General features: G+C 46.9%; 4 protein-coding genes, 2 long non-coding RNA genes and 1 pseudogene across 7 annotated transcripts in view; 5 read left to right on the plus strand and 2 right to left on the minus strand.

Moving 5' to 3' along the window:
• Window positions 1–5,105: 5,105 nt before the first annotated feature.
• LOC308590649 lies at window positions 5,106–7,559 on the minus strand. Its single transcript, XR_014009839.1, has 2 exons — window positions 6,436–7,559; window positions 5,106–5,596 (listed from the first exon to the last, which is right to left on the minus strand). It is a non-coding gene; the product is annotated as an uncharacterized lncRNA (long non-coding RNA).
• A 9,119-nt stretch (window positions 7,560–16,678) lies between these two features.
• LOC308590425 (cytochrome P450 2G1-like) lies at window positions 16,679–28,764 on the plus strand. The gene is made up of 9 exons (XM_081200466.1): window positions 16,679–17,723; window positions 18,795–18,957; window positions 19,732–19,881; window positions 19,985–20,145; window positions 21,138–21,314; window positions 22,919–23,060; window positions 26,738–26,925; window positions 27,503–27,644; window positions 28,556–28,764. Exons 1-9 carry the CDS (start codon window positions 17,544–17,546, stop codon window positions 28,735–28,737), a joined length of 1,485 nt encoding a protein of 494 aa, XP_081056592.1. The 5' UTR covers window positions 16,679–17,543; the 3' UTR covers window positions 28,738–28,764.
• Window positions 28,765–34,112: 5,348 nt separating this feature from the next.
• LOC308590657 lies at window positions 34,113–36,267 on the plus strand. The gene is made up of 2 exons (XR_014009846.1): window positions 34,113–35,190; window positions 35,574–36,267. It is a non-coding gene; the product is annotated as an uncharacterized lncRNA (long non-coding RNA).
• Window positions 36,268–42,022: 5,755 nt separating this feature from the next.
• On the plus strand, window positions 42,023–59,661 carry LOC308590424 (cytochrome P450 2A13-like). Its single transcript, XM_081200465.1, has 9 exons — window positions 42,023–42,827; window positions 44,603–44,765; window positions 52,118–52,267; window positions 53,982–54,142; window positions 56,505–56,681; window positions 57,429–57,570; window positions 57,732–57,919; window positions 58,992–59,133; window positions 59,468–59,661. The coding sequence occupies exons 1-9, from the start codon at window positions 42,648–42,650 to the stop codon at window positions 59,647–59,649; spliced, it is 1,485 nt and encodes a 494-aa protein (XP_081056591.1). The 5' UTR covers window positions 42,023–42,647; the 3' UTR covers window positions 59,650–59,661.
• Window positions 59,662–66,359: 6,698 nt separating this feature from the next.
• LOC308591516 (uncharacterized protein) lies at window positions 66,360–99,640 on the plus strand. The gene is made up of 19 exons (XM_081202284.1): window positions 66,360–66,653; window positions 72,418–72,580; window positions 73,695–73,844; window positions 74,611–74,771; window positions 75,705–75,881; window positions 77,596–77,737; window positions 79,283–79,470; window positions 83,173–83,314; window positions 84,666–84,839; window positions 90,288–90,500; window positions 90,706–90,938; window positions 92,903–93,065; window positions 93,785–93,934; window positions 94,989–95,149; window positions 96,459–96,635; window positions 98,215–98,356; window positions 98,492–98,679; window positions 99,178–99,319; window positions 99,411–99,640. Exons 1-19 carry the CDS (start codon window positions 66,474–66,476, stop codon window positions 99,590–99,592), a joined length of 3,228 nt encoding a protein of 1,075 aa, XP_081058410.1. The 5' UTR covers window positions 66,360–66,473; the 3' UTR covers window positions 99,593–99,640.
• Window positions 99,641–104,525: 4,885 nt separating this feature from the next.
• LOC308590426 (cytochrome P450 2A13-like) lies at window positions 104,526–116,417 on the plus strand (annotated as a pseudogene). Its single transcript, XR_014013542.1, has 10 exons — window positions 104,526–104,595; window positions 104,827–105,059; window positions 106,796–106,958; window positions 107,652–107,801; window positions 110,344–110,504; window positions 113,431–113,607; window positions 114,458–114,599; window positions 114,760–114,947; window positions 116,001–116,142; window positions 116,233–116,417. The product of XR_014013542.1 is annotated as a cytochrome P450 2A13-like (transcript).
• Window positions 116,418–129,295: 12,878 nt separating this feature from the next.
• Window positions 129,296–142,078, minus strand: part of LOC308590427 (cytochrome P450 2A13-like) — a 16,756-nt gene continuing 3,973 nt past the window's right edge. Inside the window, exons 2-10 of the mRNA XM_081200467.1 lie at window positions 141,744–141,934; window positions 137,520–137,682; window positions 136,107–136,256; window positions 134,845–135,005; window positions 133,516–133,692; window positions 133,121–133,262; window positions 132,771–132,958; window positions 130,065–130,206; window positions 129,296–129,974 (exon numbers count right to left, since the gene is read on the minus strand). Of these exons, the coding sequence (XP_081056593.1) occupies window positions 129,793–129,974; window positions 130,065–130,206; window positions 132,771–132,958; window positions 133,121–133,262; window positions 133,516–133,692; window positions 134,845–135,005; window positions 136,107–136,256; window positions 137,520–137,682; window positions 141,744–141,914 (1,476 nt within the window). The 5' untranslated portion in view covers window positions 141,915–141,934 and the 3' untranslated portion in view covers window positions 129,296–129,792. The remainder of the gene's footprint in view (window positions 129,975–130,064; window positions 130,207–132,770; window positions 132,959–133,120; window positions 133,263–133,515; window positions 133,693–134,844; window positions 135,006–136,106; window positions 136,257–137,519; window positions 137,683–141,743; window positions 141,935–142,078) is intronic.

Here is a 142,078-nt window from a genome sequence, read left to right on the forward strand (position 1 = left end):
AGCAGCATGCCCGCCCTGCAGCCGGGGGCAGAGCCAGTCACCCGTGGGGGGGGGGAGCAAGCCACTGATGGCGGACATTTAGCGAGCCACCCACCCATGACTCCCAAGCCTTTCCCAGGTGTCAAAACGAAGGGGGAAGGGGAGAATGCCGCCAGCAAATTAGCACAGCTCCCTCCCTTCCCGTGACGGCTCGGGGTAGGCTTGGGAGTCACGGGCAGGCGGCGTGCCAAATGTCACCCCCTCAGTGAAAACACCCAGGGCGGACCACCCCCACCGCACCCCCCTCCTCTGCCCCTGTGGATGACCTACCTGCTGGCTGTGGGACTGATGCCAGGAGACTGGGTAACAATACTGACTTAACTGCTCCTGGCAACCCTGAAATCGGTGGCCGAGAAAATATTTCTAATTGTTTTTAGTAAAGGGACCCCTGACCGTTAGGTCCAGTCGCGGACGACTCTGGGGCTGCGGCGTTCATCTCGCTTTGTTGGCCGAGGGAGCCGGCGTACAGCTTCCGGGTCATGTGGCCAGCAGGACTAAACCGCTTCTGGCGAACCAGAGCAGCGCACGGAAACGCCGTTTACCTTCCCGCCGGAGCGGTACCTATTTATCTACTTGCACTTTGACGTGCTTTCGAACTGCTAGGTTGGCAGGAGCAGGGACTGAGCGACGGGAGCTCACCCCGTCGCGGGGATTCGAACCGCCGAACTTCTGATCGGCAAGTCCTAGGCTCTGTGGTTTAACCCACAGCACCACCCGCGTCCCAGGGCAAGTACCAGCCCTTAAAAAAACAAACACTGAAATTATTATGAAATAAGATAAATCTCTGAGCTTTTGCTGGACACTATCCATGCATGGATTATTATTATTTTTGCAAGAACATTGAGGTGTCCAGAAATGTTTTCCTCAGCAAATGTCAACCTGCTCAAGATGCCAGGTCCTGAGCTGAGATACCAGACTCCAGAAGCACTCGGTGAATCCCTGGAGAAACGTGTAGCCTTGTGGGAAAACTGCAAGACTGCAAACTCTTGATTCCCCTCCCTCTCCATGGGTCCCTTCCTCAGCTTTTTCCCTACCTGCAGCTGTATCATTTTCTCCAGCGACGCCCCTCCGGAAAAGTGCTCCACGTCCGTGAGTCGGAGGTCCAGCTCCTCCAGCCACACCCGGATGGTCTCTTTCTCCAGCTCAAACTTTTCCCACTGGTTCACAAAATGCTGGCAGGGGGAAGGAAGGGGAAGAGCCTATCAAACGCTGCCCTTTATTCACAGAGCTAAGAGATACCTGGACAATATTGTAGGAGGAACATCTGCCCTGAAGCAGCTATTAAAAAATGGCCTAGGTTATCCCTGTGGAATCGTATGATGCATGATCCACAGCACTGGGTCATAATAATAATAATAATAATAATAATAATAATGAATTTTATTTATACCCCGCCCTCCCCAGCCAGAGCTGGGTTCAGGGCGGCTAATACCAGTAAAATTACAATATAAACATAATGGGGGGGCACGCAATTTAAAATACAGGTTTAAATGCCACTTAAATTGCAGCCTAATTTGAATAGTAGCCCATAGATCAAAACCATAAGGGGAGGGAAACATAAGGGTCAGACTGAGTCCAAACCAAAGGCCAGGTGGAACAGCTCTGTCTTGCAGGCCCTGCGGAAAGATGTCAAGTCCCGCTGGTCTCTTGTGACAGAGCGTTCCACCAGATCGGGGCCACGTCCGAAAAGGCCCTGGCTCTGGTTGAGGCCAGCCTAACCTCCCTGTGGCCTGGGATCTCCAAGATGTTTTTATCTGAAGACCGTAAGGTCATCCGTGGGACATAGCAGGAGAGGCGGTCCCGTAGGTACGGGGGTCCTAGGCCGCATCCGTAGCTGCCTTTGCAGAGCCACAGTCCCAGGGTTTGAATGTGGCCCTCGAGACCTCTCTATGTGGCCCACAGGACCCTTCCCAAGACACACCCCTCATTGGTCCCAATTTCCTTGGGTGGAATAATATATCCTTGAGCTCTGGCAATGGAGGGAGGAGAGAGACAGGTGTTTGTGAATGTGCATAGGAGAGCCAAAACTCAGCACAGGGTGTCTGCCTTGTAAGCGGAAGGTTAAGTCCGTGGCGTCTCCAGACAGGGCTGCCTAAAATCCTGCAGAGTCGCTGCCAGTCAGTGTACACAGTACTGAGTTAGATGGAGCAAAGATCTGACAGCTTCCTGTCTTCCTGAACCAGCCCAGTGTATAAAGTTAAAATTCAGGTTCGCTGCTCCACAGACCACTGGCATGCGGCCCTCGAAAGCTTATTGATGTGTACTAAGTTGAATAGGATCCAAAATGCAGCAGTCTGATTGGTCCAAGAACAATAGGATCCAGAATGCAGCAGTCTGATTGGTCCGCAGGAGGACAGGAAGACTGGAGTGCCTGGAACAGGTGAGGCTGCAGGTCCCTTATTTTGGCTGATGGTCCCTTATTTTCAAATCTGTAAGTTGACAGCTATGCTGCTTGAACTGGCCTTTGACCCGCCCTCGGCCAGGGAGGGCAATGGACGGCCGGCCGGGGGTGGGCCTAAGGCCACAAGAAAAGAGGCTGACTCCTGGGCTCAAGCCTCTTTTGCCTTTTTCCTTCCAAGATCAGGATCAGGATCGTGTCCAGGCGGCCGGACTGAGGTAAGTAACCAGCCTTCTTGACTTTTGCCTGGGGGGGGATTTGCCCCTCCGCCAGGCTAGGCAGCATTTTAGCCTGCTCGGTTAGGCACGTTGCGTACCTTTTGGGAGCTTTTCCCTGGCAGCAGTGGGGGGGGGGGGAGCCGACTCCTCCACCGGCAGCAGCTTGCCCAGGGTGCTGCCAGCCCGAGTGGGCAGCCTGGCCCCTGAGTAGGCCGCTAGGTCAGCCTACCAGCTTTTGTGATGTCCAGCGGTGGTGTGGGCCCCAGCTAGGCCACAGCCGCGGGCTGCTTGTGTTGTAAACAAAAATTGCCCTTTTCCCTTATGGGGTATCCAAGAGCCCATATAGAGTCCTTACATAGGTTCCCTATTGGTAGGAGAGAATAACAGAGGCCAACCAGAGAATACTGAGAAGCAAAGCAGCTAGTAAGCCTGATCTTTATTGATCTGTTGCAACTGGGTGCTCCCCTCATCCGCAGGAGAGAGCAGGGACCCAGAAAAATGGTGTGCAAGGCCTTATAAAGACTTTTGAAATTGCCACCCTGTAGATCAAGACCACCCCCAGAAACATCACACATACATCACCGAAGGGGTGTAACCTAAGACCACCCGTCAGATACATCATACCTACATCACAGAAAAGGCGGTCTTAAAACAGAAATTTGAATGTTGTTTTTCTTCTGTCTGGCAAGTTACTTGATTGGATTTCCTGGGTAGCCTGGCCAGACTTTTGTAATGATAAATACTTAGTTCCTGGGCTCACACCCTATTCAAACACAGACAGGATTTGTGAGGAAAGAGACAATGGGGAGGCTTTTCCATTTTGACCTTGCAGAGAAAAGATTTGCTCAGTTTAGGAGTCAAAATGGTTCCAGGTTGGCCTTCCTGCGCTGATCTATGTAAGTGCTTGGTTGGTACACTTATGAACATTACCATATATCTAAGACCATAAAATTCCTATTACAAGCTTGCATTGGGGGGGGGGGCATCGCTCCCCACCGCCGCCTGCCCAGTGCTCCTTCCGACCCAGGCGGGTGGCGCGGGGCTCCAGCAAAGCCGCGGCCTGCTTGCTTTTATGGTGGGGGGACGGGCACCGGGAGGGCGGCACGGGCCTGAAAAGACGCAAAACGCAAAACAAATGTATCTGTGTACTGGCTCACTAGGGAAACTTCAGAAATTCCTGAGTGGTAATTCCTGGCATCCTGATACCTGAGTGCCAGACAGGCAGCCATTCCAGAAATAGCAAACCCAGATGAAGACCAAAGGGTGTGATTAACTTGGCTGGGAAACAGGGAAATGTAAATATCTCTTTTGTTACACTTGATGGGTGTTTGGTGGAGGGCAAGGGGAACCATAGGGCAGGGTCCAGGATGCTCAGATTACGGCCACCAGACCTCCCCTTTCATGATGTAACCGTGATGTATGGGGGGGGTGTAACATGGGGATTAGCAGCTAATAAAATTTGGGGGCTCTTTTGTTTGGGGCTTCCATCTTGTTCCACCTTGTGGCAGGTGGGAGTCCTGTCGGGCCAGTCTTCAATCAAGACCAAGCCTACTGGCTGCTGTTTTGCTCTGGTCTTCCTGGCTGGGGTCTTTGTTTTTTGTCCTAGGGAGCCCTCATATTTCTCTGTTAACAGGGAGCATTGAGACTAGAGCGGGCAAAATTATTTGCCCCCACCTCCCTACAAAGTGGTCCAAGGCTTCTTGCAAACAAATAAATGGGTGATAAAATGTTATTAATGTAAGGTTACCAGGTGTCCCTGTTTCCTGAGGACAGTCCCCGGATTTACAAATCAGTCCCCTGACAAAATCCATTGAAGTTGAAAAGTGTCCCCAGATTCATTGAAAAAAATCTGGTAACCTTATATTAATGGTTCATGATGTTTTTGTGTGGATTCACCCAGAAGTCGGTTCTGCCTCCTTTCTGTGTGATGCCATGATCTTTTTAAAAAAACAGCCTTTTAATAATATTTTAAAGTGCCTTTTCCTCTCAAAATCATTTCCTTCAAAATACCCATTTCTAAATGTGCTCTTGTTCATGTTCAAGCAGAGTCTGTGGCAGCAAAATGTTCTGCAGAAAAGGCCACCCGGAATTCCAGATGTTGCCGCAGCAACCAAAGAGCAGAGGTTGTCAGAGTTAACAACTAAGGTCCTGCGTTTCAAAAGGCAGCCGCCTGCGATCTACGGAACTCCTAGCCTCAGGGTGATGTACGCTGACACACTGAACTTAATGGGGATGGCTAACCTAGGTTCCTTGATTTCTGTGACACTGTGCTGAGTGGAAGAAAGGCGGTGTGCACATCATACATTTAAACACAGGAATCCTGGGTATAGCCGTTTGTCAAGGGTGCTGGGAACTGTAGTTCTTAGGAGGATTCTTAGGAGGAAGGGAATGTGCCGCAAATGTATGGGGCATGCGTAGTTGAATACAAATTCCATCTTTTTTAAGAACAGTTAAATGAATGGAGGAGGATAGGCCTAACAGTGAATATTTGTGTTAACAACTAATAATTGAACACTTGGGGGGGGGGGTATTCTCTCTCCTTTCCTCAGGTGCTACAGCCCATCTCTGAACAGATGCAGCCAGGCACTGCACTGCAGGAACAGATTCTGGAACCCGCTGGAGGAAGAGCCTGTGGAACTCCCAGAGACAACTTTCTTCTCTCCATGCATTATGAAGAGTCCACGCCGCACCAGCACTCCCTGCCTTCTAAGTGGGTGGTGGCCCACTGTACGTGAGCATGAGGTGGAAGGATCTGGCGTAGCGGTTTTGCTGGAGGCAGGAGAGCTCCGACGGGTACAGAGGAAAGGGGCTGGCCAGGAGCAGCAGCAGCAGCAGCAGGATGGCGCTGAGGATCATCACCGTCCTGTTCCATATGGCGGGGAGTCTGGGGGGCTTCTGGGTTCAGAGGCAGGAGATGAGCGAAGGCTCTTGTAGGCTGGATCTGGAAGGAGAAGAAAATGGTTCAGATTCGTAAATCTGGTTGTTGCAACACTTCTTTGAATAATAATAATAATAATAATAATAATAATAATAATAATAATAATAATTTATTTATATTCCGCCCTCCCAGCCAAAGCCAGGCTCAGAGTGGCTAACAACAGTAAAATAATACAGCATTCTTTATGGACTTAGATAAAGGGACCAGGGCACCACTGTATTGCCGTACGTTCCAACGGAGGACCTTAAGGTCCACAAATGGCAACATTTTGGAGGTCCCAGGTCGCAAGGTGGTTGGACTGGTCTCAACTAGGGCCAGGGCCTTTTCAGTACTGGCCCCAACTTGGTGGAACGCTCTGTCACAAGAGACCAGGGCCCTGCGGGACTTGACATCTTTCCGCAGGGCCTGCAAGACAGAGCTGCATTTTAACCTGTATTTTAAATTGTTTTTTTTCCTATTATGTTTTTACTGTAATTTTACTGATGTTAGCCTCCCTGAGCCTGGCTCTGGCTGGGGAGGGCGGGGTATAAATAAAAATATTATTTATTATTATTATTATTATTATTATTATTATTATTATTATTATTATTGCAAGGAGATGCCACCAGGGCTAAAGTCTGGTAGGAAGCACAAGCTCAATGGGCCTCCTAAATCCAGAGGGGTGGAAGTGGCTGGCGGTTGTCCAGTGTTACCCAAAGAAAGCACTCTGCACATGCTCAGAAGTGCATTCCTTACAGCTTCAGGGTCTCCAACCATTCCTTTCTCGGTTGCAGCCCAAGGCAGCGAAGCCACAAAGATCCAGGGATCCGTTTCCCAGTGTTCCCAACCTATCAACTGCTTACCTGCCCAGCGTTGCTGGCTGGGGTTGGCCGAGTTGTCCTTTTTGCCCATTGCCGTGACTTCTGCCTCTTTGGTCGTTTCCCGCTTGCCTGGGATTGCACTGGGAATTGCAGATTGAGGACACTTAGGGAGACAGGCCCACAAGTCCCAGTGACCTGCAGAGCGGACAGAAAGATTATGAGGTGCTGCCCTCTAGGGAGCCAGATCATTGGTCCATCTAGTTCAGTGTTGGCTACACTGGCTGGCAGCAGCAGCTCTCCAGGGTTTCATGCAGAGGATTTATTGCCCAGGACTGAACCTGGGACCTTCTCCATGCGAAGGAGCGGTGGGCTCTTCCCCTGTTATGTGGAGCACCTGCTTGGCATGTAGAAGGCCTTGGGTTCCATCCCTGGCATCTCCAGGTAGGGCCAAGATGGAAAAGGCTAAAACCCTGGACAGCCACTGACCATCAGAGTACACCAATATTTCTCAAACCTGAGTCCCCGGTTGTTGTTGGACTACAACTCCCATCATCCCTAGCTAGTGGGGTGAGTGGTCAGGGATGATGGGAGTGTCGACATGCAGAGGGGCTGGGAAGCCAGCTGGCAAGCCCAGCTCGCCCTCTTTGGCCTCTCAGGGTTGGAGCCGTCAGAATCATAGCAGATTTGGCTCCAAAGACGAACAGCTGCCCAGCCCTAGCACGAAGCACAACACAGAGAGATGTCTTTGTCAAATTGGAAGGAAGCTCGCTTTATCGGTCAAGGGAGCCAGCGTACAGCTTCCGGGTCATGTGGCCAGCATGACTAAGCCGCTTCTGGCAAACCAGAGCAGCGCACGGAAACGGCGTTTACCTTCCCGCCGGAGTGGTACCTATTTATCTACTTGCACTTTGACTTGCTTTCGAACTGCTAGGTTGGCAGGAGCTGGGACCGAGCAACGGGAGCTCACCCCGTCACAGGGATTGTTTTTAGAATGCTTAAAAGAAAATATTGATGTGCTTGCTGCCCTGGGCGAGAAATAAATTGAAATAACAACTACGATGTAATCATCTTTCTTCCACCCCCACCTGCCACAATATGGGCTTATAGCAACACTGGGTTACTTTATAAGTCAGATCTCTAAGAAACGCACACACACATACACACACACACACGGCACCTGCACGTGTTATGGTGTTTCCTGCTTGGCAGGGGGTTGGACTCGATGGCCCTTGTGGTCTCTTCCAACTCTATGATTCTATGATTCTATGCACGTTGGGTAATGCCAAATATCCAGATGGCAATAATAATAATAATAAATTTTATTTATATCCCGCCCTCCCCAGCCGAAGCCGGGCTCAGGGCTGCTAACAACAATCAAATAATCAGTCAAATAATCACACAATCTAAAAATATTTCATTATAAAAATTAATTAAATCAAATTGATGGCAACCAATTAAGCAAAATTCTGAGCAGGTTGCCAGAGGAGGGAGTCAGGCTGCGACCTGACCAAAAGCCTGGCGGAACAACTCTGTCTTGCAGGCCCTGCGGAAAGATGTCAGGTCCCGCAGGGCCCTAGTCTCTTGTGACAGAGCATTCCACCAGTTTGGAGCCGCAGCCGAGAAGGCCCTGGCTCTAGTTGAGGCCAGCCTAACCTCTCTGAGGCCTGGGACCTTGAGGATGTTATTATTTGCAGACCGTAGGTTTCTCTTTGGGGCATACCAGGAGAGGCGGTCCCGTAGGTACGAGGGTCCTAGGCTGTATAGGGCTTTAAAGGTTAAAACCAGCACCTTAAACCTGATCCTGTACTCCACCGGGAGCCAGTGCAGCTGGTATAATACCGGATGAATGTGTTCTCGCAGCGAAGACCCCATAAGGAGTCTCGCCGCGGCATTCTGCACCCGCTGGAGTTTCTGGGTCAGTCTCAAGGGCAGCCCCACGTAGAGCGAGTTACAATAATCCAGTCTGGAGGTGACCGTTGCATGGATCACAGTGGCTAGGTCAGGACGAGAGAGATAAGGGGCCAACTGCTTAGCTTGGCGGAGATGAAAAAATGCCGCCTTTGTTGTAGCTGCAATCTGCGCCTCCATAGAGAGGGAGGTATCGAAGATTACACCCAAACTCTTAACGGCCGGTGCTGGCACTAATTGCACCCCCGCAAGAGATGGGAGTTGCCCCCTCGATCCCATATCGTCCCGCCCCAGCCAGAGGACCTCTGTCTTCGAAGGATTTAACTTCAACCGGCTCCCACGTAACCATCCAGCCACAGCTTCCAGACATCTGGTCAGTGTGTCTGGGGCCGAGTCAGGATGGCCATCCATCAACAGATAGAGTTGGGTGTCATCAGCATACTGATGGCAACCCAGCCCAAAACTCCGGACAAGCTGGGCGAGGGGGCGCATAAAGATGTTAAAAAGCATCGGGGAGAGAATTGCACCCTGAGGCACTCCACACACCAAGGAGTGGCGTGATGACAATTCCCCCCCAAGCGCCACCCTCTGTCCCCGACCAGAGAGAAACAAGCGCAGCCATTGAAGGACTGTGCCCTGGATCCCCACGTCGGCAAGGCGGTGGTCCAGGAGTTCGTGATCGACCATGTCAAAGGCTGCTGACAGATCTAGAAGAATCAGCAGCCCCGACCCGCCTCGATCCAGCTGCCTGCGGAGATCATCTGTTAGGGCGACCAGAGCCGTCTCGGTCCCATGACCAGCGCGGAAGCCGGACTGGAATGGATCCAGAGCAGATGTTTCATCCAGAAACCTACCAAACTGTTCAGCAACCGCTCTCTCAATCACCTTACCCAGGAATGGAAGATTCGAGACCGGGCGGTAATTGGATAGATCTGAGGGATCTAATGATGTTTTCTTTAAGAGCAGACGCACCACCGCCTCCTTCAGTTCCCCTGGGAATATCCCGGTGCCAAGCGACAAATTGATGATATCCCCCAAGGGGCCCCGCACCTCGTCTGGACACGCTCTAATCAGCCATGACGGGCACGGGTCAAGAGGACAGGTGGTGGGCTTTCCAGCTTGGAGGAATCTGTCCACATCGGCTGGAGATATCCGGTCAAAGTGGTCCAATACTGGACCCGAGGACAGTCGAGGGGCCTCCAGTTCCTTTATTGTATCCAAATTGGCAGGGAGGTCATGGCGGAGCAACAGGACCTTCTCCGCAAAAAAGCTCGCAAATGCCTCACAGCTGTGTGTCAGATTGTTATTTAAATTTGGCTGTCCTTCAAGGGACGTTAAAGACCGAATTATACTAAATAATTGCGCCGGGCGAGAGCTAGCGGATGCAATGGAGGCCGAGAAGTAAGACTTCTTAGCGGCCTTCACTGCCATCTCATAGGTTTTCATAAAAACCCTATAAGATGTTCTTGAGGCTCCGTCATGGGCACCCCGCCATACTCGCTCTAGCCGTCTGAGGCCCCGTTTCATTTTCCGGAGCTCCTCGGTAAACCAGGGAGCCCGGTTTCTGCGGGGTCGCAGAGGGCGCTTAGGTGCGATCTCATCGATGGCTGCCAGGAGCTGGGTATTCCAGCCCTCAACAAGCTCAGTCAATGAGTCGCCAGGGGGAGTAAGGTCCCGCAAGGCTTGACGGAATTTATCCGGGTCCATCAGCCTCTGCGGGCGAGCCCAAATCGGCTCGCCACCTAAGCAGGGTGGGGGTGGAAAGTCAATCCTGGCTTTCAGAGCGTAGTGATCAGACCATGGCACCTTCATCGAAGGAGACATGATCACATCTATACCGGCACCAAAGATCAGATCCAGCGTGTGGCCTGCTTGATGTGTGGGGCCCGAAACAAACTGGGAGAGCCCTAGTGTCGCCATGGAAGACACCAGGTCCAGAGCCTGTGAGGAGGGAGTGGCATCAGCATGGATGTTGAAGTCCCCCAGTACCAATAGGTTAGGGAACTCCAAGGCCCAGCCGGCCACCGCCTCCAACAGCCCTGACAGGGTGGCTGCTGGTGCGCTAGGTGGCCGGTACACCAGCCAGACAGCCAAGCTCTCCTCGGAGCCCCACACTAGGCCAACACATTCAATGCCGGGGATCGATGGCGATGGTAGAGCCCTGAAAGAACAATTTTCCCGGATTAATACTGCCACCCCTCCCCCCCGGCCCACAGTCATTTTCCCGGATTAATACTGCCACCCCTCCCCCCCGGCCCACAGTCATTTAAAAAATGTCTGCAAACCAAAAATAAGCAAATCAGCATCCCAATCCCATGTAATAAGACCTGGGAAAGATTGTGAACTTGTTGCTACCTTTTGTTTCAGGGCTGATTCTAAACTCTTCTGTCGCTGCTACCCCAAAATCCTGAGTTTCTCTGTTATTTCCTGAGGTCAGCTAACACTTCTGCCTGTAGGAAGATGGAAAACTGGCTTCAAAGTAAACTTATGCTCAGGGCTATTCTTTATCGCCTGCCTTACACTTCTAAGGGCTCATCCAAACTTCCCCTTGCTGCATCCTGGGCATAAAAATGTGCTTGGACATTGACTGGGAAAGCACGGACCTGTGTGGAGAAAGCACTGGGCAACAGGTTAAGTGTGGATGAGTCCAAGGTTTATCAAAATGAGGCTTATGTGAACCATTGACAAGATCCTCTGCTATATCTGTAGAACTGACCACTCCCCAATAGCCAAAGAACTCCACTTCAATTGAGGTTCAGAAAGGAACCGGCTCACTTTGGACCAGATAGCCTCATCACCAAATTTCACAGTCTCTGCCTTTTCTGGTTTCACCCTTTTCAAATCTCCTGCTCAGGCCTAACCTAAATTAATTTCTTATTGGCAAAAGCCAGCAGTATCGAATGAGGATACTGACAGGATTTGCTAGTAAAGATTGGACTATTTTATGACTTTTGGAACAGCTGTCACTTTCCCCACCCAGAGCCAGGGTTTGGTATTGGAATGTGCTCTCTATTGGTCCCAGCCACAGATATTTTTGAGACAGCCCCTTCTTCCCTTTTTGGAAGAGCTGTGGCTCAGGGATAGTGCAAAAGGTCCCACGTTCTATACTTGGCATCACCTCCAGATAGGGCTGTTAATTTCCCCTTCCTGAAATCCTGGGAGAACCGCTGCCAATTCGTGTCAAGAGAATACTGAGCCAGTCTGGCTCAGAATAAGGCCTCCTGTGTTCCTTTCCCCAGTTTCGATGTTACTGAACCAAATCTAAGCGGCTTCTGTCCTCACATCCCACCCTCAGCCTCCTGGCAAGTTGTGCACAACAGTTCCCTGGTCCTTGCCAGATACCTTCAGCCTTTGCACACATGGATTTTGTTGCTCTCACATGGCTGAAGCCCATGACAATTTGGGCAGCACGTATTGTCCAAGCCGCAGAATGTTTTTCTTACGCAACATGCTTAAGCGGCTCCTTTTTCAAGGACATAATGAAGAACTGGTTTGGACCAACCCTTTGAGAGGTTTAGCATTACCCGTTGTGCTCAGGGTGGATTCCCCAAAGGCTAATCCTGCCTTTTCACAGCCTTTTGTCCTTTATAGATTCTCTCTCTTTCTTTCCTTTGCTTGCTCCTTCTGGCTTCTCAGGGAACTGTCACGGTACGATTAGGCACAATGAGTTTGGCAAACACTGGGAGCCTGATTGTGTAACTCGCACTGGGCTGCCACCATTACTCTGCAGCTGAAAATAGAAAGCATAAACAATGGTTAGAACCAAAGGCCTAGACCATCAACAGTACAATTGGGTGTTTTTTTATATTAAAAAACACATGGATATTATGTTTAAAGGTAAAGGGACCCCTGACCATTAGGTCCTGTCATGGATGACTCTGGGGTTGCGGCGCTCATCTCGCTTTATTGGCCAAGGAAGCTGGCATACAGCTTCCGGGTCATGTGGCCAGCATGACTAAGCCGCTTCTGGCGAACCAGAGCAGCGCACAGAAACGCCGTTTACCTTCCTGCTGGAGCGGTACCTATTTATCTACTTGCACTTTGACATGCTTTCAAACTGCTAGGTTGGCAGGAGCAGGGACCGAGCAACGGGAGCTCACTCTGTCATGGGGATTCGAACCACCGACCTTCTGACTGGCAAGTCCTAGGCTCTGTGGTTTAACCCACAGTGCCACCCACGTCCCTTTTATGTTTGGGGGGGGCACACCTTTGGGTCTTTCTGGCAGGTCATAATTATTAAGGAACTTGCACACTGGACAGAGAGCTATGATGTGGGGCACTTACATCGTTCAGATATGCTGAGCCAAAATGGGTGGGGGTGGGGGATTTGCTGCAGTGGTAGGAGAGGGAGTGAAGTACCAAGACAGATACAGAATACCTCTGTTAAGGGGGGGGGAATTCCGGGGTGAGAGAGCCTACTCAACAGCCTAGCTCGTCGGGGTGCAAGTCCCCCGCGGGTCCATGCGGTCAGTAAAAGAAGGAAGTTCCAGCCAAGTAATTTGGAGCAAAACAGCAGTCAGTAGACCACGATCTTTATCGTTGCGCGACAGATCCCCACAGGAGTAAGAACCCCGAGCTTGGGGTGACACCCTCTTTCGAAACTTCCCTCTTTCCCCCAGAATACGCTTCAAGCAGCTGCATTGATACATCATCACTACATCACTAGCATGTCACAAATGGGGAGGGTTATACAAGGGTTACACAATTTCAACATTAGGTCACTAGATCAGACAACACCATCACCGAAAGAACAATAAAGCTCTTGACATCTCCTTGCCCTCAGACCTGGTCTGGAGATGGGCTTTCAGAACACCTGCCTTGCTCAACTGCCTCTGCGGATGTCCAGTGTTGCCCCCTTGGTCATTCCCTGGGTGGGGGGCCGTGTATGTGGTCTCACGCTTGGGGAATTATGGCAGGATGCCCCATGTAACTTCCTGCTTTTTGGTCCGTGGAGGGATGTGGAGCCCAAATTCACCTTTCTTTAAGGGTTAAAATGGCGCTGGAATGAGGAGAGTCGGTTAAAGTATGGATTTTCTATGAATTCATAAAGCTAGGTACAGTGGTACCTCGGGTTACATATGCTCCAGGTTACATACGCTTCAGGTTACAGACTCCACTAACCCAGAAATAGTACCTGGGGTTAAGAACTTTGCGTCAGGATGAGAATAGAAATCGTGCTCCGGTGGCGCGGCAGCAGCGGGAGGCCCCATTAGCTAAAGTGGTGCTTCAGGTTAAAAACAGTTTCAGGTTAAGAACAGACCTCCGGAACGAATTAAGTACCTAACCCAAGGTACCACTGTATCTTCCCTGAACTGTCAAGTCAAAAGGATACATTCAGGCATAATATTTGTAACACTGTAACAACTTTAAAGATGTGCCCCCCCCCCCGTCATTTCCGTAACACTCACTAAAGCCTGTCAAAAGTGTGTTGTGTTGGGGGGAATGACCGCAGGTTGTCTACATTGCGCCGCCTCTCAGAGTCATCTCAGGTCTTCTCGTGCCTTGATAAATATTAGTCAGCTGGGGCCATACATGCTTGAGGTATGGAGGATCAGTTCTCGCTGCCTCGCCTCTGTTCACAAGGGTTTGAGTGATTGGTGGGTAAACAAAGGCACTCAAAGTGCAAAGTCAGGCTCCCAAAGGGAGAGTTATTTCTTTGCAGGGGATTGCATAATGCCAGCTGCAACCCAATCTCTCTTTACATAACTGCTGATGCAAAGCTCAGCCCCCACCTCCTCGCCTGCTTCTGTTGATCCATTTGCTCGCAGAGTACTTCCCAATCTCTCATTGATTTCAGTGTTTGTAAAATGCTTTTCTGTTTGCTAAGGTTTTAAATGAAGCAATCGTCCTGCATTCTTGACCCAGGACAGTTGGCTGAAAGGCCAGGGCCATTGAGTTGAGAATTGACAACACCCATGATCAATTCTGAGGTAGCCATGAGAACCTTTTCCCAGCTGATACTAAAGCATGGAAGTGCCTCGTCGTTCCTTTTTTTAAATGATTTTTATTAAAGATTTCAATTTTACATCTGGAAATAAACATTTTACAAACTTTAAGATATCCACTGACTTCCCTTCTTCTCCTTCCGTGGTTCGTTTTGCATATCTTCTGTTCCTGCACATTTTAACTTAACCATTCAGATCATTTCCACTTTTACAACAATCAATTATTATTTATGCTGTTGAATTTATCTTAACGCTGCCAGTGTTTTCAGCTGCATATAGTTGTTCCCCACATATTCAATGAATATTTCCCACTCTTCTTTAAATATACGTTCTTCTTGCTCTCTTATTCTATATGTTAAACCTGCGAGTTCTGCAAATTCTAACATCTTAAGTTGCCAATCTTGTTTACGAGGGACCTCGCTCACTTTCCATTTTGGGGCTAACAAAACATGGGCCGCTGTTGCTGCCTACATAAACAGGCTTTTCTGACACCTAGGGATTTCTGTCTAGATTATTCCCAATAGAAAGGACCTTGATCTTTTCGGGAAAGCAATTTTAAACATTTCCCCCCAACTCATTACAAATCACTTCCCAAGGAAGTGCCTTGTCGTTCTTTGGGCAGCTGAAGCCCTCGCATCACATGAATTTTTGAATGGGTCTCATTTTCCAAGTGGTGCCTTGTTGAAATTGTCCTGGATGAGACAAGACTCCCAAGCAAAGTCAGACCACCCAGCCCAAAACAGTTTACTCCACCCAGAGTTTGTTTCTGCACCCTATGGGATGAGGTGGAGAATCTTCAGGCAGGGCCTTCGCAGTGGCCTCTAAAGCATGCAGAGGTGGGAAGGATAGATGATGATGATGATGATGATGATGATGATGATGATTTATACCCCGCCCTCCCCAGCCAAGGCCGGGCTCAGAGCGGCTTACAAGCAATAATAAAAACAAGTTGAATGATTACAACTTAAAAACAAAATTAAAATACAACATTAAAATATTGAAACATTAAAATGCAGCCCCATCACAGGAGGAGAAAGGAAAAAGGAAAAAGAAAGAGAGGGAGGGAATCAAATTGGCTCCAAGCCAAAGGCCAGGCGGAACAACTCTGTCTTACACGTAGAAAGAAATCAGATCCTGCAGGGCCCTGGTCTCATGAGACAGAGCGTTCCACCAGGCCGGGGCCAGTGTTGAAAAGGCCCTGGCTCTGGTTGAAGCCAATCTAACTTCCTTAGGGCCCGGGACCACTAGGGTGTTGCTATTTATGGACCTTGAGGCTCTCTGTGGGGCATACCGGGAGAGGCGGTCCCGTAGGTACGAGGGTCCTAAGCCGTGAAGGGCTTTAAAGGTCAAAACCAGCACCTTAAATCTGACCCTGTACTCCACCGGGAGCCAGTGCAGCTGGAAAAGCACAGGGTGAATATGCTCCCATGGCAGAGACCCCGTGAGGAGCCTCCCTGCAGCATTCTGCATCGATAGAGAATAAACCCCTGTTGTGTCTATGATGTTTCTGGTTTTTCTGTGCACAAGGGGAAAGGCAGCGCTGTCAGTCACCGCTGGTGGCTTTGGCAAATGCTCAACTTGTCACCCTCTGGAGCCGGCCCCAGTTTACCAGCTGGAACATAGCAAACTGTCTTCCACTGAGTCAGAACACTGGTCCACCCAGTTTGTCATAGTCTGCACTGACTGGCAATGGCTCTCCAGAGTTTGAGACAGAGAGTCTCTTACAGCTCCATCTGGATATGCCAGGGATTGGACCTGGTCCTGAGACCTTCTGCATGCAAGGCAGCTCACAGAAGGGACCCCAAGGGTCATCTAGCCAAACCCTACGCAATGCAGGAATCACAGCTGAAACCTTCTTTCCCAGCCTGGTATGAGATGCTGTCAGAGATTGAACCCAGCAGCTTCTGCATGTGGGGCAGGTGACCTGCCACTGAGCTATGGCCCTGCCTGGGCAGGCAATAGTTCTCCCCATGATCTCAAACATCTTTCAGAATAGAACGTTTAACTGGAGGCTGCTTCTGGGACCTAGCAATGGGCCCCCTAACCCAGTATATAAGCAGAGGCTGTAGATCATAGGAGTTAACTCCTAGGAGCCCAGGTCCCTTTGGCCCCCAATAAAATGTTTGAGCCCTCCCCCAAAAAAACGTTGATGGGCATTTCCATTCAAATGGGGTGAATGGATCTGTGATCAATTATGTGGGGCGGGACTTACCTCGGCCCCCCAATATTTTATTCAAGTTGGCAGTCCTGCTGTAGATAATAATAATAATAATAATAATAATAATAATAATAATAATAATAATTAATAAGCATATACAGATCTCCTGGTGACAGCAGTCACAAAATTAAAAGACACCTGCTTCTTGGGAGAAAAGCAATGAGAAACCTAGACAGCATCTTTAAAAGCAGAGACATCACCTTGCCAGCAAAGGTCCATATAGTTAAAGCTATGGTTTTCCCAGTAGTGATGTATGGAAGTGAGAGCTGGACCATAAAGAAGGCTGATCACCAAAGAATTTATGCTTTTGAATTCTGGTGCTGGAGGAGACTCTTGAGAGTCCCATGGACTGCAAGAAGATCAAACCTCTCCATTCTGAAGGAAATCAGCCCTGAGTGCTCACTGGAAGGACAGATCCTGAAGCTGAGGCTCTAAGACTTTGGCCACCTCATGAGAAGAGAAGACTCCCTGGAAAAGACCCTGATGTTGGGAAAGATGGAGGGCACAAGGAGAAGGGGATGACAGAGGACGAGATGGTTGGACAGTGTTCTTGAAGTTACCAGCATGAGGTTGACCAAACTGCGGGAGGCAGTGGAAGACAGGAGTGCCTGCCGTGCTCTAGTCCAGAGGATCACGAAGAGTCGGACGCGACTAAACGACTAAACAACAACAACAACAACAGATCTCCTGGATGCTCAAAGGAACTTTCCTGATAAATATTGACAGCAAGGCTGTGTCATTGATTTCTGCAGACTTTGAACTGTGATCCTAAATCTGCCTGCTTCTGTAAGATACAGTAGAAAGGTGGGAAGCTATGCAGTGTTTTTTTTAAAAAAAATGCCTTCTTCGGTTTAGCCAAGAAATCTTCCACGTGCCCCAAATGCTCACTTTGAACTCAGAGAGGAATCCGTCCATCCTCTACCTTCCCCACACAATGAATGCTATATTGAAACCCAATCTTGTTTTCCTGCTCTGCAAGGAAGTCCAGGGGGCCAGGCTAGCTGGTTTCACTTACAGGGCACGGGCATATAATGGGTGTGCAGAGCTTGGCCTTCAGCTGAATTCTCAGCCACTTGGCCATGGAGCTTGGAGGGGCACTGAGCATCTTCCTGGCCATCTGTGTCTCCTGCTTGCTCCTCATCTCAGCATGGAAGAGGATGCACAAGGAAGGCAAGTTGCCCCCTGGGCCAACGCCTTTGCCTTTCATCGGCAACTTGCTGCAAATCAAAACCAGCGAGCCCTTTAAGTCCTTTTTGGCGGTGAGTTGTGCTCTCTTTGCCACCAGAAGCTTGGGAGGAAATGAGGGGAGAATGTATGGCTGGGCTGGGGCTGTATGCTTAGTTTTCAAGAATTCTCGTGTTTCGAACTGCCGAAGTGGAGTCAGGGAACAGTTATGAGTGCATGTTCCACCTTCCGCAAGGTAGCTCTTATGACTCCAGCCAGGTGAGACCAGTGGTCTGCTCACCACTGCATCTGTGACCAGTGGCGTAGCGTGGGTTGTCAGCACCCGGGGCAAGGCAAGTAATTTGCGCCCCCTAACCTGTGGATTTGCGCCCCCTAACCCGTGGATTTGCGCCCCCTAACCCCCAGATGTTGCGCCCGGTGCGGCCGGCCCCCCCTGCACCCCCCACGCTACGCCACTGTCTGTGACTGAGCACAACTCTCTGGAAAGACCCCAGAGGGGCCTGTAGGCAACATCACCCCCACCTTTGGCTCCACAAAGGCTACTCAGAGATATGTTGCCTTTGAAAATGAAAACTCTATATCACCTTTTATGAGCAAATACCCACTGACCAAATACCATAGCTGTCAACTTTTCCCTTTTCTTGCGAGGAATCCTATTCGGAATAAGGGAATTTTCCTTAAAGAAGGGGAAACGTTGAAAGCTATGCCAAATACGCACCCTGCATGAATTTATTTTATTTCTACTTACAGCCACCCAAGTGTCTACCACCATAAGGGTCTACCACCATCACCACTTAACTCTATGTTGTGTGAAGTAGGACTTTTTCTGTGTTCTGAATCTCTTACTAATGAATCTCTTTGAATGACAGCATGTTATAGAATTAATTGCAAGGTGTGTGTATGTCTATCCACTTTTCCCATGCAATATATATGCGAACCTGATGCGCTCCAGATGTTTCGGACTACAACTCCCATCAGCCCCAACCAGCATGGTTATGGTTGCTAGGGCTGATGGGAATTGTAGTCCAAAACACGTGGAGGGCAGCAGTTTGGCCCAGACGGATTGAAGGCTTCTACAACCTTCTTTCATGCCTCCTGCTTTGCCTGTTTCCCCATTGTCTTCTTAACTATGGTTTCTTCCGCAGCTGCAGCAAAAATATGGTCCCGTGTTCACGGTGTACCTTGGGCCGCGGAGAGTTGTGGTCCTGTGTGGACATGAGGCAGTGAAGGAAGCTCTGGTGGACCAAGCTGAGGAGTTCAGTGGCCGAGGGGAGCTGGCTTCTATTGACCGGAACTTCAATGGCTTTGGTGAGTCGAGTAGATCTGGTGGGTTCTGCCAAAACAGCATGGAGAAACTCTTATGATTGGTAAAGGAGAGTCTGTTTTGCAGGTAGGAACAGAGCAGAAATTCATATTTAAAGGTGAACTGGTTGAATCTGACCTTTTTGAAACAATACAGAAACCAAAACACGGCCATCCTTCAGAATTTGCAGCTCTCCCAATTTTGTAGGGCAATTCTCCAAACAAGTAACGCGTACCAAAATGTGTCCGCTAGGGTAGTGTCCATAAAAATGCATATGTAAGATTCAAAGATCCTTTATATTAGGGGGAATTGGTTGCAAAAAAAAATGTATATACTAGGCGAATATCACACTTTCAGGTTGATTAATATTCATGAAGGCTTTAAAAAGAAGAATTTCAAACTGGCATGGGAATGTGGAGGACCAAACTTCAGTTTGCGAAAATATGAAAGTGGAAGAAACTGAGATCTACAGATTTTCCCATCTCTAGTTGGGGATAGCCTTTCTCAACTAGAGAAAGCTGTTTTGAACTACAGTCAGTGAGGTCTGCTGTAAGGTGAGGGAGCTTATTGGAGGCAGGCACAGATGGGTTATCGCCGATGTAAATTACCACCAGAATTTCTTAAATTTCCTGCCAGACAGAACTTCTCCTGGGCTTGTGAGTGGAGCAGCTGAGTTGTAATATGTGCCTGCCCTGTTCAGGCCTAAATGTGGAGGGCAGGAGATAAGATTTTGTATCAACCACGGCTGCCCTAATGAAAGTCACTGCCTTCATTTTCAGGAGTTGCTTTGGCCAATGGGGAACGGTGGAGGCAGCTGCGTCGCTTTTCCCTCACCACCCTGAGGAATTTTGGGATGGGGAAGAGGTCCATCGAGGAGCGGATCCAGGAGGAGGCCCAGTACTTGCTGGAGGAGTTTAGGAAAACTAAAGGTTAGTGTTGGCCTCGCCCAACTCCTTCCACAGTGGAGGCTTGTGGAGAGGGAAATGGGGAAAGGGTGCCATCACCAATGACCCTTGGTTTTTTGCTTTTCAGGACTGCCCTTTGATCCCACCTTCTTCCTAAGCCGCACAGTCTCCAATGTCATCAGCTCCGTTGTCTTTGGCAGTCGCTTTGAATATGACGACAAGGTTTTTCTCTCCTTGTTGCGCATGATCAACGAGAGCTTCATTGAGATGAGCACTCCTTGGGCACAGGTAATGGAAAGATCTGGAAGGGAGTCCATCTGCCCTTTTTCTGCAAGGGGAAAGCATTCCAAAAATGGAACCTCAGCTTTTCAAGATGACAATGGGAAGAGGCAACAGACCCCTTCTCTGGGAGTCTCTGATCTGTATTTATTTTTTTAATTTGATTTTACAACTCCATTCCCAGTCATGAACACATAAGGTAAAAATAGCACAAGATTCTTCTGAAACTCAGAACTTCCCTTCTTCCTTCCGTGGGTTCTTCAAGTAAATTTCCCCCCTCCTGCATATAATAAGTCCATTATATGGACGTGGGTGGCGCTGTGGGTTAAATCACAGAGCCTAGGACTTGCCGATTGGAAGGTCGGTGGTTCGAATTCCCGCGACGGGGTGAGCTCCCGTTGCTTGGTCCCTGCTCCTGCCCACCTAGCAGTTCGAAAGCACGTCAAAGTGCAAGTAGATAAATAGGTACCGCTCTGGCGGGAAGGTAAATGGTGTTTCCGTGTGCTGCTCTGGTTCGCCAGAAGCGGCTTAGTCATGCTGGCCACATGAGCCGGAAGCTGTACGCCGGCTCCCTCGGCCAATAAAGCGAGATGAGCGCCACAACCCCAGAGTCGGCCACGACTGGAACTAATGGTCAGGGGTCCCTTTACCTTTACCTAATAAGTCCATTTAGTTGGCTATCCTCCATTGTATCCAAAGTCATTGCAAGTTATTTAAAACCTGCCTGAGAGTTCAAGCATCTCCAGTGGTCTTTCAAATATAATGCAGATTTGTCCCATTCTTTACTGAAGCTTTGATCCTCCTGATTTCTGATCTTCCTAGTTAATCTTGCCATCTGTGCATAATCCAGTAGTTTCTGCCAGTCCTCCTCAGTGGGAATCTTACCGTCTTTCCATCTCTGGGCAAGAGTCTCTGCTCTTTATTCCTCTCAATTTTTCAAACTCTGTTCTTTGGGTGCATGATCTCAGAATACAGCAACAACAGCTGCTTTCCCCTTCCAGCTCTATGACATGTATTCCTGCGTCATGCAATACTTGCCCGGGAGACACAACCGCATCTACTACCTAATCGAGGAGCTCAAGGATTTCATTGCAGACAGAATCAAAAAGAACCAAGCGACACTTGACTCCAACAACCCACGGGATTTCATTGACTGCTTCCTTATCCAGATGGAGAAGGTACCAGAATGGATCCCCTCTTCAGCGGCAGCCGTGGGAGAAGGGAAGAGAACCAAACTGGACCGTATTATCTGAAATTGGGAGGGAAGCCCCCACCCCTTGCCAGCATAGGGGCAGCAATACTTGGAATCCTGGTTTCGTGTGCAGCTCTCCTCACTCAGAAACATGCGCTGAAAGGCAACCAAAGTGCTTGGGGGTGGCTTGGTGCATTTTTCCCTGTGAGGAAAGGCTACAACATCAGGTTTTCCGGTTGGGGGGAAAAGACAGCTCAGAGGAGACATAGCAGAAATTTGTCCAATTATGCATGGTGTATGCCAAGGGTCACGGGTGGCGCTGTGGGTTAAACCACAGAGTCTAGGACTTGCCGATCAGAAGGTCGGCGGTTCGAATCCCCATGATGGGATGAGCTCCCGTTGCTCGGTCCCTGCTCCTGCCAACCTAGCAGTTCGAAAGCACATCAAAGTGCAAGTAGATAAATAGGTACCGCTCCGGTGGGAAGGTAAACGGCGGTTCCGTGCGCTGCTTTGGTTCACCAGAAGCGGCTTAGTCATGCTGGCCACATGACCCGGAAGCTGTACTCCGGCTCCCTTGGCCAGTAAAGCGAGATGAGCGCCACAACCCCAGAGTCGGTCACGACTGAACCAAATGGTCAGGGGTCCCTTTACCCTTTACCTTTATGCCAAGGGTGGGAGAACCTTTTTCTGCCCTAGGGCCATTTTCCCACGGCAGGAGTGCATGGAGCCAGAGGAAAAAGTGGGCTGAGCAATGAATTTGAATGTGACCTTTGCATGACGGTATCTGTAACACCCACACCCCTCCCTATCTGTCCAGACAATCAAGAGGCGTTAGCAGAGTCAGTGCCGGATTTACACATAAGCTAAACAAGCTATAGCTTAGCGCCCCACTCTCTTGGTGGCCCCAAAAAATTAAAAGAAAAAAACTGGATGTACATTTCCAAAATATAAGATAAAAAATTAAACCCACATACGGTTAGAGCTTAATAATTATTTCACCATTAATATACTTCTTAATTGTATTTCACTATTAATATAATTAATTGTATTTCACTATTAATATACTTCTTAATTGTATTTCAGTTCAACAATGACTTTGATAAAATACATACAGTGGTACCTCGGGTTACAGACGCTTCAGGTGACATATGCTTCAGGTTACAGACTCCGCTAACCCAGAAATAGTACCTCGGGTAAAGAACTTTGCTTCAGGATGAGATCAGAAATAGCTAAAGTGGTGCTTCAGGTTAAGAACAGTTTCAGGTTAAGAACGGACCTCCAGAACGAATTAAGTACGTAACCCGAGGTACCACTGTATTTTGTATTGTGCAAATGGCTTTAGAGACCTATTAGGTCCATAAATTACCATATAGTGTATATTCAACACAAAAAACAAAACGGCAACAATTTGTTGTTGACAAGCTGGATATATAAAGGGCCCCATTACCTTCATCAAACCTCAATCCATCCCTGAGCAGAGTCAAAGCACCTTTGAACCATAAAACCATTCTTCCCACCAGTGGCCATGCTTGCGTGCACGGTGCACATTCACACACACACACATACGCTAATTTCTTTGTTCCTTCAAAGGAAAAAGGGAACCCTTCCAGTGAATTCAACCTGAAGAATTTGGTCCTCACCACACTCAACCTGTTCTTTGCTGGGACAGAGACGGTCAGCTCCACCCTGAGATACGGATTCCTCTTCTTGATGAAACACCCGGAAGTGGAAGGTATGGAGGGTGACATCTGGGACTGGCAGATGTCAAGCAAGTGCTGATGTAGTGGTGTGGTGTAGTGGTTAAGAGCGGTAGTCTCGTAATCTGGTGAACTGGGTTCGATTCCCTGCTCCTCCACATGCAGCTGCTGGGTGACCTTGGGCCAGTCACACTTCTGTGAAGTCTCTCAGCCCCACTCACCTCACAGAGTGTTTGTTGTAGGGGAGGAAGGGAAAGGAGCATGTTAGCCGCTTAGAGACTCCTTTGGGTAGTGATAAAGCGGGATATCAAATCCAAACTCTTCTTCTTCTTCCTTCATCTGCCTGGGGCTCTTCAGGTATTTTGGGCTACCAACGCCCATCAGACACGGGTGGCGCTGTGGGTTAAACCACAGAGCCTAGGACTTGCCAATCAGAAGGTCAGAGGTTTGAATCCTCGCGATGGGATGAGCTCCTGTTGCTCGGTCCCAGCTCCTGCCAACCTAGCAGTTTTAAAGCACGTCAAAGTGCAAATAGATAAATAGGTACCGCTGTGGCAGGAAGGTAAATGGCATTTCCGTGCGCAGCTCTGGTTTCAGTGTTCCATTGCACCAGAAGCGGCTTAGTCCTGCTGTTCACGTGACCTGGAAAAACTGTCTGCAGACAAAGGCCAGCTCCCTCGGCCAGTAAAGCGAGATGAGCGCTGCAACCCCAGAGTCGTCTGTGACTGGACTGAACTGTCAGGGGTCCTTTACCTTTACCTTTTTTCATCTGCCTGGGGCTCTTCAGGTATTTTGGGCTACAACGCCCATCAGACCCAGTCGGCACAGCAATTGTAGTCTGAAATATATAGAGGCACCAAGTTGGTAAAGGCTGGTTTAGGGTTAAATCGTTACCTGAAAGTATAGCAATCCAGGTCTGACCCATTAAGCTTAGATAGCAGTTTGTAGCCATTGTCATTTACCATTGATAAGACGATTAATTATGGCACCTAACATACATCAGCAGCTGTATCAAAATCAGAACCACCAGGAGACTAGAGGCACCCAACTAGTAAAAGGTAAAGGTAAAGGGACCCCTGACCATTAGGTCCAGTCGTGGCCGACTGGGGTTGCGGCGCTCATCTCGCTTTATTAGCCAAGGGAGTCTGCGTACAGCTTCTGGGTCATGTGGCCAGCGTGACTAAGCCGCTTCTGGCCAACCAGAGCAGTGCACGGAAACGGCGTTTATCTTCCCGCCAGAGCGGTACCTATTTATCTACTTGCACTTTGATGTGCTTTTGAACTGCTAGGTTGGCAGGAGCAGGGACCAAGCAACGGGAGCTCACTCCGTCGCGGGGATTCGAACTGCCGAATCCTAGGCTCCTAAGTCCTAGGCTCTGTGGTTTAACCCACAGCGCCACCTGCGTCAGTGCTAAAAGCATCATGAGGATGGCTGACAGGTGTGTGTGTGTGTGTGTGTGAGAGAGAGAGAGAGAGAGAGAGAGAGAGAGAGAGAGAGAGAGAGAGAGAGAGACTGCAGCACATGGGAAGGAAAGATTTAAGTCTTCCTTCAGTTCCTATGTGTTATATACTGAGTTGAATAGGATCCAAATTGCAGCAGTCTGATTGGTCCTAGAACAATAGGATTCAGAATGCAGCAGTCTGATTGGTCCAAGAACAATGCAGCAGTATGATTGGTTGGCAGGAACCACCCAATCATGCTCCAGATATAAGTGAATCCACAACCTAATTGGCTTACAGTAGAATTCCAGAATTAACCAATCATGTGCAGCCCATTGTGTAAATAATGTATATAAAGCAGATACTTTGAGGGGACTTTCATTCATTCCTCCTCACCACTATGAGCTGAATAAAGAGCATGAAATCACTTTGCGACTCTGAGTATATTTCACTATGAAAAGTGCTGCCTCACTCTGCTTTTCATTCTGGAAGGCAAGCTTCAGCTGCTGTCAATGGGGACTTTCCCCCAGAGTTTAATAGCAAGGGGGCGGCTTTCATCTGGATCACAGTGAAGTAGGGAACAGCTAATCCCGTGGCCCCTTGGGCAGCCCCCACCTGCCTGCCTTCTCCCACACGTCCAGTCCAAGGGGTAGAATCTACCTGCCAGCTTTCTCTTCCTCCCCAGCCTCAATTTTCTTCATTGCAGAGCTCAGCAGGGAGGATGAAAAATGGGGGCAAGGCTGGGTTAGTTGGCTCTGCCTGTCATTGACTCTGGCACCACCTGCTGTTGGGCTGTCTGTCTTCCACTGGCCAAACCTGCTCTCTCTCTCTCTCTCTCTCTCTGTTGTGGTCCCAATGAAAGCTGGCCTACTCTGAAAAAATAAAAGAAAAGAAAAAGCAAGATGGGCTTCCCAATTATGTGTTTAACATTAGGTCTAAGTAAGCCCTAAGAAAGAGAAGAGGAGAAGAATTGGAGGGCAAAACAAAAATACCTCAGTGTGAGATGGAGAAGAGGCCAGGTGCATATTGTAGTGAAAGAGCTCCCCTTCTATCCTTACAGACCTTCAGGGTGGAAGTGCTCACATTCCTTCCTTTCCCTACAGAGATTTATTGATCCCCACATTAAAGTTCAACTGGAGACAACTTCATTCCTGCCCCCTTCACATGGTTAGTTGAGGAGTGATTCAGTTACGGCTGCTCACCTCAGTTTTGACCCATAATGAGGAGAAGAGAAAACGTTATTGTCGTTTAGTCGTGTCCGACTCTTCGTGACCCCCTGGACCAGAGCATGCCAGGCACTCCTGTCTTCCACTGCCTCCCGCAGTTTGGTCAAACTCATGCTGGTAGCTTTGAGAACACTGTCCCACCATTTCGTCCTCTGCCATCCCCTTCTCCTTGTGCCCTCCATCTTTCCCAACATCTGGGTCTTCTCCAGGGAGTCTTCTCTTCTCATGAGGTGGCCAAAGTCTTGGAGCCTCAGCTTCAGGATCTGTCCTTCCAGGGAGCACTCAGGGCTGATTTCCTTCAGAATGGATAGGTTTGGTCTTCTTGCAGTCCATGGGACTCTCAAGAGTCTCCTCCAGCACCAGAATTCAAAAGCATCCATTCTTTGGCGATCAGCCTTCTTTGTGGTACAGCTCTCACTTCCATACATCACTACTGGGAAAATCATAGCTTTAACTATACGGACCTTTGTCAGCAAGGTGATGTCTCTGCTTTTTAAGATGCTGTCTAGATTTGTCATTGCTTTTCTCCCAAGAAGCAGGCGTCTTTTAATTTCGTGACTTCTGTGGACAAAGAGAAAAAGTAGCCACTGCATATGAGTGAGGGGATATGGAAGTGGCCATCTCTGAAAGGCTTCCCTCTAGCTAACTCTTCTGCTCAGGAGGACTGAAGCAATTACTCCCTACTTCGGAGCCATCTGTACTCTCTGCCGCAATGTCCCAGGGAGACAGCAGTAAGTTACGACTGCTGGATTTTCCAGGCATCGTTTTATACCAGCTTCTTCCAGGCCCATAGGGACTGAACAATGATGAGGAACTGTCAGGCATTAAACAAGGTTGAATGCACCAAGTCCACTTGTTTCCAGTTTAAGGTTTGATGGCTCTACATGATAGACAGCTTCCAATTCTAAGCTCCGGAAGGCACCTAATCCCAGGGCTGTTCCACTCGCATCCATAATGCATTTCTTTCTCTCACTTATGTTCTCAGAAGGCCATGTTTTCACTTCCCCGGTTGCTCTCCTAGAAGGTGTTTCTTGATGTCTCCACAGAGAAGGTCCACCAGGAAATTGACCACATCATTGGCCTCAACCGCATCCCTGCCAGCGAGGACAGGATGAACATGCCCTACACAGACGCCGTCATCCATGAGATCCAGAGACTGACGGACATTGTCCCCATGGGAGTTCCACACACTGTGATGCGAGACACTCAGTTCCGGGGGTACCACCTCCCCAAGGTGAGACAAGAGTTAAGTTAAAAAGGAACAAGCCTATGGGAAAAGGGGGGTATAATGTGTATGGGTTGATCGTGCGTAAGTTGCCGCCTCTCCAGGCCTTGTTGCCTTGCTAAACCTTTCAGTCTGGGCAGCCCTTCACTTCGTGGCTGCCTCAGTCACTAGCAGAATCCGTCAGTGGGCGTTTCTTAAATCTTTTCCAACATAAAAGTTGTTTGACACCCAGTCTCCTCCTACTCTCTCTGCGCGGAAGTCTTCTGCGCAGGGTGGGCGTGGGTAGCGGAGGACCCGTGCTCTCCCCGCTGGTGTCTGGTGAAGAGTCCTGGAGCCCTCTCGCCGATTCCCCCATCAGCCCCTCTATATCCCTGGTGTTGCGCTGATTTGCTTCCCCATCTGCGGAGCTGCCTCTCTCCCTGCTGGGCCCTTCTCCAGCATCATTTGAGAGCCTTCCCTCCGCCTCTAGCTCCAATGTCAGTTCCCTGACAGGGGGGGTGGAAGGGTGAGCCATATCTGTTTATGAGGCCCTCGCTGTCCCTGTCAGTTCCATTTCAATATGGACCTCTGTCTCATGTCTTTCCAGGGCACCGATGTCTTCCCCTTATTAGGCTCGGTCTTACGTGATCCCAAATATTTCAGCAACCCCCAGAAGTTCAACCCTGGGCACTTCCTGGATGAGAAAGGGCGCTTTAAGAAGAACGATGCTTTTGTGCCATTTTCTTCGGGTAGGTCTTTGTCCCTGTTTGCTTTTTACTGCTTACTGAAAGTGGCCTTTGGCTACTCAGCTCCCTTGTAGCTTAACCGAGCCTGCAGCTCTGTTGTGAAGATACAATGGGGTGATTCCTGTGTGTGCCACCCTGAAAACCTTGGAAGAAACGTGGGAAAGAAACGATGATGATGATTAAGAATAATAGCAGTGGTAGTGATAGCAATGGAGCTCATAGTACTGACACTGTACTATACACTCAGGTCCAGCTCCGAGGACCTTCTGGCCGTTCCCTCCCTGCGAGAAGCCAAGTTACAGGGAACCAGGCAGAGGGCCTTCTCGGTGGTGGCGCCCGCCCTGTGGAACGCCCTCCCACCAGATGTCAAAGAGAACAACAACTACCAGACTTTTAGAAGACATCTGAAGGCAGCCCTGTTTAGGGAAGCTTTTAATGTTTAACAGACTACTATATTTTAATATTTTGTTGGAAGCCTCCCAGAGTGGCTGGGGAAACCCAGCAAGTTGGGCGGGGTATGTACAAACAAACAAACAAACAAATAATAATTTTTTATATAATAGTACTGGCAGAGAATAATGTGTGAGAGAAATATAAAGGGAAGGTGGCTTTCCAAGACCTCTGTAGCATCTGCAGCCAGAGTGGAGCCCCTCTTGCCCAAGCAAATTTTTTTTATATATACATATTTATTAAAGTTTTCACAATATTACATAATGAAAAATAAAAAATAAAATAAAAAACAATTAAAAATAATTCCATCTTTTCGTCACCTATCTTTCATTTACTTGTTTCCCGGACCTCCTCATACCTCCATTTTTTGTATTCCAGTTCAATTTATTAGTTCAGCAATTCCTTTCCTTGCCCAAGCAAATTATAACTTGTTCGGGTTCCTTTCTCTCTCTCTCTCCCCACAGGGAAGCGCGTCTGCCTGGGGGAAGCCATGGCCCGCATGGAGCTCTTCCTCTATTTCACCACCATCTTGCAAAGCTTCTCTCTGAAATCCCTTGTGCCTGCAAAGGACATTGACCTCTCCCCCAAACTGAGTGGCTTTGGGAACATCCCTCCAACATATGAGCTGTGTCTGGTGCCTCGCTGATCCCAGATTTGGCAAGCCATTGCCTGGGGTGGGTGGGGAGGGAGGGAGGGAGGGAGGGGAGAAGGTGCATATTGGGTTCACCTGTTCATCATGGGTCTTGTACGTTTTCATTTCGCCCTAAGCTGCTCTAGAACTATGCAGAAACACACCCCATTATTTAGTCATATTTTAAGCCCGTGAACTGTCTGGGCTATGTGACATTCCTGTCTCCTGCCCTGCTCTGTTGTGAGCTTCTGGGAACAGAAGATTGGGATAGATGGATTTGCTTAGTTTGACCCAGTGGGGCAATTCTGACAAAAAATCAGGTACAGTGGTACTTCGGGTTAAGTACTTAATTCGTTCCGGAGGTCCATTCTTAACCAGAAACTGTTCTTAACCTGAAGCACCACTTTAGCTAATGGGGCTTCCCGCTGCTGCCGCCCCGCTGGAGCACGATTTCTGTTCTGATCCTGAAGCGAAGTTCTTAACCTGAGGTACTATTTCTGGGTTAGCGGAGTCTGTAAACTGAAGCATATGTAACCTGAGGCACCACTGTATCAGAGTTTTTAGGGAGCTAACCAGGTTGGGATAGCTGGGATAGCAGGCTTGTTGTGTTTTGAATGTAGATTTTTCAGTTTCGTTGTTCTGTATGGGACAATCACAATAAAGATTATTGAATCGAATCGAAAACATAAGAACACAAATCAGGAGCTGCTGGAACAGGTCACTGGTCTATCTAGCCTAGCATTCTGTTCTAACAGTGCCCAGCCGGATGGCTGTGGGAAGCCTGCAAGTTTGAGATGAAGGCAACAGCACTTTCCTCTCCTGAGATTTCCAGCAACTCATCTTTAGAAGCATTAGTGCCTCTGACGATGGAGATACAGCATAGACATCATGGCTAGTAGTCACTGATAGCCCTCTCCTCTTCCATTAATGTGTCCAATCCTCTTTTAAAGCCGTGTAAATTGGTGGACACCACTTCCTCCAGTGGGAGAGAGTTCCGTAGTTTAACTCTGAAATGCATGAGGAAGGACTGACTTTTCTCTGTCCTGAATCTTCCAACATTCAGCTTCAATGGATGTCCATGTCATGTATAATTTTAGAAACTTCTATCATGATGCCTCTTACTTGTCTCTTCTCTAAACTACAAAGTCCCAAGCACTGCAGCCTTTCTTCATAGGGAAGTTGCTCCTTGATTGTTTTGGTTGTACTTTTCTAAACTTTTTTTCCGATTCTGCAATATCGTTTTTGAGGTGAAGCAGCCAGAACTACACAGTGACATTCTCCAAAGTTATGCTAATATTGTCCCAATGCTGTTTCTGCCCAAATCTCCTAGACTCTGTGCCTTTAACGGCCACCTTGTGGCCAGAGTCAGCCTATGGAACATCTCCAGATGGTACTCAGTGGAGGGAGGTGGACAGGTCTTGGATCACAAAGAGTCACAAGCAATCAAAGAGCTACCTGGCACCCCAACATGGCAGCCATCTGCAACCTGGTGCCCTCCAGCTGCTTCAGATGACAATGAGTTATAGTCCAAAACAGCTTGAAGGCACCAGCTTGAGCAAGACTGTTCTATGGCATTGGTCTTCAACTGGTGGGCCAGGTCCCTACTATTGGGTCACAGCTTGTCTAAGGTGGATGGCAACAACAGCAGAACTCATACCATGCAGATGGTAAAATTGAGAATTAGTCCATAAATGCCTGTTTGCCTTAAAGGTGCGTCCCAGGTCAGGAACAGATTTGCTCTGTGTGATGGTGGAGCACACTTTTGGTTCAAATGCCGCAAAATCTCCTGTTTAAATAACAGCCACCTAGCTTTTGAAAAAAGGGACGCAGGTGGCGCTGTGGGTTAAACCACAGAGCCTAGGGCTTGCTGATCAGAAGGTCGGTGGTTCGAATCCCCGCGACGGGGTGAGCTCCCGTTGCTTGGTCCCTGCTCCTGCCAACCTAGCAGGTCGAAAGTACGTCAAAGCACAAGTAGATAAATAGGTACTGCTCCAGCGGGAAGGTAAACGGCGTTTCCGTGTGCTGCTCTGGTTCGCCAGAAGCGGCTTAGTCATGCTGGCCACATGACCCGGAAGCTGTACGCCGGCTCCTTGGCCAATAAAGCGAGATGAGCACCGCAACCCCAGAGTCGGCCACGACTGGACCTCTAATGGTCAGGGGTCCCTTTACCTTTACCTAGCTTTTGAAATCTTCACAGACTCTCATGTTTCCATTGGAAACACACCCAGAAATATGTGAGAGGTCACCCTTGACCAGAGCCCGCCTCCTTCTGTTTCAAAGGGTTTCTCTATCATCCATCCCTGCTGGGGCCTGGGGTGGTTCTGAGGTTGCCTTTGGCAAGGCCTGTTAGCAAATACACAAACAGCCTTGACCAGAATGTTCACGTGCATGTCAAATGCCTCTGCAAAGCTTTCTCTCTCGCACGAGCAACCGTCAATCAGTCATTAACCAGGAGAGGTCATTTCCATCTCATTGTTCAACACAGCCACTCGCTAATGTCAGGGGGGGGGGGATCCAGAATGAAAGAATAAATACCCCAGTTGATTCTGATATCTGAAGCATTAGTACAGATTAGAATCCATGATATACCCAAGACTTCTTGAAGAAGTGGGGACGGTCTGCTTTATTAATTACTGGGTTCAAAGGGTGTTTAAGGCATGTTTATGCACAAAGCATTGGAACTGAAACAAGCTAGTGAGTGGACCAACGAGTGGCTGGGGGGAAAGGAAGTTCTCAAGCAAATTCTCTGAGACTGAATCTACTTGAAAAAAATATCAGATTGATTTTCCTCTGAATTTTAAATTTCCCCATCGTTAATAGATATGTACTGCGTTGTAATAGAGTTTCTAGAAATATAGAATGAAAAGTACTGCATCAAGCAAGATAATGCTTCCCATTATTGTTTTTATGTTATATTGCTGATGGTTAAACATAGAATAAAATGTATTTTATCAACAAGAGAATATGGATTTAATTTATAAAGGTTTCCTTCAGACTGGAGCACAAATACGGTGTGTGGGTGTTGGCACAAGAGAGTCCCAGTCCTTTTTTTGGGAGGGGGAACCTAAAAGCCACAATAGCGTAGTGCCAGTGTTATTACCCTCCTATGCTTTTTAACTCGTTTACAGAATCAGTCCAAATCAATTATCATTTAACTCCTTCTCTGTTGGCAAGCAATTACTTTGCCCCAGAGGCATCTTGCGCTGGCCAAGTTGAGTTTGTTTGGAGAGCTAAAGGAAAACAGGGATGTTAGAGAATTCCACCAGAAATGGAAGCATTGCTCTTTAAAGCCCGTAACCATTTCATGTATGTATGTATTTATTTATTTTACTTTTTGCATTATTTTTGACATCCCCCTTCCATTGAAATGCATTGAAATTATTTCATTTTGGCCATAAGGTAAAGGTAAAGGGACCTCTGACCATTAGGTCCAGTCGTGACCGACTCTGGGGCTGCGGCGCTCATCTCGCTTTACTGGCCGAGGGAGCTGGCGTACAGCTTCCGGGTCATGTGGCCAGCATGACTAAGCCGCTTCTGGCGAACCAGAGCAGCGCACGGAAATGCCGTTTGCCTTACCACCAGTGGTACCTATTTATCTACTTGCACTTTGACATGATTTCGAACTGCTAGGTGGGCAGGAGCAGGGACCAAGCAACAGGAGCTCACTCCATTGTGGGGATTCGAACCTCCAACCTTCTGATCGGCAAGCCAAGGCTCAGTGGTTTAGAGCACAGCGCCACCCGTGTCCCTTAGTTTTGGCCATAGCGGATAGTAAAATGGACAGCACAGGTTTCAGTGGAAGAAGGCAAAGTAGCAGAACATGAAGGGTGTTGAGTTTGTGATAAGCACAGGATGGGGTTGAAATTGCTGCCTCCTTAAAGCCCTAAGAGCACATTACTTGGAGATTTGTAGTCCAGTGTTAGCTGTTGCACCACCTGCTGCCAACCACCATGGCTGAAACCCCACATGAGACACAACGCATGGCTCCCTGGGACTCATCAGGCTGTCAGAAATGGTTCCTGGCTGGCTCAGTGTGAGCAATCTCTCACAGCGACAAGGGTTTCTCTATATTAGATGTGCAATGGGGAAGAGGCAGGTCACCTGGAGAATATTTCCCCCCTATAGGCACCCGGTGGGACGCGGGTGGCGCTGTGGGTTAATCCACTAGGACTTGCTGATCAGAAGGTCAGCGGTTCGTATCCCCGTGACGGGGTGAGCTCCCGTTGCTCGGTCCCTGCTCCTGCCAACCTAGCAGTTCGAAAGCACATCAAAGTGCAAGTAGATAAATAGGTACCACTCCGGCGGGAAGGTAAACGGCGTTTCCGTGCGCTGCTCTGGTTCACCAGAAGCAGCTTAGTCATGCTGGCCACATCGGAAGCTGTACGCCGGCTCCCTCGGCCAGTAAAGCAAGATGAGCGCCGCGACCCCAGAGTCGGTCACGACTGGACCTAATGGTCAGGGGTCTCTTTACCTTTACAGGCACCCCATGGCATTTATTCACAGTCAAGCCGTGGTCTCTGGTGTCCCTCAGACCTGATAGGGCAGCTTGGAGATCATGGAAACATGGTCTCAGGGGCATGGCCAAGGGGGTCAAGGGGACATGGCCAAGCTGTTCTCCCTTCGCCCGCCACATATTTTTCTCTTGCAAATATATTAGGAACATTTAAGAATTGCACTTCTACAAATATTTAGTACCTAACTGAACTGAAAAGTGGCTTAGCTTGGTTCTGACCATAAGAGCTGTTCGACAGTGGAATTTGCTGCCAAGGAGTGTGGTGGAGTCTCCTTCTTTGGAGGTCTTTAAGCAGAGGCTTGACAACCATATGTCAGGAGTGCTCTGATGGTGTTTCCTGCTTGGCAGGGGGTTGGACTCGATGGCCCTTGTGGTCTCTTCCAACTCTAGGATTCTATGATTCTATGAACGCTGGTCCCTGCTGCCCCTGTTGCTTCCCTGCATGCCCTCCTGTTCTGGTTCCCGCCCTGTATTCCCGTTTTGCAAAGAAAGCAAGAAGCATTCAAGAGCAACGCATACATTTATTGTGCCACATCTTCTTCCCACAATGTGAAATGAAGATAATGCTCTGCTAGGATGATAATGCTGAGATGACAAAAGCATTCGGCAACACACACAGACACATAGCTGTCAACTCTTCCCTTTTCTTGTGAGGAATCCTATTTGGAATAAGGGAATTTCCCTTTAAAAAAAAGGGAAACGCTGACAGCTATGCACAGACACAGGCTGCAGTCCTAACCTCAGAACTGCCAGCACTGGAAGCAAGAACACATCCAAAGTCAACAGGGGACTGCAGAACACACACATACATTTTCAGGCTGCCAATAATAATGAGACAAACCTAGACAGCATCTTAAAAAGCAGAGATATTGCCAACAAAGGTCCGTATAGTTCAAGCTCTGGTTTTCCCAGTAGTGATGTATGGAAGTGAGAGCTGGACCACAAAGAAGGCTGATCGCCGAAGAATGGAGGCTTTTGAATTCTGGTGCTGGAGGAGACTCCTGAGAGTCCCATGGACTGCAAGAAGATCAAACCTTTCCATTCTGAAGGAAATCAGCCCTGAGTGCTCACTGGAAGGACAGATCCTGAAGCTGAGGCTCCAAGACTTTGGCCACCTCAGGAGAAGAGAAGACTCCCTGGAAAAGACCCTGATGTTGGGAAAGATGGAGGGCAGAAGGAGAAGGGGACGACGGAGGACGAGATGGTGGGACAGTGTTCTTGAAGCTACAAACATGAGTTTGACCAAACTGCGGGAGGCAATGGAAGACAGGAGTGCCTGGCGTGCTCTGGTCCAGGGGGTCACAAAGAGGCGGACACGACTAAACAACAACAACAATAATAATGAAGATTATGAGAAAACAACAGCAGAGAAATTGAGCCACGAATGCACACATAGGCTGCCATTCTTATAATGCCATGCTAATAGTGACACCTCTCTCCCTCTCCGAAATAAAATAAGTGAGCTCACGTCGGAGGCAGCCAAAAGGGCAGGAATCCCCCAAACCCAAGACCAAGTCAGGCATGAGAAGGCTGCTATTGGATGAGGTGCGGCCGCTATTTTTGCACCCACCTCTGTCACACACAGACACACCCAATGAAGGGAAACTTGTTTTAAATTTGGGGGAGGATTATGGGGAAACCGCAAAAGGCACCCATGGGCCTGGGCAAGGCAGAATGAGGGTAACAGGCAAGGTGCAGCCACCATTTTTGCACCTTTCTCCATGCACAGAGAGAGAAAAGAACAAGCTGCCTGTCCTTTCTGAGGCGAATGGCTGCCCTAGATGGCCAGTCTCCATTTTGCTATGTATATGTGTGTAAAAGAGGTGGGTTGGAGTCTGCCCAGGCCTGACAGGACATTCACAAGACCAGTTTGACACAGGCCAAGGCTTGTGGTTGTGCTGATGCCTCAGGAGGGTTGTGGCACATAAAACCAGAGCCTGTCATGGGTGGCAAAGGTGTTGGGATACTGCCAGGGAGATAAAGTCCATCATGGCCCCCAAGCCGTCTGCCGGACGATCCATCGATCTCCCGTAGGCACGCAGTATCAGCAATTAGCGACATGAGTTTCTAGAAAATAGCCCAACATCTAGAGCTCATGCACACTCTGTCAGCAGATAATGCACAGCCAAAAGTTGCACTCAGGAGAGCATTATTTACAAGCTTTATTCAGGGTTGGTCAGAACAAAGAAAGACATGACTGCCTGCGTCAGTGTCTCCAGCACAGAGAGTGAAACGAAAGCAATAGCAAACATAAACATCCTGTGAACAGGACATGCGCAGACTCTGACTCACAAAGCCTGCTCCCTTTTAAGGTGGAACGGAAATATCCTAACAAAAGGATCTCCTCCCTCTTTGCCAGGCATAGGCAAACTCGGCCCTCCAGATGTTTTGGGACTACAATTCCCATCATCCCTGACCACGGGTCCTGTTAGCTACAGATCATGGGAGTTGTAGTCCCAAAACATCTGGAGGGCCGAGTTTGCCTATGCCTGCTCTTTGCGTTCCAGATCTGCAAAGGGTTTATCACTGCCACCTGTAATTTTTCACAATAACTTTAAACTGGGTCTGCTTTTTGCTAGATGTGTGTAGTGTAACCTCTGCATTTTGGGTGTCAGATTGTGGTTTTCTGAGCACCTTCCCTCGGAAACCTCCGGCTCGTCTGCTTCCGTTCCCTCTTCCCTCAGAGACTCAAGGGGTGAGGCATCTGATGAGGAAACAAATGAGTCCCGGGGTTGTTTCTGTGGAGAAATAAGACCCATTTTTCTCTCTCCTCAGACCAGACAAGGGATGTGAACAAACTGAGCAGAGGCAATGGAGCCATCCTCTAGCAGAGGCATTTTCCTGCCTTTTCCCTCTCTCCCACCATGAAGAGGCTAAATGAACGCCAGGCTCAAAATGGCTGCCTTTTGGTACATGCCTCTTCCTTCCTTCCTTTCTTTCATGACGATTCAAAAGGTTCTCCCCCATGGAGTAAGCCCTTCTCGATGGCCCTTCTAAACAGCTACCATCTGAAATAAATTAATCACTCCACATGCCTCATTCTGAAATAAATTAATTACTATACATGCCTCATGAGTCCCTGAGGAATTTGGAAGGTTCCCCAGGGGATGGCTTGGAATTGCATTGTTGAGTGATGGCCTTGTCCCTTTTCCTCGTTTCCTTAGACTTTCCCCTCAGCTATTGAAAAGGCAAAGCTGCCTCTCTTTTACCACAGCTTTCCAAGTCATTGTCTTAAGGAACTCCTGAAATTCACTCTGTAGTGAATTTCATTTTCACTCTGCAGAGTTTCATTTTCTGGGCCACGGTTGGCACATGAAATAACCCAGGTGCCACTCTGTGTTTTCTGCCTGTGTATTCTTGTAAATGTAAATGTAAAATATTTTGTCTTCTTTCCTTTCTTTGACAAATAGTTTCAAAAAAAATTAAATAGAATTGAGGAGAATTTCTAGAAAGCCCCCAAGCATTCTAGTATTCCCTTTCAACTGTAGAAATATGGGGCTGGCTGGAGTTCTGCACTGGCTCCCATGGCATGGCAAGTTCCTGCCCATGTGCAGAGGTTTATATAGCTATGTATTCTTCATCTAGCTGGGGAAGCTCGTTTGCATATTTCTGGCTGCTGTTAAAACACTTAGGAGCCTTTTTAGCTAAATGCACCAGTGCCCATTAGGCATATTCTTTCTCCTTTGACCACAGGATGCATCCTGGCATCTTGGGTGATGTTGTGCCCATTTTCCACCTCCCCAGGGCATCCATTTGATCCGACCTTCTACCTCAGCCACGCCGCCTCCAATGTTATCTGCTCTGTGGTTTTTGGCCAGCGGTTTGAATACGAGGACGAACAGTTTGTCCTTTGATGTGATGCAACCGAGTAATTTTTGGCTGATGTTAAAATGTTCAGGAGTAGCGTTGGCTAAATGCACAAGCATCCATTCTTCCTCTTCCTCCTCCGATCCCAGGGGATGTCCTGGCACCTTGGCTGAGAATGGCTATAGGGCCTGATGGTGTCAGGTGCCAACCCAATCTGGCGGTTGTGGTTCTTACAGGGCCGGATTTAGGTTTGATGAGGAACTACTGAAGGGAATGGGGCCTTTTATATGTCCAGCTGTCCTTTGTCAACAACAAATTGCCACTGTTTTTTTGAGTTGAATATATGCTATATGGTAATTTATGGGCCTAATAGGTATCTCAAGACATTTGCACATGTTGCCATGCAACCATTCCATGCAGAATGTAAAGGTAAGGTAAAGGGACCCCTGACCATTAGGTCCAGTTATGGCCGACTCTGGGGTTGCGGCGCTCATCTCACTTTACTGGCCGAGGGAGCCGGCGTACAGCTTCCGGGTCATATGACCAGCATGACTAAGTCACTTCTGGCGAACCAGAGCAGTGCATGGAAACGCCGTTTACCTTACCACCAGAGTGGTACCTATTTATCTACTTGCACTTTGATGTGCTTTCAAACTGCTAGGTTGGCAGGAGCAGGGACCGAGCAACGGGAGCTCACCCTGTTGCGGGGATTCGAACCGCCGACCTTCTGATTGGCAAGTCCTAGGCTCAGTGGTTTAACCCACAGCGCTACCTGCGTCCCATGCAGAATGTAGGCACCCTATATATAGAAATGAGCAAACCAGTGATATTTTAGGGAGCAGCCTAGCAGGCGGGGCCCATGACTTACATCACAGGAGCCCACACAACACAAAACACTATTTCTGTATGTAGGTTTTATTTTATTTGTTTTTTATCTTACATTTTGGAAATGTATGCCCAGTTTTTCCCTCTTTAAATTTTTTGGAGCACCCAAGAGAGTGGGGCCCTAAGCTAGAGCTTGTTTAGCTTATACGTAAATCCGGCACTGGGTTCTCACTCCTGGTCTCCTTAGCAGCTTCTGCTTCCATTCTGATATCCATTTCCAGTGGAGCTGAGGATTCAAGTGTCCATTCCTGACCCAGCTACAGCGGTGCTTCATCCCTCCCCAGTTAATGGAGGGAGCAAGCTGCAGGGACGGATCCTGGTGGCAGCTTGCAGTCTGTTCGCTTGGGGTGCTCATCTCTGCCAGGTGATGGGGATGGTGGCCTAGAGTTCTGGGGGATTTGTTGAGACCTACAGTCTTCATTTTTGGATGCCCAAGGCTGATCAATACAGGCTATTCCTTGGTGGAGGCCTATGGGACTAGACAGGGCTGGAGATAAAAAGCTCTGGCTGACTCAAAGGGGCTTTTCCGGCAAGGTTGTCGACGCTTTGTTTCCCTCAAGGCAGGTTTCTACCAAAAAAGTGCACAGGGAAGTTGCTTTTGTCTTAAACGAGCAAATACCATATTTTTCCCATGTATAAAACTAGGTTTTTTCCTTTTAAAATTATGTTTAAAAAACTAGGGGCGTCTAATACACGGGTATAAGACGCCCCTCCCCCAATTTTCTTAATTTGGAGTCCCCCAAACAGGGGGCGTCTTATACATGGGGGCGTGTTATACACGGAAAATACGGTAAATCCTGGTGCTGCTCCACCGAGACTGACTCAGGAAGGAGGGGATGAATAGGGAGTTGGGCTGCGCCATGATTAAAATGCCACCTGCCATTTTAAGCGGTGTTCTGGACAGTTTGGCTGGTCCAATCTTGTCTTCACGTCAGATGCTTTGAGGACATCTGGGACTCAGCTACATTAGTCCAAAAAAACCCACACACCCCCAACACTTTGAATGTGTTATAAACATGCAACACTAGATGGAGCCAGAGAGCAAACAAAAAAAAATTCTATGCAAATTTTTTTACATAATATTCCCCCCCCCTTTTGTTATAATTATTTAATTTCTGACTTATTTGTAGCATCATGTTTCCCCCCCTGTGTGTAGATCCACCCCTCTTCTACTTGGGTTTGTTGCTGTTGTTGTTGTTTAGTTGTTTGGTCAAACTCATGCTGGTAGCTTCGAGAACACTATCCAACCATCTCCTCCTCTGTCATCCCCTTCTCCTTGTGCCCTCCATCTTTCCCAACATCAGTGTCTTTCCCAGGGAGTCTTCTCTTCTCATGAGGTGGCCAAAGTCTTGGAGCCTCAGCTTCAGGATCTGTCCTTCTAGTGAGCACTCAGGGCTGATTTCCTTCAGAATGGAGAGGTTTGATCTTCTTGCAGTCCATGGGACTCTCCAGAGTCTCCTCCAGCACCAGAATTCAAAAGCATCAATTCTTCGGCTATCAGCCTTCTTTATGGTCCAGCTCTCACTTCCATGCATCACTACTGGGAAAACCATAGCTTGAACTATACGGGCCTTTGTTGGCAAGATGATGTTTTTAAGATGCTGTTTAGGTTCTGGGAGCAGGAACCCGCAAGCCACTCCAGTATCCCTGCCAAGAAAACTCCATGGACAAAGACAACCAGGATTAGTGGAAGGTAATTTGCTACTCTAAATCTCATACTGATTTCTTCCCACCCAGAGGAATCTTCCATTTGTCCCTTTCTCTTCTCATTCCTCTCCCTCTCTTGTTCAGGGAATTGAAGTCTTCCTGGCACTGAGATCCGTGCTGAGAGACCCCAAAAATTTTGCAAAATCAGAAGGATTCGACCCTTAACACTTCCTAGATGATAACAGGCAGTTCAAGAAGAATGAGGCTTTTATGCCATTCTCTTTTGGTGAGTCTGTGTGTGTGTGTGTGTGTGTGTGTGTGTGTGTGTGTGTGTTTACAGCAAATAATAGCTCAACATGGGACTCTCCCACACTTCCACTTGTGTGCCAAGGCCCTGTGGCTACATCACGGCCTAAGTGATAAATAAGCAGACAAGACAACAACATAAATTGACTTCAAATCAGCCACAACTTTATTGATTACAGGTGTGAATGGTTTGGCATAGGCATTTGGGTGTAGGCATTTTCCACTCCAGACCATTTGCTGGGAGTGCATCTATGGGTAAATCACATCTGGGGGTGTGTGATATGACCTACATCAAATAGGGGTACCCCATGGGGGTTCCCCGTGGAGGAGTACTATGACCTTAGTCCCTGTCTGGGCATCCAGACAGAAGCAACTCCTTGCAGATCCCTTTAACAGGATACCCATAACCAAGGAGGGGCAGGCAGAGGCTACAACCTCCCCTCCAGCCAAGACCAAGGCTTACCCCATACCTAACCTTACAAAGTTGTGACTATTGCTACGAGGAAGGCAAAAACCACAAAACTGGAGCCAATTTGCCAAGTGGAAGAATTCTGGCCTGGTTCTGAATATGGCAGCCAATAAAGTCCATAGCAAGGTTAAACATGAAGGCAAAAAACACATGAATAATCGAAGCAGAGTGGGAGATCCAGTGAAGAACTGGGGAGGAAGCCTTCGCAGACCTCTGTTTATCCCCCTGGGAGTGGAGCCAAGTGATGCCTGTTGGTTGAGCCTAAACCTGCCTGCCATTGGCTGATCTGCAAGCAGGCTGCAATCCGACCCCAGGTCAGTGCCGGATCGCAGACATGACCAGGGCCGCAGCACCGCCTGACCATTAAAGGTAAGCAGACTTGTGTTGTGCCTAGAAAGCAGAGGTCTGAGTGATTTTGTGATGCCTGGGAATCGGATTCAGAGGCTGAACCTGAGGAATCCCAGCCTGCACAGGAGTCCCCGCCTCCAGGGCCGGCTGAGCCAGGGCAGGGGCTTGAATCTGAAAGGCCCTCACCTGTGCTGGATCCTCAGGAGCAGACACCAGCTGAATCCGCTCTGGCTCCAGAGGTGATGGAGGACCCATTGCCTGCGGGTGCTGCTCTCCCAGCCCTGTCAGGGGAAGGTGAGGTCCAGTAACCCTCCAGCCTCTCCGGAGCTGCAGAGGCTCAGGGCAGAGAGGTGGAGGGAACTAAGTTCCCGCAGGAGGAGTGCTCGCCTCCAGGCCAGGAGAGGCGAGTCACCTGTGGGCCAGGACCACCCTAGGCCTCAGAGGAGACAAAGGCCAGTCAGCCCAGTCCTAGGTTACGGGAGCAACATTGTTAGAAACCTGTTCCTGCCAGCACCCTGACCTGCTTTCTGCCAGACTTCCTTACCACGCCTGACTCCCTGCCTTGGACTCCGCTTCAGCCTCGGACCAAACATGGACCACGCCGCACGCTAACCCCCCCCCCCCCCGGGACCAGCACAGATTTCCCCCTTGTCCTGCTCCATTCCAAGAGGAAATAATAAGAAGAATAAGAATAAGAATAATAATTTTATTATTTGTATCCTGCCCATCTGGCTGGGTTGCCCCAGCCACTCTGGACAGCTCCCAAGAGAAACCCGCTCTTTAGCAATAGACAATCCAGGGGAAACCTCTAGGTTGCCTCTAGGTCCAGTAACCCTCCAGCCTCTCCTGAGTCCTCTCCTGAATCCGCTCTGGCTCCAGAGGTGATGGAGGACCCATTGCCTGCAGGTGCTCCTCTCCCAGCCCTGTCAGGGGAAGGTGAGGTCCAGTAACCCTCCAGCCTCTCCGGAGCTGCAGAGGCTCAGGGCAGAGAGGTGGAGGGAACTAAGTTCTCACAGGGGGAGTGCTCGCCTCCAGGCCAGGAGGCGAGTCACCTGTGGGCCGGGACCGCCCTAGGCCCCAGAGGAGATAAAGGCCAGTCAGCCCAGTCCCAGGTTGCGGGAAGCCTGTTTCTGCCAGCACCCTGACCTGCTCTTCCGGAGTTCCTGACCACGCCCGGCTCCTTGCCTTGGACCCCGTTTTGCCATTGACAGACAGCCTCCAGACCCTTGACCCAGGACCGGGCTCAGACCACGCTGCACGGTAAGCCCCCCCCCCCCCCCCGGGACCAGCACAAGCCAGTTGTCTCAGCTCAGGCAGGTAGGCTGCCAGCCAGTGAGGTAGCCAGCAGAATCTCTAATCTGTCCTGATTGCCCAATGCCCAGAACACAAACTCTACACCCCCTCCCAACTGGATAGAGAGGCTGGAGAGAGAGATGGAATAACTCCAAAAGGGGGTGTGAGCCTTCAGCAAAATTTATACAAGAGCCTCGGTTTCAGCTAAGTGGGCACTTTCTCTTCCCAGCTACTTGGAACTCCGCAGGTCACTCACAACCTCCCCATGGATCCCCTCGGAGCAGCAACCCTTTTCCTCTGCTGCTCTCCTCTTAGTCTTACACCAGCAGAGACCCTGTCAAATGATACAGAATTCTGAGAAATGAGGTGAGAGAATTGTGTTTGACTCTGGGACTCCTTGCAGCTCCCTTGGTGGTGCAGACTTGGGCAGGCAACTCCCTGTCTCCACTATCTGTCCATCTGAACTTTGCTCTGGAAGGTCTTCTCTTGACTTGAAAGAAGACCCTGAGCAGAGATTAACAGGTTGCACAATTTCAAGGAGGAGGTTCTTCCAAAGGTATGTAACAGGCTCAACTCGGACTGCGCGGGTATTTTCTCTTCCCAGCTGGTCAGCAACACATTGCCTGCAGAGCTCCACAGGCCACCCACAAGCTCCCCATGGATCCCCTCGGAGCAGCAACCCTTTTCCTGGTCATCTGCCTCTTTTGTCTGACGGTCCTCTCAACATGGCGGCAGATGCACCGCAAAAGCCAGATGCCGCCTGGACCAACTCCCCTCCCCTTCATCGGGAACCTGCTCCAAGTCAACACAAGCGATATGTACCGTTCATTCATGAAGGTAACTTTCTATCATGTATCAGAGCACAGCTTGCCATTCTCTGAATTGTTATTATAAAATCATTCTTAAATACTGTTGATTAATGAAGGTCACTCCCATCTATCTATCTACCCACTCATCCTTCTCTCTCTCTCTCTCCCACTTGACTCATCATCTCATCATAATTCTCCTTCCATCACATTATCCAGCTTCTTATTCTCTCTCTTTATATTTCTGCCTGAGTGGAAGGATCTATGCTTGCATACATTTCCATCTTGCAAGATATCAACCTTATTTAAAATGTTTTAAAAAGACTTCCACCGTTTACGCCACACGTCTTTTATACTTCAGCCGCCATAACCTCTGTTCTTCATATCCTTCCTATAGGTTTTCCTTAATTTTTCACTTTACATTCTTTATATTTTTCACAAGATTAGTCTAAACACAACCAAATTTTGGTAACTGAGCCCTGGTTTTGTAAATATTCATTTAAACAATCCCACTGTTTCTTGACCATAATCTTAGGTTTTCTCGTGTCTCATTTCCACATCAGTTGGTGGTTCTTTTTAAGGAAAGTCCTCAAGAAAATTAGTCAGCATTTTAGTGTGCATTTCTTTTAAATAAACATTTTCCCCTAGCAATTCCTCCAGATATTGAGGATTTCCCAATGTTATTTTCGATCCTTTGAACATTTTCGTGCACACATTTCCCTAATATATGTACTTATCCTCACATTTTCTTGGTGGGGGTGGAGGACTGCATCATCCGACTCAAAAACGTTTCAATTTTGAAGGGGCACTCTGTTTCAGAAAGTGGGAATGAGGACTGTTTGCATTACTACGTGGACCGAACCCTAAATTCTCCCCCACGAATGTCTTTAGAGATTTATTGCAGCAGCTACATGTAAGTCCAGGAAAATGCTTTACTGCAACACCAGCAGTTTCATCAGGCTGTGGCACACCCTCCTTCCTTTTCATCATCTCTGAAGTTGGCACATGTGGCCCGGACCAAGGGAGCCGCTGACGGAAGGAGACTGCCCAGCGCTGGACCTCCCAGTGGGAGTTCTTTCAGCCTGGCTTATTATTTCACATGGTTCACACCATTCTCAGTTACAGCCTTGGGCTCCTTAAAGGGAAGGTTGCAGGCATACCTAACCAAGAATTGAATAGTGCACTGCCCAAAGAAATCCAGCTATTCAGTTCTTAAGAATTAATTAGAAATCTCACACCCAGCAGAACCTGCTCTACCTAGTTGGTGAAAATGGAGACTTCCCACCCAAGAGAGGTATTTGGGCATGAGCGTCCAATGAACTTATATTAAAGAAATATATATGCACATATGTGATGCCATGGCAGGGGAAGGGGGGGTCACATTATGAGCTAACATTTCGTGTAAGATACAGTTTGTGGGAAAACAGCAACACACCAGCCTCTAGAACGGTAAGAAACAACATTAGCAATACTCAAACAATTAACAAAGCAATATTCCCACCACTGGCTAGCAGATAAACATTATGTATTATGTGTTTATATATGTTGGAAGCTGCCCAGAGTGGCTGGGGCAACCCAGCAAGATGTGTGGGGTATAAATAGTAAAATTATCATTATGGAATGGGATGTCCCTATTTCCATCAGAGAAATGTTGAAGGGTATGCACCTCTTTTTCTAGAAAAATAGCTCTGGGTCAGCTAATGCTAGGGAGGATAGCCAGTTTTTAATCTTGCTTGTCTGAAAACCAACCCGTTTGCTCCATCTGTCCATCTGATTTCACACAATGCCCTCCCCCTCTTTTCACAGATTCATGAGAAATATGGTCCTGTCTACACCATCCACTTAGGGCCCCGCCGTGTTGTGGTCTTGTGTGGATACAATGCCGTGAAGGAGGCCCTGGTGAATCAAGCCGAAGAGTTCAGCGGCCGTGGAGAGCAATCGGCATTTGACTGGATTTTCCGGGGCTACGGTGAGTAGTTCTTCTTGGGCAACCCTTGGCCAGAGTGCATCTTCACTGGCAATTTTTCTAGTGTAACTGAAAGCAAATTATTTTCTAAACTTGGTACACATAAAACATTGGTAAACTTGGTACTTAAACAGTTAATATTCACACTACCCTTTCCAGCTGACTCATGCATTGTTCCATCAGCTAGTACTACACTTACAGACTTACAAGGCTGCTTTTCTACAAGGGTTTGTGCAGACTTAACAAAAATGTTTGTCGCTGCTGAGTCTAAAATCCAGTCCTGTCCAACGTCGTGACTGGTGCCTCAAACTGCTGCAGAAACATACTGGACTCTACTCTTCCTGTCTCCTTGCTTCCCAGGAAACGCAGGCCACCCTTTTCTTGTGTTTTCTCCCACAGACACAGTGCGCTGACGTACTAAATGCTTAGTTGACCCACAATGATAGCATCTTAGAATCATAGAATCATAGAGTTGGAAGAGACCACAAGGGCCATTGAGTCCAACCCCCTGCCAAGCAGGAAACACCATCAGAGCACTCCTGACATATGGTTGTCAAGCCTCTGCTTAAAGACCTCCAAAGTAGGAGACTCCACCACACTCCTTGGCAGCAAATTCCACTGTCGAACAGCTCTTACTGTCAGGAAGTTCTTCCTAATGTTTAGGTGGAATCTTCTTTCTTGTAGTTTGGATCCATTGCTCCGTGTCCGCTTCTCTGGAGCAGCAGAAAACAACCTTTCTCCCTCCTCTATGTGACATCCTTTTATATATTTGAACATGGCTATCATATCACCCCTTAACCTCCTCTTCTCCAGGCTAAACATGCCCAGCTCCCTTAGCCGTTCCTCATAAGGCATCGTTTCCAGGCCTTTGACCATTTTGGTTGCCCTCCTCTGGACACGTTCCAGTTTGTCAGTGTCCTTCTTGAATTGTGGTGCCCAGAACTGGACACAGTACTCCAGGTGTGGTCTGACCAGAGCAGAATACAGTGCACTATTACTTCCCTTGATCTAGATGCTATACTCCTATTGATGCAGCCCAGAATTGCATTGGCTTTTTTAGCTGCCGCGTCACACTGTTGGCTCATGTCAAGTTTGTGGTCAACCAAGACTCCTAGATCCTTTTCACATGTACTGCTCTCAAGCCAGGTGTCACCCATCTTGTATTTGTGCCTCTCATTTTTTTTGCCCAAGTGCAATACTTTACATTTCTCCCTGTTAAAATTCATTTTGTTTGTTTTTGCCCAGTTCTCTAATCTGTCAAGGTCGTTTTGAAGTGTGATCCTGTCCTCTGGGGTGTTAGCCACCCCTCCCAGTTTGGTGTCATCTGCAAATTTGATCAGGATGCCCTTGAGTCCATCATCCAAGTCGTTGATAAAGATGTTAAATAAGACCGGGCCCAAGACAGAACCCTGTGGCACCCCACTAGTCACTCTTCTCCAGGATGAAGAGGAACCATTGATGAGTACCCTTTGGGTTCGGTCAGTCAGCCAGTTACAAATCCACTGAGTGGTAGCAGAGTCAAGACCGCATTTTACCAGCTTCTTTACAAGAATATCATGGGGCACCTTGTCAAATGCCTTACTGAAATCAAGGTAGGCTATATCCACTGAGTTCCCTTCATCTACCAGGCTTGTAATTCTGTCAAAAAATGAGATCAGGTTAGTCTGACATGACTTATTTTTCAGAAATCCATGCTGACTATTGGTGATCACAGCATTCCTTTCTAGGTGCTCACAGACTGTTTGCTTAATGATCTGCTCCAGAATCTTCCCTGCTATTGATGTCAGACTGACTGGGCGGTAATTATTTGGGTCCTCTCTTTTCCCCTTTTTGAAAATAGGGACAACATTTGCCCTCCTCCAGTCTGCCGGGACTTCGCCTGTTCTCCAGGATTTCTCGAAGATGACTGCCAGTGGTTCTGAGATCACATCTGCCAGTTCTTTTAATACTCTTGGATGCAGTTCATCTGGCCCTGGAGACTTGAATACATCTAAACTAGCCAAATATTCTTGTACTGTCTCCTTAGTTATTCTGGGCTGTGTTTCCTTTGCTGAATCATTTGCTCCAAATTCTTCAGGTCGGGCATTGTTTTCTTTATCGGAGAAGACTGAGGCAAAGAAGGCATTGAGGAGTTCAGCCCTTTCTGTGTCCCCTGTTTGCATTTCACCATCTTCTCCTCTGAGTGACCCCACTGTTTCTTTGTTCTTCCTTTTGCTACGAACATACCCATAAAAGCCTTTTTTGTTGCTTTTAACCTCTCTAGCGAGCCTGAGTTCATTCTGTGCTTTAGCTTTTCTGACTTTGTGTCTACACGTGCTGGCTATTTGTTTGAATTCCTCTTTGGTGGTTTCCCCCCTTTTCCATTTTTTGTACACATCCTTTTTTAATCTTAATTCAGTTAAAAGTTCTTTAGATAGCCACCCTGGCTTCTTTAGGCACCTTCCATGTTTCCGTCTCATTGGTATTGCCTGACGTTGTGCTTTTACTATCTCCCTCTTAACAAACTCCCAGCCATCATGAACTCCCTTTCCTTTTAGTATTACTGTCCATGGGATCTCACCCAGCACTTCCCTAAGTTTTATGAAGTCGGCTTTCTTAAAGTCAAGAAATTGAGTCCTAGTATGCTTGGCTGCTCCTTTCCGCTGTATAGTAAACTTCAGAAGAGCATGATCACTCGCGCCTAATGATCCTTCCACTTCTACCCCACTAACCAGGTCATCAACATTGGTTAGGACCAGATCTAAAATGGCTGTTCCTCTTGTTGCTTCTCCCACTTTCTGGACAATGAAGTTGTCTGCAAGGCCAGTGAGGAATCTGTTTGACCTTATGCTCTTGGCTGAGTTTGACATCCAACAAATATCCGGGTAATTGAAGTCCCCCATTACTACTATCTCCCTTCCTTTTGCATGCTTGGCCATCTGTTCCAGGAAGGCATCATCTATGTCCTCCGTTTGGCTTGGGGATCTATAGTAAACTCCCACAATGAGGTCTCTGTTATTCTTCTCTCCCTTAATTTTGACCCAAATGCTCTCACATTGGCTTTGAGGTTCTAAATCTTGGATCTCTTCACAGGTATACACATCCCTGACATATAACGCCACTCCTCCTCCTTTCTTGTCTGGTCTGTTTCTCTGAAATAGATTGTATCCCCCCATTATTACATTCCAATCGTGGGACTTATCCCACCAGGTTTCAGTGATGCCTATTATGTCATATTTAGTTTGCTGTACCAAGAGCTCAAGCTCATCTTGTTTATTTCCCATGCTTTGCGCATTAGTGTACAGACATTGAAGTCCATTAATCATTCCCCCGTGTCTCTTATTTAAGGATTTTTTCCTCCCACCACTAGGTCCGCGTGCTGTTTGCTCCATTTGGTCTATGACATTTGGATGATCATCTTCATTAATTGATAGACTCCTACCTTCAGGAGCACTGTCTCCCTCCCCCACATTAGTCAGTTTAAAGCCCTCTTGATGAGGTTTCTGAGATTTTTGGCAAAAACATTCCTCCCAACCGTTGTGAGGTGCAGCCCATCACTTGCCAGAAGTCCATCTTCAAGAAACTGCAGTCCGTGATCTAAGAATCCAAACCGTTCCTGTTTACACCATTTGCGAAGCCAGCTGTTCACTTCCACTATTTTCCCCTCTCTCCCTGGGCCACGTCGTTCAACTGGGAGGACAGACGAGATGACAATTTGTGCATTTAGTTGCTTCAATTTCCTGCCGAGAGCCTCGTAGTCTCTTTTGATCTTCTGGAGGCTATTGCTTGCAGTGTCATTGGTTCCCACATGAACCAAGAGGAAGGGGTATTTGTCAGTGGGTTTTATGATTCCTTGCAGTCGTTCAGTTACATCTTGGATCTTAGCCCCGGGGAGACAGCACACTTCCCGAGACATCTTGTCAGGCCCACAGATCACTGCTTCTGTTCCCCTCAGTAGGGAATCCCCTATCACCACTACACGCCTCCTCTTGGGTTTGGTCGGGGTTCTTCCGTGAGCTGTCCGTTCCAAGGTCGCCTGCACATTCCCTGAGGACTGACTTTGCTGCTCGTCTTCATGTACCTGATCGACTGTAATGAGGGAGAGATCCTCAAATGGAGTCTGCTCTTCGTCTTCCATGCTAGGGGAGAGGACCTCAAAGCGATTGTGTATTTCTAAACAATCAGAGTGAACCCTGGGCCTCCTACTTCTTTGAGTCACGTTTCTCCATATATCTGGCTCCTGTGTTGATGAACTAGCCTCCTTCTCAGGGGAGTCCCCTGTCTCCTCCTTGGTGGGGACGGTGTGCTCTGTTGCTTCCAAGAAGAGCTCCAGCTCTCTAATTCTTTGGAGCGTAGCTACACGTTCCTCCAGTTGCTGGACTTTGTCTTTTAAAAGGGCAATCAACATGCAATTGCTGCAGGTGAAGCTGCCTGCAACCTTTGGCAAGATGGCAAACATTGCGCAGGAATCGCAGGCGACTGCAGCTGTTCCCTCCCCTTCCATCTTGAGATCGTGTTGTTGGGGGTGGCTACAGAGGTCCTCCATCATAAAAAGCTTGAAGACAGGACAAATAACTTCGCCCACAAAAAAAAAAAAACCTAGGTCTCCCCCAACAAACGTTTGAGACTAGCTCCCCTAAATCTAAAAGATGGATATAACTGCGCGCGCTGCTAGGCGCGCGCCGCTGCCCTACAAACTCTGATAAGCTCCTCCCACAGCTAATCCCCTGCCTCAACAGAAACCCTGCCCCCTCTGACCTTTACACAGGGAAAACAGCTAATCAGCCACAAGAAACACACACACACAAGAAAACCCTTTTTGCTCCTTCTTCAACTGCTGCCCTACAAACTCTGATAAGCTCCTCCCACAGCTAATCCCCTGCCTCAACAGAAACCCTGCCCCCTCTGACCTTTGCACAGGGAAAACAGCTAATCAGCCACAAGAAACACACACACACACACAAGAAAACCCTTTTTGCTCCTTCTTCAACTGCTGCCCTACCATCTTCTGACTGTGAAAGCTGCTTCCTCAACAACCTCTTTAGGTGGCCGCTCCTCATCAGTTGCATATCTTTTACTGGACTGCCTCCCATTTCTGGAGTTACGGTGAGGGGGTGTGGCCTTCCTCTCATGGCATCTTTTCTCCTCATCAAGCAAACGCCCAATTAAGAAATGCATTGTTAATTGGCTTTCTGGAATTGCCTCCAAGGTCATCACTAAATTGTCCCATGACTCAGGAAGTGAAGACAGCACAATATAAACCTTTCTCTGTTCAGAAAAATGTTCCCCAAGTTCATTTAACTGTGAAAATAAATCACGCATTCTTTGAAGGTGTGTTGAAACACATTCACCCTCACTTAGTCTGGCTCGGTACAGAGCTCTCATTAGAGTAATTTTGCTGCCAGCAGTGTCTCTAATATGTATCGCTCTCAGTGCTTTCCAAATCTCACTTGCTGTTTCAAGGTCTCGCACATGCGATAACAAACTTCTCTAAACTCAAAATTAAATTGGCATAGGCTTTGTCCTCCAGCCTTTGGTCTGCTTCATCTACTTCTTCATCCTCATCTTTTATAGGAGGGTTAACAATAACAGTCCAACATTGTTCTTTCTTTAAAAACACCTGCATCTGTAAACTCCATGACATATAATTTCCAGTTTCTCTACTGGAAAATAGGAAGCTCCCCCTTGAGCTCCAGCTCCAAGTCCAGCCATGGCTCCACCCAGCTTTCAGCTTTCCACTTTACTCACACGTGGCTTGAAGAAATGTTCGGCTCCTGGTCTCAAACAGACACTCCCTGCCGATGCCTTCACACAGCCAGCTGCTTGAGAAACGCTGAGTTGCTTCCAGTCTCTGGGTTCTTTTCACACTCTGTCTCTGCCCACTCAGGACTGGGCCCATAACCTATTGGAGGGGGATTTTCAACTGGTGGCAGAGGACAGACTGTGACTCTAGGAGACATAGGTGTAAAACCAAAACTAAAACAAAGACTTTATTACAAAACAACAAACAGAAACTCTGGTGGGTGTTATTCCTGCAGGCAGGCTACAAAACGCTGCTTTTTCCTTTTGTAGCCACTGCCAGCTGCAACCAATTAACCCAGAAACTTCTTAAAGGTATACACATGTTTCTGTGCAGAATGTCTCCCAACATTTAGCAATGGTCCTTCATACAGTCCTATGAAGAAGATTTTTGAATACCCATTTTTCAGTGGAGAAAAGTGGTCTGAGAAAGGGTTTCTCTAGGCAATTAAAACGAGTCATAGACAGTGGCGGAGCTTCATGCTCCGGCACCGGGGGGCGGAGAACAGGCGGGGGCAGGACTGGCACATGTCCCGGGGGCATGGCGTGCATCCAGGGGGCGTGGTGCGCTGCCACAGGGGCGTGGCACATGTCCTGGGGGTGTGGCATGCTGCCTACAGGGGCATGGTGCCCAGCACGGGAGTGGGGGCAGCCGCAATGGCACCCCACCAGGATTGCGCTGCTGGGGGTGGTGCACTCCCCCCGCACTCCTCTTCCTCCGACAGTGGTCCTAGAAGAGATGGTATGTGCATTTTAATATTCAAAGCCAAGTAGAGGACCTGTGATGTAACTTACTTGCTTTGTAAGTGTGCCTGGAAAAAGCTCTGGGCTTTGCATGTGCCTTCCATCATTTGTCTGCTGTGTCTTTTCCTCTGTTGTTCTCCCTGTCGGAGGTGCCTTACGACCAAGCTGAAACAGCTCTCCCCCACGCCATACTATCTTCAAAATCCAACGACCTCTGCTCCGGCAGTGATTAACGAACTAAGCCTTTGATGAGGCTTCAGGCATGTTCCCATTATGCAGAGTATCCAAACAGCAGAAGGGCGAGGAATATGTGCTACATCGCTACGTTTATTTCTAGCTACGCAGGACAAAAAAGAATATGCATCTGCTCTCTGTGAGAGTCAGTGAACAACAACACAAAGAAACAGGAACCCAGTAACATCAACATCCATCTCCCATCTCCCATGAGACTTCCAGCGGTCTAGAATGTAATCAGAGTCTTGTGACTCCAAAAACTGCACAGTGGCATAACCGAAATCCAATAATCCCGCCCACTCTTACATACCTCAACTGTCTACACACACACACACACACACACACACAAGACTCCTTAGCTTTGCAAATGTGTTAGCAGTTTTATTGCTGCACCACTAGGAGTTACAGAGAGAGAGAGAATGAGAGGGAACACTTACACCTAGAATGTTCTTCCAAGTGCTGAAATTGCAACTTTAAAAACCAGTCAACAAAGATTTCATTGCGGGGAGAATCTCTATCACTGTGTGTTTTCAGCCACATTCCCACTGAGTGCACATTCTCCTGTTGCTCCTTCCCTTTACTCCTCCTTTGCTTCTCAGGGGTTGCCTTCAGCAACGGGGAACGGGCCAAGCAGCTACGCCGATTCTCCATCATGACGCTGAGGAATTTTGGGATGGGAAAGAGATCCGTCGAGGAGCGGATCCTGGAGGAGGCCCACTTCCTGCTGGAATCCCTGAGGGAAACAAAAAGTGAGCTCAGTTTTGGTATCTTCAAGAAATGCTGCTTAATGAGTTACAGGTAATAGTTAGAAACTGGACAGTTATCTGGGCATTTGAATGCTGATAATCTGAACCTTTGCGGCATTTGAGTCCCAATTGTATACTGGACAGCTCCAAGGTTGCAAGGAGCAGGAACTAAAAGTGCCAGTCTCTGCTTCCCTCGGACAAAATAAGCCAGATACACAATAGCAAAATGTGACCCAAGTGATCCAAGTATTAAAATTGACAAAGGTATAAAAACTCAAAACATATTAATGATCAATTAATATCTCGGTCCTGTATACCTGAAGGAGCGTCTCCACCCCCATCGTTCTGCCTGGACACTGAGGTCCAGCTCCGATGGCCTTCTGGCGGTTCCCTCCCTGCGAGAAGTGAGGTTGCAGGGAACCAGGCAGAGGGCCTTCGTGGCAGTGGCGTCCATCCTGTGGGACACCCTCCCATCAGATGTCAAGGAAATAAACAACTAACTGACATTTAGAAGACATCTGAAGGCAGCCCTGTTTAGGGAAGTTTTTAATGACTGATGTTTTAATGTATTTTTAATCTTTTGTTGGAAGCTGCCCAGAGTGGCTGGGGAGACCCATATTATTAAAGTGGCTGGGGAAACTCAGCCAGATGGGTGGGGTATAAATAATAAATTATTATTATTATTATTATTATTATTATTATTATTATTATTATTATTATTAGGAATTATATACTAAACTGAAAGACATCACTCACAAAGATATGAAGGTCTTTTTTAATAGAATAAAACTACCCCATTTAGATGATATACAAAAGCAACTGCTATTAACACAAATACTGTATCGGAGGCAAAAATTAAACAAACTATTCTTAAAATGACAGGTGGCAAAACACAATGATTGGATGGAATCACCATTGAATGGTATAAGATCTATTGGTACCAAAACTTCATCAATTTGTGGTGGATTTTGTAGATTTAAATAAAAATAAAGTCCAGTTTGTAATCATATCACTAGACGCTGAAACAGCTTTTCATAAAATTTATAAACAGCTTTAATTAAATTCGGATTTCCTCTGGACTTTATAAAATGGATTAAAGTAATGTATGAAGCTTGAGGAACCAAGCCAAGCGAGAGTGGACATTCTCGCTTGGCTTGTGCCATTAATAACATTGTGAGATTCATGAGGTAATTCATAAAATACTTGAATATAAATTAGTTTTATTTGCAGATGATATACTTTTGTTTATTTCAAAACCTCAGAATAGTATTCCTATCTTGATGCAAACGATAGATGCTTTTGGTAAAATACCTGGTCATTCTATTAACCGGTCCAAATTGGAATAACACTTGCACTTTAATGTTGAATTTTGGATATAATGGAGATGAAAGAGATGTGGATTATTATAAAAGATGCAGGAGAAAATGGTTAACAAAAGGACCCACAAAGGGGAGGAGGGTAGTTCAGGAGATTCTTTGGGATCTTGTTTTTATGTTGGTTGTTGGATAATTGATTGTAAAAAAAACTGAACTAAAAAATTTAATAATTTTTTTTAAAAACACAAATTGGAATTGATACCAGTAGGTCAAAAATTTGATTGCACATTCATTAAAGGAAAATCGATTTCGGATTTGTTCTGAATCTGTTAAATACCTAGGCATCTTAATACCAAGAGAGATAACACAGTTAGTTACTGTTAATATATATAAATTTCTAGGTGCTCCTTTTGACCCCATCTACGTCCTGAGCCGTTCAGTGTCCAACGTGATCAGCTCCATTGCCTTTGGCAACCGCTTTGAATACGAAGATAAGGAGTTCCTCTTCTTGCTCAGCACTTCGCTGGAAATCTTCCAGTTCACTGCCACCTCTTGGGGACAGGTACGTTGGAGGGGAGGGGGAGGACTTCCAGCATGAGATTGTGAATAATGCCACTTCTCCTAATCTGCTCAGCATGCAGGGCAGCCAGCACCAGCTGAGGCCCTGTCATTACCCCAAAGACCAGCAGTGTAGCATTCCCAAAGCAAGGAAGGATTGGACTCTGATAAAATACACACAGAAGCTTGACCAGCAAGACTCTGGGAGGGGTGCGAACATAGCTGTCAAGCGTCCCTTATTTGGTGGGACAGTCGCTTATCCCAGCACCGTGTCCCGCCGCTGTCCCTTATTGATGATGTCCCTTAAATTTCCCGGGTTTCAAAGGAAGCAGCTCCTCTTCCTCCCTCCCTGCCGGCCAGGGAGCAGGGAGGCTCCAACTGTGTTGCTTGGCTGTGTTGCTCACCCAATAAGGAGTCTAAGAACGACTGGGAGGTGGAGCTTGCATGCCTTGTGCCGATCAAATCGGCCACGTTGCCTGGGGACTCGCCTTTGCTCAGCACTTCCAGTGGAGAGGTGACGGTGGTTTTCCTTGCTGCAACCCCTTTGCCGGGTTGCTGCACTGTGGGAACCACCGCTTGAGGCTTCGTTTGGCTTCTGGTTGACTAAAATCCCTTATTTTGGCTGCTGATCCCTTATTTTCGGGGTGGCTGGTCCCTTATTTTCAAATCTGTGACAGCTATGGGTGTGTATAATAGTAATTCCCTTACCCTCGGTCCAGGTCGTTTTATTCACAAAAGAACTTTTTACACAGTGTTCGTAAGAACCAATCAGTTTTCTTCTGAGCATTTCAAAAAAAACCACGTGGGACAAAGTTAAAGTTAAAACTACAAAGAGCTAATTTCCTACTTGAGCATGCATATGTAATTCAGAGTAAATAAAAGAAGAAGCAAGAAGGAATGCTTTTAGGAAACTCCAGAGGTCATAAACAGCAATAAACAGGAGAGGAAGGATTGGTAGTATTTACTATCTCCTTGTGAACGATTGACAAACTACATCAAAGCTAGCTTTATGACCCAGGATGCCTGATGAACAACTGGCCTGTGTACTTAGAATGCTGATACGTGCCTGTCAGGCATAGAGAAAGCAAATGCCTGAGGTGGAGAGGCATTATTGTCAATTAATTAAACCCAGTCAACGCAATGCGTTCATTGCGGACACAATGGCTTGCTCCATATGTCATAATTCCTCATAGCAATCCCATCTGAACCCCACACTCTGGATATTTGCACTCCTACACAGCAGTGGTGTTATGTACTGAGTTGAATAGGATCCAAAATGCAGCAGTCTGATTGGTCCTAGAACAATAGGACCCAAAATGCAGCAGTCTGATTGATCCTAGAACACTGCAGCAGTATGATTGGTCCACAGGAGCCACCCAGGTGGAAGTGAATCCACAACCTGATTGCCCTACAGGAGAATCCCGGAATTAGCCAATCACGTGGGGCCCATTGTGTAAATAATGTATATAAAGCAGACATTCTGGGGGAACTTCCATTCCTCCTCACCACTATGAGCTGAACAAAGAGCATGAAATCCACTCTCGACTCTGAGTATATTTCAAGTGGTCAAGGCACAGAGTTAGAAGCAGCAGCAGTGTCAGCTAAGGAGCCAGACCACATTCAGGGGTCTGAGTGAGCCTGACCAATAGAAGCCCACAGCACAACCTCCCAGAGCATCAGGGACTGTAGAACCACAACTAGGACCCTCACAGGTGCCTTTCACAAATGACCCAAATGCCTCCCCCAGTACTTCACAGGAACTGCACCAAGTGTGAGAAAGAAAGCAGAGGCACCAATCTTAAGAAACTAAGTTCTCTACAAGTGGGCAGAACCTGGGAGAGGCTTAAAAATGTTTAGCTATTTGTTGGAGCAAGCGTCTTACTCTGAGCTCTCCGTGGTCCTGCAACTCCTATTCTGCCTTGCTCTTTGGTCAGGCTCTGCCTGGAGCAAGTTTACAATGTTGCCTCAACCTGAGATAATCCCAGATTGAGATACTGAAGCTGCTGGCTTTGTAAGCAATTCCCCCACACACCCTGATTTCCCCTCCAAATTGCCTTCCTTGTCCCTCAAAGATGGGAAGTAAGGCCTTGTGAGGTTGTGTCTGTGACAAGTTCATAGCTTAGTCAGCACCAAGTTCTGTCTGGGTGGAGTGAGGAGTTCCCTCTGTCTGATCTTCTTGGAGAGACACTTCTCCAGTCTCCCTTCTTTTCAAGCCACCTGTTTCTTCCAAACCTTCCATGATAGTGAGGAACCAAGGGAGGGAGGAACTCCTGCTTCTGCCTGCTCCACAAATCAATCTTTGTTCAATATCTGTTCTCTCTCTTCCTCCCCCTAACTCTGGATTCCTCCAAACCCGACACACGCAGCTGTACGACATGTTCTCAGGCATCATGCAGCACCTGCCTGGCCCACAAGATAAAACCTTCAAGAAGCTGTTGGGCCTGAAGGAATTCATTAAAAGGAAGATAAAAGAAAACAAGGAGACCCTGGACCCCAACAACCCTCGGGATTTCATTGACTGCTTCCTAGTGAAAATGCAGCAGGTAAGATTATGTTATTCTAGTTAGGTAAAGGTAAAGGGACCCCTGACCATTAGGTCCAGTCATGGCCGACTCTGGGGTTGCGGCACTCATCTCGCTTTATTGGCCAAGGGAGCCAGCGTACAGCTTCCTGGTCATGTGGCCAGCAGGACTAAGCCGCTTTTGGCGAACCAGAGCAGCGCACGGAAACACCATTTACCTTCCTGCCTGAGCGGTACCTATTTATCTACTTGTACTTCGTGCTTTTGAACTGCTAGGTTGGCAGGAGCAGGGACCGAGCAACGGAGCTCACCCCGTCGCGGGGATTCAAACCGCCGACCATCTGATTGGCAAGTCCTAGGCTCTGTGGTTTAAACCACGGCGCCACCCACCTCCCTTGTTATTCTAGTTACTACAATCAATTTCTCCATAAGGAAACTTTGTGGACCCTGGGCCCACTGGGAAGATACTGTAACTAAACTAAATTCAAACAAAGGAAGAAGTATGTTGGAGGATTCAGGACAGATCAAATAATGTACTTCTTCCTGCAGCATCTGATTAAACTCCCCCTCCACCCAGCCATCTGTTTCCCACACAATTGTTGAGCTGCTTTTCAGCCCTCCACAACTGTGCCCTCCGCCTCATTGGAGTGAGCATGACATCACTGCAGCTCAGCCAATCAGTAGAGGAGAGAGAGCTTCATAGACAGGAGCCAGTCAGATTTTAGCCTATCCCAAGAAATAATAAGTAAGTACATTTTCTTCTGCCTAGGAAAAGGAAAACCCAAACTCAGAGTTCTTCCTGGAGAATCTGGTTTGTACAACAGCTAACCTCTTCTTCGGCGGCACAGAAACGGTCAGCACCACCTTGCGCTATGGCTTCCTGCTTCTGCTGAAATACCCGGAGGTTGAAGGTGACTGCGGAAGGGGGAGGAAAATAGGGTGGAGAGATGTGTCCTTGCCTTTCTATGGGAAGCCCCCTCTTTGCTTTCCCAGCTATGAGCTGGGATCCTTCTTTAGCTCCCTGGAAGGTGCAAATAGCACTTTTGGTCTCATCCTGCTGATTTCTCAACAGAGAAGGTCCACGAAGAGATTGAACGGGTGATTGGCTCCAGTCGCACTCCCAACATGGATGACCGTCCCCTGATGCCCTACACGGATGCTGTGATCCACGAGATCCAGAGATTCGCTGACATGCTCCCCTTGGGGTTAGCAAGACGTGTGACCCGCGATACCCAGTTCCGGGGATACACCATTCCCAAGGTATTGTGGTTCTATTAATTCCTTAGACTTAGACTCCACCCTTCCAGATATAGTTTGTGGCTCAGTGAAGTTCCCCAAGTGTGTAGGTATGTTGATATGTACAGTATAAGGTATAGGGACCCCTGACCATTAGGTCCAGTCATGGCCGACTCTGGGGTTGCGGTGCTCATCTCGCTTTATTTGCTGAGGGAGCCGGCGTATAGCTTCCGGGTCATGTGGCCAGCATGACTAAATCGCTTCTGGCAAACCAGAGCAGCGCACGGAAACGCCGTTTACCTTCCCGCCGGAGCTGTACCTATTTATCTACTTCCACTTTGACGTGCTTTCGAACTGCTAGGTGGGCAGGTGTATGTACAGTGTAGGTAGGTATTATATAGAGTAATGTAGGTATGCTTTATGTTATGAATATAAGGTAGTGGGTTATGTTCGTGTATTGTGTCATTGTGTAAATGTATATGCATGTGTTTTATATGCCAGTAAAATTTATTTAATAAAAAAAAAATAAGACTTCACCCTTCCAGGTATAGTTTGTGGCTTAGTGAAGTTCCCCAAGCATATCTGTTCCACCTGTCCATACCCTCTGAGTGATAATAATCAGGGAGACAGAGGCACCACACCAAAGGGTGGTGTCCCAAAAATGGGGAACTCTCATTGTAAATAATAATAAATTATTATTATTATTATTATTATTATTATTATTATTATTATTATTATTATTATTAATATCACACCTCAAGGCAAGTGGAAAGACAGTTCTTTTGCATTGCCATTGGCCCTCATAATAATAAGGATAATAATTTATTATTTATACCCGCCAATTTGGCTGGGTTTCCCCAGCCACTCAGTCACTCTGTATTGTTTCTTAATGGCCCTAGCTTGGCCAGGTTCTTCTGCACAGGCTAGCCCAGGAATTCTTATTCAGCTTTCTCTCAAATAATAAAGAACCTGCCATTTATTAATTTATAAAGTTTAGGGAGGTCACCCCCCAATAAAAACCCCAATATTTTCTTGCCCACGAGAATAACGTTCCATTTCTCTCCTCTCTTCTCATTTCCCTCCCTCTCTTGTTCAGGGAACCGAAGTGTTTGCTTTGCTGGGATCTGTGCTGAGAGACCCCAAACATTTTGCAAGACCAGACGTGTTTGACCCCCAACATTTCCTGGATGAGAATGGGCAGTTCAAGAAGAATGAGGCTTTTATGCCATTCTCTACTGGTGAGTCCTCAGCAGCCCCTTGGCGGTTTACAGCAAATAGTAACCCAATATAGTCGACCAATTGAAGTGAGAAAAATTAGCCAGAAACTGTTGCTGGTGCTGATGTAAGTCTGTCTCGCCCTTCTCTTTTCCCTTCTACAGAAAAATCTATTTTTGAACCATGCACACCAAAATTATTGTTATTATTTATTAAAATTGTATACTGCCCTTTACCTGTAGATCTCAGTTGTAATGGGTGTATTTTATCTGTGGCTCTGTGGGTTAGAGGAGTCTTGGCCTGAAAACCTCAATGCAGGCTATAACAGCCCGTCTTTGCTTTCCTCCTCCTTCCTAGGAAAACGCTATTGCTTTGGAGAACATCTGGCCCGAATGGAACTTTTCCTCTTCTTCACCAGCATCCTGCAGAACTTCCGCCTAAAATCCCCCATCCCTCCTGAAAAGATCGACATCTCTCCCATGCTGGTTGGCTTTGCCACCGTTCCACGTTTTTATGAAATGTGTGCCATTCCCTTGTGAAAGAGGAGGACAGGTGTCCCAAATGCAAAAGTTGGAGAAAGCTTGAACTCATGAAGGGCCAGAAGAGGTTGGCCCTTCCTCCTCCAGAATCTTTCTTTTCAAGCTCCATGATCTCTGTTTCCATGGGTAGAATTTCTCTTCTCTGCATTTTCTTGGAATTGATCTCACAGGTCCATAAATATCTGGTCCCTGGCTCTCTGCCCTCTTCCTCCCCTACCCCACTTCCCTGAGGTACCAGGGTTGAGTCCTTGTCATCTTCCCCCTTTCTGGTCACCAGTCTCCCTTCTGGCGCCTAGTCCAACTCTGAAGTCTTTATTTCCATGCCATGTCCCCCTCCCTTTCCTATCTCTGTTCTTCCACTTGTGATATGTTTGCCAACATTCCTTTGCTGACACTTTCATTGTGAGTAGTTAAGGAAGAATTGTAGTTAAGGAAGAACCTGTGGGATAGGTGTCAGGATGATATGTGGGTGCTTGCCGAGATAACAGCCCGGGATTCCAGCCTGTCTTTACAAGATTTATTAAGTCCAAAACTATATACAGTACAGAGCTCTTGCCTCAGTCGCTATGAGTTGTGGGAAGTGGCTCACTCCGGTTCCCCCTCCAGCAGAGAAGCTTCCTGACACACACCCCCCCCCCTTTTCCTCCTCTCCTTACGTGAAAACCTAAGTGCCGGAGGCTGCTCCTTTCCCTCTACTATAACAGCCTTTGGATCTCCCTCCCTCTCATTTTCCGTGTTTCCTGACAGTCCCTCCTCCTCTCCCTCTGACAAGTGCAGCTGCTCATCAAAGGAGGCGGCTCTCTGTACATTTCGGTCTCTCCCCCCTTCTCTGCCAACCAATCCCTGACAATAGGACAGTTGCTAGCACGGTTTACAGCTTGAGGAGGTCAGCCATACCTTAGAAAATCTTGCCTCTCTGAATATTTCCATCTCTCAATCCACAGTATGATGAGCAGAGGCAGCGGCAGAGGAAGCTACTTGGGCGCCTGGATTGGTGCGCCCAGGGGCGGGGCACGCTTCCCATAGGGGCGGGGCGAGGGTGGGGCGAGCCACCTATAGGGGAAGGCCACAGCGTGGGGCCTCTGGAGTCTGCCTGTCTCCTCCCACTCAGCTGCCTACAGCTGGGTGGGGGGAGGCAGTGGATGGACCATTTGGGCAGAGCGGAGCCTGTGCGCGCCCAAACCACCGTGTCTCTCCCAGCATTTTGTCCCCCCCCCCTCAGTGGTGACACCCGGGGCACCCCGCCCCTACTGCACACCCCTTCCTCCACCCCTGGGTAGAATCTCCTAAGGTAGAATCTGGGACCCTGAGTCTCCCCCCCCCTGCAACTAGGGGCACTCTTTGACCCCCCACTCCATTATCAGTCAATGTTTCGCCAATGCCATCTGTTGAATTTTTTCACATTTAACCAGCTGAGAATGAAACTAAGTTGAAGCGGTATATTGATTTTTCTCAATACCTCAAATAATTAGAGCCATTCTACCCTGTCAAAGGCTTTTGTTGCACTGAAAAGTAGCAAAACAGTTCGTAACCTGTTTATCTCTGCCTTATTCAGGATGTACAGTACACTGTTTTCAATATTTGTACTCTATTGCCTTTTCTTAATAAATCCAGTTTGAACTGGACGGATGTATAATCCACTGATGTCATTGAGCCTTCTTTATATGACACTTGCCAGAATTAGAGTAATTTTTGATTAATTCCAGCTCTTGGGAGTTACTTCTTTCTGTGGGAAATATTTAAACAGCTTCTTCAAAAATGGATCTTATTCTTCCTGGAATGTTTGATTGTTTTACTCTATGCCAAACCCATCCACTGCAAGATGCGAAGCCACAGGGAACCAGGCAGAGCGCCATCTTTGTAGTGGCGCCCACCCTGTGGAACGCCCTCCCATCAGCTCATATGCTAATTTGGTAAGCAGCAGAAAGAATGGAATGTGACCTTGTACCATCCAGTTAAACACTGCATAGAACTGAGTAATGGAAGATAGTAATGAACTCTCCCAGCACACCAGGTCTGGAACAACAATGTATACACGTGAAATGGATTACTTATTTATAAAATGTAATGGAGGTGCTGTTTTGTAAAGTGGAAAAAGTGGTCCGCTGGAAGAATGGTTTAACGGCAAGTGAAAGATGTCAACTGGACTCAAAATAAGAAATGAGGATGGTCATATGCTTGGAACCGGAGCAGGAAACCTGATCTTAAGAAATTGTATTAAATTTTAAATTAATTTGGTTTGATTTGTAATAATTTGGAAAAAATAATAAAACTAATTTGGAAAAAAGAAGTTTAATTCCAATTTTTGCCTTTGAAAAGTCCTGGTGGCATAAAGATGCAGCTAGTCCTACGGTAAGATTTATCATTTCCCACTTACAAATATAGTTTATCTCCTTCTCAATTGTGATGTCTAAATTCACTTTGATTGGCTAAAATATCAGGATGCATTCCCACCATTACCTCTATTAAATGCCTTTCAATACTCAGTTTTTCTCCCACCCAATAAATGGAGGTTAATAGCTTTCCCATGGCTAAACCACAGAGCCTAGGGCTTGCCGATCAGAAGGTCGGTGGTTCGAATCCCCGCGACGGGGTGAGCTCCCGTTGCTCGGTCCCTGCTCCTGCCAACCTAGCAGTTCGAAAGCACGTCAAAGTGCAAGTAGATAAATAGGTACCACTCCGGCAGGAAGGTCAGTCAAACTGGCCACATGACCCGGAAGCTGTATGCTGCCTCCCTCGGCCAATAAAGCGAGATAAGCGCCACAACCCCAGAGTCGGCCACGACTGGACCTAATGCTCAGGGGTCCCTTTACCTTACTTAGCTTTCCCATGGACTGCAAGAAGATCAAACCTCTCCATTCTGAAGGAATTCAGCCCTGAGTGCTCACTGGAAGGACAGATCCTGAAGCTGAGACTCCAATACTTTGGCCACCTCATGAGAAGAGAAGACTCCCTGGGAAAGACCCTGATGTTGGGAAAGATGGAGGGCCCAAGGAGAAGGGGGCGACAGAGGACGAGATGGTGGGACAGTGTTCTCGAAGCTACCAGCATGAGTTGGACCAAACTGCGGGAGGCAGTGGAAGACAGGAGTGCCTGGCGTGCTCTGATCCATGGGGTCACGAAGAGGCGGACACGACTAAACGACTAAACAACAACAATAGCTTTCCTCACCTGTAGGCTAATATATTTCTCTAGGATATCCTGCCCTATTGGCCTGATTTATGCCCGCTCATGTCCTTCATTCTAGCAGAAGGTTGCCTGCCCACAGTGGCTAGAGAGCAGCTGCCATGTTTATAGAGAGCAAAGAAGTTGGTGTAATGTATTCTTCCATTTGTCCTGCAAATAAGGCATTTCAAAATAAATAAATCTAATTTTCAATAGCATGTGCTTTTTGATTCACACATTACTCTAGTACAGACATGCTTGAATACATTACATGCCTGGGGAAACGGTATTTCAAAATTCTAAGTACTGCACATTCTGAAGACCAGCTGCGTTTCAGTTTACAGCTTGTATCAAAAAGTGTGAATAAGTTTGTCTTTAAATGTGAACTGAATCAAATTTCTCCACCATCCTTACTGAAGAGGAAGCATAACAGTTAATGGAACATGCAGATTTTCCAGGTTTCCATGCAAAAAAATCTCAAATGTATTGTTCCCTGGTCTGAATTTGGTGGAGAAGCTGCAGATGGTGTAAAACTCTGCTACACCATCGCTCTCTGATTTAACCTATGAGCAACATGGGACACCTCTGCTGGAGGTGCTGCACTGGGTGCCGATTTTCCATTGAGACTCTGCACCCTGCAAGCCCTAGAATAATAGAATTTTAAAGTCGGAAGGGACCCTGAGGGTTATCTATGCCAATTCCCTGCAATGCAGGAAAGAAAGCCAGATGTTATGGGACTACAACTCCCATCATCCCTGACCACTGGTCCTGCTAGCTAGGGATGATGGGAGTTGTAGTCCCAAAACAACTGGAGGGCCGAGTTTGCCTATGCCTGTCGTAGATAGATTTGAGCCATCAATCTGAACCAGTTCTGGAAATGAAAGACACCTTGAAGACAGCCTTGGACAATTCACCCAGTGCCAGGAAGATACCTGTCCATTCAGAAACAAGCCGCAGCAAACACCCGGACAAAGTGATAACAGTGGTAGCTGGTAAATAAATTAGATAATAATAATAATAATAATAATAATAATAATAATAATAATAATAATAATAATAATGCCTTTGACACCATCAACCATAACATCCTTCTGGACCGTCTAGAGGGGCTGGGAGCTGGGGGCACTGTCATACAGTGGTTCCGCTCCTTCCTCCTGGGCCGTGTCCAGAAAGTGGTGGTGGGGGATGAGTGTTCAGACCCCTGGGCTCTCACTTGTGGGGTGCCTCAGGGTTCTGTCCTCTCCCCCATGCTTTTTAATACCTATATGAAACCGCTGGGAGAGATCATCAGGGGGTTTGGACTGGGTGTTCATCAGTATGCAGATGACACCCAGCTCTACCTCTCCTTTAAATCAGAACCAGTGAAGGCGGTGAAGGTCCTGTGTGAGTGCCTGGAGGCGGTTGGAGGATGGATGGCGGCTAACAGATTGAGGTTGAATCCTGATAAGACAGAAGTACTGTTTTTGGGGGACAGGGAGTGGGTTGGTGTGGGGGATTCCCTGGTCTTGAATGGGGTAACTGTGCCCATGAAGGACCAGGTGTGCAGCCTGGGAGTCATTTTGGACTCACAGCTGTCCATGGAGGCGCAGGTTAATTCTGTGTCCAGGGCAGCTGTCTACCAGCTCCACCTGGTACGCAGGCTGAGACCCCACCTGCCCGCGAACTGTCTCGCCAGAGTGGTGCATGCTCTAGTTATCTCCCGCTTGGACTACTGCAATGCGCTCTACGTGGGGCTACCTTTGAAGGTGACCCGGAAACTGCAATTAATCCAGAATGCAGCAGCTAGACTGGTGACTGGGAGTGGCCGCCGGGACCACATAACACCGGTTCTGAGAGATCTGCATTGGCTCCCAGTACGTTTCCGAGCACAATTCAAAGTGTTGGTGCTGACCTTTAAAGCCCTAAACGGCCTCGGTCCTGTATACCTGAAGGAGCGTCTCCACCCCCATTGTTCTACCTGGACACTGAGGTTCAGCTCCGAGGGCCTTCTGGCGGTTCCCTCATTGCGAGAAGTGAGGTTACAGGGAACCAGACAGAGGGCCTTCTTGGTAGTGGCGCCCGCCCTGTGGAACGCCCTCCCATCAGATGTCAAAGAGATAAATAATTACCTGACATTCAGAGGACATCTTAAGGCAGCCCTGTTCAGGGAAGTTTTTAATATGTAACGCTGTACTGTTTTTAACACTGATTGGGAGCCACCCAGAGTGGCTGGGGAAACTCAGCCAGATGGGCGGGGTATAAATAATAAAATAATAATAATAATAATAATAATAATAATAATAATAATAATAATAATAATAATAATTTTATTTATACCCCCCTCCCCAGCCAAGACCGGGCTCAGGGCGGCTAACACCAAGTATAAAACAATTGATTAAAATACAACTTAAAAACAAGATTAAAATACAACATTAAAATACAGCCTCATTTCAGTAGAAACTCAAATCAAAAACTTTTTGGGGATGAAAATGTCAAATCTTCACCAAGGCCAACTGTCCAGACTGGCCCAACGTGGGCCAGAAAAGCCAGGGATGTCCCCAAATAGGAGTTCCATCACAGAAATAGAAAGAAAAAAGGATAGAGGGGGAGGGGATCAAGTTGATTCCAAGCCAAAGGCCAGGCGGAACAACTCTGTCTTCCAGGCCCTGCGGAAAGAAATCAGATCCTGCAGGGCCCTGGTCTCATGAGACAGAGCGTTCCACGAGGCTGGAGCCATCACTGAGAAGGCCCTGGCTCTGGTTGAGGCTAATCTGACTTCCTTAGGGCCCGGGACCTCTAGGGTGTTGCTATTTATGGACCTTAAGGTCCTCTGCAGGGCATACAGGGAGAGGCGGTCCTGTAGGTACGAGGGTCCTAGGCTGTAAAGGGAGATACAGAAAGTGGGGCTTCTGGGATTCTATCTCTGCCCTTGGCTTCCTGGGACAGTCCATCATGGCCACACACACTTCAGCAGCCTCCATCTCTGTGTCCTCCTTCCTTGTTTTATGTACCAGAGACCTTGTCCAACAATTTGGAAAGGTGGGAGGGAATTGTGCATGTCCTGGGAACTCCATGAAGGTCTCCTAGTGGTGTGGGCAGGACACTCCCTCGTAAGTGCCTGTCTCCTTGATAGTTTTGTGCTTGTGTTTGTGGAAATAATTTGGGTCTTTCTCTGTCATACTACGTTATTACACTGAGACACAGAATCCACCCATGTCTGCCTAAAGCAGCCTTTCTCAACCTGTGGGGCCCCAGACTACAAATCCCCTCACCCCTAGCTATCAAGGCCAGAGCTCAGGGATGTTGGGAGTTGTAGTCCAACAACATCTGGGGACCCACAGGTGGAGAACCGCTGGAAGGGTTGGCCTCTGATGCAGAGAAGCCATCCTCTGCCTCAGAAATAATCTCCAAATAGTGCCAGTTCTCTCTTGTACATAAAGCATGAAAAATCGATGAAGCAGGACTGTCTCACGCAAAAAATAAGACCTCTGGACTTTTGGCAGGAGATCTTCTCTTCTTGAATAGAAAGGAGACCAAGAGGTGTGAGTGCAAACAAGTTGCACAACTCCACAAAGGGTGTTATCCCTCAGGTTAGGTTACATAACAGCCTCAACTCGTGCTGTGCATGTATTTTCTCTTCCCAACTACTCAGAGCTCCACAGGCCACCCGCAACCTCCCCATGGATCCCCTCGGAGCAGCAACCCTTTTCCTGGTCATCTGCCTCTCTTGCCTGATGGTCCTCTCAACATGGCGGCAGATGTACCGCAAAAGCAAGATGCCGCCTGGACCAACTCCCCTCCCCTTCATCGGGAACCTGCTCCAAGTCAACACAAGTGATATGTACCGTTCACTCATGAAGGTAACTTTCTATAATGTGACAGAGCAGTTTCCCATTCTCTGAATTGTTATTATAAAATCATTCTTAAATACTGTTGATTAATGAAGGTCACTCCCATCTATCTACCTACCCACTCATCCTTCTCTCTCTCTCTCTCTCTCTCTCTCTCTCCCACTTGACTCATCATCTCCTCATAATTCTTCTTCCACCACATTCTCCAGCTTTTGCTTCTCTCTCCCTTTACAGTGGTACCTCAGGTTAAGTACTTAATTCGTTCCGGAGGTCTGTACTTAGCCTGAAACTGTTCTTAACCTGAAGCACCACTTTAGCTAATGGGGCCTCCTGCTGCTGCCACACCGCCGGAGCACGATTTCTGTTCTCACCCTGAAGCAAAATTCTTAACCTGAAGCACTATTTCTGGGTTAGCGGAGTCTGTAACCTGAAACGCATGTAACCTGAAGAGTATGTAACCCGAGGTACCACTGTATATTTCTGCCTGAGTGAAGGGATGGGCACATCTGTCAATTCTCATGTCCTCAAAAAAATTAGTCAGCATTTTAGTGTGCCTTTCTTTTAAATAAATAGTTTTTTTAAAATAAATAATATAATAATTTTAATTTTAATTTATCAGCACCATGCTCTAACCAACCGAGCTGTACAGCAGGTATATTATTAGTTCCTTTTGACACAAGGTCACACTTTGGGCAGCTTCTGGGGGTTATGATTTGACAGGTATCTCGTGTGTTAGGAAACCCTCTGATTTTAACTTTTGGACGCTAGATCTAGCTTCTGGGGGTTGAGAGTGCCCTCTGGGGACATTATTAGGTGCTGATAAAAAAGAAAGACATTGCCCTGTTCTAAATAGGGACACAGCCTTCTGAAATTTAGATTTAGAGGCATTTGCACAAGAGGCAAGCTTACGATTCCTTGATGAAAAATGTACTCATTTGGTCTGGGAATTGATTTAAAGGAGATGCATTTGCCATTAAATTTATATAGCAGGCTTCCCCCCCCCCAAAAAAAAATAACCCAACCCCACCCAGGCCCAATGACTATGTGCCTAGACCTAGTGACGTATGTGCAGAAGCAGTTTACAATCCCAGGCTTCCCCTGTCCTATTTCAAATATCCTGTAGCACCTCTGATTCCCTTACGTTATTTGACCCTATTAGGGGCCAACTGAAGATGGCAACACAATTAGTAATGGTTAAAGTTCCTCCTGCAATGAAGTATAGTAATCAAAATCTGACTTTCCCGGGGAACCAATCTATCAGATGTTCCTGGTGTTGCTGTTAGGAACAGTTAGGAACTTTTCTTCTTTTTTAAAAATGTATTTTTATTAAAGATTTTTCTTAGTTTACAAAGTATGTGCAATCTCTCTCTCTCTCTTTTTTCTCCAAGTAACATTTTTCACAGATCAGTTTCATTTGTTCGGAAGAAGAAGGGGGAAAGGGGGGGGAGATGGTGGTGGGGTCGGGTGGCGATGTTTCTATTATACCTAATATAGGTGGGGTTTTGTGTCAGCGTCGCTTGTGCAGCTTCTGTGCTATTCACTAATAACAACAACAACAACAACAACAACAACAACAACAACAACAACAACAACAATAATAATAATAATAATAATAATAATTTATTATTTATACCCCACCCATCTGGCTGGATTTCTCCAGCCACTCTGGGCGGCTTCCAACAAAACACTAAAATACAATAACCTATTAAACATTAAAAGCTTCCCTAAACAGGGCTGCCTTCAGAAGTCTTCTAAAAGTTTGGTAGTTATTTTTCTCTTTGACATCTGGTGGGAGGGCGTTCCACAGGGTGGGTGCCACTACCAAGAAGGCCCTCTGCCTGGTTCCCTGCAACTTGGCTTCTCACAGGGAGGGAACCGCCAGAAGGCCCTCAGCGCTGGGCCTCAGTGTCCGGGCAGAACAATGGAGGTGGAGATATACTGGACCAGGTATACTGGACCGAGGCCATTTAGGGCTTTAAAGGTCAGCACCAACACTTTGAATTGTGCTCGGAAACGTACTTGTGTTCCTTTGGTGGTGAGAGAGGTTGTGGTTGGCCTGGGGTGTGGTTGTTCATTTGTGGTTGGCTGTGGTGGTCTTTGTTTTCATGTGTGAGTGGGGTGGGTGGGTGTTTTGGATCAGGTTAGCCACATTGATTTGTATGCCGTTGGTGGATTTTTGTCATTGTCTTGTTGGGCTGTGTGTGTGATAAAGGGGAGCCGTACTGGGGTGAAGGTGTCTTCTTCTATTTGTCCCTGTGTCAGTTTCAGTTTATTGGTTAATTTTTCTAGTAGGGCTGTTTCCCATACTATTTGGTACCATTGGTCCATGCTTCCTCCTGACAGGTCTCTCCAGTGTCTGGTTATGGTGTTTCTGGCTGCTGAAAGTAGGTGGGTTATGAGTTCTTTGTGGTGTAAATGGGCATAGGAACTTTTCTTCTTGCAGTGATTTATGAAGGTCAACATCCAGGCATTTGCCAACCCTCTAGGAGTCCTCCATGGCAGCTCCCATCGCAGGTGAAGACTGAGAACAGCCCTCCTACTGGTCATCATAATGCCACTCATCCAAAACAACCAAGTCTGAGACCCAAAGCGTTAATGCAAAACCCCCAAAAATCTTTTCTATGTACTGCCAGTCTAGTTGTTCTCTCCTTAGATGGAATAGGATGGAGGGCTCATTGGAAGGGACGTTCCCATTCTCACTCCTAACTGCTCCAGTTCCAAGTTTGTCAGCCTGAAGCACTTCTGATTTCCTCTCACAAAATTCATCGGATGCTGCCTTCAAAATCCCCGGTTCCTATCAGAGCCACTACAGAATCCAAAGCAGATCTCAGCGCTGAAATTTCTTGTTTTATAGAGTGCATATTATTGAGGGTGTTCATCTACACAAATAGATAACACACGTCTCTTGAAATCATGTAGTTATAACCCGAAGACACCCTTTAAGGACTGTGAGGAGCATCTGAAGAAAACTCTGTTGGCAGACTGTTTATCCCAGAAGGGGAAGAATTTAAAGAATCAGTTACCACATCTGCCAGATTCCTATTCAGAAACACTGGTCTTTAAGAAGTTAAAAAGTCCTTAGAATAAAGTTTGAAACCAGTGAAGATATAATGGCAAGAAGTCCAAAGAGGTGGCCGACCTGTGGCTGTTCGAACTCCCTTTAAAACTGGTTAACAATTCTTGGCTCCTCAGAGAGTAAAACAACACAAAAAAGGTCCTTGCCCCCTGATAAATTAGATAGCTGCTAGGCCAGCAACAGCACTATCACATAAAGAGAAAAATCAACTGAAATATACTCAGAGCCAAGTGTGAATTTCATGCTCTTTATTCAGCTCATAGTAGCAATGAATGAAACTTTCCCCAAAACATCCAGCTATATATACATTATTTACACAATGGGCCCCATGTGATTGGCTAATTCTGGGGTGCTCCTGTAGGCCAATCAGGTTGCTGATTCACTTCCACCTGGAGCTGGATTGGGTGGCTCCTGCAGGCCAATCAGGTTGCTGATTCACTTCATCCAGGAGCCTGATTGGCTGCTCCTGCAAGCCAATCAGGTTGCTGATTCACTTCCACCTGGAGCTGGATTGGGTGGCTCCTGCCGACCAATCAGAGTGCTGCATTCTGGATCCTATTGATCTAGGATTCAGCTCAGTACATAACACAAACAAAGCCCAATTAAACAATCAAAACAGGCTGTGGAGATTAGCCAGGAACATCCTTTCTCGACGCCATTTTTGCTGGGATGTGGGTGGGGCTGTGGGTTAAACCACAGAGTCTAGGACTTGCCGATCAGAAGGTTGGCGGTTCAAATCCCTGCGACGGGGTGAGCTCCTGTTGCTCAGTCCCTGCTCCTGCCAACCTAGCAGTTTGAAAGCACGTCAAAGTGCAAGTAAATAAATAGGAACTGCTCCGGCGGGAATGTAAATGGCATTTCCGTGCACTGCTCTGGTTCGCCAGAAGCGGCTTAGTCCTGCTGGCCACATGACCCGGAAGCTGTACGCCGGCTCCCTCGGCCAATAAAGCGAGATGAGTGTCGCAACCCCAGAGTCGGCCACGACTGGACCTAATGGTCAGGGGTCCCTTTACCCTTACCTTTTTATGTGGGGCAGAGACTGCCCAAAGCTGGACCGCCATGTGGGAAGTCATTCAGCCTGGCTTATTTCACCCAGTTGGCGTCATGCTCAGTTTCAGCCCTGGTACCCTTAACAGAAAGGTTGCGTGCAAACATAACCAGAAATAAATATTGCACCACCTAAGGAGATCCAACTGTTTGATTCTTTGGAATCAGTTGGAAATCCAACACTGAGCAAAACCTGCTCTGCCAGGTAGATGAAACTGGAGACTGTGCCGAGCTTGTCCAGGCTTGGAGGCGGTGCCCAGGGATTATCCAGATGGCATGTTATGTTGTGTTATATTATGTAATTTATTTATTATACTCACCTTTCAACCCAAAAAGTCCCCTAAGGTGGTTGACAAATAACAAATGCACACAAATACAAAACAAACAAATGATCAAAGTTCAAAACAAAATCTGAGCAGCTATCAAATGGCCCTGCAATTTACCTAGGTAAGTGGTGCCAACCAGCTGAATTTGGACGGGGAAAATATCGGCCAAGGAGGGAAACAAAGTCCTGGCAGAACAAGAGCCCTGTCTTAATCCAAGATCATCTTCTCCCAGGGCTGGGCCTGCATGACTCTTTTCCCCACCCGGATTCAGCTTCTTGGCACCAACTACACAGGTAGATTGCAAGGCAATTTAATATCTGAGACCAGCCCGGATTTAACCACAAATCTGTTGATGGAGGAGAAGTTTTCTCAGGATAGCCTTCTGGTGTCATGTGGCTGTCGAAGTGGTCGAATCTGTTTCTCTCATTGTTCTCATTTCTCATGACCCTTGGGGTACCTTCCACCTCTATAATTCCATGATTCCAATCTTAATTTCAGTTCCCCACATGGAGGAGAGGTTTCCTCATGGTAGCCTGCTGGTGTTGTGTGCCTTTATTGGTGGGTGAATCTGTTTCTTTCCATTTCTCTCAGTCCATTACATTCTGCACCAGTTTATATGTTTTTAATCCTCGTGCAAATTCATCAGAATTTCACTGTGCGTTTTCCTAATAGAGTATACACATTTTTGTGGGCAGATCTGCCTTATAGCCACATTTATGTAGTGAACCCCCCCAAATATAATGCAATTTTGTATGCTATTTCCACAAATATATGCCTTTATATGCACTCTTTGTATACTTGAGGGTTTGGAGAAATTCATTGCAAAATTTGAGGAACTGCAAATTTCAACCACTACCTTCTGAGGGATTCTGTTCCACTGTAGAACAGCTCTTACCGCCAGAAAGTTCTTTCTGAAGTTAAGTCAGAAGCTCTTTGCTTATAACATGAATCCATTGGTTTGGTCTATTTTCCAGGTGACAGCCCTTTAGATATTTGAAGAAGGCCTTCATATCTCTCCCCAGTCTCCTCTTATCATGGCAAAACATGCCCAACTCCTTCAGCCATTCCTCATAAGGCTTCATCTCCAGACCCTTGATCATCCTTGTGGCCCTTCTCTGCACACATTCCAGCTTGCCAATATCCTTAAATTCTGGTGCCCAGATAATGGAGAACCAAAGGTTCATCATAAAGGATGTGTTTTTCATTGCCTAATTAGGCTTAGGCTTTCAGGAGCTACTAATCTCTGCACAGGTAGGTGAGCAATTTGCTCCATCTCTGCATCAGTTTCATGACCTCACACAATGCCCTCCTCCTCTTTTCACAGATCCGTGAGAAATATGGTCCTGTCTACACCATCCACTTAGGGCCCCGCCGTGTTGTGGTCTTGTGTGGATACGATGCCGTGAAGGAGGCCCTGGTGGACCAGGCGGAAGAGTTTGGTGGCCGTGGAGAGCAAGCCACGTTTGACTGGCTTTTCCAGGGTTACGGTCAGTCTCTTCTTGGGCCACCCTTGGCAGAGCGCATCATTACTACCATTGTTTTGGCATTGAACTTAGCAGTGGTCCTTCCTGTGAAGTAGATTTTTTTATACCAGTTTCTTAGGACAGGCTGAGAGAGGGCTTCTCTACATCATTCGTGTTAGATTTCTGTTATGCCACTGTGCAGTTTTTGGAGTCACAAGACTCTGTTGACATTCCAGACTGTTGGAAGTCTCATGGGAGATGGGAGGCGGATGTTGATGTTACTGGTTTCCTGTTTCTTTCTTCTTGTTGTTCTCTGTCTCTCACAGAGAGCAGACGCATATTCTTTTCTGTCCTGCGTAGTTAGAAATAAATGTATCAATGTAGCACATATTTCTGGCTCTCTTGCTGCTGTTTGGATACTCTGCGTAATGGGAGCATGCCTGAAGCCTCATTCAAAGGCTTAGGTCGTTAATCATGTCGGAGGAGAGGTCGATGGATTCCAAAGATACGACACGGAGGAGAGCCATTACAGCTCAGTCGTACGGAAGCTCCGACAATTCAGACAAGTCATAGAAGAGATGGGATTTGCATCTGAATATTCATAGCCAAGTAAAGGACCACCGATGTAACTTTGCAAGCATAGATAATATTGAAAAAGCTCTTGAGTCTGCAAGTGCCTTCTATCAGTTGATTGTCAACTGTATTTTTGCCTCTTTTGTTCTCCCACGTACTCTTAAATGTTGGGATGTGAATAGATGGTAGAAGATTATACATTTATTAGATATTGTCCTTCCTTCCTCACATTTCCGAGTTCCACAGAGTACATCCCTTTGCAGGGAAGCTTTGATAAGCAAAAAGGCTAAAACTATCGTAGCTAATCCAGGATGATTTAAGGCAGACTGGATTCTCCTGGTATTTCCCTCTTTTCTCCCCCTTAAAATAATCCCACAAAAGGGAAAAACAGCACTTACGCATACAGAATACCTGTTGAAGAGTAACTGATATACAGTAGCAGCATTTTCAGGGAGGCTTAATACCGTAATCCAGTTAAAAAGACATACTTAAGTCTAGTTTAAAATGGTGTCACCTTCCAGCTCCTCTTTCTCCTCCTCATTTCACTGGCTCCTTTGCTTCCCAGGGGTTTCCTTCAGCAATGGGGAACGGGCCAAGCAGCTACGCCGATTCTCCATCATGACGCTGAGGAATTTTGGGATGGGAAAGAGATCCATCGAAGAGCGGATCCTGGAGGAGGCCCACTTCCTGCTGGAATCCCTGAGGGAAACAAAAAGTGAGCTCAGTTCTGGTATCTTCAAGAAATGCTGCTTAATGAGTTACAGGTGACAGAAAAGCTTGACAGTGATAGTTAGAAATGTGGGCAGTTAAGTGGGCAGCTGAAGGCTTTATACTGAATATTATCACGGCTGCTTTTATTTTTGGTAATGGGTGGGAAAAGACGTAACTTAGCCTAAGCTAAATACAGTGGGCGCTCCGGTTGCGAACGCGATCCGTGCGGGATGCACGTTCGCAACCCGCAGCAGTGCATCTGCGCACGCTCGGGTTGCAAATAGGCACTTCTGCGCACGCGCAACTGCCGAAACCCGGAAGTAACCCATTCCGGTACTTCCAGGTTTCGGCAGTCCGCAACCACAACCTGAAGCATCTGTAACCCAAGGTATGACTGTACATCACCAACACTCTACATCCACGCGAAGAAACGTTGCTCAAATAAATACAGTGGTACCTCGGGTTACATACGCTTCAGGTTACAGACTCCACTAACCCAAAAATAGTACCTCAGGTTAAGAACTTTGCTTCAGGATGAGAACAGAAATTGTGTTCTGGTGGCACGGCAGCAGCAGGAGGCCCCATTAGCTAAAGTGGTGCTTCAGGTTAAGAACAGTTTCAGGTTATGTACGGACCTCCGGAACGAATTAAGTACTTAACCCGAGGTACCACTGTAATGAGGTTAGAGTGGACTGCTTTGCAAAGTGTATTCTTGATTTGTTCCTGGGTTGAGTGACTTGCACAGTGTGTGTGTGTGTCTTTTTTTCTAGGTGCACCCTTTGACCCCACCTACACCCTGAGCCGCACGGTGTCCAACGTCATCAGCTCCATTGCCTTTGGCGACCGCTTTGAATACGAAGATCAGGAGTTCCACTCCTTGCTGAGCATGATGCTGGGTAGCTTCCGGTTCACTGCCACCTCTTGGGGACAGGTAAAATGGAGGGGATGAGAAGGACTTCCTTTGTGAGTGAGTGAATAATACAATTCCTCTTAATCAGTCATTACCCCAAAGTCCAGCAGTGATCAAGACCCTGTCAGAAGCTGCAGCACTGCCAGTTAACAAGCAGACCACCTTCAGGGGTCTGAGTGAGGCTGGCCAACAGAAGCTCACAGTACAAATAGCGCCAGAACCAGGAGCGATGTCTTTCCCTGAGCCTGAGAAACCAAATGCCTCACACAACACAACACCAATCTAGGAGTGCACCAGAGACATCATCATCATCATAATTTTTTATTTATACCCCACCCATCTGGCTGGGTTTCCCCAGCCACTCTGGACGACTTCCAACACAATATTAAAATACAGTAATGCATCAAACATTAAAAGCTTCCCTAAACAGGGCTGCCTTTAGATGTCGTCTAAAAGTCTGGTAGTTGTTGTTCTCTTTGACATCTGGTGGGAGGGCGTTCCACAGGGTGGGTGCTACTACCGAGAAGGCCCTCTGCCTGGTTCCCTGCAACTTGGCTTCTCGCACTGAGGGAACCACCAGAAGGCCCTCGGCGCTGGACCTCAGACATGCCCCTTGAAGGCCTTATACAACTTCTGTTTGTCTCTGTGCCTACTGTCACAGCCTGTCCCAGATAAGGAAGGCACCTGTCTAACAGTTAATTCTGTATTGGCAAGAGAAACACTTCCAGGTTTCCGACCACGCCCATGACTGAATGGCTGGCGCGTGACCTCAGCTCCCTTTCCTCATCAGCTTGCAGACACATCTCCCACTGCCCTGTCAGAGGCATCAGCCTCCACCATAAAGGGAGGGTCGCATGTTGGGTGTGTTAGGTGAGCCTCAGACGCAAACAGCACCTTTATCTCAGCTTCACTTGGGGAAATATCGGGTCTCTCTTCCTCCCCATGACTCTGCAGCTCTACGACATGTTCTCGGGCGTCATGCAGTACCTGCCTGGCCCACAGCAGGAAGCCTTCAAGCAACTCTTAGGGTTGGAGAAGTTCATCACAAGGAAAGTAAAAGCCAATGAGGAGACCCTGGACCCCAACTCCCCTCGGGATTTCATCGACTGTTTCCTTGTGAAAATGCATCAGGTATGATTATTGCGTTCGAAGAACTGTGATGATTTTCTTGGGAAAGAAAGTTGTCTTGCCCCATGCCAACTTGTGTGGGATGTGAAACACAAGAGCAGTCAAGTTCAACATTCCTAGAGTGATCATGTTTACACATGGGGAGGAATGTTTGTCCAGCCAGCAGGTAAACTTCCTGTTTCCTGTTTCCTTCTGGGCTGGGACAGACTTCCTCTGCATGTGACTAGAGGTGGGTTTGGCCTCACCTGTGCAGCTAACGACAAAAGCACAGGGCAGGGCAGCCATCTCTCTTTGACTACATGCATCGAAGAAGCAACATCCGCTTAGCCAAAGATGTTCTCTTGGCTTCCAGCCAAGAGAGGACAAAGGGACTGTCTCCTTATGAGATAGTTTCCAGGTGTATGTTACTTTTCTAAGATAAGTCTGCCTTCTGGGATCTGATTGTGAATAGAATGTGAATAAACTCTTTTTATACTTTTATAGAAGACTGTGTCGTGTCTTATCTTTTATGATGAAATAAGGGGGAAATACCAGAACAGTTGGGACGTGGGTGGCGCTGTGGGTTAAACTACAGAGCCTAGGACTTGCTGATCAGAAGGTTGGCGTTTCGAATCCCTGCAACGGGGTGAGCTCCCGTTGCTCGGTCCCAGCTCCTGCCAACCTAGCAGTTCAAAAGCACGTCAAAGTGCAAGTAGATAAATAGGTACCGCTCTGGTGGGAAGGTAAATGGCGTTTCCGTGTGCTGCTCTCGTTTCACCAGAAGCGGCTTAGTCATGCTGGCCACATGACTCAGAAGCTGTACGCCGGCTCCCTCAGCCAATAAAACGAGATGAGCGACCACGACTGGACTTAATGTCAGGGGTCCCTTTACCTTTACCTTTACCAGAACAGTTATTATAGAGGCTTTAGCTAGCCTGAGCAAACACATCCACTGCGAGTTTAAAAAGGGGACTGTTACTCTGCTAAATTGTGAACTTATTAACACAAGTTGGAAAGGCTATAATCAAACAATATATCCTCCCCTGAATCCCTGAACATTCCCACAACTTGGAGGGCCATGAATTGAAGCCACCTTTTCAACAGTCCGCGACTGTCCATATCCCCTTATCCAATTGACCAAGACACCATTGCAGCTCAGCTGAACAGTAAGAGAAAGAGAGCTTTGTGGGAAAGGCTTTAGACTATGTTGTTGTTGTTTAATCATTTAGTCGTGTCCAACTCTTTGTGACCCCCTGGACCAGAGCACGCCAGGCACTCCTGTCTTCCACTGCCTCCCGCAGTTTGGTCAAACTCATGCTGGCAGCTTCTAGAACACTGTCCAACCATCTCGTCCTCTGTCGTCCCCTTCTCCTTGTGCCCTCCATCTTTCCCAACATCAGGGTCTTTTCCAGGGAGTCTTCTCTTCTCATGAGGTGGCCAAAGTCTTGGAGCCTCAGCTTCAGGATCTGTCCTTCCAGTGAGCACTCAGGGCTGATTTCCTTGAGAATGGAGAGGTTTGATCTTCTTGCAGTCCATGGGACTCTCAAGAGTCTCCTCCAGCACCAGAATTCAAAAGCATCCATTCTTCGGCGATCAGCCTTCTTGATGGTCCAGCTCTCACTTCCATACATCACTACTGGGAAAACCAGAGCTTTAACTATACGGACTATAGCAATGTTTAGAGTATAGCAATGTTTAATAAGAGAAACCTCCTCCTCTCCCTCTTCCTTCTGGCTAGGAAAAGGAAAACCCACACTCTGAGTTCTCCCTGAGGAATCTGGTTTTGACTACCCTCGCTGTTTTCTTTGCTGGCACAGAAACTGTCAGCACCACCTTGCGTTATGGCTTCCTTCTTCTGCTGAAATACCCGGAGGTTCAAGGTAAGTCAGCCAGCCAAATTTATTGCTTATAGCCAAAGGCTGCTGCAATGTATACAATATCATTCAACAGAATATATACTAATTTGATACAGAAAAACATTTATATTGTCAAAACATCACCTAATCTGCACAAAGCTATAAAAACTCCTTAATATACAAATTGAAACATTGGACAATAAAATTTATAGGCTAAAATCACTGTGGGGCCACTAATATATTAAAAGTAATGTTAAATAATAGAATAGACAATTATGTACAAAGTTTGGTGAGAAAAATACAGCTTGGGGTAGATGGGGTCAAATAAATTCATCTCCTTTACAGTTGATAGCAATCTCAGCTATATAATTTTTTTCTAATTTTCCTGGAGGCAGTTGCAAAAAGTGCTGCATGCCAGGTCACATACTTATCAATGTCTGCAAGGAGATATAGAATCATGTCAGAAGGATTCTGGCCAGAGGACCTTATCATTATAGGTGTCAAAACCGTTCTCTTGCTTCAGTGTATAAGGGGCAGAGCAAGATATAATGCGTAAGGTGCTCTAATTCAGGGCATCCCCTAATACAAACACGTTCAATTACTGGTATGCCTCTATGTCTCCCATCTCTATAAACAGAGTTTATTGTATTTAATACTAACTTTGTAAAAGCTTTCGGAGTTGTACAAAAGTCAGTTCGTTGAAGTTATACATATGTTCATGGGCCTTTCTAAGTTTAAGTAAAGGTAAAGGGCCCCTGACCATTAGGTCCAGTCGCAGATGACTCTGGGGCTGCGGCGCTCATCTTGCTTTACTGGCTGAGGGAGCCGGCGTCCAGCTTCCGGGTCATGTGGCCAGCAGGACTAAGCCACTTCTGGCGAACCAGAGCAGCACACGGAAACGGCGTTTACATTCCCACCCGAGCGGTACCTATTTATCTACAGTGGTACCTCTTGTTACATACTTAATTTGTTCCGGAGGTCCGTTCTTAACCTGAAAGTGTTCTTAACCTGAAGCACCACTTAGCTAATGGGGCCTCCCGCTGCTGCCACGCCGCCGAAGCACGATTTCTGTTCTCATCCTGAAGCAAAGTTCTTAACCCAAGGTACTATTTCTGGGTTAGTGGAGTCTGTAACCTGAAGCGTATGTAACCCGAGGTACCACTGTAATTGCACTTTGATGTGCTTTCAAACTGCTAGGTTGGCAGGAGCAGGGACCGAGCAACGGGAGCTCACCCCATCGTGGGGATTCGAACCGCCGACCTTCCGATCAGCAAGTCCTAGGCTCTGTGGTTTAACCCACAGCGCCACCCATGTCCCTTTTCTAAGTTTAAAATATAATAAACATAATGGGGTGCATGTGGATAGATACATGGAGTCTAAGTCATTTTTAGTAACCACTGCCCTTATAGTAAGTTTTAAAATATTTTTTGAGAATGTAGGGAGGTTCAAGGTGACAGCAGAACGGGGCGGGAGGCGGGAAACTGCCTTCCTTTCTTCGGGAATATGCCTGTCAGCTTTCCCAGGTATGAGAGGTCTCCCTTTTCTTATATCCCGCTGATTTCTCAACAGAGAAGGTCCATAAGGAGATTGAACATGTGATTGGCCGGAATCGCAGTCCCAACATGAACGACCGGCCCCTGATGCCCTATACGGATGCTGTGATCCACGAGATCCAGAGATTCTCTGACATAATTCCTATGGGGGTAGCACGACGAGTGACCCGTGATACCCAATTCCGGGGATACACCATTCCCAAGGTATTGCTTATTTTTCTATCTTTTTAAAAAATTCCTGAGACCCCACCATTCAGTACTATTTCCAGATACGGATGATGGACCAGTTAATATTCCCAAGGCCCCTCTGGTCTCTGTCTCATCTGTCATCACTGCTGTGGAGTCAAAACCATAATAAAAGCAGAGGAGCCCTGCCAGATGAAACCACCTTGGGTCCATCATCCATAGCTGAAATATACTCGGAGTCGAGAGTGGATTTCATGCTCTTTATTCAGCTCATAGTGGTGAGGGGGAATGGAAGTTCCCCCAGAATGTCTGCTTTATATACATTATTTACACAATGGGCCCCGCGTGATTGGCTGTTTCCTGGATTCACCTGTAGGCCAATCAGGTTGCGGATTCACTTCCACCTGGAGCTGGATTGGGTGGCTCCTGTGGACCAATCAGACTGCTGCAATCTGGACCCTATTGTTTTAGGACCAATCAGACTGCTGCATTCTGAATCCTATTGTTCTAGGACCAATCAGACTGCTGCCTTTTGGATCCTATTCAACTCAGTACATAACACTAGCATTCCTCTTCCCCAAAATGGCCGGCCAGGTTCACGTTCAACCAAAACAGGAACAGCTGGTGGGTGGCAAACAGGGAGATCCCCGGCCGTGTCCTGCTTTTATAAGGCAGGCCACGCCCCCTGAACGGGCTGATTGGCCGGCCAGGGGGTGACGCCAGTGGCGTAGCGTGGGGGGTGCCAGGGGTGCCGGCCGCACCGGGCGCAACATCTGGGGGGGCGCGCTCGCTGCCTCCGGAGTCGCCGAAGAGCCTCGGGCGCAGGCTGTAGCAGAGCCGCATGTCTCGCGGAACCGCCGAGCTGTGCGCGCGTCCGGGCTGAAGGCGCCCGGCAGGCAGCGGCTCTCAGCGCTCGCCGCGGAGGACGCGCCAGGCAGCCCCTCCTCACAGCCCCGCCGCCGCTGCTGCAGCTGCTGGGCCGTTGCATTTTCCTCGCCTCTCTGCCCCCCTCCTCCTCCGGGCAAGCGGCGTCGTTTGGGCGGCAGCGCCAGCGGCAACTCGCAGGTTAGGGGTTAGGGGGGGCGCAAATTACTTGCCTTGCCCCGGGTTAGGGGGCGCAAATTACTTGCCTTGCCCCGGGTGCTGACAACTCACGCTACGCCGCTGGGTGACGCGGCTGGGAATCCCCCCGACCCCCTGGGGGCTGGCCTCCACCCACCACACGTGAGGTGGGGCCGTGAAGCCCACAACCCCACCTCCTCTTTAGGGCGGAAGTGGCTTTCCTGTGAGAAGACCACACAAAGAGGACAGGCATGTTCTAAAATTCCTTATGAGTGTTAATAATGAGGGAGGGACACACTTCACCAAGGGAGGAAATACAGAAATGGGGAACTGTCACTGATTTCATAACAGAAGAATCTCCCATTTCTCCCGTATCTTCTCATTTCTCTCTTCTTCTTTTTTTTCAAAATGATATTTATTAAGCATTTTAAAATTACAAAAAAACAAAAAGACAAAGAAGAAAAAAAGAAGGGAAAAACAAACAGCAATCAAACAATACAAATCGATAAAAATCAAAAGCAAAAAGCAAAACCAAAACACATAACACATCAAAATCAAAAAACAAAAATAAACCACAAAAATTTTAAAAACAGATCCAATATTCTCAAATCCTTAACTGTCATTACCTTATTTCATCTACCTCCTCACACCTCCCTTTTTTGTATTCTAGTTATTGATTATCACAGCAAATCCTTCCCATTTTTCATAATATTCTGTCATTAAATTACCTTAATCTATTTTAACCTTATCTTACTATAAAAAACCCTAAAACTTAAAACTTAAATCTTATTTATGCCAATTTCTCATAACCATAACATATTCTTACATAGTTCTTTTTAACATTTCTGCTAAAGCCAAATAATTTCGTTCCAACATTTTTCTAATACTCATTAATTTTACAAAACAATCCTAAGTAAAAAATTTTTAAAACTTTCTTCCAATCTTCATCCAACGTCTCTTCCTCCTGGTCCCGGGTTTTGTCAGTCCTTTCTATCCCATCCATCTAGTTCATTAACCTGGTAATCTTATGTCCGAGGCCCTTAAGTCTCTTCCATGTCCCTTCCGCAGATCTTCTTCATATTTATACCTGTACTTTACTTTGTCTCCTGGTCCTTTCACTCGTGGAAACTCCAACTTGACAGTATTTTTGTCCCTTCTCGACAGATCAGCCCCTTTTCCATAGTCCACACTGAACTCCATGTGGTATTTAAAAGCATGTTTCAAGGTCCCTCCAGAGTTGAGGACCCCCACAACCCCAAACTCCTCATGGCCCATTGCCAGACTTGAAAAGTCAAGACATGCCTGCATAGGGGGGTCTATCCAGCCCCTCATCTCCAAGCCAAACAAAACTCTATCTCTCCAATTCTGGCTTTTTCCAAGTTCATTTGTCAGATCCAACAACTCATGTTCCTGCTGGGCCACAGCTCCCTCCATCTCTGCCACCCGAGGTCCAGCAACAACCTCCTCCCTCATCTGATCTGTCAAGAGCACACTCCTGAGTTGATTCCTGGGTGGGCTGTATATAGATACCCACTACCTGTCCAAAATTTCTAATCGCAACAGTCATCAAATCCGTCTTCTCATGTAACTGTTCCAATAAAGCACTTGTCTTGCAGAAAGCACACACCAGAGCCTCTGAATACATTGTTATGCAAGGTCAGAAGTCTGTTCCCACGATCTTAATCTGTTTGCAGCTGCAAAGCTCCCCAGTTCAAATTTAATAACAGTTTCACAAGCTCCCTCTAGGGGAAGAACTTCTATTTGTATCAATCTTTTTTCTTTCTTTCTTTTTTAACAGCAGATCTAACAACAAAGTTTCCTTTTTCAGATATTTTGTCAATATTTGTTCGTTTAAAATGCGAAAGAGAACAGTGGAATCACTATGTTTCTCTTCTTTTAACTGTCTGTCAAAAACATTTGTCTATAGTCAATGAACTTCCCAAAAACGTCTGTCCTGACACCCCGCTCCCAGGTTCAAGACGGTGGAAAATCACTTTTCTTTACAATCTCTTCTGCAGGTTTAAACAATCCGGAAAAAATCCCCCCTCTTCTCCTGCTTCCGAAGGGGGTTCAGTAGTTTTAGATGATGAAAGTTGATCCTTTACAAACAATTTTCTAAACTCTAGTTTGCCATGTCTTTGCTTTAATCTATCTACAAGAAACGGAAGGCTGACTTCCTGTTTAGACCTTCCCGCTTCAGTGCCAAATTAAGAGGAATTTCTTAATCCAATTTTCCGTTCTACTCACAGATCGTTGTTTAAAGTCCAATTGTCCAAATTTGATCTGCTCACAGGTAGTTGTTTTTGTAGCCAAATTGTCCCAGGAAAAAGGTAGCACTCTCTGGCAATGGCTGTGCGGCTTCGCTCCACGGAAGAAGCAGTTGACTCTCAGCACCGCGCCACTAGCCCCTCTTCGCTCCGGAGCCCGTAATTAGGTTCCTTTACGAATTGGGGGGGGTGCAAAAGGTGCCTGCCGAGTCCCATGGTCACAGGCTTCATCCGCCTGTGATTTTTTAAAGGGTCTCCGCTTCGCCGTAGCGGAACAGACCCGTTTTCCGTGGAGCCAGTCCCTCCGGATCAGAGGGAATCCGCCTTTACCTATGGTGCCACCCCGGAAGTCTGGGCCGTATCTTCTCATTTCTCTCCCTCTCTTCTTCAGGGAACGGAAGTGTTTCCCATGCTTGGGTCTGTGCTGAGAGACCCCCGACATTTTGCAAGACCAGACGTGTTTGACCCACAACATTTCCTGGACGAGAGTGGGCAATTCAAGAAGAATGAGGCTTTTATGCCTTTCTCTATTGGTGAGTACCCAGCAGCCTCGGGGGGTGAGGAGTTTACTAAGGTTACCATATTTTTTCCAAAGAATCTGGGGACACTTTTTTGGGGGGGGAGAGAAAAAAAAATTAAGTTATTTTTTAAAAAAATTAAGAAGTAATATCTTCTCTTCTGTGGTCTCCTCTGTCGCGCGGCCTTCCTCTGGGCCCCGTCCTGCTCTCTTGGAGTGCTATCTGCCATGGAGTAGGCTTGGGTCAGGCCTGGTCTTGGCCACGTGTCCTTGCCCTCCCGGTGCTCTCCTACCTTTTCTCCTCAGCAGCATAGCAGTGGTGCGGCAAGGTCGGGGCTCCCCTCTTTTTTCTCCTTCCTCTTTCTCTCACTTCCTTCTCCTTCTCCTCTCCTCCGTCTCCCTGCATCGGCTGCAGGGTTTTCCTGGCCCCTGAGCGCTGCTGGGCAGTTGGCCAGGTGGCCGGGCACTCTCGCTCCCGGCTCAATTTGGGTTATGGGCGGGGGGTCAGCGGTTCCCCCAGTTGATGTACCGGGCGTCCCCGGTTCCCCCTCGGCAGTGGCAGTCACAGCAGCCCGGAACAAGCCTGGTAGCGCAGTTGGCTCTGGCTGGTTTCAGGAGCTGCCCACTGCCATGGCACCCACCATTTTGCCTCACCGGAAGTCCCCATATGATGTGTCTTGTGCTGTGAATCATGCAACATTCATTCCTTACTAATAAATCCACAACACTTAAAATATAAGTCCGGGAACGTTAAATGAAATCCGGGGACATTCCGGGGACAGATTTTGTTTGGGGACAGATTTGAAAATCCAGGGACTGTCCCTGGGAAACAGGGACGTCTGGTGACCATAGAGTTTGGAGCAAATAATAGGCCAATCACCAGTAGAAGAAGAGTTTGGATTTGATATCCCGCTTTATCACTACCTGAAGGAGTCTCAAAGCGGCTAATAATCTCCTTTCCCTCCCTCCCCCACAACAAACAATCTGTGAGTGAGTGGGGCTGAGAGACTTCAAAGAAGTGTGACTAGCCCAAGGTCACCCAGCAGCTGCATGTGGAGGAGCGGAGACACGAACCCCATTCACCAGATTACGAGTCCACCGCTCTTAACCACTACACCACACTGGTGGACCAATTGAAGTGAGGAAAATTGCTAGGAGATGTTGCTGCTGCAGATTTCCCCCCAGAATTACTCTGTCTGTACAGTGGTATCTCTTTTCCCTTCTACATAAAATCCCTTTGCCAACAAGGCACACCAAAGGACCAGTGGTGTTATTTTATGCATGGTCATGTGGGTTAGAGGAGTCTTTGCCCAAACATTTCCAAGCAGGCTATAACAGCCCGTCTTTGCTTTCTTCCTCTTCCCTAGGGAAACGCTATTGTTTTGGAGAGCAGTTGGCCCGGATGCAACTCTTCCTTTTCTTCACCAGTATCCTGCAGAACTTCCACATCAAATCTCCTGTCCCACCTGAAAAGATTGACGTCTCTCCCATGCTGATTGGCTTTGCCACCCTTCCGCGTTTTTATGAAATGTGTGCCATTCCCCTCTGAAGCAGGACTTGAAGAAGTGGAGCCCCATCGTCGCCTACCTTGGCCACCCAAGTGTCAAAGGAGGAGGCATGCTTCAACATGTAAAGCACCAGAACAGGCTAACCATACCAAGTCTTCTTTCTTTTGAATTTCCATTAGCTCTGTGTCCATTTGTGGAATTTCCTTACTCTTCATTTCTTTTGGAATCGATCTCAGAGGTGAATAAATATCTGGCCCCTGACTCTCTGCCCTCTTCCTCCTCTACCCCACTTCCCCAAGGCACCTCTCCTCATTTCCCTTTCTGGCCATCAGCATCCCTCCTGGCATCTAGTCCAGCCATGAAATGGTTCCCCCCCCCTTCCCCATCCCTTTCATTCCTTCTTTCCTTTGTGGTCTGTTTGCCAACATTCCTTTGCTGTCAGTTTCCCAGTGAGTAGCCAAGGAAGACCATCAAGAAGGCTGATCGCCGAAGAATGGCTGCTTTTGAATTCTGGTGCTGGAGGAGAACTCTTGAGAGCCCCATGGACTGCAAGAAGATCAAACCTCTCCATTCTGAAGGAAATCAGCCCTGATTGCTCACTGGAAGGACAGATTCTGAAGCTGAGGCTCCAGTGCTTTGGCCACCTCATGAGAAGAGAAGACTCCCTGGAAAAGACCCTGATGTTGGGAAAGATGGAGGGCACAAGGAGAAGGAGATGACAGAGGAGGAGATGGTGGGACAGTGTTCTCGAAGCTACCAGCATGAATTTGACCAAACTGCGGGAGGCAGTGGAAGACAGGAGTGCCTGACATGCTCTGGTCCATGGGATCACGAAGAGTCGGACATGACTAAACGACTAAACAACAACAAAAGCTAAGGAAGAATAGTTAACCCTGCAGGATATGACAGTTGCTGGAAGGTTTTACAACCATAGGTCAGTCATAACCTAGGAAAGCTTGCCTCTCTGGGATCTTGTCATCTCTCAATCCACAGTATGAGGAGGGACAGAAGGCAATGATGGTGCATTGTTTGGATCTGAGTCCTCCTCAGGAAGACTCAGGGACCCTGAAGCGGGGACATCACACCCTCCCACCCCACCCCCATCCACCAACTAAGGGCACCCTTTGAGACCCACCTCCATTGTAAGTCAAAGTTTCTTCAATGCCATCTGTTCCATTATCCTTGGGAATATGTTTGAGTATGGAGATGGAAAATTTCTCTCCTTTAACCAGCTGATAATGCAACTACTTCAATCACCTTTATAAATTTTTCTCAATACCTCAAATACTTAGGGCCACTCTACCCTGTCAAAGGCTTTTGTGGCACTTAAAAATAATAAAACAGTAACCTGTTTATCTCTGCTTTCCTCACAATGTATACTGCTTTTTCAACATATATACTCAGGTGCCTTCTCTTAATAAATCTAGTTTATATAATCCATTAATGTTATTGAGTCTTCTTGCTGTGGCACTTGCCAGAATTTTAGCAATGATAATTTTAACAGTTTCTAATTTTCTGAAATTACTTTTTTGTGAATGTACATTTTTCTGCTGCACCCCTAACTGAGAAAGCTGCAAGATCAAATATTTCATCTTGGTTCTCTATTCACTTCTCTGGGCACCACAATTCAAGAAGGACACTGACAAACTGGAACGTGTCCAGAGGAGGGCAACCAAAATGGTCAAAGGCCTGGAAACGATGCCTTATGAGGAACGGCTAAGGGAGCTGGGCATGTTTAGCCTGGAGAAGAGGAGGTTAAGGGGTGATATGATAGCCATGTTCAAATATATAAAAGGATGTCACATAGAGGAGGGAGAAAGGTTGTTTTCTGCTGCTCCAGAGAAGCGGACACGGAGCAATGGATCCAAACTACAAGAAAGAAGATTCCACCTAAACATTAGGAAGAACTTCCTGACAGTAAGAGCTGTTCGACAGTGGAATTTGCTGCCAAGGAGTGTGGTGGAGTCTCCTTCTTTGGAGGTCTTTAAGCAGAGGCTTGACAACCATATGTCAGGAATGCTCTGATGGTGTTTCCTGCTTGGCAGGGGGTTGGACTTGATGGCCCTTGTGGTCTCTTCCAACTCTATGATTCTATGATTCTATGATTCTATGATTCTCTTACCCACATTTCTGCTTATAAGGCATGCCCAAATCACAGCTGTAAAAGTATCCCTCAAAATAATAATAATAATAATAATAATTTATTATTTATACCCCGCCCATCTGGCTGGGCCTCCCCAGCCACTCTGGGCGGCTTCCATAAAAACCAAAAATACAGTAAAATGTCATATGTTAAAAACTTCCCTGAACAGGGCTGCCTTAAGATGTCTCCTGAATGTCAGGTAGTTGTTTATCGCTTTGACATCTGCTGGAAGGGCGTTCCACAGGGCGGGCGCCACTACCGAGAAGGCCCTCTGCCTGGTTCCCTGTAGCTTTGCTTCTCGCAATGAGGGAACCGCCAGAAGGCCCTCGGCGCTGGACCTCAGTGTCCGGGCAGACTGATGGGGGTGGAGACGCTCCTTCAGGTATACTGGACCGAGGCCGTTTAGGGCTTTAAAGGTCAGCACCAACACTTTGAATTGTGCTCGGAAACGTACTGGGAGCCAATGCAGGTCTTTCAAGACCGGTGTTATATGGTCTCGGCGGCCGCTCCCAGTCACCAGTCTAGCTGCCGCATTCTGGATTAGTTGTAGTTTCCGCGTCACCTTCAAAGGTAGCCCCACGTAGAGCGCATTGCAGTAGTCCAAGCGGGAGATAACCAGAGCATGCACCACTCTGGCGAGACAGTCCGCAGGCAGATAGGGTCTCAGCCTACGTACCAGATGGAGCTGGTAAACAGCTGCCCTGGACACAGATTTGACCTGTGCCTCCATGGACAGCTGTGAGTCCAAAATGACTCCCAGGCTGCGCACCTGGTCCTTCAGGGGCACAGTTACCCCATTCAGGACCAGGGAATCCTCCACACCTGCCCGCCTCCTGTCCCCCAAAAACAGTACTTCTGTCTTGTCCGGATTCAACCTCAATCTGTTAGCCGCCATCCATCCTCCAACCGCCTCCAGACACTCACACAGGACCTTCACCGCCTTCACTGGTTCTGATTTAAAAGAGAGGTAGAGCTGGGTGTCATCCGCATACTGATGAACACCCAGCCCAAACCTCCTGATGATCTCTCCCAGCGGCTTCATATAGATGTTAAAAAGCATGGGGGAGAGGACAGAACCCTGAGGCACCCCACAAGTGAGGGCCCAAGGGTCTGAACACTCATCCCCCACCACCACTTTCTGAACACGGCCCAGGAGGAAGGAGCGGAACCACTGTATAACAGTGCCCCCAGCTCCCAGCCCCTCCAGACGGTCCAGAAGGATGCTATGGTCGATGGTATCAAACGCCGCTGAGAGATCCAGCAGAACTAGGAAACAGCTCAACTAGGAAAAATTCTAATGTTGTCTGCTGTTCCCATGTTGTGAATAAAGAAACAACAAATCATGCATTTTTTAAATATGCTTTTCAATAGTATATTCCTTTTGATGCACATTTTACTAGGGTTGTCCCAAGATTTTGCAAGACCAGACATGTTTGGCCCCTAATGCTTTCTGGATGGGAATGGGCAGTTCAAGAAGAATGAGGGTGTTTTTTGTGTGGTTTTTTTGCATTTCTCTGTAGGTGAGGCCTCAGCAGCCCCTGGGAGAGGGGGGTGACAGCACATAACAGCCCAGCATAATCGACCAATTGAAGTGCAAAGAACTAGTTGCTGCTGCTGCAGATGTAACCCTGAATTACCCTGTCTCTCCAAACAGTCTCTCTTTTCCTTTCTACGGAAAAATCCTTTTGCAAACCATGCACACCATAAGACCAATGGTGTTTAATCCAGGGGTGTGTGGTTTAGAGGAGTCTTCGCACAAGCACTCACAAGCAGGTTATAGCAACAGCCTTAAAGCCCATCTTTGCCTTATTCCTCTTTCCAAGGGAAACATGATTGCTTTGGAGAGTGGCTGACCCAAATCACTTTCCTTGCATCTCAAAATAGCTCTTATTAAACAAAGCTCTCTCCACATATTTAGTATCTTGCAACTTTACTTTGTCCTTGCAACCAGCAGTTGTTCATAGGAACCTGTGACCAGTCACATATATGCTGCAACTCAGATTGAGAAAGATCCAAGATTGAATCTTCCCTCCTCTATCTCTTTTACTTTCTGTTACCCGCACCTATATGTATAAAACAGCCTGAGGGAAGAGGATTCTGACATAGCTCACGCAACTCTAGAGTCATGTCTTCCTTGGTCCTTGCAGAGGCAGAAACAGACAAGGACAAAGATAATTATCCCTTTGTTTCTTGAGTTGAGTTTCTTTGAAACCCGTGCTTCAAAGTTTTAGAAATGTTGTCTCAGGCAGCAGGGAGAGTTTTAGGAAACTTCACCTGGGCAATAAAAAGAAACTGCCACCTCCAAAAAGCCTCAAAGCAATAAAGTTGAGATAAATCTGAGAACAGACCTAAAATAATCTTGCATTTTCAAAATACCAACAGAGCAATTCTTCTTGGGTTAGTTGGTTAGGCTCCAAATGGGGATGGGCTCTTTTTCAGAACTGGGTTGTTCACATTTCTGAAGAAGAAAATATTCTGGGCAAAGTCCAACCTGAAAGCTGGTCCTCATCTTGTCTATTCAAAAACCACAAACTTCCCTCTCTCACACACACACAGCCAAATAATCAAGAGGGCTTTTCTGAAATGTGCAAAAACTCCCTAAGAGAGAGAAAATTGTCTATGCACTTTCTCCATGTCATGCATAAATTTGTAAAATTGTATCAGGTCCCCTCTTACTATTTCTCTAAACTAAAAAGGCTGCAACCTTCATCATAACGAAGTTGCTCAATCCCCTTGATCATCTTGGTCGTCCTTTCCTGAGTCTTTTCCCAACTCTAAAATGTCCCTTTTCAGGTGAGCTTATGAGAACTGCACACTAACGTTCTCTGTCCACTGGAACAAGCCCTCAGCCTAACCGTCCCAGTGCTATTTCTGTTCAAATTCCCCAGTCTCCGAGTGTTTTGGAAAACTGATCTCTCAAGAGCATGTGCTTGACATGGCAACCTCCCTAGCCATGCCTTTTTGAAGGCTATGCAGCAAAAATCAAGGCAGGCCTTATGTTTTTAATACCAAATCGTATTTCTCCCCATAATGCCCAATTGCCCTCGTTGTGCTTAACGTCCAGCCTGATAAAGAGTCCTGCTGGACTCGGAGGCTTGCGCAGTTTTTTGTGACATTCTGGGTTGGCCCCAATAAAGGGACTTTGAGGGTTTTCAAGGTAAAAGTGGCCATCCCTGCTTATGTCACCACCCCTTTTCAATGCTTGGCTTATGTGATGAGCTTCTCCCTGAGAAAACTTTGTGTGTGTGTGTGTGTGTGTGTGTGTGTGTGGTTGACAAAAAATGGTTCTGCATTCCTCCTGTGAAATAAATGGTGATGCTTTCCCCCTGCCTGTTCCTGCTCTGCTTACACCTTTGGTGGTGACTGCCACAATGCATTTTATGTGGGGCTGCCCTTGAATTTGATTATGGGATACTGTCTCTATCATTCACTCTCTGGACTACTCTATTACTGCTACAGTGACCCCTTTGCAGCCTCTTTCTCAGCTGCTCTCCTCCTAGTCTTACACCAGCAGCGACCTGGTCAAATGATACGGACTTCTGAGAAACGTGGTGAGAGAATTGTGCTTGACTCTGGAACTCCCTGAAGCTCCCTTGGAGGTGCAAAGTTGGGCAGGCAACTCCCTGTCACCACTATCTGTCCTTGAAAGACTTAAAGACTTAAAGAGTAAACAGGTTGCACAATTTCAAAGAGGAGGTTCTTCCAAAGGTATGTAACAGGCTCAACTCGGACTGCGCGGGTATTTTCTCTTCCCAGCTGGTCAGCAACACATTGCCTGCAGAGCTCCACAGGCCACCCACAAGCTCCCCATGGATCCCCTCGGAGCAGCGGCCCTTTTCCTGGTCATCTGCCTCTCTTGCCTGATGGTCCTCTCAACATGGCGGCAGATGCACCGCAAAAGCCAGATGCCACCTGGACCAACTCCCCTCCCCTTAATCGGGAACCTGCTCCAAGTCAACACAAGCGATATGTACCGTTCACTCATGAAGGTAACTTCAGTTTCAGTTATCCACTCTCTGCTTTGTTATTATCAAATCATTTTTATATACTGCTTCTGAATGAAGATCACTCCATACAATCTGCCCAACCACCCTTCTCTCTCTCTCTCTCTCTCTCTCTCTCTCTCTCTCTCTCCCATTTGACTCATCATCTCCTCATAATTCTCCTTCCACCGCATTCTCCATCTTTTGATTCTCTCTCTGAGGTGTTGGAGAGAAGCAGTATATATTGAAGGGGACAAAGCATATTCCTTTTGGGTTAATTCCCCCTCCCCTCCATGGCTCCTTTACCTTCTGGTATAGGGTGGTATAGAAAATTATAATAATAATATAATATAATATAATATAATATAATATAATATAATATGATGTGATGTGATGTGATGTGATAATATAATATAATATAATATAATATAATATAATATGATATGATATGATGTGATGTGATGTGATGTGATGTGATGTGATGTGATGTGATAATATAATATAATATAATATAATATAATATAATATAATATAATATAATATAATATAATATAATATAATATAATATAATAATATGATGAATAGAAGCTGTCAGCATGTGACAGTGGCCAGACCCCAGGAAACAGCTTAAACTCACCAGCTGAAACAGGTGAAGGTATCCGATGGGTTGCAAACCCCCAGTGATTTAGGGAGGTGCCTTGTATGCAACGATGGGCTGCAGCAGACAGAGACCAACAGCAGGTCCATCAGTCAAGAAAGCAGTTTCTGCATGAAAGGAGAAATGGGGGCAGAAGGGGCTCATCAACCTGAGAAGGTAGACAATCTAGGAGAACTCTGATCGTAAACCTCCTCTGCTTCACGGTTACACTCATTCATGAAAAAGGATTCAGGCGTAAACCCTGAGGGGGGGGTCTGGACCCACTGCCTTGTGAAATATCTTTGGGGGATAAGGATTAGACCATACACAAATCCAGAGTGGAGTCTGTAAGGTGCTTGGATGATGCCTTGCATGCCTCCTTCCGGCAACTCCTGCAGCCAAGCTGTTGCCAAGTGTATTGCTTTGTTCTCCCTTGGACCACATAAGTGAGGCTGAGAGGGGGGTCTTGCCGTCTGGGCAGCCCAGGACCCCTCTACACACTGCACAGGCTTGCACCCCAGAGAGGTCACTTGGGTGCTGTAGATACAGATTCTCTCACTTCATTATTCTGCTTCACGGAAAGTGGGAATGGAGGGAAATGGCAATAGAAGAAGAAGAAGAAGAAGAAGAAGAAGAAGAAGAAGAGTTTGGATTTGATATCCCGCTTTATCACTCCCCTTCAGGAGTCTCAAAGCGGCTAACATTCTCCTTTCCCTTCCTCCCCCACAACAAACACTCTGTGAGGTGAGTGGGGCTGAGAGACTTCAGAGAAGTGTGACTGGCCCAAGGTCACCCAGCAGCTGCATGTGGAGGAGCGGAGACGCGAACCCGGTTCCCCAGATTACGAGACTACCGCTCTTAACCACTACACCACACTGGCTGATAGCCACAATGGATCTGCGTTGCTTCCGCAGTTGGAGGAAACCAGATTCTGGAAACCACACGGGGGAGAGCGCTCTTGCTTGAAGGTTTCCCATAATGGTCATCTGGTTGGTCACTCTGAAAAGAGGATACAGTGGTGCCTCGCAAGACGAAAATAATTCGTTCCGCGAGTCTTTTCGTCTTGCGATGTTTTTCGTCTTGCGAAGCACGGTCCGTCGCAACTGCGCCTCGTCAAGCGGCTTTAAGAAAAAAGCGCAAGACGTTTTCGTCTTGCGAAGCAAGCCCATAGGGAAATTCATCTAGCGAAGCAACGCAAAACCGAAAAACCCTTTCGTCTAGCGAGTTTTTCGTCTTGCGAGGCATTCGTCTTGCGGGGCACCACTGTACTGGACTCTAGATGTGCTCCCTTTTAACCTGACCAGCAGGCTCACCTTGTGTTCTGTTTTCACAGATCCGTGAGAAATATGGTCCTGTCTACACCATCCACTTAGGCCCTCGCCGTGTTGTGGTCTTGTGTGGATACGATGCCGTGAAGGAGGCGCTGGTGGACCAGGCTGAAGAGTTCAGGGGCCGTGGAGAGCAAGCCACGTTTGACTGGCTTTTCCAGGGTTACGGTCAGTCTCTTCTTGGGCAATTCTTGCCCAGAGCACATGATTACTGGCATTTATATGGCACCTTTTAGCAAGCTTAGCACCGGAGAGTCTCAATGGTGGTTCTGTGCCGTGGATTATTGTTATATCCATTTTAGGTAAAGGTAAAGGGACCCCTGACCATTAGGTCCAGTCGCTCATCTCGCTTTATTGGGTGAGGGAGCTGGCATACAGTTTCCGGGTCATGTGGCCAGCATGACTAAGCCACTTCTGGCGAACCAGAGCAGCGCATGGAAACGCCGTTTACCTTCCCACCGGAGTGGTACCTATTTATCTACTTGCACTTTGACGTGCTTTCGAACTGCTAGGTTGGCAGGAGCAGGGACTGAGCAACGGGAGCTCACCCCGTCGCAGGGATTCAAACTGCCAACCTTCTGATTGGTAAGTCCTTGTCTCTGTGGGTTGACCCACAGCGCCACCCATGTCCCCTTATATCCATTTTACTGAGGAGGTAAATGAGCCAGAGATTCTCTCTCCAATAATAATAATAACAACAATAACAACAACAACAATAAAACCCCACATCATATCTTAGGCTGTTCTCCCAAATTCTGAACTTTAAAACTGTACAAGATTGGAAAATGAAGGGTGGATATCTCTATCACTGTGTGTTTTCAGCCACATTCCCACTGAGTGCCCCTTCTCCTGTTCCTCCTTCCCTTTACTCCTCCTTCGCTTCTCAGGGGTTGCCTTCTGTAACTGGGAACGGGCCAAACCACTACGCCGATTCTCCATCACGACACTGAGGGATTTTGGGATGGGAAAGAGATCTGTCGAAGAGCGGATCCTGGAGGAGACCCACTTCCTGCTGGAATCCCTGAGGGCAACAAAAAGTGAGCTCAGTTTTGGTTTCTTCAAGAAATGTGGCATAATTATAGATGGATGGCAGGTTGAGAGGAGTTCCCTACCAGGACAGACTTTGCTCATGTGCTCAAGAAATCGATTCTTTAAAACATATTTTGTTGCACTGTGCGAAATATGAGCAAGCCAGGGCTGAACTGATATTACCCTTGCCAGTGTGGTGTAGTGGTTAAGAGCGATGGACTCGTAATCTGGTGAACCGGACTCGCTTCCCCGCTCCTCCACATGCAGCTGCTGGGTGACCTTGGGCCAGTCACACTTCTCTGAATTCTCTCAGCCCCACTCACCTCACAGAGTGTTTGTTGTGGGGGAGGAAGGGAAAGGAGAATGTTAGCCGTTTTGAGACTCCTTAGGGTAGTGATAAAGTGGGATATCAAATCCAAACTCTTCTTCTTCTTCTTGCTGGTACCTTTCCTGGGAAAATCAGAGGCTCACTATGTCAGGTTCCTATTGGAAGACTAGACAAATGCTAGAACATTAGCAGTGGCGAAGTTTTTATCAGTGGTTGCAACAACCAATGATCCCTATCTTTAAGTCGGAACAAAATGCTTGTTTAACCTGGAGATAGGCTGTTTGAATTGTGCATTGCTTTGTAATGATTTCTTGGGTCTCTGGACCGTAATAAAGATTGATATGATGATATGATATGATATGATATGATATGATATGATATGATATGATGATATGATATGATATGATATGATATGATATGATATGATATGATATGATATGATATGATATGATATGATATGATTGAAACTGTTGACGGTTAACTGAGAATTTGAATGCTGATAAACTGAATCTTTTGGTTTAATTTTGATGATGTTCCATGAGTTGTTACAGAAAGTAGTAATTGTGGTTTTTATGCGAATACTCTTCTAATTAATATTCTGTAAGCCACCTTTAGATGAACAGCGAGGGAGAAACAGGCAGATGAAAGAAAACACCATTAAAGACTGAATTGATTTGCAAAGTGTACTTTTGACTTGCTCCAGGGCTGAGTGACTTGGGGGTCTCTCTTTCTAGGTGAACCCTTTGACCCCACCTACACCCTGAGCCGCTCAGTATCCAACATCATCAGCTCCATCACCTTTGGCAACCGCTTTGAATATGAAGATCAGGAGTTTCTCTCCATGCTCCGCGTTATGATGGAAACCTTCCAGTTTGCTTCCTCATCTTGGGGACAGGTAAATTGGAGGGGAAGTGGAGGACTTATTTGTGAATAATGCAATTTCTCTTAATTTACTCAAGGCATGGTATGCAGGGCAGCCACCACTGTCACTACCCCAAAGACCAGCAGTGGTCAAGAAACAGGGTTAGAAGCTGCAGCATCACCAGCTAAGGACCTAGATCACATTCAGGGGTCTGAGTGAGCCTGGCCAACAAAAGCCAATATTACACTCTTCCATAGCAGCAGAAACTACGGTAAGTTCTTCACAAGTGGGCAGAACCTGGGAGAAGCTTAAAAATGGTTTTGATATTTGTTGGAGCAAGCGTCTCACTCTGAGCTCTCCATGGTGCTGCAACTCCTGTTCTAGTGTGGTGTAGTGGTTAAGAGTGGTAGTCTCGTAATCTGGGGAACCGGGTTCGCATCTCCGCTCCTCCCCATGCAGCTGCTGGGTGACCTTGGACCAGTCACACATCTCTGAAGTCTCTCAGCCCCACTCACCTCACAGAGTGTTTGCTGTGGGGGAGAAAGGGAAAGGAGAATGTTAGCTGCTTTGAGACTCCTTAAAGGGAGTGAAAGGCGGGATATCAAATCCAAACTACTACTACTCCTCCTCTTCTTCTTCTTCTTCTTCTTCTTCTTCTTCTTCTTCTTCTACCTTGCTCTTTGGTCAGGCTCAGCCCGGAGCAAGATTACAATGTTGCTTCGACCAGAGCGAATCTCAGATTGAGAAACTGAAGCTGCTTGCTTTGTAAGCAATTCCTCCCCACCCCCTGATTCTTCCTCCAAATTGCTTTCCTTGTCACTGAGAGAGGACAAGTCAGGCCCTGAGGTTTTGTCCGTGACAAGTTTACGGCTTAGTCAGCACCAAGTTATATCTGGGTGGAGTCAGGAGTACCTTCTGTTTACAATGTTTACAATGTTGCTTCAACCTGAGATAATTCCAGATTGAGATATTGAAGCTGCTGGCTTTGTAAGCAATTCCCCCACACACCCTGATTTTCCCTCCAAATTGCCTTCCTTGTCCTTCAAAGATGGGAAGTAAGGCCCTGTGAGGTTGTGTCTGTGACAAATTCATAGCTTAGTCAGCACCAAGTTCTGTCTGGGTGGAGTGAGGAGTTCCCTCTGTCTGTTCTTCTTGGAGAGACACTTCTCCAGTCTCCCTTCTTTTCAAGCCACCTGTTTCTTCCAAACCTTCCATGATAATGAGGAACCAAGGGAGGGAGGAACTCCTGCTTCTCCCTGCTCCCCAAATCAATCTTTGTTCAATATCTGTTCTCTCTCTTCCTCCTGATTACTCTGGATTCCTCCAAACCCGACACACGCAGCTCTATGACATGTTCTCAGGCATCATGCAGCACCTGCCTGGCCCACAAGATAAAACCTTCAAGAAGCTGTTGGGCCTGAAGGAATTCATTAAAAGGAAGGTAAAAGAAAACAAGGAGACCCTGGACCCCAACAACCCTCGGGATTTCATTGACTGCTTCCTAGTGAAAATGCAGCAGGTAAGATTATGTTATTCTAGTTACTATGATCAATTTCTGTGTAAGGAAACTTTATAGACTTTCTTTCTTTCTTTCTTTCTTTCTAAATCTTTATTGAATTAAAATACAATTATATACACATGAATATATACATACATAAAGATAAAACGAAAAGATTAAGACGAAAAGAGGGAGAAAAAGAAAGAAAACACACACCGAAAAAAGAAATTTGCATTATTATATAATCGTTCGTTAAATTTCTAAATAAGAGACTTCCAATTCTTCTCATTGTACTTGTATTATTTACATTTAATGCACAGCTTTCTATTGCCCTTATTTATCTTCCTGTACTCTGGTAAATTAACATTTACACTGTGTTTTACAAGGATCAATTTAATTCTGCAAGGAGCTTATTACTTGTACAGTGTGTTTTTAAGTAATCTTTGAATATTTTCTACTCTTTGTATACTTTCTGATTGTAAAGCCCTCTTACTGTCCCCGTCATCTTTGCCAGTTGTAGGTATTCAGTCATAAGAGTCCGCCATTCTGTTATCGTGGGTACTGTTTCATTTTTCCAATTTCTTACCACTTATATTCTGGCTGCTGTAGTTCCATACATAAACAACAGTCTTATATCTTTTCCGGTTTCCAGTGTCATTATACCTAGGAGGAAGGCTTCTGGCCTTTTTCTGAGTGTAAATCTAAATAACTTTTTGAAGTCATTGTATAATTTATCCCAAAATTCACGGATGACTGCGCAGTTCCACCACATGTGTAAGTATGGCCCTGTCTCTTTTTTGCATTTCCAGCAGATTGGTGATCTGCCTTGATACATTTCGCAAGTTTTGCTGGAGTGTGGTGCCATCTATAAATCATTTCCATTACGTTCTCCCTAAGCTTATAGCACGCCGGGAATTTTATGGATGGCTTTAAAAGAAGATTCGACACATTGGTGAGGAGAGTTCTATTGAAGGCTACTGGCTAGGATGGCTGTGCCCTGCTCTCCGCAGTTGGTTGCAACCATGCTTCTGAATACCAGTTGCTGGAAACCACGGGAGGGGAGAAGGCTGTTGTGCTTGAACCCTCCTTCCCAGTGGATCATCTGGTTGGCTGCTGTGAGAACAGGATGCTGGACTAGATGGGCCTGATTCAGCAGGACTTCTCCTTTGCCTCTGTAACCTTTCTGCACAAAAGAACTATGTGACTCCTTCCTCCCACTCCACCCAACCCTCTGTTTCCCACACAATCATTGGGAAGCTTTTCAGCACTCCACAACTGACCCTTCCCCTCATTGCATCATCATCATCATCATCATCATCATCATCATCATCATCATCATAATATTTATATCCCTCCCCAGCCGAAGCCGGGCTCAGGGCGGCTAATAACAATAAAAACAGTGCAACAGTGCAACACAACACAACACTCTAAAATCATTCATTATAAAATTAATTCAGAGCTCCGCGAAGATTTGACATCACTGTAGCTCAGCCAATCAGTCAGGGAGAGAGAGCTTCATAGATAGGAGGCAGTCAGATTGTAGCCTATCCCAAAATATAATATGTGAAATATCATCTTTTCTCATTTTTCTTCTTGCTAGGAAAAGGAAAACCCAAACTCAGAGTTCTTCCTAGAGAATCTCGTTATGACGACCCTCAATGTCTTCTTTGCTGGCACAGAAACAGTCAGCACCACCTTGCGCTATGGCTTCCTGCTTCTACTGAAATACCCAGAAATTGAAGGTGAATGGGGAAAGGCCTGTAAAGGAGGGTGGAGAAATCTCTTTGTTTTTGCCAGTTATGAACTGGTATTCTTGTTTAGCTCCCCGGAAGGTGCACATGGACAATTTTTGTCACATCCTGCTGATTTCTCAACAGAGAAAGTCCACGAAGAGATTGAGCGTGTGATTGGCCTGAATCGCATTCCCAACATGGATGACCGTCCCCTGATGCCCTACACGGATGCTGTGATCCACGAGATCCAGAGATTCGCTGACATTCTCCCTTTGGGGTTAGCAAGACGTGTGGCCTGTGATACCAAGTTCCGGGGATACACTATTCCCAAGGTATTTTGGTTTCACTCATTCCTGAGACTTATACTCCACCGTTCAGTACAATTTCCAGACATGTTTTGTGGGCTAACAAATTCCTCTGAGGCACCTCCGTCTCTGACCTGTCTGCCATCATCATTGTGGGGTATCCAAGCAAATCCAAAATAAGACCTGAAGAGCCCAGCCAGATGATGCGATGTTGGTTCCACATCTTCTAGTGCTACCTTCCCCAAAGGAGTAGTGGTGGTTATGGGGCTTAAAGGAGTTAATTCTAACCCTCTTCTCATGAGGAAGAACTCTTTGATGGTAAGAGCTTTGAGGCTGTGGAAAGGGCTCCCTCAGAAGGTGGTGGAATCTCTTTCCACCAAGGTTTTTCAACAGAGGTTGGATGGCCATCTGCCATGGAAGCTTTAGTTGAGATCTCTTCATCACAGGTGGCTGCACTAGATGGCCCACAGCTCCTTTCCAGCTCTACAATCTATGGTTCTAAGATTCTCTCCCTCTCTTGGTCAGGGGACTGAAATCTTCCCTGTGCTTGGATCTGTGCTGAGAGACCCCAAATATTTTGCAAGGCCAGATGTGTTTGACCCCCAACATTTCCTGGATGAGAACGGGCAGTTCAAGAGGAATAAGGCTTTTGTGCCATTCTCCATCGGTGAGTGAGTCCTCTTCCCTTTCCAAGCCACTGCCGAGTCGTGTCTAACAGCACCCTGAAAGCCTGTATTCACCTTCCTCCTCTTTCCTAGGGAAACGCTATTGCTTTGGGGAGCACCTCGCTCGGATGGAGCTCTTCCTCATCCTCACCAGCATCCTGCAGAACTTCCGCTTCAAATCTCCCATCCCTCCTGAAAAGATCGACATCTCTCCCATGCTGGTTGGCTTTGCCACCCTTCCACATTTTTATGAGATGTGTGCCATTCCCCTCTGAAGGAGGACAGGTGTTTTGGAGAAGCAGAAACCCATCATCGCCCAACTTGGCCACTTTTCCCATTTTCTGGAATTACTTCTTTGCCTACATGTTTAGTATCTTGCTGCCTTATTTCTTGTGAATGTTCATTTTTCTGCTGCACCCCTAATTGAGGAAGCTGCAAGATCAAATATTTTGTCTTGGTTCTCTATTCTCTTCTTTTACCTGTACTTCTATTTATAAATAAAAAAATTCCTTCCAGTAGCACCTTAAAGACCAACTAAGTTAGTTCTTGGTATGAGCTTTCGTGTGCATGCACACTTCTTCAGATACACTGAAACAGAAGTTGCCAGATCCTTCTATATAGTGAGAAGGTGGGGAGGGGTATTACTCAGAAGGGTGGTGGGAATGGGAGAATGGCAGATAGCTGAGATGAGCCTGTTGACGACTCTTAACGACTGTAATAGGTCTTACAGGAAAAGGCAAGGGGTGAGAAGGTGAGAAATGGCTTAGTCATGTATAATGAGATAAGTCATGTATAATGAGATATTCTATTTATAAGGCATACCAGAATCACAGCTGTAAAAGCATCCCTCAAAATTCTAATGTCAGCTGCTGTTCCCATGTTGTGAATAAAGAGATCACAGATTTCACTTTGGAGCTGTCCTTTCACCCCACTTTCTTGTAGAACAGTTCACTCTACCCACCATATTATGCCCCCTGACTATTGAACCTTATTGATCTATTCTATGCTCACAGAGGCATGAGCAGAAAGTTTAATTCAAATTCCCACCTTTGTTTCCTTCAAAGATGCGACTAGTCCTAGAGAAAGGATTATCGCTTACAAAGTATCTTTCATCCACTTCCTAGCTATATGTTTATCTTCTTTATATCTAGCCAAAATATCAGGATGTATAGCACCCTGAGTCAGAGGAAGATAGGGCTGGGTCTCTTGCAAATTTCATGTAAAAGATTCAAACACATTTGCCACACTCCCCCTTTAAAAAAGAGAAAGAAGAAGAAGCAGCTCCTTCTCAACTGTGTTGTCTAAATTATTTGCGACTGACCAAAATATCACATGTGATACTCTCTCTTGAATTATCAGATGGGAGTTTCTTTGCAACGTGTGCTTCAAAGTTTGGGGAAAGTTGACTCAAGCACCCAACAGGCAGCAGGGAGAGAAATAATCTTGCATTTTCAGAATACCAACAGTCCAATTCTTCTTGGGTTAGTTGGCTAGGCTCCAAATGGGGATGGGCTCTTGTTCAGAACTGGGCTGTTCACATTTCTGAAGAAAGGACCTTTCTGGGCACATGAAGGAGTCTTCAAAGTCCAACACTCCTGTCAGGTGGTGGTGTGGTTGCTCAAGAGCAAAGAGGCAAGACTCCAACCTGTCTTTTCCAGGCTTTATTATTAGTGCAAACTATTTACAGTGAAGAGCGTTGCAAGTTCATGTCCAGCTCAGTCACTAGCAGAATCTGGGAGTCGATGGTCCTTGTACCTCTCCCAGCATAACAGTCGTGTGACCCCCATCCTTCTCCTCCCCTCTCTGCGCCCAAACCTACTGCACAGAGTGGGCGCTGGCAAAGGGTTGCTGAGCCTCTCCCTAGCATCTCCTGGTACTTCCATCCCCTCCCCACTGGAGGTGGGGCTTTCCTCCTCACCAGAGGAGGAACTGCTTCGCAAGATCTTCAGAGGCTCCCTGTAACACAACTGCCCTTCCACCTCTCGCCTTTGAGCTGATGGCAGTTCCCTGACAACTCCTTTTCAACAGACATGTTTAAAAGGCTCTATGATACGAGTCCACCAAAGGCCTGGAGGAAGAGCAATATTTTCACCTGGTGCCTAAAAATATATAATGAAGGCTCCAGGCAAATCTCCCTGGAGAGAGCATTCCACAGACAGGGAGCCACCACAGAAAAGTTCCTGTTTCATGTTGCCACCCTCCAGCCATCTCATGGAGTGCCTCAGATGATGAACACAACGTCCAGGATAGTTTGTATGGGGAGAAGCGGTCCTTGTACAACCTCTTAGTGGACAGAAAATGGACCCGTGTGCAGTTGTACCAATACCAGTGCAGAATTATCTCTGTCCAAATCTCCTAGAGTCCAGGTGTTGTGGTAAACTGAAATTCTGAAGTGCATAGGCTCTGCACGACAACTCTGTAGACATGCCTCTTCTCATGGAACTTTGAAGTGTCAGGCATAGCTCTAATGGCTTTAGCCCAAACGTAGCAGAGTTTTCCTGCACAGCGAAGAAGCTAGTTGAGGTTGAAATGACTAGTCAGCTAGACTCAGAATAACTATTTACAGGATTTATTAAAAGGGAAAAAAAACCCAGCAGAGTTTCTGCATACAAAGCAAAGCAAATAAATCTTTTCTTTCTCTCTCTCTCTTAACCATACACAGCACTTCTACTCCTTCAACACACCTAACACCAAACTGTGCTAGCATTCCTAGATAACAGAGTTGAGTGCTGGTCGTTAACCAATCACTGCAAATAGTTTCTAGGTCAAGCAGACCTTGGCTTTCTGCCAAGAGTAAATTGACACTGCCTTGAGTTAATTGTGTGAAGCCAGAATCTGTAAGTTTTCATGAGAATCAATTAACAGAAACTGAACATCTTCTAAGGTTGTGCAACGAAAATCAATGCTGTCCTTTGTGTTTTAATACCACACCAGTGGTCTGTCCCTTTCTGCCCGCACTGTACTTAACCTGATGAAGATTCTGGTAAACTCAAAAGCTCGCTCAATATTGTGACACTTTGGTTAGCCCTAATAAAGGGACATGGGATTTTTCACAATAAAACTGGCTGCTTACCCCTGAGCTGTGCATGGTAATGTGACTGAACACTTTGCCTGCTTGGCTTATTCGGCCGGATTTCTTCTTAAGAAAAGCTATTATATATGGGGTGCACAGACAAATGACAACACGTTCGTCCTGCGAAATAAATGGTTTGTACTTCATCCCTGCCTGTCCCTGCTCCATAACACCATTGCGTGGTGAGTTCCCGCCTCCCCCCCCCCTCGGAAATAAAGACACGAGACACAAGATTTTAGGTTAATGGGTCAAATTAGACCACAGCTTTATTGATTACAGGAATTGAGCGGTATTGGCTTAGGCATTGGTCCTCACAACTAACCGGCTTCAGCCTGCTTGCTTGAAGACCGGCAAGGGTTAACCACCATGCACATCAACTAGGAACTCCCCCCGGGGTCACCGCTCGGGGGCGTGCTGTAGGCCCACACCTCCATAGGCTTAGGACAAGGCCACGCCCCCCGGAATCCTTTATTGGACTACCCTTCAATTTGGGGGGAGGGGGCGGTGCTTCCCCCCTCTCATCTGCATAACAATACCCCTACCAATGCCTAACCGCCAATGAAAAGGGAGTTGTGTCGATTTGCTACGAGGTAGGTGAAAAGCCAAAAGGCTGGTGCCAATTTGCCAGCTGGGAAAAATTCCTACCAGGCTCCTCAACGGCGACCAACCAAAGTCCATAGCAATGTCAGAGAGCCTAACCCAATGGGTGGGTGGATGGGAAAACCTGCTCAGCTGTAGCGCGGAAAGAGGGGGGTCCTCAGTCGCGCCGGCCCTAAATAGGGCAGGCCACGCCTCCCGGGCTAGCCGATTGGCTGGCCGGGGGGATGACGCGTCCGAGGATTCCCCCAGTATCGCGGGAGCTGTGAGCCAGCCCCCGCGTGCGTGGAGAGGGGCGTGAAGCCCGCAACCCCACTTCCTCTCCAGCTCGGAAGTGGCTTTGTTGGAGATCTAGCAGGCAAGCTTGATTTTTGTAACACACTTTATGTAGGGTGGCCCTTGATATTGGTCCTGAAGCTGTAAAACAGTGTAAAACACTGCCGCACTGTTGCTCTTTCACCTTTTGTCAACATTGGGCACTTCTGTTGCATGTAGACCCTGCAAACACTCCTAACAGAGTAGGGGAAATAGGCAGGTGTGCCTGGAGGATCAGGTTTTATGATCCATTGGTGGGGGGGAATGTGCGGAAATAAGTAACAAGGAAAGTTGGTAAATAGATCAGGATATCTCTTGATATGATATGAGAGGAGTCCTGAGAGGAGAGGAGATATGATACCCATCTTCGAACATCTGTGGGGGGTGGGGTTTCAAAAAAAATAAATATTCATTTTATAACACTAATAAACAACACAAACAAAAAAAACAAAGAATACAAACAAATTCTTGTCTTATCCTTATTTTTTCTAAACATTGTTAGCTGAGCTTCCCCAAGTCCCCAAATCTGATTTTCATTTTATCGCATCTTTAGCAGTTTACATATATCATAATTTTTAACCATTTTTTAAATCACACTTACTTTTACCATTATAATCTTCACCTATTATCCCTTACAAATAATACTATTTTAAAATACACTATCTTCTACTGCTAACCCTACAGCCTATATCCACTTCCAAAGCTATTCTAAGATTTTAAATAATAACATATTTTTTTCAAATATTCTTTAAACTTCTTCCACCGTCTCTTCTCTCTGGTCCCGGAGTCTCCCAGTCAGTTCGGCAAGTTCCATATAGTCCACCCATCTTCGAACATCTGAATGGCTGACACATGGAAGATGGAGCAAGCTTGTTTTCTCCCGCTCTGGAGGGCACCTTCAAATTATGAGATCTCAACAAAACATCAGGAAGAACCTTCTAACAGTAAGAGCTGTTCGACAGTGGAACAGACTCCTGCAAGAGGTGGTGGACTCTCCTTCCTTGGAGGTTTGTAAACAGATGTTGGAGGGCCCATCTGTCAGGGATTCTGTAGCTCAGATTCCTGCATTTCATAGAATCATAGAATCATAGAGTTGGAAGAGACCACAAGGGCCATCGAGTCCAACCCCCTGCCAAGCAGGAAACCTGCTCAGCTGTTATCTATTCCAACCCATTTCAGGGGTTGGACTAGATAACCCTTGGGGTCCCTTCCAACTCTACAATTCTGCTGCTCTCCTCTTAGTCTTACACCAGCAGAGACCCTGTCAAATGATACAGAATTCTGAGAAATGAGGTGAGAGAATTGTGTTTGACTCCTTGAAGCTCCCGTGGTGGTGCAGACCTGGACAGGCAACTCCCTGTCTCCACTATCTGTCCATCTGAACTTTGCTCTGGAAGATCTTCTCTTGACTTGAAAGAAGACCCTGAGCAGAGAGTAAACAGGTTGCACAATTTCAAAGAGGAGGTTCTTCCAAAGGTATGTAACAGGCTCAGCTTGAGCCGCAGAGGTATTTTCTCTTCCCAGCTGGTCAGCAACACATTGCCTGTAGAGCTCCACAGGCCACCCGCAACTTCCCCATGGATCTCCTCGGAGCAGCAACCCTTTTTCTGGTCATCTGCCTCTCTTGCCTGATGGTCCTCTCAACATGGCGGCAGATGCACCACAAAAGCCAGATGCCACCTGGACCAACTCCCCTCCCCTTCATCGGGAATCTGCTCCAAGTCAACACAAGTGATATGTACCGTTCACTTATGAAGGTAACTTTCTGTAACAGAGCTTTCCAAACTGTGTGTCACGACACATTAGTGTGTTGGCTGCAGTGTGTAGATGTCTCTCTGCTCCTCCAGGGGCTGGAAAGGGGTCAGTTTAATGCCCAGTTTGCTACTAATACTGAATGACTGTGTTGCGAAATGACACATGCCTTTAAAAATGTGTTGACAACATGAACCGTTTGGAAAGCTCTGTTCTATGATGCTTCAGTTATCCATTTTCTGAATTGTGGTTATAAAATCATTATTATATGCTGATGGTGAATGAAGATCACTCCAGTCTGCCAACCCAGCCTTCTCTCTTGTCTAATTCCAACTTTGATTCCATCCCTCTTCCTAACGGTGTGTGGGAATGGAGGGAAGTGTTAGGATATTTCCGTTCCACCTTAAAAGGGAGCAGGCTGTGAGTCACAGAGTCTGCGTATTTCCTGTTCACAGGATGTTTATGTTTCCTATTGCTTTCGTTTCTCTCTCTGTCTGGAGACACTGACGCAGGGAGTCATGTCTTTCTTTGTTCTGATCAACGCTGAATAAAACTTGTAAATAATGCTCTCCTGCGTGCAACTTTTGGCTGTGCATTATCTGCTGATAGAGTGTGCATGAGCTCTAGAATGTGGCAAGCTTTTTTCTAGAAACTCATGTCGCTAATTGCTGATACTGCGTGCCTACGGGAGATCGATGGATCGTCCGGCAGACGGCTTGGGGGCCATGATGGACTTTATCTCCCTGGCAGTATCCCAACAGGAAGTGCCAATAGCTGATAGCCACAATGGATCTGCTTTGCCTCCGCGGTTGGAGGCAGTAATGTCTCTGCATCCCAGTTTCTGGAAACCAAACAAGGGAAGAGCGCTTAAAGGTTTCCCAGAAGGTATGGTTACCAGACATCCCCGTTTCCCAGGGACAGCCCCCGGATTTACAAATCTGTCCCCGGACAAAATCCGTCCCCGGAATGTCCCCGGATTTCATTTAATGCCCCCGGATGTATATTTTAAGTGTTGTGGATTTATTAGTAGGGAATGAATGTTGCGTGATGGATTCAACGGCACAAGACACATCATGTGGGGACTTCCGGTGAGGCAAAATGGCGGGCACCATGGCAACGGGCAGCTCCTGAAGCCAGCCAGAGCCAACTGCACTACCAGGCTGGCTCCAGGCTGCTGAGATGGCCGCTGCTGCCGCCACAGCCAAGGGGGAACTGGGGGTGCCCAGAGCAGGAGCGAGAGCACCTGGCCACCCAGCCGACTGCCCAGTGGTCCTCCGGGGCCAGGAAAACCCCGGAGCCAACGCAGGGAGAAGGAGGAGAGGAAAAGGAAGAGAGAGAAAGAGGAAGGAGAAAAAGGAGGGGAGACCCGACCTTGCTGTGCCACTGTCTCTGCTGCTGAGGAGGAGAGGTAGGAGAGCACTGGGAGGGCAGGGACACGTGGCCGAGTCCAGGCCCGACCTGAGCCTAGTCCACAGTGGCTAGCACTCCAAGAGATCAGGCCGGGGCCCAGAGGAAGGCCACGCGACAGAGGAGACCACAGAAGAGAATATATTACTTAATAAATAAACATTTTAAATAACTTGTTTTTCTCTTTTAAAAAAAAAAAAACATGTCCCCAAATTCTTTGAACAAAATCTGGTAACCTTACCAGAAGGGGCATTTGATTGGTCACTCTGAGAACAGGATCCTGGACTCTTTTTAACCTGATCCAGCAGGCTCTCCTTGTGTTCTCTTTTCACAGATCCGTGAGAAATATGGTCCTGTCTACACCATCCACTTAGGGCCCCGCCGTGTTGTGGTCTTGTGTGGATACGATGCCGTGAAGGAGGCCCTGGTGGATCAGGATGAAGATTTCAGTGACCGTGGAGAACAAGCCACGTTGGACTGGTTTTTCCAGGGTTACGGTCAGTCTCTTCTTGGGCAATTCTTGCCCAGAGCACATGATTATTGGCATTTATATGCCCTTTTTATCACGCTTAGCACTGGAGAGTCTCATTCTCATGGTCCTATGTAGTAGATTATTGTTAAACCCCTCTTACTGAGGGAAGTCTCTCTCTCTCTATGCCAGTGTGGTGTAGTGGTTAAGAGTGGTGGACTCGTAATCTGGGGAACCGGGTTCGCTTCCCCGCTCCTCCACATGCAGCTGCTGGGTGACCTTGGGCCAGTCACACTTCTCTGAAGTCTCTCAGCCCCACTCACCTCACAGAGTGTTTGTTGTGGGGGAGGAAGGGAAAGGAGAATGTTAGTAGTGATAAAGCGGGATATCAAATCCAAACTCCTCCTCCTCCCCTCCTCCTCCTCCTCCTCCTCCTCCCCTCCTCCTCCTCCTCCTCCTCCTCCTCCTCCTCCTCCTCCTCCTTCTTCTTCTTCTTCTTCTTCTTCTTCTTCTTCTTCTTTTCTCTCTCTCTCTCTCTCTCTCTCTCTCTCTCTCTCTCTCACACACACACACACCTCTCTTACACTTAGAATGTTCTCTCAAAAGCTAAAATTGGGTCTTTCAAACCAGACCAAAAAGCAAAAAGGTATCCATACCTTTGTGGTTTCAGCCACAACATCATCCAATCCTGCTCCTTATTCCTCACTCCTTTGCTTCTCAGGGGTTGGCTTCAGTAACGGGGAACGGGAGAAACAGCTACAGCGCTTCTCCATCACGACGCTGAGGAATTTTGGGATGGGAAAGAGATCCGTAGAAGAGCGGATCCTGGAGGAGACCCACTTCCTGCTGGAATCCCTGAGGGAAACAAAAAGTGAGCTCAGTTTTTGTTAACTTCAAGAAATGTTGCTTCATGAGGTGATAGAAATAGTGAACCGAGTGTTTGAATGTTGGTCATAAACAAGCCACTTTGAGAGCTGTTGATGAACGTTGAGGGCGAAAATATCAGGTGAAGGAAAGCACCATTAAACACATACTGCTTTCTGCAAATTGAAACTCTCCCTCTCTCATATAATATTAGAAGCTGGACTCAAAACCTTGAAGTTGATCCATGGTAGATTCTTAGTAAATGAAAGGTCATGTAGTTTTACACAAGGATGTTGCTGAGACAATCAGACAAGTGTTCAGAGACCAGGAGTTAGTGCTCAGAAGCTGAGCACTCCGGCTTCACCTCACATCATAAGAACAGAAGAAATTCCTGCTGAATCTAGCCAATGGCTCATCTGGTGCAGAAGTTTAGGGTTTGAAGGGACCCCAAGGGTCTTCTAGACCAATCCCCCTGTGTGATGGGTTTGGGAGGCCTTTCATAAGAAATACCTCTGCTCACTCAGAGATGTCTTTATTTACATCTATTTACAAGATGCAGAGCATAGCTTTCATGCGTCCGAAGTGCTGGAGTACTGTGTCCAGTTCTGGGCACCACAATTCAAGAAGGACACTGACAAACTGGAACGTGTCCAGAGGAGGGCAACCAAAATGGTCAAAGGCCTGGAAACGATGCCTTATGAGGAACGGCTAAGGGAGCTGGGCATGTTTAGCCTGGAAAAGAGGCGGTTAAGGGGTGATATGATAGTCATGTTCAAATATATGAAAGGATGTCACATAGAGGAGGGAGAAAGGTTGTTTTCTGCTGCTCCAGAGAAGCGGACACGGAGCAATGGATCCAAACTACAAGAAAGAAGATTCCACCTAAACATTAGGAAGAACTTCCTGACAGTAAGAGCTGTTCGACAGTGGAATTTGCTGCCAAGGAGTGTGGTGGAGTCTCCTCCTTTGGAGGTCTTTAAGCAGAGGCTTGACAACCATATGTCAGGAGTGCTCTGATGGTGTTTCCTGCTTGGCAGGGGGGTGGACTTGATGGCCCTTGTGGTCTCTTCCAACTCTATGATTCTATGAATCTATGAATTGTCCGTAGCAGATCCCGGAAGCAGCTTGGGCAATCCCAAACACCTTCTTGGTTCCCTGCATTTTAACCGTCTCCGGTCCTGCGCAGAAGGAACTGGCATTGCAGTTCCTGAGCTCTGGGGGCAGCACGGCGCCAAAGATTTCAGATTAAAACTGCAGAGTGGGAGGAAAGGAAGGCCTTTTTCTGCCTCCCCACTTCCAGCTACTCTCTGAAGACTGGAGAAGAGACCCTCTTAAGAATATTAAGGGGGTGGGCAGGGGAAGGACTAGACCATGTGAAATACGCACATAATATTTTAGCTGCAGTTCCTTCATTTTCAGCTTTGTATTTTTGTTATTTAAAAAAAGCGTAACTAGACATTCTGTTGTTGCGCCCATAACCTAGGCTTAAAGTGCCATCTAGCTCCTAGCTTTCATACCTCGGTTTCTAATACCGCTGGTGCTACCCTCAGAGCTCCTTTTTGAGACGTCTCTGAGGTCATGATCCAACCCCCAGCTCAGCTGCATGTAAGCTTCTTTCATTCCAAAAGGAGTTTTTATGCCCTCTTCCAGGGCTCTTACCGGCAACCCCTTTGGAAATGGGGTCCGGATTCTGCATCCTAGTAGGTAGGAAACCGAAGTGTACAACAGGGTAGTCCCTAGCAGGCCTTTTGCACGTAAATGCATGTTTAAAAAGGCATTTTTTCACTCAAAATGACACCATCCTCTTATTCGAATTCTTGAGAACTGCACCACCACAACATTTGGAGAAGGATGAAATCGGGTGCAGAGTTAGGTTTCGACATCTGCATTAGTGGGAGAGATGCAGGTCTGTGCTAAAAGACCAAATTCCTCCAGCATCCTAAACACCCCCCAAGTATGTCCTCCCCATTGCATGGGGCTAAGAGCAGCATCTTCCAGGAGACCTTCCAGCCTCGAGTTCTGCGTGGCCTGTCCATGTTGTGGGTGCACTTCCTGGAGGACCGGATTGGCTCACAGCTGAGTGCCTTCCCCTTGCTCTCCACCCTCTGTTACTCCTGCCTCTTTTACAGGCTCCCGTCCCTCCTCCTCCTTCAGCTCCAGTGCCTTCCCTGCCAGCTTCGTGACACCCTGCAATTCAGGAATCACAGCTAAAAAATCTGCAACATGTAGCTTACCCTCTGGAGCAGCAGAAAATGAGCTGGCTCCATCCTCCATATGACAGCCCTTCTCCCACCATCAGAAACCCGGGTCCAAATCGTCCTGTCCTGCACTTTCCCTGGAGGCCTTTTGCTCAGGTGGCTTTCTACCACTCCCATCATCTTAAGATGGACATAAGGTCAACTCCGGTTAGGTTTTCTGTGTCATACTTGAGGCCTAGATTTCAACCCATAACATGGATAAGGCAAGGACTGGACAGCTTTGCAAGTCAAGTGTAGCCTTGACTTGTTCCTGGGCTGAGTGACTTGAGGGGGGGATGTCTCTCTTTCTAGGTGCACCCTTTGACCCCACCTACATCCTGAGCCGCTCTGTGTCTAACGTCATCAGCTCCATCATCTTTGGCAACCGCTTTGAATATAAAGATGAGGAATTCCTCTCCTTGCTCACCACTATGCAGGAAACCTACCAGTTTGTTTCCAGCTCTTGGGGACAGGTAAATTGGAGGGGATGGAGAGAACTTCTATTGTGCATTTGTGAATAATGCTATTTGTCTTGATCTGCTGAAGGCATGGTACGCAGGACAGCCAGCTCTGTGTGGAGCTCTGTCATTACCCCCATGCCCAGCAGTGGTCAAGACCGACTAGAAGCATAATTGTATTATGAATCTGCTTGTTTGGTATGTATCAGGGACTGGATGAGATTGGATAAGCAAGGGGCATTAGAACTAGAAGGACATGACAACAGATTCTGCTGGCACGCATACTTATGGTACAGGAAAGGGAAGGTTCATAGAAGTTTTTACAACCATATAATCAGGAAATCACTAATGAGAGTATGGGAAAGATACAAAGACTTATTGGAACAAAAGACCCCATGGTGGCTTACACCACATGAAGCATTACTTGGAAAGAAAGGAAAATGGCTCACATATGTAGGACCATGGTGGAAAATGGAAATTAAGAGATTACGATGAGATCAGAGACCACTTTCAGAGTTGGTTGCATTATCGACAACTATATGAAACACATAAAGAAGATAGCAAGAAAGGATTCAGTTATACAAGATCTAGGCATAAAGCATACTATTAGAATGGGAGACAAAAGATGAAGAGGTAAAATCAGTTATGATTAAATGGGCACAAGATGTAGGTCACAATATTATGATGGAAGATTGGGGAAAATTATGGAAAACTGATTTAAAATTTACAGATTGTTCCCTATTGAAGGAGAATTACATGAAGATGATGTACAAATGGTACACGACACCAATGCAGTTAGGGAAAATGTATAAAACTAGTTCAAATATATGTTGGAAGTGTAAGGAAAAATGGGGCGGGGATAAGGATGATATGTCTCTGGATAATATGTTTTGTTTTAATTTTGAATAATTTCTAAAATAAAATAAAATAAAATAAAAAGACCGATCAAAAGCTGCAGCATCACCAGCTAAGGAGCAAGATCACATTCAGGGGTCTGAGTGAGGGTGACTAACAAAGGGCCGCATTATAGTCTTCCATACCACCACAGCCTGGACCAGAATTCTCATGGGTGTCTTTCACGCCCGAACCAAATGCCACCCCCCAGTACATCACAAATCCAGGAGCACCAAGCAGGAGACCATGAAATAATAATTGTTGTTGTTGTTGTTGTTGTTATTTTATATTTATTTATTTATACCCCGCCTATCTTGCTGGGTTTCCCCAGCTACCCCTCTGGGTAGCTTCCAACAAAATATTAAAAATACAATCACACATAAAGAGAGGACAAGTGCCTATCTTAAGAAACTAAGTTCTCCACAAGGGGCCAGAACCTGGGAGAGGCTTAAGAATAGTGTTGACATTTGTTGGAGCAAGCGTCTCACTCTGAGCTCTCCGTGGTGCTGCAACTCCTGATCTGCCTTGCTCTTTGGTCAGGCTCTGCCTGGAGCAACTTTACAATGTTGTTTCAAGCACACCGTCTGATTCCTCTTCATCCTTGTCCTCATTACATCCTTGTCCATCACAAAGGGGAAGTCAAGCCCTGAGGCTGTGTCTGTGACAGGTTTATAGCTTAGTCAGCACTTGGTACCAAGTTGTTTCTGTGCGGAGCTCAGAGGAACCAAGTGAAAGAGGAACTCCTGCTTCTGCCTGCCCCAAAAATCAATCTCAAGTCACTTTGTTCAATATCTTTTTTTTAAATAATTTTTATTAAGTTTCATATTACCAAATCAAACACATCAAACCAATTAATCCAAATTATATCAATACATATCATATAATCCAATTGTTTCCCAAATTTTAAATTTTTGTGGGGGGGACTCATGCTTCTTGATCGGCAGGAGTCCAATCCTTGAATATTTGTGCTGCTTTCATCTTAAGAATGATATTTCCAGTCCCCTCTTTTCAATCCTTGTCGTTACTCATTTTCCTTTTCATTCACCTCCGAGTTGCTCCACAAGTGGGTTGAAAAAAACAGTCTTATTTGTGTTTCTGTGTGGGCTTTGTACTGCTCTCTCATAAATCACTCTCATCCAATAGTCCAGGCATTTCCTCTCGAGCAAGCAATCGCCATTTTGTCGTTCCGATGAAATACAGTCTAAAAGCTCTCTCTTTAACTTTCCCGACCTGTTGCATCATAAGTTAGTCTTTTTCCAGGAGGGCTGCCCCTTCCAGATCACAATCTCCTCGAAAATAATAAATCTTCGGCTCGCCCTCCCCAAGACCAAACCTCCTGCAACACAGGTCTCGTATCACATCTCCATTCTAACTGCGTCACAAAGAGAGCCCTCCTTCTTTCCAAATCCTTCACAAAGTAAAACCTTTAAGTTCATATTATTTCCACACAGCTCATTTTTAGTCCCATTTGCAATTAGTTGCTGTGACGGATCTTCTAAGAGGGAGGGTTATTAGTTAATCACATAGAGCAAAAAAAAAAAAGTCCCCCCCTTTCAGTTCCGTTGCATTCCATTCCACATACCATGTCTGTAGTACTTTGATGTAATCTTCCGTCTCAGTCTTCTTCATTTCAGTGATAAAATTGTAAGCAGATAAAAACCTCCTGCCTCTCTTGAAGCATGTGCGTTATCTTTCACCAATTTTTTCCCCTTTTAAGTAACGCAACTAGTTTCGCACCTGGAAGCAGCTTCGGAGGAGTTCTGAGGCCCGCCGAGGGTTGTGCACCCAGTGCCTCACCCCCTCCTTCTTCCGAACTCGGGGGTGATTTATGGCAACAGCGGGTGAAAACTGCATCTCTCCCCACTGGAGAGATGAAGGGAGACTGATTTACTCCCCATAATCAGCCTCTAATTACCTCGTGCGGGCTGGATAGATGTTAATATCCGCCATCTTCCAAGGTGCCCCTAGCGGCCCCCCACTTTGTTCAATATCTGTTCTCTCTCTTCCTCCTGCCAACGCTGCATTCCTCCAAACCCATCACACACAGCTCTACGAGATGTTCTCAGGCATCATGCAGCACCTGCCTGGCCCACAAGAGAAAGCCTTCAAGAAGCTCTGGCTCATGAAAGAGTTCTTTGTGAGGAAGATAAAAGCCAACAAGGAGACCCTGGACCCCAACAACCCTCGGGATTTCATTGATTGCTTCCTAGTGAAAATGCAGCAGGTACGATTGTGTTCTTCTAAGTACGATGGTCAATTTCTGTGTAAGGAAACTTTGTAGACCCTGTTTCAACCAGGGAAATTTTGAAACTTGGATGGCTTTAAAAGAAGATTCAACACATTGATGAGGAGAGTTCTATTGAAGGCTACTGGCCAGGATGGCTGTGCCCTGCTCTCCGCAGTTGGTTGCAACCATGCTTCTGAATACCGGTTGTTGGAAACCACGGGAAGGGAGAACAGGATGCTGGGCTAGATGGGGCTGATTCAGCAGGACTTCTCCTCTGTAGCCTTTCTGCACAAAGGGACTGTGTGGTTGCTCCCTCCCACTCCACCCAGCCATCTGTTGCCTACACAACCGTTGGGCTGCTTTTCAGAACTCCACGACTGTTCCTTCCCCCCCCCTCAGCCAATCATTAGGAGAGAGAGCTTCATAGAAAGGAGGCAGTCAGGTGGCGCTGTGGGTTAAACCACAGAGCCTAGGGCTTGCCAATCAGAAGGTCGGCGGCTCGAATCCCCGCGACGGGGTGAGCTCCCGTTGCTCGGTCCCTGTTCCTGCCAACCTAGCAGTTCGAAAGCATGTCAAAGTGCAAGTAGATAAATAGGTGCAGCTCTGGCAGGAAGGTAAATGGCGTTTCCGTGCGCTGCTCTGGTTCTCCAGAAGCGGCTTAGTCATGCTGGCCACATGACCCGGAAGCTGTACGCCGGCTCCCTCGGCCAATAAAGTGAGATAAGCGCTGCAACCCCAGAGTCGTCCACAACTGGACCTAATGGTCAAGGTCCCTTTACCTTTATCTTTACCTTTACTAAGATATAACAAGTGAAACATCTTCTTTTCTTGTTTTTCTTCTGCCTAGGAAAAGGAAAACCCAAACACAGAGTTCTTCCAAGAGAATCTTGTTATGACGGCCCTCAATGTCTTTTTCGCTGGCACAGAAACGGTCAGCACCACCTTGCGCTATGGCTTCCTGCTTCTACTGAAATACCCAGAGATCGAAGGTGAATGGGGAAAGGGCTGGAAAAGAGGGTGGAGAGCTGTGTCCTTGCCTTTCTATGGGATGGTCCCTCTTTCTTTTCCCACCTATGAGGTGGGATCCTTCTTTAGTTCCCTGAAGGTGCAAATGGCATTTTTGGTCACATCTTGCTGATTTCTCAACAGAGAAGGTCCACAAAGAGATTGAACGGGTGATTGGCCTGAATCGCATTCCCAACATGGATGACCGTCCCCTGATGCCCTATACGGATGCTGTGATCCACGAGATCCAGAGATTCTCAGATCTCGTCCCAACAGGCGTAGTAAGACGTGTGACCCGTGATACCCAGTTCCGGGGATACACCATTCCCAAGGTATTGTGGTTCTATTAATTCCTGAGATGAAGACTCTGCCATTCAGTACAATCTCCAGACATATTTTGAAGGCCGACAAAATTCCCTTAGGTACCTCTGTCCCTGACCTATCTGTCATCACCGCTCTAGGGTTATAAGAGTCAAATCCAAAATAAGACCAGAAGAGCCTGTTAGATTTCTGTTATGCCACTGTGCAGTTTTGGGAGTCACAAGACTCTGTTTACATTCCAGACTATTGGAAGTCTCACGGGAGACGGGAGACGGATATTGATGTTACTGGTTTCCTGTTTCTTTGTTCCAGTTGTTCACTGATTCTCACAGAGAGTAGATGCATATTCTTTTCTATCCTGCGTAGTTAGAAATAAATGTAGCGATGTAGCACACATTTCTTGGCTCCTTCTACTGTTTGGATACTCTGCGTAATGGAGGAGTGTGCCTGAAGCCTCATCAAAGGCTTAGGTCATTAAACACCGTCAGAGGAGGGGAGCCTGATGGATTTGGAAGATGTGACGACGAGGAGAGCCATTACAGCTCAGTCGTACGGAACCTCTGACAGAGCCCAGCCAGATGACACTATGTTAGGCCCATTTTTCTTGGTGCCTTCTTCCCCAAAGGAGTGGTGGTGGGTTTTCTTATGAGGCTGAAAGGTGGCTTAGTTCTAACTCTCCAAAAGATACGGTATTTTTCTTAGATGGAGCAGCTGTTAATTTAACTTCATGAAGGCAAAGTTATTACCAACCAGATAACTGTGGGAACGCCACAAAAACAGGACAATTTAATAATCATTGTCATCATCATCATCTTCTGAATATTAGTACTGGAGGGTGGCTAATGGATCGTCACAGTTGTCTGCATTTGGGGACTCTCCTCGGAGGTGTGTGGCTGTGAAGGCCACCATGATAGTTTTCTGCAGTACAGAACTGACCAGTACACTACTGGGTCTGGTAGTAGATAACAGGATTTGCTCCTCCAAATCTCAGAATGATTTCTTGTCACCCAGAAGAATCTTCCATTTCTCCCATCTCTTCTCATTTCTCTCTGTTTCTTGTTCAGGGGACTGAAGTGTTTCCCATGCTCGGGTCTGTGCTGAAAGACCCCAAACATTTTGCAAGACCAGATGTGTTTGACCCCCAACATTTCCTGGATGAGAATGGGCAATTCAAGAGGAATAAGGCTTTTATGCCTTTCTCTGCTGGTGAGTGAGTCCCCTTCCATTTCCAAACACTCCTTAGTTGTCTATAACGGCACTGTGAAAGCCCATATTCACCTCCCTCCTCTTTCCTAGGGAAGCGCTATTGCTTTGGATAACATCTGGCCCGAACGGAACTTTTCCTTTTCTTCACCAGCATCCTGCAGAACTTCCGCTTCAAATCCCCCATCCCTCCTGAAAAGATCTACATCTCTCCCATGCTGGTTGGCTTTTTCAATGTCCCACATTTTTATGAAATGTGCGCCATTCCCCTCTGAAGGTGGTCATAGAATCATAGAATCATAGAGTTGGAAGAGACCACAAGGGCCATTGAGTCCAACCCCCTGCCAAGCAGGAAACACCATCAGAGCACTCCTGACATATGGTTGTCAAGCCTCTGCTTAAAGACCTCCAAAGTAGGAGACTCCACCACACTCCTTGGCAGCAAATTCCACTGTCGAACAGCTCTTACTGTCAGGAAGTTCTTCCTAATGTTTAGGTGGAATCTTCTTTCTTGTAGTTTGGATCCATTGCTCCGTGTCCGCTTCTCTGGAGCAGCAGAAAACAACCTTTCTCCCTCCTCTATGTGACATCCTTTTATATATTTGAACATGGCTATCATATCACCCCTTAACCTCCTCTTCTCCAGGCTAAACATGCCCAGCTCCCTTAGCCGTTCCTCATAAGGCATTGTTTCCAGGCCTTTGACCATTATGGTTGCCCTCCTCTGGACACGTTCCAGTTTGTCTGTGTCCTTCTTGAATTGTGGTGCCCAGAACTGGACACAGTACTCCAGGTGAGGTCTGACCAGAGCAGAATTCAGGTGTCTTGGAGAAGTGGCGTCCCATTGTCACCTACCTTGGCCACCCGACTGCCAAAAGAGGCGCATTCTTCAACATGTAAAGGGCCAGAGCAGGTTAACCATCCCATGCTCTCATCCGTTCTTTTGAAGCTCCTCCATTATCTCTGTTTCCATTTGTGGAATTTCCTTCCTCTGCCATGGCTGTAGAATACATCTAACATTACAGTCATATCTTGGGTTACAGACGCTTCAGGTTGCGGTATTTTTGGGTTATGGACCGCCGAAACCCAGAAGTACTGGAACAGGTTACTTCCGGATTTTGGTGGTTGTGCATGTGCAGAAGCGCTAAATCATGATTTGCACATGCGCAGAAGTGCCGAATCACAACCCACGTGTGCACAGATGCGCAGCTGTGGGTTGCGGACACTGCAGGTTGCGAACATGCATCCCTCACTGATCATGTTGAGCGTCCACCGTATTTGTGTGTGTGTGTGTGTGTGTGTGTGTGTGTATGGCAAAGATGTGTATATAATATAACATCCACACTCGCATAGCAAGTATCAGATTGTACATTATCATGAATGATTCTTATTAATCCAGTGTCTAATGTCCCAGGTAGAGCACAGAAGATTTGTTTAAATGCTCATGAAAAGTCATTCCCAGGGAATAATATAGTCCAAGCCCTTTTGTGCAGATAGGTATTATCTGCAAATCAGCTTCAGCTGGTGCAGAATTTGGTGGCAAGGTTGTTTCCTGCACCAAGACAGTTTGCAGATAAGGCCAATGACAGCACTGGCTGCCAATTAGCTTCCGGGCCCAATTTAAAGTGGTGGTTTTCCCCTATGAAGCCTTTAATGGTTCTGGACTGCAATACCTGAAGGACTGCCTCTCCCCATATAGTGACTCAGACCCTGTGGCCATCATCTGATGCCCTTCTTCATGTGCCTCCTCCATGAGAGCTCCAGAGGGTGGCAAAACAAGAACAGGCAGGGAAGGACTGGAGGCAGACAGACCACTGGTTTGGTATTAAAACCAAAAGGACGACCTTGTTTTTCGTTGCACAGCCTTAGAAGAGGCATGTCTACAGAGTTGTCGTGCAGAGCCGATGCGCTTTTTAACAGGGAGAAATGTAAAGTATTGCACTTGGGCAAAAAAAATGAGAGGCACAAATACAAGATGGGTGACACCTGGCTTGAGAGCAGTACATGTGAAAAGGATCTAGGAGTCTTGGTTGACCACAAACTTGACATGAGCCAACAGTGTGACGCGGCAGCTAAAAAAGCCAATGCAATTCTGGGCTGCATCAATAGGAGTATAGCATCTAGATCAAGGGAAGTAATAGTGCCACTGTATTCTGCTCTGGTCAGACCTCACCTGGAGTACTGTGTCCAGTTCTGGGCACCCCAGTTCAAGAAGGACACTGACAAACTGGAACGTGTCCAGAGGAGGGCAACCAAAATGGTCAAAGGCCTGGAAACGATGCCTTATGAGGAACGGCTAAAGGAGCTGGGCATGTTTAGCCTGGAGGAGGTTAAGGGGTGATATGATAGCCATGTTCAAATATATAAAATGATGTCACATAGAGGAGGGAGAAAGGTTGTTTTCTGTTGCTCCAGAGAAGCGGACACGGAGCAATGGAGCCAAACTACAAGAAAGAAGATTCCACCTAAACATTAGGAAGAACTTCCTGACAGTAAGAGCTGTTTGACAGTGGAATTTGCTGCCAAGGAGTGTGGTGGAGTCTCCTCCTTTGGAGGTCTTTAAGCAGAGGCTTGACAACCATATGTCAGGAGTGCTCTGATGGTGTTTCCTGCTTGGCAGGGGGTTGGACTCGATGGCCCTTGTGGTCTCTTCCAACTCTATGATTCTATGATTCTACGATTCACTTCAGAATTTCAGTTTACCACAACACCTGGACTCTAGGAGATTTGGATAGAGATGGCTCTGCGATGATATTGGTACAACTGCACATAAGTCCTTTTTGTGCCCACTAAGAGGTTGTGTGAGGGTTTGCACAAAGACTACCTCTCCCCATACACACTATCCTGGACTTTGTGTTCATCATCTGAGGCCCTTCTTTGTGTGCTTCCTCCATGAAAGGGCTGGAGGGTGACAACATGAGAACGGGGCCTTCTCTGCAGTAGCTCCGCAGCTGTGGAATCCTCTCCCCAGGGAGATTTGCCTGGAGCCTTCACTATATATATTTTAGGCACCCGGTGAAAACGTTCCTTTTCAACCAAAACTTTGGCTGATTAATATCCTACAGCCATTTAAGATGTGCCTGTGGGAAGCGGGGTATCGCTGTTTAGCTTTAATAATTTACTTGTGTTTTTATCTTGTATTTTATTCCATGAACCGCCCGGAGATCTTAGGATGACGGGAAGTATATAAATCAAATAAAGAAATAAATAAGACCTGTTTCACATTGGATTCCAACCTGCAGCAGCCAGCATGGCCCTCGATTAGGGGTGATAATGATGGAAGTTGTATTCCAACAACAACCGATGAATATTATAGAGCTATGAAATTGGTTCTGTGATCCTCACAATCCTGAGTGGCTTGGGGCTAAGGCAGGAGTGCCGTGGCCCTGGTACCGAAATTTGTGGGTGCCAAGGCCCTTCCTGGGGATTTTTGTGGGTGCTCAGGCACCCCAGGCCTGAGGGAGTAGGCACCTATGGGCTGGGGATACAACTGGGGTGCTGTCCTAGAGGAGAGAATGGACCCCCTGCCCTTTTCCCTTTAGAGGCTGAAGGAGGGGAGGCTGCTGCCATATCCATGGAGAGGCAGTCAAAGGACAGGGGTGAGTATTTAAGGGCTTTCTGCAGGGATGTCCAGAGGAGGGCAACCAAAATGGTCAAAGGCCTGGAAACGATGCCTTATGAGGAACGGCTAAGGGAGCTGTGCATGTTTAGCCTGGAGAAGAGGAGGTTAAGGGGTGATATGATAGCCATGTTCAAATATATAAAAGGATGTCACATAGAGGAGGGAGAAAGGTTGTTTTCTGCTGCTCCAGAGAAGCGGACACAGAGCAATGGATCCAAACTACAAGAAAGAAGATTCCACCTAAACATTAGGAAGAACTTCCTGACAGTAAGAGCTGTTCGACAGTGGAGTTTGCTGCCAAGGAGTGTGGTGGAGTCTCCTTTTTTGGAGGTCTTTAAGCAGAGGCTTGACAACCATATGTCAGGAGTGCTCTGATGGTGTTTCCTGCTTGGCAGGGGGTTGGACTCGATGGTCCTTGTGGTCTCTTCCAACTCTATGATTCTATGATTCTATGATTCTATGGGATCTTGGCCATGTCAGAGAAAGACAAGCTGTTGCCCAGGTGGATCTAATTCAGCAGGGCATTTCTGCAATCATTCTGATCCGGTACGTGGTTAGTCTACTAAAGAAGCAGAATGGTGAAGCAGAACGACTTGGATGAAAGAATTGTGGGGATGCTCATCAAATTTGCAGATGACATGAAACTGGGAGGGGTAGCCAATGCCATAGAAGAGAAAATCGGGATTCAAGACAACCTTAACAGATTGGAGAACTGGGACCAAACTAACAAAATGAATTTTAGTAGGGACAAATGTCAAGTTCTGCACTTAGGCAGGAAGAAACAGCTGCACAAATATAACATGGGGAGACGCCTGGCTTACCACTGTACACGGGCCAAGGATCTAGGGGTCTTGGTGGACCACAAGGTGAGCATGAGTCAACCGTGTGATGCAGCAGCAAAAAAAAAGCTAAAGCCATTCTAGCCTGCATCTACAGAAGACTAGTGTCCAGATCAAGGGAAGTAATAGTCCCACTCTATTCTGGCTTGGTCAGATCACACCTGGAATACTGTGTCCAGTTCTGGGCACCACAGTTTAAGAAGGATGTTGGCAAGTTGGAAGGTGGACAGAAGAAGGTGACAGAGATGATCAAGGGTCTGGGAACCAAGCCTGATGAGGAACGGTTGAAGGAGTTGGGTATGTTTAGACTGGATAAGAGGAGACTGAGACATGTTAGCCATCTTCAGATATCTCAAGGGCTATCACACAGAAGAGGGAGCAAGCTCATTTTTTTGTTGCTTCAGATTGTAGCGCCTGAACCAATTGAATCCAGTTACAAGAAAGCAGGAATAACCTTCTGATGATAAGAGCCCTTCAACAGCGGAATGGAATCCCTTGGGGGGGTTGTGGACTCTCTCTCCTTCATTGGAGATTTTTAAGCAGAGGTTGGGTGGCCATCTGTCATGGATGCTTTAGTTGAGATTCCGGCATCGCAGGGGGTTGGACTAGATGGCTCTCAAGGTCCCTTTGAATTAGGGTTGCCACAAAAGTTTTTTTGACCAAAGTTGTTGAGCGATTTCCAACCGGATGCCGTTCACAATGGCTGAATATGGTATACCCAACTTCGAATTCTACAGTTCTATGATTCTATGTGCGGATGGTCCAGTATAAATTCACCCCAATACTGCAGAATTTTGCTCTGTTCAGAGGACAAATCTAAGCTCAGAGGACAAACTTCTATGTATCCCAAATGGACAGTTCAGTTTGTCACCCTAGTTGCCTCTTTAAAAACTGCCGCGTTAAGGGGGGAATTAGTCCCCCTACATATCAGCACATGGAAAATTTAGTGTTCAAGGATGTGTCTTGAGGCACATAGCGAATACAGTGGTACCTTGGGTTAAGTACTTAATTCGTTCTGGAGGTCCGTTCTTAACCTGAAACTGTTCTTAACCTGAAGCACCACTTTAGCTAATGGGGCCTCCCGCTGCCGCCGCACTGCCACTGCACGCTTTCTGTTCTAATCCTGAAGCCAAGTTCTTAACCCAAGGTACTATTTCTGGCTTAGCGGAGTCTGTAGCCTGAAGCGTCTGTAACCTGAAGTGTATGTAACCCGAGGTACCACTGTATATACTTCTTGAGTTAGAGTGGCGTCCGGCACACTTCCCTGTGCCTCTGCGGTTAATAGCATAAAAACCCCTACTAGATATTAACATTAGAAATCTAAATTATTGATTATTGATGCAAAGCCAATAAACCATAATTGAACCATCATTAACCACATCAGCATGGCTAAAATTGGGCAGCATGCAAAAAGTGACATGGGCTTTGGAAGAGTAAGAGATGCTCAAAGGAAGGGATAATTATACCCAGTTTTCTAAGCCTCCTTGAGCACATAATGGCCAGAGGGGAGAGGAGGGCAGGTGAATCAGCAACTCTGGGTTTGTCTTTGAAGATACAGAACCAAACAAGCACAAAGATATCCAACCTCAATTTATCAGATGGGGAGCCCTGAGTTTCTTTCGCTTTAAGGATTGGAAAATGTTGACCCAGATGGCCGATATGCTGCAGGGAGAGGTTTAGAGAATGTCACTTGGGCAATAAAAAGAAACAGCCAACTCCAAAATGCCTGTAAGCTGCAAGTAAACTTGAGATAAATCTGACCACTTGGTGTTTCAAAATACCAGCGGAGGGCCTTGAAAGAAAATATTATGAAAATGATATATAGGTGGTACATGACCCCAGTCAAGCTTGCAAAAATATACCATTTGCCAGACAATAAATGTTGGAAATGTAAGGGAACTGAAGGAACATTCTTTCACCTTTGGTGGACTTGCCCAAGGGTCAAGGCTTTCTGGGAAATGATCTATAACGAGCTAAAAAAGGTATTTAAGTATACCTTCCCTAAGAAACCAGAGGCCTTCCTTTTGGGCATTGTCGGCCAAAGGGTGCTAAAGGAGGACCGAACTTTCTTTATGTATGCGACAACAGCAGCAAGAATACTCATCGCAAAACATTGGAGGATTCAAGATTTGCCCACCCTGGAAGAATGGCAGACACAACTGATAGACTATATGGAATTGGCAGAAATGACTGGCAGGATCCGAGACCTGGGAGAAGAGACAGTGGAAGAGGATTGGAAAAAGTTTAAGGACTATTTGCAAAAATATTGTAAACTGTATGAATGTTAAGGTGATGCAGGACAGAATAATATGGCACCAATAACCTAGTTGAAAGAAGTATGAAAATAAGTGATACATAAGAATAATGATGAAATTTTGATTAATATTATGTCAAATTTAATTACCTAACTATCTGATAATAAATATTCAAAATTGGAGACATAATATTTGAAAACTACAACATAAGAATCGAAAGAAGGTGAAGAATTGCTGTTTATAAATGGGAACGCAGGAAAGGGAGATGTGAGGAAGTCCGAAAGGCTTTGGAAGTATGGTTCTCTGACACCTGATTATGTTGTATTTTATCTATTCTGTGTTAATGTTTTTGCTTTTTTTTATGTTGGTGATGGTGTTTTATGTGTCTGGTGATTTATTGTTTAAAACCTTTAATAAATATCTTTAAAAAACAAAAAAACAAAATACCAGCGGAGGAATTCTTGTTTTGAGAGTTGGCTAGAGCACAAATAAATGGTCTCTTGCCCCAGAACTGGACCATTCACATTTCTGTAGAAGGGAACCTTCTGGGCAAATGAAGGAGCTTCCAAACATTTTTCTCTCTCCCTACCTCCTTCTCCCTCCCCCACCTCCAAATGACCCTCTGAAATATGCAAAAATAATTCTGCAAGGAGGCAGCAAAAGTCTCCTGTCCCAAGGACCAGAGGGCAGGTGATCTGTGATGGGGTGACTTCCCCGTGCTGATGTCTCTCAAGGGCCAAGGCCACCACTTGCCTTTGGAGCTGGAGCTGTGACTTGCCCTCCATGAAGGGAGCCAGCCAAGAAAGGTCAGAAGTTGAAGCCAGGAATTCCCAAAGGTCCCTATATAGAGCCTAGTGGAGGGTCCACATTGTTCCGCAGTTCAGCTTTTACAGAAACGGCCTCTGAAGGAAGCAAGTTGTTCCTCTCCATATACAATGGGCTGGGAAAGGAGGTGGGCAGGGAAGGAAGAAAAGGAGGAATCAAGAAACATAGGGCATTGGGGAGGGGAGCTACACTGGGAGGGTTTCTGTGCTTTGTCTTGGGGCAACTGTTGGTTTTAAAACACAGTGGTACCTCGGGTTAAGTACTTAATTTGTTCCGGAGGTCCGTTCTTAACCTGAAACGGTTCTTAACCTGAAGCACCACTTTAGCTAATGGGGCCTCCTGCTGCTGCCACGCCGCCGCCACGCGATTTCTGTTCTCATCCTGAAGCAAAGTTCTTAACCTGAAGCACTATTTCTTGGTTAGCAGAGTCTGTAACCTGAAGCGTTTGTAACCTGAAGCGTATGTAACCTGAGGTACCACTGTATGCATTTTGACCAATCCTTTTGACAAATTTGTAATGTTGTTGTTTAGTCGTTTAGTCGTGTCTGACTCTTTGCGACCCCCTTGACCAGAGCATGCCAGGCACTCCTGTCCTCCACTGCCTCCCAGAGTTTGGTCAAACTCATGCTTGTAACTTCGAGAACACTGTCCCACCATCTCGTCCTCTGTTGTCCCCTTCTCCTTGTGCCCTCCATCTTTCCCAACATCAGGGTCTTTTCCAGGGAGTCTTCTCTTCTCATGAGGTGGCCAAAGTCTTGGAGCCTTCAGGATCTGTCCTTCCAGTGAGCACTCAGGGCTGATTTCCTTCAGAATGGAGAGGTTTGATCTTCTTGCAGTCCATGGGACTCTCAAGAGTCTCCTCCAGCACCAGAATTCAAAAGCATCAATTCTTCAGCGATCAGCCTTCTTTATGGTCCAACTCTCACTTCCATACATCACTAAAATTTGTAATATTGTTATGCATTGGTCCGTACATCTAAAGCGGACCGTGTACAGCACAAGGGAATGACTCTCCCTATCTCTGCGATCTCCTGGGTGACACATACGCAACTAGGCAGTTGGATGTGCATGCGTACTCTGTCCATTTCCCTCCCTCCATACAGCCCCGGGCACTGCAAACCCACACTATGCCACTGAATGAACTCCCCCACTTTCCAGAGTTTCAAGAAGTGTGTTGGGTCAAAGGGTGCACCTAGCAAGAGAGCGAGAGATGCAGCCTTGTCACTTAACTCCAGGGGGCGCCACACAGAGCTGAAACCCAATGAGGAATGGTTGAAGGAGTCGGGTATGTTAAGTCTGGAGAAGAGAAGACTGAGAGGCGGCAGGATAGCCATCTTCAAATATCTGGTTGATGGCCATCACAGCCTCCTCTAGGCGCAGATTCGCCCAGCAGAGCTGTATAGAAGCATCCATCTATAGCAAGTTCATCTTCCCCTGCTTTCCAAACACAATGCATTCCCAGGAAATCATTAGGTGGGTATTCGCATAAGGAGCTGATATTTCCATTATTTCCCATGGGAACATTTCTAATCCGTAAGTTCTCCATTCTCCCTCCCTCCCTGCTTTCTGTCCCAAACTGCTGTAGCCAATCAGCAAAAGCAAACAACAGAAAAACTGTCGTATTTTTCGCCCTATAGGACACACTTTTTCCAATCCAAAAATGAAGGGGAAATGTGTGTGCATCCTATGGGGCGAATGCAGGCTTTCGCTGAAGCCTGGAGAGCGAGAGTGGTCGGTGCGCACTGACCCCTCTCACTCTCCAGGCTTCGGGAAGCTATCCGCAAGCCTTGGGAGCCCGGCGGGAGTTCCCGCCAGGCTCCGCAGGCTTGCGCACAGCTGCCTGCAGCCCGAAGCCCGGGGAGCGCGGTGCTGTGCACCCCGGGCTTCGGGCAGCTCTCCGCAAGCCTTGGGAGCCGGGCGGGAGTTCCCACCGGGCTCCAAAGGCTTACGGACAGCAGCCTGTTCTGGGGGCTGGGGTCGGGGGAAGCTCAGGCTTCCCCCGTCCCAGCCCCGCGGCTGGGGGGGGTAATAATTTTTTTCTTTATTTCCCCCCCAAAAAACTAGGTGCGCCCTATGGGCCAGTGCGCCCTATAGGGCAAAAAATACGGTAATTTGTCTGGCCTCTCCTGCTCCCTCATTTGTCCAGTCACTCTCCCTCATGCCATGGTTTCTGCTCAAAATAGCTGCCACTACCAGCAAAACACAAACACATAAGGAAGTGGGGAAATTCCAGCTGTTTGGCTATCTGAATCAGCCATTCACATAGGAAGATTTGGGTATAATTCTTTGCATTCGGATAACTGATATTTCAGATAACAAGCATTCTAATAGTGGGACCAGTGTGTATCTGTAACTATAGATGATCACAAGATGCAGCTTGTATAATATTTTGTGGACTATTTTCACTCGTATATAAAGGAAACACCCACTAGATGGCATAAAGGCACCCATTTTTCTAACTTTTCTTTCAGCAGCATTACATTATGGGTTATTTTCTCAGCTATAGCTGACTTCTTCTTCTTCTTCTTCTTCTTCTTCCTCCACACAGAACCTAAGACTTTCTGATCAGAAGGTCGGTGGTTCGAATCCCAGCGACGGGGTGAGCTCCCGTTGCTCAGTCCCTGCTCCTGCCAACCTAGCAGTTCGAAAGCACGTCAAAGTGCAAGTAGATAAATAGGTACCGCTCCAGCGGGAAGGTAAACGACCATCATACCACACTGTGATACAATATGAAAGGACACTTTCTATTGTGCACCGGTAGAAGTTCATCAGTTGTTGTTTAGCATTATTCTTTCGCAAGACCCTGAGGCAATGGAGTCTCTGTTGGGCCTTTCTGACCATGTCAGAATGTTGATTTTCCAAGTGAGGTCCTCACTAAGGTATACTCCCAGGAATTTAAAGGAGGAGACTCTCTCCACACAGCCCCCCCCCGATATACAACGGTGCAGGTTCCCCTCTCTTCCTCCGGAAGTCCAACACCATCTCCTTTGTCTTACTAATATTTAGGTGCAAGTTATTCTCTAAGCACCGTGTAGATACTTTTTGAACCTCTCCCTGGTACGCTGTTTCATCTCTGCCTGTAATTAGGCCCATTATGGTAGTATCATTTGCAAACTTAATAATTACTGCGGGTGGATCAGATGATATGCAGTCAAATGTGTACAAAGCCACTTCTGACATCAGGAGGAGGTGTTGTTGCTGTTGTTGTTGTTGTGGGCTTCACGCCCCCAACACGCGCGCGGTGGCTGGTTTGCAGCCCCGCGCGATCTGGGGGAATCCTCGGGCCGCGTCATCCCCTGAGCCATCCAATCAACTGGCTCAGGGTGTGTGGCTTGCCCCATTTAAGGCAAGCGCAGCCGGGGATCACCCTCTTTCGGACTGCTCAGCTGACTGGTTTTCCCACCCGCCCGCCCTTCAAGGTTTCTCTTTTGACCTTGCTATGGACCTCGGTCGGTCACCGCTAAGGGGCCTGGTAGGAATTTTTTCCATTTGGCAAATTGGCACCGGCCATTTGGTTTTTCGCCTACCTTGTACCAAATCGTCACAACTCCTTTGGTCTTGGTGGTTAGGCATTGGTAGGGGTATTGTTATGCAGATGTGTTGGGGGGGAGCGCCATCACCTCCCCCAAATATTGAAGGGTAGTCTGGTAAAGGATTCCGGGGGGCGTGGCCTCGTCCGAAGCCTATGGAGACCGGGGCCTAAAGCGCGCCCCCGAGCGGTGACCACGGGGGAGTACCTAGTTGATGTGCATCAGCAGGACTCCCCCTGCTGGTGTTAACCCTTCCCAGTCTTCAAGCAAACAGGCTGAAGCCGGATAGTCGGATAGGACCAATGCCTAAGCCAATACCGCTCTTACCTGTAACCAATAAAGTTGTGGCCAATTTTAGCCCATTAACCTTAATCAATGGTGTCATGTGTCGTTATTTCTACTGGGGGAGGCGGGAACTCGCCACGCAATGCGTAAATGGCTCAAGACTGCAATACCTCAAAGACCACCAGGCCCATATAGACTGAGCCCATATCATCCAAGGCCCATCCTTGTTTGCCTCCTCCATGGAAGGTCCAGATGCCCGTTGCAGAAACTGAACATAAGAGGAACTCTTTCCATTTTGGGCTTCCATAAACTGGTATTAAGAAGGATGCTGAGTCCCAACTTGAAAGGAGACGAAGAAAAACCTCCGCTTGACCACTGTTTTTATTAATAATAATATTTTATTAGGGGGGGGGAATCATTTATAAAGAAAGAAAGTGACAAAGGGAACAGTGCAAAAAATACAGTGCAATACACTTAGCATAATCACTTACATTTCCATAAATCTTTATTTTGATATTAGTGCTATTATTATCTTAATGCATATACGGTTATGAATGACCTACTACATTCTGCATAGACTCATTCCAAATGTCCAAACAAAGTCTACATCTATAAGCAACCCCTTTCAGAAGTTGCGAGTGTTGTCATGTTGTCAAGCCATTGATTAAAGGGATCATATCTTAATTCTTCCAGTTCATCAGTATCAGTCTCTTAGCCACTGTTAGGGCAGAATCCATTTTCATTGTGCCGTTGTCCATTTCCATACAGTAGGTATAAAATTTAAAAGAATATTCTCCTCTGAAAATGTTAACTTTTTCCATACAGTCCTATTTATATAGTCCAGCAATTTCTCCCAACACTTAGCAAATATAGAACACTATAAAAAAATATATTTCAAGGAGGCATTGTCCTTATTACATCTCCAGCAAAAAGCTACTTTAGCTAGTCCTTTTTTATACAAACATAAAGAAATTTCAAATACTTTGATCCTAATATTGTCCAACCAACCAAAGGAGATTAGCTAGATAGATGATGATAGATAGATAGATAGATGATAGATAGATAGATAGATGATAGATAGATAGATAGATGATAGATAGATAGATGATGATAGATAGATATAGATAGATAGATAGATAGATAGATAGATAGATAGATAGATGATAGACAGATAGATACATACATAGATAGATAGATGATAGATAGATAGATAGATAGATAGATAGATAGATAGATAGATAGAGATAGATAGATAGATAGATAGATAGATAGATAGATAGATAGATGATAGATAGATAGATAGATAGATAGATAGATAGATAGATGATAGATAGATAGATAGATGATAGATAGATGATAGATAGATAGATAGATGATAGATAGATGATAGATAGATAGATGATAGATAGATAGATAGATAGATAGATAGATAGATGATAGATAGATAGATAGATAGATAGATAGATAGATAGATGATAGATAGATGATAGATAGATAGATAGATGATAGATAGATAGATAGATAGATAGATAGATGATAGATAGATAGATAGATAGATAGATGATAGATAGATAGATAGATAGATAGATAGATAGATAGATAGATAGATAGATATAGATGATAGATGATAGATATTTTGAGGTTTCCCACTTCAGAAAGGTAATACCAAGGGTGTGTTTCCAATTCTGAATGCTTGACAATAGATAGGCAGCATGGTGTAGGTCAAGATTCAAACAAAGAGATATACCACAATGCCCTAAACCAGATGATAGTAAAACTTCACATTCATTTTGGAAAAAGAAAAAAGAAAACCCAAATGGTTCTTTCAAAGTCTGTCCCGGGAATGGAGATTGCAAGGTTTCAGAGAAGCAGTTTTCCCTACATTATGGCAGACCTCTTCTGCCTCCCCAAACCCTTCAGCGGGGTTAACAATTCTTCCTTCACAGTGAATGTTTCAGCACAGGAAAGTGACAAGGGGGAAGAAAAAACAAAGGATGGAGGAAAAGAGCGGAAAGGGAATCTGATGGATGGAATGGGGGGTGAGGAGAGGGACTCATTCATGGTTCCTGAGGGAAGGAACGGAAGCTGTGAGTCAAGGACCTTCCAAAAGAAATACGGGGGGGAGAGATTCTACCAATGGAAACACAGATCATGGAGCTTCAAAAGCAAGATTCTGGAGGCCGGAGGGTCACCTGTTTTGGCCCTTCATGAGTTCAAGAACTCTCCAACTTTGGCATTTGAGGCAACCAAAGGTGGGTGACAATGGGACTCGGCTTCTCCAAGACACCTGACCACCTTCAGAGGGGAATGGCACACATTTCATAAAAATGTGGAATGGTGGCAAAGCCAACCAGCATAGGAGAGATGTTGATCTTTTCATGAGGGACGGGAGATTTTAAGCGGAAGTTCTGCAGGATGCTGGTGAAGAAGAGGAAAAGCTCCATCCGGCCCAGATTCTCCCCCAAGCAATAGCGCTTCCCTAGGAAAGAGGAAGAAGGTGAATACAGCTTTTGAGGGTGCCATTAGAGATGGTTTAGGAGTGCTTGGAAAAGGAAGGGGACTGACTCACCAACAGAGAAAGGCATAAAAGCCTCATTCTTCTTGAACTGCCCATTCTCATCCAGGAAATGTTGGGGGTCAAAAATATCTGGTCTTGCAAAGTGTTGGGCGTCTCTCAGCACAGACCCGAGCATGGGAAACACTTCAGTCCCCTGAACAAGAAAGGGAGAGAAATAAGAAGATACGAGAGAAATGGGAGATTTCAACACCAGGCCAATTGGTGCAGTGGTCAGTTCTGAAGCACAGGAGCTTATCATAGCCATGCCCACCCCCCAGAAAGTCCACAAATACAAGCAAGTGTGGCAATCTATCACTTTAGATAAAAGGTAAAGGGACCCCTGACCATTAGGTCCAGTCGTGACCGACTCTGGGGTTGCAGCGCTCATCTCGCTTTATTGGCCGAGGGAGCCGGCGTACAGCTTCCGGGTCATGTGGCCAGCATGATTAAGCTACTTCTGGTGAACCAGAGCAGTGCACGAAAACGCTGTTTACCTTCCCGCCGGAGCGGTACCTATTTATCTAATTGCACTTTGACGTGCTTTCGAACTGCTAGGTTGGCAGGAGCAGGGACCGAGCAACGGGAGCTCACCCCGTCATGGGGATTCAAACCACCGACCTTCTGATCGGCAAGTCCTAGGCTCTGTGGTTTAACCCACAGCGCCACCCATTTCCCTATCACTTTAGATAAACATACCCTAATCCCAGAAAGAGCAGCAATGTCGCATAGTGTAAGACCCCATTTATGAGAGTTAGCACAACTCTAATCCTCTGCCTTGCAAGCAGCCAATGGGGCTGGCAGAGGCATTGCGACTGGTGTCTGGTGGGGGGGACGGGGGGGTGAGTCAGCAGGGAGGTTGGTGCTCTGTGGTCCTTCTGCTGGCGTATCTGCACAGTGCTGACCTTGCAGCTGCCTCACTCCTGCTAAGCCACAGCGATGGTCAGACCTCACCTGGAGTACTGTGTCCAGTTCTGGGCACCACAATTCAAGAAGGACACTGACAAACTGGAACGTGTCCAGAGGAGGGCAACCAAAATGGTCAAAGGCCTGGAAACGATGCCTTATGAGGAACGGCTAAGGGCGCTGGGCATGTTTAGCCTGGAGAAGAGGAGGTTAAGGGGTGATATGATAGCCATGTTCAAATATATAAAAGGATGTCACATAGAGGAGGGAGAAAGGTTGTTTTCTGCTGCTCCAGAGAAGCGGACACGGAGCAATGGATCCAAACTACAAGAAAGAAGATTCCACCTAAACATTAGGAAGAACTTCCTGACAGTAAGAGCTGTTCGACAGTGGAATTTGCTGCCAAGGAGTGTGGTGGAGTCTCCTACTTTGGAGGTCTTTAAGCAGAGGCTTGACAACCATATGTCAGGAGTGCTCTGATGGTGTTTCCTGCTTGGCAGGGGGTTGGACTCGATGGCCCTTGTGGTCTCTTCCAACTCTATGATTCTATGATTCTATGATGTCAGGAGAACAAGGGAATATTGCCAGGCCACCCCAGCATCCATACCTGCTATACATAGTTTCTCCAAAGACTGCCATTGAACTCTGTGGTGCCTGCTTCTGACTGAAGAAATTGTCCATCTAGCACAGTTCTCAACGTGGCCTACTGGGGACTGTGACCCCTGGCAGGGTCTTTTCAATGACAGTTCCTCATTTCTGGGACACTACCCTTGATGTGGTGCCTCTGCTAAGCACCGATAATTCTCCCCTGCAGCTGGTGTTCCTATCAGCGCATGCAGTGGTCATTGTGGCTGCATGAATATGTGAAAGACTGTCTCTTTGGCAGGATGGCTGAAGAGAGCAGAGATCTGTATTGTGAGAAGAATCAGAACTTAGAGTTAAACAGTTCTGTGTATTGTCCCTGCCTACTGAGGCATGGTTTGTTCACATAGGGGAATCTTTCTTTGTGTTGTGAGTTACTTTTTTCTTTCCGCTGAGGAACCGGGAGGATGTCTGCTCGATCTCCCGGCTGATTTATTTTGCTATGCTGTACGTAAATAAAGCCTCTTTAGATTAGAAAGAAGCTTGCGTACAGACTGTGATTTATTGCACCTACACAAGGCACACACCGCTGCTGCGAAACTCTGCTTGGAGCCAGGAAGATGTCTGAAAGCTCAGAGGCACAGGGAAGTGTGCCGGACGCCACTCTAACTCAAGAAGTATATACAGTGGTACCTCGGGTTACATACACTTCAGGTTACATACGCTTCAGATTACAGACTCCGCTAACCCAGTAATAGTACCTCGGGTTAAGAACTTTGCTTCAGGATGAGAACAGAAATCGTGCTCCGGCAGCAGGAGGCCCCATTAGCTAAAGTGGTGCTTCAGTTTAAGAACAGTTTCAGGTTAAGAACAGAGCTCTGGAACGAATTAAGTACTTAACCTGAGGTACCATTGTAGTTCTGTTTTTTATTTTTCATGTAGACCAGTAGTGTAATGCAACTTGTGAACGATAAATACATCAGGAGAATAACTGGATGACTGAGGTGTCTATTCCTGTAATGGGAATTGAACCGGAAAGGGCTGGACTCCTGATGTTGTGAAGACACAGACAAATTTATGAGGAACTGGGCTGAGACAAAGAAAAGGATCCCCAAGAGTCGGTGCTCACACACTAACAAGACAGAGTGCTTGGGGAATTTCGCTGAGCCACAAAGTGTATCTGGAAATTGTACCAAAGGGTCTGAGCCTGAGGAACTAATAGAACCACAATACCTTGGGAAGGTTGTATCCCCGGAACTGGGTATCACGGGTAACACGTCTTGCTACCCCCAAGGGGAGCATGTCACCAAATCTCTGGATCTCATGGATCACAGCATCCGTGTAGGGCATCAGGGGACGGTCATCCATGTTGGGAGTGCGATTCGAGCCAATCACCCGTTCAATCTCTTCGTGGACTTTCTCTGTTGAGAAATCATCAGAATGAGACCAACAGTGCTATTTGCACCTTCCAGGGAGCTGAAGAAGGATCCCAGCTCATAGCTGGGAAAACAAAGAGGGACCCTCCCACAGAAAGGCAAGGACACATCTCTCCACCCTATTTCCCCCCCCCCTTCCGCAGTCACCTTCAACCTCCGGGTATTTCAGCAGAAGCAGGAAGCCATAGCGCAAGGTGGTGCTGACCGTTTCTGTGCCAGCGAAGAAGATGTTGAGGGTTGTCATAACCAGATTCCTTGCAAAGAACTCTGTGTTTGGGTTTTTCTTATCCTAAGTCAGAAGGAAAATGGTAATGGAGGATGCTTCATAGATTATATGTGGGTAGAGGCTAAAATCTGGTCTTCATATGTCTTCAAAGCTTGTTCTTTCCTGCTGATTGGCTAACCTGCAGTGATGTCACGATTAAACCAATGAGGATGAAGGGACAGTTGAGTAGTGTTGAAAAGGTGGCTTCCTTCCAGGGATCCTAGTTTCCTTTCAGACAAATACTTAGATCACAATACTGAGAACGAAATCACCATACCTGCTGCATTTTCACCAGGAAGCAGTCAATGAAATCCCGAGGGGAGTTGGGGTCCAGGGTCTCCTCATGGTCTTTTACCTTCTCCATGATGAACTTCTCCAACCCTAAGAGCTGCTTGAAGGCTTTATGCTGTGGGCCAGGCAGGTACTGCATGACGCCCGAGAACATGTCGTAGAGCTGTTTGTGTTGGTTTCAGAGGGTGAGGGGAGAGAAAACAGATATTGCACAAAGTGAAGCTGAGGTGAAGGTCTGTGGAAGTTGGAAACATATCATGGAAGTTTGGAAGAGACTAGAAAAAAGACAGACTCGGAAAATCTCTCTCTAAGAAGAACAGAACAGGCAGGTGGAATTCCTGACTCCAGATAGAACTTGGCATCAACTGCTGACTAAGCTATCAGTTGTAACAGACATGACATCTCCTCTTTTGGGGATAAGGATGGAGACTTGGAGGAGGACTCAGAGGGTGAGAAGGAATTTCTTACAGTGCTAGCAGCCTCAACAGCTTAATCTGGCATCATGTGAGGCCGAAGCAACATTCTAAACTTTTTTTTTTAAAAAAAATGATATTTATTACTTTTTCAACATTTTCAACACAACACTACAAACAAAAAAGAAAAGAGAAAAAACTATACAAATACAATACAAAAATGCTACATGGACTAACAAAACAAAGCAAAAACAAAAAACAATTTAAAAACACCTCAAACATTTTCAATATCTTCTATTTCATTCACTTATTTCCAGCGACCTCCTCACACCTCCCTTTTTGTATTCCACTTCTATTAATTGTTTCAGCAATTCCTTTCCATCTTACTCTGTTTTCTATCCTATAATTATCTTAACACATTCTTGCCTTATTTTTCCTTTAATTTTCTATTAATCTATTTATACTTAATTCCTTATGACATTTCTACTAAAGCCATATAACTTCATTCCATCATTTTTCTAACATTCCTTAATTTTACAATATTTCTATACATAGTCTTTAAACTTTTTCCAATCTTCTTCCACCGACTCTTCTCCCTGGTCTCGGATCTTGCCAGTCATTTCCGCCAAGTTGATGGATTATATGGAATTGGCGGCAACGTTCTAAACTTGCTCCAGTCAGACCTGGCCAAGCAGCAAGGCAGATCAGGAGTTGCAGTACCACGGAGAGCTCCAAGTGAGCAATTTGCCCCAACAACGGTCAATAGCTTTTTCTCAGCTACTCCCAAGCACTGTTCCTTGCGGAGATCTTAGATTCTTTCAGGACCAGGGGAAAGGGGCAACTCTCCTTGTTTGCATGGCCTCATCCCATGTGCTCTCCCTCTCCCCTCCCCTCCAATTTACCTGCCCCCAAGAGGTAGCAGTGAACTGGAAGCTACCCAGCATCATGCTGAGCAGGGAGACGAACTCCTTATCTTCGTATTCAAAGCGATCGCCAAAGGCGATGGAGCTGATGACGTTGGACACCGTGCGGCTCAGCATGTAAGTGGGGTCAAAGGGTGCGCCTGGAAAGAAAGACACACAAAGGGAGCACCTAGAAAGCAAGTCACTCAACCCAGGAACAAATCAAGAGTACACTTTGCATGGGTCAAGGATAACTGTGACTTTAAAGATGAATGGCAACCTTTTACAAAGTATTTAAAGAAGCAACAAAGTGAACTGGACTCCTTGGCAGGCTTTGAATAAACACTCACAAACTTTTTATTGATAATAACCAGTCAGATAAATTAAGGATTTATACAATTTTGTAACATGCAGAGAATAGCATTTATAGAGAAACCAGAGATTGGAACTGAGGGAAGTTGCGGGGGGAGGGGAGGGTGGGTTCTTTTGTGGAGGGAGGAGGAAATGGGGGGGAATTAAGGATGATATGTTTTAAGATAATATGTTTTGTTTAAATTTCTAATAAAAAATATTTTTTTTAAAAAGAGAGTACACTTTGCAAAGCAGAACAGTCTTACCTCATTAGTCCTTTGAGAAACATTACTTCGATAGGATGTAGAGTGTTGGTGATGTATTTAGCTCCGGCTAAGTTACATCTGTTTCCACCCATTACCAAAAGTAAATATAATTTTCAGTATAAAGCCTTCAATTGCCCACTTAAATGCCCACTGTTTCTAACTATCACCTGTAACTCATTAAGCAGCATTTCTTGAAGATATCAAAACTGAGCTCACTGATTGATTGATTGATTGATTGATTGATTGATTGATTATTTTGGGGTGAACCTGGCATCTGCAACTCTGGCTAGGAAATGGAAATATGGCATTACACAGCATCCAAGACACCCTGGATGATAGAAAAATTCTTAAAGGGGACTGAGGACATGGCAGAGGCCACACATTGCAAAGCCATCTAAGAATGATTTCATCCTACTCGCTTAAACCCATGAGAGGATTTTGATCCCAAGTTGTATAATACAGAGATAGGCCAAGTAGACCCTCCCCTGGACTTCCATCGTCCACATGAAGGCTAGGGAGTAGGGTTGTTTGAACCTGTTTCCACTTCCTATACTCCCGAAGTTAAGTGTGTCTTGCCCTGGTTTGGACCACTAGCATAACATGAGTCCATTTCTTAAAGATACCAGATACCAAAACTGAGCTCACTTTTTGTTGCCCTCAGGGATTCCAGCAGGAAGTGGGCCTCCTCCATGATCCGATCTTCAATGGATCTCCTTCCCATCCCAAAATTCCTCAGTGTTGTGATGGAGAATCGGCGTAGCTGTTTGGCCCGTTCCCCGTTACTGAAGACAACCCCTGAGAAGCAAAGGAGGAGGAGGAGGAAGGCATGTGATCTGAATGAGAACGTGGTTGAAACTGCACAACAATGAAGAATGCCCCCCTTAAAAATTCACATTTTGAATTTTTTGCCTGGTTTCTAAAATTGTAATTTCAGCATTTGGAAGAACATTGTAAGCGTCAGGGTTTCCTCTCATAGGGTGTGTGCCTGGGTGTGTTGTTGTGTGCAAAGGGAGTTGTGGTCTTTATAGGATCTGTTAGAATTCCTGCTCCGTGATTGCAGTCATGGGATTGTTGTCTATCACATGACGGTATATGTTTTGACTCCACAGAGTGGGAAGTGACGGAGACAGGATGTTTGTGTTACTGTGTTCCATAAAGTGGGACTATTGTCCTTTGGGGTTTTTTCTCTTTGCTGTCTGATGGTAGAGAGAGAGAGGGAGCCATGTTGCAGTGCTCCATGTGTGTTTATATGTAAATAAAGTAGATTAGACAAAATGCTGAGTTGCTGAGGTCTATCACGCGCAAGTTGCACAAACTCTGAGGATCCCTAAGTGTGCCAGTGTTGTTTGGCATCGGTCGCTGTGATGTTCGGGCTGAAGAAAGCTTATGAATCTCCCAGGAGGGAAAAAACATGCCAGTCGGGCATGTGTCTCTGCCAAGGTCCTACTCGAGTGTAGGCTGATCTCCTGACAGGATCGTGGAGTTGCGGTGGGGTGGGGGCTTGCAAACTCTCATCCAGCACCCTTCTTGATGGCTTGTCTCAATGGCATTGGAAGACATTCCCTCTGCCTCACTTCTTTCCACTGTAAAACATGTATTTTAAAAATGTACTTCAGGCACATCCAACTCCCAAGAGGCTGTGATCTACTCCCAGTATAAGAAAACTATCAGTGATCTACACATTGTCATTGGAGGAAGGAGGAGTGCCCCGAGTTGTTGAGCCTAAGGGGGAATGCCATAAATCGCTCGCCAAACAATCTACTGCTGGCAAACAAAAGCAGCGCTAAAGCCAAGTATCGTATCCGCTATCATCAGCAGCAGATGCCAAACGACTGCCACTTTAAATAATCCCGCGATCGATCAGGAGCCCGCAATCGACCAGGATCATCAAGGGATCTATCTGTCAATCGAGGTCGACCGGTTGAACATGTCTGATTTGCTTCATAGGACCAGGGGAGGTTCACTAGAAGTGCCCTATAGATGCCCATAATCATGCACTTTGGTCTGCATTAAAAATAATAACAATCGTGCCTCTGGACTGCAAAAGCAGAGACTGACCGTAACCCTGGAAAAGCCAGTCAAACGTGGCTTGCTCTCCACGGCCGCTGAACTCTTCCGCCTGGTCCACCAGGGCCTCCTTCACGGCATCGTATCCACACAAGACCACAACACGGCGGGGCCCTAAGTGGATGGTGAAGACAGGACCATATTTCTCACGGATCTGTGAAAAGAGGGGGAGGGCATTGTGTGAGGTCATGGAACAGATGGAGAGATGGAGCAAATAGATTGGTTTTCAGGAAGACAAGGAATCGTAAAATAAATTTTATTTATACCCCGCCCTCCCCAGCCAAGACCGGGCTCAGGGCGGCTAACACCAGGTAGAAAAACAATTGATTAAGATACAACTTAAAAACAAGATTAAAATACAACATTAAAGTGCAGCCTCATTTCAGTAGAAACTCAAATCAAAAACTTTTTGTAGATGAAAACGTCCAATCTTCACCGAGGCCAACTAACCAGATTGGTCCTACGTGGGCCAGAAAAAAGCCAGGGAAGTCCCCAAATAGGAGTTCCATCACAGAAGGAGAAAGGAAAGAGGAAAGAGGGGGAGGGGATCAAGTTGATTCCAAGCCAAAGGCCAGGCGGAACAACTCTGTATTACAGGAAGGACAGATCCTGAAGCTGAGGCTCCAATACTTTGGCCACCTCATGTGAAGAGAAGACTCCCTGGAACATACCCTGATGTTGGGAAAGATGGAGGGCACAAGGAGAAGGGGACGGCAGAGGACGAGATGGCTAGACAGTGTTCTTGAAGCTACGGGTTTGACCAAACTGCGGGAGGCAGTGGAAGACAGGAGTGCCTGGCATGCTCTGGTCCAGGAGGTCACGAAGAGACGGACACGACTAAACAACTAAACAACAACAATCCACACAAGAAATGGGAAAGAAAGATGGAGCTCTCTGGATCAAGGTGCCTCAAGGAAGGGGGACAATGAGCCAGTGAGTGGACCTCTGTCTAAAGGAAGATTCATTGCAGGGTAAGGTACAGAGAGATGGGACTCTCGTCCAGGACCTGGAAGAAAAGGAGGTCAGAGCTATTTGTGTGGAGGGAGTGGCAACCCATGAAAGCTTTGAGGAATGGGGAATGCACAAGCCAGGATTCTACAAATTCCCTACCCCAAAAAAAGTATTTTAGGGGAAATGCAGGCCATCTGGCCTGGCTTCAGATATCAGATGGCCTTGTAATCTCCCCAGGTAGTTGGTGTCAGCAAGCTGAATCTGGATGGGAAAGAGTCGATTCAGATAAAGCGCTTGGAGAGCAAGATATTGGATTATAGCAGAGTTCTTATTCTCCCAGGTCTTTGAGTTGAATGCATGTGAGCTGTGCAGGAGCAAGCAAGCTAGCAAGCTCCAAACAAGCTGCCGCCTAGCTCTGGAGAGGCTCCTTTTATTAGCAGAGACAGTAGTGAAACCACCCTGAACTTAAAGTATTTCCAGCAAGGCCAGTTGCAGGTAGCTCCAAAGGTGGAACTGGTACAACAGGGGTATACCATGTGTATAGCAACTGTCTGTTTATGTCACTTGATGCGGCACTAGCTTACGCAGCAACGGTTACCTAAAAATGGGGAAGTGATGTTAGGATTTGTATCTATCCGAGCTGCTCCAACAGTGGTAGTATGCTTTGTATACATCATGTGAGTGTCTGAGTGAAAGTGAGACAGGAAGTCTCATTACTGTTGGAAGTCAGTTTCACTTCTGTATGCGTCGCTGTTTTCTGTTCAAAGAGCACAGATGTGCCAATGGAGTCTTTGTATATAGACTGTAAATAACGTAGTTCTACAACTACGAAGGAGTCTTTCTTCTGCTATGATAAACCAGAAGATTAGTGTGCTCTTCTCAGGAGAGAAGGGTCACTTATGACTGGTCTCTCTGGACTGAGGGAGATTTACAGGCAGAGAGGGCCACTGGAGAGGCGCTCCGAAGACTTGGGAAGTTGGCAGCCTTTCCCAGGGCATGTTTCCAACACATTTCCAGCGCTAGTGATACACGTGTCAGATAGGTGTTCCCCTGATACTTGAAAGCCTGTTTGTCTTGTCTTGCTCCAGCCAAGTGGAACTTTAAGCAAAGCTTTCTGCAAGGGAGGCACAGGTCAGAGAACGGGCATGGCAGCCAGACACGCTGTGGCGTGTCTTATGAGGAGGTGGGTTGTGCCCCCACGCTGCATCCGCATCCCCACAGGAACTCGAACCAATTCCGAAGAACCAAATAGTTGTGTTACAGATAAAATGCACGTTGATAAATGCATCCCCACACACACACACACACAAATGTGCACAAGCGGCGACCACAGCTGCACATATTCTGAAAATGGCACACACAGTGGGAGAAAAACAGCTCTTCAAACTTTAGATCCCTGCCCTTTAGAATTGGAGAAAGAAAGGGAAAACCTTACAAAAACAGCAACGCCTTTAGGTAGTGCCAAGAAAGACTCTGAAAAACATCCTGTCATTACCTCATCCATCAAACAGAAGAAGTGGAGACCACACTCTGAGGGAGCTTCTAATTAACGCTTGCAAACCCTTTTTCATGAATGGAAAGGCCAGAAATATATGAATGCAGTAGTTTGTTTTGAAACAGAATTCGGACAAAAGTCACAAAGTCATGTGCAGAGTGGATCAGAGGGGTTCTGAGCAACAGGGCATGGCCAGGTCACGGGCAGAAAAATAGAGCAGAGCTTTCCAGACTTGGTGTGTTGGTGATATGCCTTTTAGACATGCCTCATTTCACGACACAGCAAATCACTTCTACTAGCAAACTGGAGGATAAACCAACCCATTTCCAGCCCCAGGAGGAGCACAGGGAGCATTTGCGCGACACATCTACACACTGCAGCCAACACATGAATGTGTCACGGCACAGAGTTTGGGAAAACTCTTGGTCAGAGTGACTATAGGACCAGGTCCTGGGTCATCATCATAATAATAACCTTAATCTTCATCTTCATCATCATCGTCTACAAAAACTGGAACACAAATGCCTCATCTCGTTCTCTTTCCTAGTCCAATCAAGGCAACACCATCGCTGCCTAAACTGGGGTGTGGGGAGAGCCCCGGGATTTTTGAGCGCCTCACTAGAAATAGCACAACAAAGAGGCAAAGAAAGGCTGCCTTTTATTCCTGCCTGGCAGGGGGTTGGACTAGATAACCCTTGGGATCCCTTTCTGACTCGAACATAGATTCTGTTCATCTGGGACTCACCATTGGGGGACTGCCCCATTTTCTTTCAAGCCCTCCTTGTTTCCAGGGGTCACCCCATACAGCCTTTTTGTCATTTGCACGACATTTGTGGTGTGTGTGCATGTAATGCAAACCCATCAGGGTACCCACCCTTCATTCTGACTTGTCTGTAGGGAGGCTACATGACAAGCAATGGGTGCCCCACACTTTCCAGGGCATTCCCACATCACTGTCCTTACAATGAATCTATGAGTTATGTATCTATGCTTGATGGTGACAGCAGTCACGTAATTAAAAGACGCCTGCTTCTTGGGAGAAAAGCAATGACAAACCTAGACAGCATCTTAAAAAGCAGAGAAATCACCTTGCCAACAAAGGTCCGTATAGTTAAAGCTATGGTTTTCCCAGTCGTGATGTATGGAAGTGAGAGCTGGACCATAAAGAAGGCTGATTGCCGAAGAATAGATGCTTTTGAATTATGGTGCTGGAGGAGACCCTTGAGAGTCCCGTGGACTGCAAGAAGATCAAACCTCTCCATTCTGAAGGAAATCAGCCCTGAGTGCTCACTGGAAGGACAGATCCTGAAGCTGAGGCTCCGAGACTTTGGCCACCTCGTGAGAAGAGAAGACTCCCTGGAAAAGACCCTGATGTTGGGAAAGATGGAGGGCAGAAGGAGAAGGGGACGACAGAGGATGAGATGGTTGGCAGTGGAAGACAGGAGTGCCTGGCGTGCTCTGGTCCATGGGGTCACGAAGAGGCGGACACGACTAAACAACTAAACAACTAAACAACAACAATAAACTATGCTTGATGAGCCACTTGGGACACAAGAAGTGAACCTTCTCACGCCTGGCTGAGGAATGTGCACTTGGAGCGTTCCTGCACTGCAGGGTTTCGGCTACGTGACCCCTGGGGTCCCCTCCTTCCACACTTCTAGGCTTCCAAGTCCCCGAGTGGCTTGCAAAACTATTGAGGGGGCTTGGCGCTTGGCCAGGAAGTGAGAGGGAAGGCGGATGGATGGATGGACAGGCGTCCAGAGACTTACCTTCATCAGCGACTGATACATGTCCTTTGTGTTGACTTGCAGCAGGTTCCCAATGAAGGGCAGCGGAGTCGGTCCAGGCGGCAGCTTCTCTTTCTTCTTCCATGCCGAGAGGAGCAGCAAGCAGAAGAGGAAGGAGGCCAACAAGAGGGTCCATGGGCCCAGGAGGTCCATGGGGAGGCTGGAGTAGCAGCCTGCAGGTGGGGAGCAGAGGAAGAGATGGACTTCCTGGAAGGAGCTTATCCAGCTCGGTCGCAACTTCCGAAAGTTGCAATTAAGTGAACAACAGATTTATTTATCTACCCTCTATCTCTGCAGTCGGAGGTAACAATAAACTA

This window comes from Podarcis bocagei, assembly GCF_964188305.1.
Source record: "Podarcis bocagei genome assembly, chromosome: 7".
Classification (NCBI taxonomy): domain Eukaryota; kingdom Metazoa; phylum Chordata; class Lepidosauria; order Squamata; family Lacertidae; genus Podarcis; species Podarcis bocagei.

Bases quoted from the DNA above. Each gene is read 5' to 3' on its own strand.
- LOC308591516 (XM_081202284.1), top strand. From the start codon at position 66,474: ATGGATCCCCTCGGAGCAGCAACCCTTTTCCTGGTCATCTGCCTCTCT. The intron at 83,315-84,665 runs GTGAGTACCCAG...CCTCTTCCCTAG, and splicing joins TTTTATGCCTTTCTCTATTG to GGAAACGCTATTGTTTTGGA. The intron at 90,939-92,902 runs GTAACTTCAGTT...CTGTTTTCACAG, and splicing joins TGTACCGTTCACTCATGAAG to ATCCGTGAGAAATATGGTCC.
- LOC308590425 (XM_081200466.1), top strand. From the start codon at position 17,544: ATGGAGCTTGGAGGGGCACTGAGCATCTTCCTGGCCATCTGTGTCTCC. The intron at 17,724-18,794 runs GTGAGTTGTGCT...TTTCTTCCGCAG, and splicing joins CCTTTAAGTCCTTTTTGGCG to CTGCAGCAAAAATATGGTCC. The intron at 20,146-21,137 runs GTAATGGAAAGA...TTCCCCTTCCAG, and splicing joins TGAGCACTCCTTGGGCACAG to CTCTATGACATGTATTCCTG.
- LOC308590424 (XM_081200465.1), top strand. From the start codon at position 42,648: ATGGATCCCCTCGGAGCAGCAACCCTTTTCCTGGTCATCTGCCTCTTT. The intron at 57,920-58,991 runs GTATTGTGGTTC...TCTCTTGTTCAG, and splicing joins GGGGATACACCATTCCCAAG to GGAACCGAAGTGTTTGCTTT. The intron at 59,134-59,467 runs GTGAGTCCTCAG...CCTCCTTCCTAG, and splicing joins TTTTATGCCATTCTCTACTG to GAAAACGCTATTGCTTTGGA.